The sequence below is a fragment of the Peromyscus leucopus genome, chromosome X (assembly GCF_004664715.2).
Source record: "Peromyscus leucopus breed LL Stock chromosome X, UCI_PerLeu_2.1, whole genome shotgun sequence".
Lineage (NCBI taxonomy): Eukaryota > Metazoa > Chordata > Mammalia > Rodentia > Cricetidae > Peromyscus > Peromyscus leucopus.
In genome coordinates, this window is record NC_051083.1 from 87210222 (window position 1) to 87354400 (window position 144179).

General features: G+C 41.1%; 3 protein-coding genes and 1 pseudogene across 7 annotated transcripts in view; 2 read left to right on the top strand and 2 right to left on the bottom strand.

Moving 5' to 3' along the window:
• The window catches only part of LOC114696983, a 49381-nt pseudogene extending 28900 nt beyond the window's left edge, over window positions 1-20481 (top strand).
• Window positions 20482-37327: 16846 nt separating this feature from the next.
• On the top strand, window positions 37328-65302 carry Cstf2 (cleavage stimulation factor subunit 2). Of its 4 annotated transcripts, XM_037199460.1 has the most exons (16): window positions 37328-37549; window positions 38684-38762; window positions 39166-39335; window positions 39864-40000; window positions 40520-40639; window positions 40754-40891; window positions 44512-44632; window positions 46921-46986; window positions 48032-48094; window positions 50494-50553; window positions 51210-51351; window positions 52217-52401; window positions 52615-52907; window positions 58920-59045; window positions 59812-59937; window positions 62702-65302. In XM_037199460.1, the coding sequence occupies exons 1-15, from the start codon at window positions 37492-37494 to the stop codon at window positions 59932-59934; spliced, it is 1881 nt and encodes a 626-aa protein (XP_037055355.1). In that variant the 5' UTR covers window positions 37328-37491; the 3' UTR covers window positions 59935-59937; window positions 62702-65302. The 4 variants fall into 4 exon arrangements, with proteins under 4 accessions (XP_037055355.1, XP_037055356.1, XP_028730846.1 ...); XM_037199461.1 differs by lacking the exon at window positions 50494-50553 and having other exon boundaries at window positions 37329-37549; XM_028875013.2 differs by lacking the exon at window positions 46921-46986 and having other exon boundaries at window positions 37329-37549.
• An 88-nt stretch (window positions 65303-65390) lies between these two features.
• Nox1 (NADPH oxidase 1) lies at window positions 65391-98348 on the bottom strand. Its single transcript, XM_028875016.2, has 14 exons — window positions 98300-98348; window positions 97763-97890; window positions 94073-94168; window positions 80250-80360; window positions 79959-80043; window positions 79489-79637; window positions 79201-79382; window positions 78981-79113; window positions 74532-74624; window positions 72842-73077; window positions 72468-72630; window positions 70847-70993; window positions 70553-70677; window positions 65391-65764 (listed from the first exon to the last, which is right to left on the bottom strand). Exons 1-14 carry the CDS (start codon window positions 98346-98348, stop codon window positions 65638-65640), a joined length of 1824 nt encoding a protein of 607 aa, XP_028730849.2. The 3' UTR covers window positions 65391-65637.
• Window positions 98349-141405: 43057 nt separating this feature from the next.
• Xkrx (XK related X-linked) overlaps window positions 141406-144179 on the bottom strand; it is a 14325-nt gene continuing 11551 nt past the window's right edge. For both annotated transcript variants that reach the window (XM_028875017.2, XM_037199071.1), the window contains one exon: window positions 141406-142865. In XM_028875017.2, the coding sequence (XP_028730850.1) occupies window positions 142120-142865 (746 nt within the window). In that variant the 3' untranslated portion in view covers window positions 141406-142119. The remainder of the gene's footprint in view (window positions 142866-144179) is intronic.

Consider the following 144179-nt stretch of genomic DNA (forward strand, 5'->3'; position numbering starts at 1 on the left):
AGTTCCCTTCAGGACTCAGTCACAGCTCCCTTCCAACTTCACGTATTCTCCTTAAAGTTCTTCCTATATATATATATATATATATATATATATATATATATATATATATATATATGTATATATATATATAATTTCACACATGAATACTGCAGTTACATAGTATCCACCCCTTTCTCTCTCCCTTCCAACTAATCCTCTGTCATCCTTCCTAAATTCACTAGCTTTTCTGCCTACTGAGTCCATTTAGTGTTACTCATATGCACATGCACCTGGGGCTGAACAGTCAAGATTAGATAACCTATCATGGGCTTTCCTGAAGAAAACTTTTTTCCCTCTCTCATCAGCCATTGATGGATTGAGGTTATCATCTAGGGATGGGGACTTGTGAAACTTCCCCTGTCCACATTGACACATTGACCTCTACAGTCATTTTGCAAGTCTCGTTTAAGGCAGTCATATTTTTGAGATTCCATGGGTTCAACTTCCCTGTCATGTTTATATGATACTATCTCACAGCAGGTATCCTGGCCCTCTGGCTCTTTGAATCTTTGAGCGCCCTCTTCTGTGATCCCCCCCCCCGCCCCGCCCCGAGCTATCACTTTCTCCCAGCATCCATGAACTGCCAACAGCAGCTCAGCTCGGATTGGGACGTCAGGAGTCCCTTTCCCTTCCATGCTAGAATTTGTTAATATTTATTTTTTAGTTTTGAGATTATAATACTTTCATGTCATGCTGAACTATACTTTCTGGATTGATTTATTAGTTGATAGACAATTGGGCTGTTCTTAGTTGTTTGGATGTTTCCTTGCTCAGACTGAGTTGTTAGTTAGGTTTCCAAATACAGGCATGATTTCCCTCTTGATGAGTGGATCTTAAGTTCTATTAGAGAGCTGTTGGTTAGCACCAAGGTAAGCAGGTTATTAAATGTACCCTTGCAGTTTATAGATGTCAAAGCTGAGTAGGACTGGTTCCCTCCCTCCTTTGGAAGACTGCACAGTGCCTTCTTGTACCATGAAAGCTAGTCCTCAGAGAGGGCACATTCAGATCAGTTCCAGCTCAGGAGTCTCTGAGTCCTCTTTCTGAAGTATATTGTGTCTTCAGCAATAGGACTTACCTTCCTCCTCTGAGGGGGACAACCAAGGGCAACAGCAATAGGCTGCATGTTTTAGAAGTCTCTTGGAAAGCTCTGGTCAACAACTCAAAAGAGGACTTCTCATGTTTTGTATAGGGGTTTTGTTAGATGGTCTTTTGCTCTTGGGGGGAGCAATGTCAGCATGAAAAAAGTTCATTAAAACTATATATGTATATTTATATACTGAATTATGTGTATTGTGGGGATTTTTAAGGTAAATAGTTAATAGTATGATTCCTCGTATATTTTTCACATAGTCATATTGTTATTTTACCTTCCTTCCGCCTTCTGTATTAGTTTGTTTTCTCTATTGCTGTTATAAAATGCTGACCAAACCAACCTGGGGAGGAAAGGAGTTTAGTTCATCATACAACTTATAATCCATCACTGAGGGAAGTCAGGGAAGGAATGGAAGGCAGGAATCTGGTGTCAAGAACTGAAGCAAAGGCCTTGGAGAAGTGCTCCTTAGTGGCTTGCTCTCCTTGGCCTGCTCAATCCAGAACATTTCACAGGGGTGGCACCATCTACAGTAGCCTAAACTCTCCCACATAAACTATCAATCTAGAAAATGCCCACAGGAAATGATATAATTATATTTTGATTTAAAAATTTGTCCAACTAAGGAAAACGAAGAAAAAAAATGTTATATATACATGTCCACCAGCCAGTGTGATAGAAGCAGTTCCCTAATTGATGTTGCCTCTCCCCAGGTGACTCTACCCTGTGTCAAGTTGGCAAATATTAACCAGCACACACATTAACGTGCACAACTTTCTTGTGTCAGCTAAAAAGACTAATTAAGTTAAACATTAAAAATTATGTTTAAAATAAAAGAACAGGAAAAGAGAACATATCTGGTCTAGAAGTTGGATGCACTGATGGAGTGGTTGCAGGCCAGATGGTCCATTACACCAACAAGGTGAGTCAGAAAATAAACAATAATGTGATATGTGTGGAATGTAAAATGGCTGGCTGCTGTTTCACCTTCCAAGTGTTCCACAAAATTTTCTTCTGGCTCACCCTAATAAGAAATATACAAAAGGGGCTGAGAATGTATCTCATTTTGCAGATGCTTGCCTCAATATCTTATTAAGACATGGATGTGAGAGAGAACAGACAAGGCTAGCGAGCTTACCAAATTGAAGTATGTAAGCATATAATGGCCTGGCACATGTCTGGGAATTCTTATAAAATGAGATTAGGCCCCACACTTATATCATCCACATAAAAAGTCACCAAATTAGTGAGAGTCTTCGAATGTTGAAGGTAACATTTACCATATTTGATTATGCTGTGTGTTTGTCAACTTTCCATCAATATAATGAAATACAGGAGATGAGCAACTTATTAAAGATAAAAGATTTATTTTGTCTCATAGTTTTTTAGATTCCAATCCGTGATCAATTGACTTCATTGCGTGGGCCTGTGGTGAGACGACAAGTCACAACAGAAACACATAGAAGAACAAACAAAGGAAAAGAGAGCTAAGAGTAAAGATGCTTCTACAGCCTTCTTCAAGAGCAGACTCCCTACTCCCGGTGAAACAAGAACCTCCTGCTAGTCCCCACATCTTAAAGGTCCCACCACCTCCCAATAGCACTACCCTGGGAATAAAGCCTTTAACACGTATGATTTGAGAACAATATCTAAATGCTATTTTGACCGATTTACAAGTGACATTGTAATGATTTACTTCTGAAAGAGACCCACAGAGAAAACGATAGCTTTGTAGCAGGTTTCAGTAGAACAAACTGCTGTGCCACTTGAATCTTATGACTCAGAAGGTCCAGTGTCACTCAAAATACCAGGCCAAGGACTAACAGGTAAGCAGTGCAGACCACTGGTAAGTCCTAATAGAAAAATAGAATCACTGTAAAGATTACTGTGTCTTATGAGGAAGATCATACTTTCACCTGTTGGCAACTATTCTTGATTAGACAATGGCTATTGGTTGACTATGGAACCCTGGTAGAGTTGAACACCTATTCATCAGACACAAAATAACTAAACAGCCCATGTTTGCCTTCATGAACTGAATGATACCTGATCCATCAAGACATAAAACTGATTACAAAAAGCAGCATATAGAAGGTGGAAGTAAAGAAGGAGGATGAAAAGACATTTAAAGCAACCCATTAGTGTCCCTGGAAGTTACCTTAAAAAGAAACAACAAATAAAGAATTTGTTTCAAGAAAACCTATTAAAACCCAGAACAGCAAGAATCTAGGCTGATTAAACCAGTACCCATTCCCTCCCTCCTCATTCCTCAGAAGGGTTTGAGGAAAGCTCCAGGGCCAAGAGGAGGGTCACTCTCACTCCCAAACATAAAATCAAGGTTATGTCAGGTGGTGGTGGTGGTGGTGGTGGTGGTGGTGGTGGTGGTGGTGGTGGTGGTACACGCCTTTAATCCCAGCACTCGGGAGGCAGAGCCAGGCAGATCTCTGTGAGTTCAAGGCCAGCTTGGTCTACAGAGTGAGTTCCAGGACAGGCACCAAAACTACACAGAGAAACCCTGTCTCAAAAAACAAACCAAGGTTAGGACATCTTATTAGGAAATTCGGGTCACCAGCTTTTTCCATGCCCTCATGTTAAAGAAAGCATCTAGTGAATACTACTAAAAAGTTGCTGTTCCCTGCTTTCCACGTACTGCCAGCTGCCAGGACAGAGGGACTATACCAGTTAGACCAAGTGCTCAGAGATCAAAATTGCCTCCCTCTTGATCATTTGAAAAACAAACACTTTATGTTAGGAGAGACAGGAGGCTACTAGACATATCCAGTAGTCAGAGAAAAATCTCAGAGATCTTTTTTCTTGGAAAAGGGCAGCTTGTAAGAACACAACTCTAAAGTTCTCCTGTAAGAATTAACATTATTTGAAACATTTTTGTGGGTGAAGTCACTCCTAAGGGTACTCTCAGAAACAATGGATATATTTGTAGTAAGCTAAAACCTCTATGAGAGCAACAAGCTAAATTGTAGGCCAGCTAATTTCCAACAGAGAACCAGGGAAATACAAAGCTAAGCTAAGACCCTCCTGGCATCAAACCAAACCTCCAGTAGGAGTCTCAAAATTATCCCTGTAAGATGCTCAGCTTTAATTGGATTCAGCTGTGAAACAATTTAAACCACAGGGTATTCTCTAAAACAATAGAGCAATTAGGCAGCAATTAGAGGAGCCTAACATCTGGGTGTGATAGTAAGAGCAGTAGACAATTCAACAGACAGATGAGAAAGGATGATCAAAGACAGCCCTGTTGAAGACAGTCATTCTTCATTCTATAGAGACAGTGGGCATGCTAGAGGCTAACGGCAAATAGCACCAACAACTTCATACAGCATGGGGAAAAAGATTCTACTAACATAGTCTAGCCAAGTGCCTACATAAATAAATAAGAAAACAATAAAACAAGCCACACATGGAGGAGAAATCAGTATCTGTGCTTACTACAGTATATTACCTAAAACATGACTCCCCAAAGCCCTCCCAGTGATCCTCCAGCTGCCTGTCATTGCCAAAGCCCCATTAGGGGAACCCCAACCACTTGCTAGAGACCCTCCAGCTGCAACTCTCCATGGTGGAGAAAGAAAGACCCAGATAGGTAACTCTGGCCTCCTTCTCCCAGCCTTTCTGGGCGCCCTTAGAACCTTGCTTCCACTCCCCTTTCTTTTCCTCTCTAGTCTGGACTCCTCAAAGCTTCCCCGATGCTCCTCCAGGATCCTGTGCGTCTTCCTTTCTGCCCACCTCTCCTAGAGATCTCCTAAAGTCCCAGATGCTGGCCTCTGGTGCCCTGTGCCTCTCCTCCTAGCCCTTGTCTGAAAGTGATTCACAAAAGCCCTGCTTGCTGCTTGTCCAAGACCCTCCTGCTGCCCGTAAGGCAGAAAACCTGAAAACCCAGGTAATGAGCTTGCATCTCCTCCTCCCAGCCTCTTTTTGCTCAAGATTTCCCAAATCTCCCACCCCCACCTTTCCTGGACCCTGCTAACAAACTCCTTTTCTCTCTGTCCCTCACCGCTTCATAAATGCCCCTCCCCCACGCGAAGCTCTGCTGGCTACTTGCCAGGAACCCTGCAGCTGCCCCACGTGGCCCAGAAACCAGTCCACAAAACCTGGGGAAACTTGCTCCAGGCACTGCAGTGTCCAGAAGGTAACTGATAATCAGGAAAGCCTTGGGATAGAGCCTGCAGCTCTCACACCAGATCCACTGAGGAAAACGACATCTCAACCATAGCATGGTTAGTCTACTTGTAAACATTATACAAGCCTCAACTGAAATGACATGAAAGGTGACTTCACAAAAAAGGAAGGGCTAAGAAACTAACTCCAGAGGTGCAATCCCAGCATAGAAACAAAAGCAACAAGAAAAACCAGGACATGTCTCCTCTAAAAATTAGTAACTTCATAGTAATATCCGCTAATGAAAATGGCCTGGGAGAACGTCCAGATGAAGAATGAATATAATTATGTGTTCCAACGACTCAAAGAAGACATGAATATAATCCAAGAGAGCAAACACAATGGCATGAATGAAGTAAGGGAGTCAATCTAAGACAAGAAAATTGAATTCAACAAAGAGAGAGAATTGCTGAAGAAAAGCCAAACTGAAATGAAGCTGAAAATGAAAACCTCAATAAGCCAAATAAACACCTCAATGGAAAACCTCACCAATAGAATGGATCATGTGGGAAACAGAATGTCAAGGCTGAACACAAAGCAGAGAAACTGGATCACTCAGTAAAAGTCAATGAGAAATATATATGTGTGTGAATGTATGTATATATATGTATGTATATGGAGCATGGGGAATTTGAAGATACCATGAAAAGATCTAATCTCTGAATTATTTGCATAGAAGGAGAAGAACAGCATAGCAAAGTCATAAAGAATATTTTTCAGGGAAATCCTGAAAGAAAATTACCCAAACCTAGAGAAAAAGATGCCTATCTAGATATGAGTCCTACAGTACACCAAATACACAAGACGAGAAGAAAACTTCTCCATGACATATTATAATTAAAACATTAAAAATGTATAATAACAACAAGTTATTGAAAAATATGCCATAAGTTTGAAAGAGAGCAAGGAAAGATACATGGGAGAGTTTAGAGGAAGGAAATGGGAAGAGGGGATGACATAAGTATAGTATAATCCCTCAAAATAAAAGAAATATGTTTAAAGTATTGAAAACAGCTGCCATACTTGGCTAGGACTCATATTAGTGCATCACTCAGCCCTCACCAGAGAAGCTGTTTCTTGCAACAGATGGCACTAAACATGGAGACACTCAAGTGGACAATGCGCAGAGAGTGAGAGACTTTGAAGCACTCAGCCCTAAACAGGAGAGTCTATGAAACCCCTTCCTTTGAAGTCTCAGGGATCTACATGGAAGAGGAGGCAAAAAACCTGAAGAGCCAGAGGTGATGGAGGACTCCAAGGAAACAGTATATTCCAGATGCAACAGGGCTGATACACATATGAAACTCACAGAGACTGTGACAGCATGCAAAGGACCTGCATGAGTTCAAACCAAACAAAATCCCAGCATGGAAGAGGGAAAGTGAACCCAAAGCACCACCCATTACCAAGAAACTATCATTTATACCTACTAGAAAAGAGAAAATCCGTTTTCTCCAGTAGAGTGGCACTGGGTTGACCATGCTCCAGGGCAGGCTCCCTGCCCAAGAGTAGTAGTGGACTAACACAAAACAGATTAGATGTGTTTTGTGTGCTTTTTGTTTATTTTTGTTTGTTTGTTTGCTTTGTTACTGGGTTTTTGTTGCTTTTGCTTTTTACTTTTTGGGTTTTTCTTTTCTTTTTGAGAGAGAGAAAAAGAAAATGAAGTTGGTTGCGTAGAAAAGTGGGGAAAATATTGGAGAACTTGAGGATGCAAAATATGATCAAAATATATTGTATGAAAAGTAAGTTTTTAATTTTTAAAAGGGCATTGGAAATTGCAGGACAGAAAGAACAAATCACTTATAAAACATCCTATCTAGGGGAAAATAAGCCTGATTTTTTTTTTACAGAAATGTTTAAAGCCAGAAGGGTAGATATATTCTAAGTTCTGAAAGACCACAACTGTCAATCCAGAATATTATACACCCACAAAGTCACCTATTAAAAGTAAAGGAGGAAGAGAAAATTTTTTTCATGATAAAAACAGATGAAAGGAATTTATGATCACTATGTCAGCTATACATAGGATCCTGGAAGGAATCTTTAATCTAAAGAGAAGGATAAGCAAATACTCTGAAGAAGATATGGAAATAAGTAAGCAATATCAAGACAGTTAGTTAAGAGAGGTTTTAAAAATACCCCAAAATGACAGAAATTAATAGATTTTTTTCAATAATAACTTTAAATAGCAATGGACTCATTTCTCCACTAAAGAGACACCTACTATCAGATGGATTAGAATGCAAGATCCATCTTTCTGCTGCCTACAAAAATTATACCTTGCCACTAAAAAATATGTACCACCTAAGGTAAAGGATGAAAAAAACATATTCCAAGCAAATGTAACCAAAAAGCAGGCAGGCATAGCTTTTCTAGTATCTGACAAAATTAGTCAAAAGAGATAAAGAGGGTCACTTCACACTCATTAGAGGAACACTCCACAAAGAGAACATTACAATTCTAAACAAATATTTACCAAACATAGGTTACCTGATTTCATAAAAAAAAAATACCACTAGATCTAAAACCACAGTTTAATCCCAATACAGTGATGGTAGGTGAATTCAGTAGCCCACTCTGATCAATAGACAGATCATCCGAACAAAAACTAACCAGAGTATCATTGGAGTTTGGGGTGGTTTGACTAGCCTTGTTGGAGAAAGTGTGTCACTGTGGGGCAGGCTTTGAGGTCTCCTATGCTCAAGCAATGCCCAGTGTGACACACAGTTTCCTTCTGCTGCCTGCAGGTCAAGATGTAGAGCTCCCAGCTCCTTCTCCAGGACCATGTCTGCATGCATTCCACCATGCTTCCTGTCATGACAATAATGGACTAAATCTCTGAACAGTAAGCCAGCACCAATTAAATGTTTTCCTTTATAAGAGTTTATCATGGTCATGCTATCTCTTCACAGGAATAGAAACCCTGACTAAGACAGAATTAAATAAAATCATAAATAAAATGGACCTAATAGACATCTATAGAACATTCCACACAAAAACTAAAGAACACACATTCTTCTCAGCAGCCCATGGAACTTTCTCCAAAACTGATCACACTCTGGGACACAGGTATCAACAAATATAGGAAAATTGAAATCACAACCTGTATTCTGAAAACAATGGAACAAAGCCAAGTGTCAATTCCTAGAATCGAATGCAAATGAAAACACAATATGCCAAGACCTGTGGAATATAGCAAAGAGGAAAGTTTATACTGATAAATGCTTACATCCAAAAATATAAGAGATCTCAAAATAATAAAAATAATGATACATCTTAATGCTTTGGGACAAAGCAAACCCCCAAACAGTAGATTGGAAGAGATTATCAAAATCAAGGCATAGATTATTGAACTAGAACAAACAAACATAAAATAATAACCAGAATCAATGGACCCAAGAGCTGGTTCTTTGAAAGGTAAACAATATTGACAAATCCCTTAGGCCAACTTAACCAAAAGTGAGAGAAGACCCAAATGAATATAATTAGAAACAAAAAGGTATACATTACAACAGATAACAAGAAAATGAAGAAAATCAACTGGACATACATTTAAAAAAACAAACCTCTATTCCACTAAATCAAAAAGAAATCTGAGTTGGGAATTTGTTTTAACTTATAGGCATGGGAAAGGACTAAAACCAATAATTGGCAAAGGAATCTCATGAAAAGCTTCTGTATCGCACATGGAACTGTCAATTAAGAAAAGAGACTGTCCGGAGAATGGGAGAAAATCTTTTCCATCTATATATCTGACCATGGATTAGAATATAAAAAGAACCTGTAAATCTAAACATAAATAAACACTTCAGTTGTAAAATGGGCTATGGAACTGAACCAAAAAAAAAATCTCAAAACAAGAAAGGCAAATGACTAGTAAACACTTTAAAGAATGTTCACCCTCCTTGGCTTTGGGGAAATGCAAAATAAAACTATTTTAAGATTCCATCCCTCTCAAAACAGAATGGCCAAAATCAGGAATACAAATCCCAAAATATGCTCGTGTGCATGTACGAAAGAGAGAACGTTTATACACTGTTGATGGGAGTGTAAACTTGAAATAATTCTGGAGATTCCTCAGTAAACCAGAAATAGAACTATCATATGACCCAGCTATACCATATGACATACACCCAAAGCACTTTATATCCTACCACAGAGATACTTGCATATCCATGTTTATTGCTGTTCTAGTCACAACAGATAGGAAGTAGAATCAACATAGATTCCATTAAATGGTGACTGGAAAGTGAAAATACGGTATGTATACAAAATGTCCACTTTTCAATAAAAACAATGAAGCAGCCAAAACAAAAATAAACAAACCAAGAATGAGTGACCCATAGGCAGGAAAGAAACTCCCTTAAAGAGTGACCATTTGAAGACTGTGAAGTTGCCATTACAAAAATTTAAAGAAATCATGGTTAAATAAATCAATGAAGGTCGGCTGATCATGGTTTTAAAACACAAAACAAAATTCTGGAGTTGAAAGTACAACAACTCAGATTTAAAAAATAAAATTCACTAAGAGACTGCAGAAAGCCCAGCCCTAAATGGAACATACACTGAAACCATTCCTCCAAAGCCTCGGGGATCATTGTGCAAGAAGGACAGAAAGAGTGTAAGAGCCAGAGGTAGTGAGTACCAGAAAATAGTGTCTTCTACACACAGTGGGGCAGCTGTATATACCAGCTCACAGCAGTTGTGGCGGTCTCTGCGAGCTCATACGCACATCAACCTTATTGTGTCTAGAAGACACTCTTTCCTTGGGGTCATTAACCACCTCTGGCCCTCAGAATCTCAATGCTATTTGTGACACCTAGAAGACATCATTTATCATGGTTTGATTATGGTATATCCTTTTCCTCCAAAAAGTCTTACGTGTTAGAAGCTTGTCTCCTTCTGATACTACTGAGAAGTGATGAGCTGAACGGTACTCCCTTAAGCGTTTCTTCTAAGAGTGCTCTTCTGTGATTAAAACCTTCAGCTTTTGTGTACCTAGAAAGGTTTTCATTTTCTCCTTCACTTCTGAAGGACCGTTTCCCCAGACATAGTACTCTTTATATTTTATTTGTTGAGACAGAGTGTCTCATAGCCCAGGATGGCCTCAAATTCCCTACGCTGCTTAGGATGACCTTGAATTTCTGGCCCTTGGGCTTCCATTTAACTGAGTGTTGGAATTACAGACATGTACTTCCATGCCCTGTTTTCTGTGGTGCCGAGTATAGGGAACCCAGGGCTTGGTACATGCTAGGAAAGTACTCTACCGACTGAGCCGTACCCCTAGGGCCCAGATACAGTACTTTCAGAGAGTTGTCTTTCTCTTAGCATTCATTCTACTACCTTCTGTACTACAAAGATTCTCTTGAGAAAACTGCAAATGATCTAATGGTAACTCAATTGTATGTAATGAGTCCTTTTTCTCTTGCTGCTTTCAAGGTTCTCTATGACTTTTGATGGTGTGATTATGTTGCCTCAGTGTAGCTGTTAGAGCTGAAATTGCTTGAGATTCCTGAATGTGTGTGTATGTGCGCGTGTGTGTTTTCAGATTTAAGTAGTTTTCAGCTATTTGATCCTCAAAGAGCCTCTCTGTTCCCATCTCTTTTTTCTTCTCTTTCTAATTCTTACATAATGTATAAGTTGATATATGTGATTCATGATTGGTCCCTTAGGTTCACTTTTCTTCATTATTTTCTTTTTCTTTTCTCTTCTGCCTAGGCAATTTAGAATGTCCTGTCCTCGAGTTCACTGATTCTTTTCTATGCCCAATGAAGACTGATGTTGGAAGCCTATAGTGGGTTTTGTTCTGTTTAGTTTATGATAATAGTTTTGAAATTCATGTATCTTTGTTTTTTAATGGTCTGTTTTCAGATTTTAACTTGTTCTCACGAGCAATCATCATCTCTATTTCTTTGCATGCCTTGTTATCTTCTGAGGATTTCACATTCATAAATAAATAAATCAGCCCCATCCCCTAGTCTTTCCAGTCTAGAAAGACTCCAGTATGTCTAACTAGAGATTAAAGACCTCTCAATTTTTTCCCGAGGGATTTGTTTGTTTGTTTTTTCCTGGTCTCCTGCATATAATGTTTGTGCTTCTCTGCTCACAATTTCCCCCTCCTGTCTGTCTATAGTAGTGCCTCGTGCCTCGTGCTCTAGTAACACATGGTACTGGAGTGCCACCTAGTATGTATCCATGGTACTGCATATCATAATGTGAACATCTGTTTTTTAGCAGCCTCTGACTTGGCACTTAAGTGTTATTAGCACTTTAGCTTTAGAAACCACTATCTTGGGCAGCTCCTCCCAAAACTAGAATATTGGATACCTCTTCCAGTGTCTTTGCCTACTTAGATAGAACTAAACAGCTAAGAGTTCCCAACTGCACCTGCTATTCTAAGAGGTGGGGCTCTAAGGAGTATTACGAATTTTCCTACCAGCCTTCGATGTATCTGTCTTCCCATTGGTAGCAATATCTTCACTATTTTATGACTTTCTTAAAAGGCAACTGGGTCATGCATTGCTGTTAAGTCAATGTCTCCATGGGGAAACTAGGGTCGGGGTCTCCTGTTCTGCCTTCTTCCTAATGTCAAGCCTATAGAGAACTCTTCCTTTCTCTCTCTCTGTCTCTGTCTCCCTCTGTCTCTGTCTCTGTCCCTCCCTCTCCCTTCCTCCCACCTTACCTCCCTCCCTCCCTTCCTCCCTCCCTCCCTGCCCCCATCTCCTGTACCACCAGGACTCTCATATATATCCCATACTGACTTAGAATTTGCTATGTACTCAAGGGCAGGTGAACCTATAGTTCTGTCTCCACTTCTCAAGTGCTGGAATTACAGGTGTGTGCCACCACATCTGGCTGCTTTCTCTATTTTATTTATTCTGTAATTCAAACATCACACAATTCATCCCTTAAAGTTTACAAGTCAATCAATGGCTTTTGATATATTCACAGGTATGGGCAACCAGCAGTACAGTCAATTTGGGGACATTTTTGTCACTACAAACAGAAGTCTTGGGTCATGTAGCTCTACATTCTATCACTTCCATCCTCTCAACAACTGACAACCAGTAATTTGCCCCATGTCTACACAACTTCTCTTTTCAGGTCATTTCATGATTGAAATTATATCATGCATTTTCTTTACTGGTCTCTTTAATTAGCATCATGCTCTCAAGGTTCATATATGCTGTGTTATGTATCAGATTTTTTCTTTTTCTTTTTCTTAATTATTAAGAAATTTCTGTTTATATTACATACCAACCACAGATGCCCCTCTTACCCCTCCTCCTACCTCCCATTTTTTAATTTTATAATTTGATTTAATTTTACATATCAGCTATGGATTCCCCGTCCTCCCGCCCCCCCACCCAACCCCCATTCCCATCTCCTCCAGGGCAAGGACTCCCCTGGGGATTCAGCTCAGCCTGGTAGATTCAGTCCAGGCAGGTCCAGTCCCCTCCTCCCAGGCTGAGCAAAGTATCCCTGCATAGAAAGATGGCTCAGAGGTTAAGAACACTGGCTGCTCTTCCAGAGGTCCTGAGTTCAATTCCCAGCAACCACATGGTGGCTCACAACCATCTGTAATGAGATCTGGTGCCCTCTTCTGTCGTGTGGGCACACATGCAGAACACTGTATATATAATAAAGAAATAAGTAAATCATTTTTTAAAATGCATCAGATCTTTTTTATAGCAAAATGATACTACATCTTAAGATTATACCACATATATAGAAAGAGAGCCCACCATTGTCTCGTGTGACTATATGGAACAATATTCAGTGAAATACTAACAACTTGAACTCAGTACTGTATAAAAAGAACTTTATATAGGCTAAATTTCTTCTAACTGTGCAGGATTGCTTCAATATTTGAAAATCAACCGATGCGATCCATTTTATACTGACAGACTAATGGAAAAACACTCATGCTATCAATTCACACTAAAAATATTTGACAATTTAATACTTACATAATTATTAGATGGTTTTTACAAGTGTCAAAAAGCTAGGAACAGAAGGGAACTAATATCATATTAGAGATTTTTCATCTATATTCATAATGAATATTGGTCTTTAGTTTGTTTTTGTAAGGTATTTTGTAGCAGGAATCTTAGAAGGTCTTATTAATAAAATCAAACCTGAGCCAGGTATTGGGGTGAACTCTGGAAGATCAGAGAGACAGAACAGGCCACAGCCACCTCGCCTCACCAGTTCCTCAGCTGATCCTGTTTCCTCAGACTGGAAGCCTGAGTCCTCATCCAGAATGAATCTCAGCTGAACTGCTGCTCCAATGCCTGAAACCTTAACCAGCTAAAAGCTTCTAGTTTCTGGTCTCCATGCCTTATATATCTTTCTGCTTTCTACCATCACTTCCTGGAATTAAAGGTTCGCTTTCTGGGATTAAAGGCATGAGACACCATGCTTGTCTGTATCCTTGAACACATGAATTTCTGCCTCTGGAATGCTAGGATTAAAGGTGTGAGTGCCACAATTTTCTAGCCTTTGTATCTAGTGGCTGTTCTGTCTCTGACCCCAGATAAGTTTATTAGGGTGCACAATATTTGGGGGAATACAATACCACCACAGTATTTAGTGATTTTTTAAAAAATTTTTAATTTTTTTCACACAACATATTTTGATCATATTCTTTGGTGAATATGATGTTAAAATAATACTAGTCTCATAAAACAAAGAGGAAAGTTTTCCTCATGTTCTATGTTTAAGAAGGGTTTATGTGAAGTTGATCTCAATTCTTCTTTAAATAATTAGTAGGGTTCATCTAAAAAGTGATCTGGTCCTGGATTTCTAATAACAAGAGTATGTTTATTGGGATACAATTCATATATAATAAACACCCAACCTTATAGTATATAATTGTGAACCAGTAATAGAATTATGTAGTCACTACCACAACAATTTTAGAACATACTCCTCACATCTGAAAGGAATTCCATACCATCTGGTGGTGTTCCCTTCCCCACCCTACTCTTTCTCTGAGCTTTGTAACTGGTAAGCTTTTCTCTCTCTGGGCATTTGTCTATGGTGAATGTTTCATATAAATGGAAACACAGGCTATATGGTCCCTAGGGACTGACTTTTTCATGTATCATAATGTTGATAAATGTGTCTATGTTGTAGATCAGGGCTCCGCTGATTTTAATAACTAAAGAATATTCCTTAGGCTGGAGAGATGGCTCAGTGGTTAAGAGCACTAACTGCTCTTCCAGAGGACCTGGGTTCAATTCTCAGCACCCACATGGCAGTTTACAACCGTCTATAACTCCAGTTCCAGGGGATCCAGCACCCTCACACAGACATACTTGTAGGCAAAACACTAATGTACATAAAATAAAACCAAATTGAAAATCAGTTTCCTTTGTATAGCTATGTCACATTTCCTCAATTATCACTTGATGGACATTTAGGTCATTTCCTCTTTGAGGTTATTGTGAGGGCTGTGATAAGCATTCACATACAAGTTTTATGTGAATACATACTTTCAATTTTTTGATTACATAGCTAAGTGAGATTGCCACATTTATGTTTAATAATTTATGGTTCTGCTGTAAAAGAGTTACGCACCATTTTAAACCCCCCAACAATGTGTGAAGGTTCCAGTTTCTCCCTCTCCTTACAACACTTAAACTTGCAGCTGATCATCTTTTTATAATTATTAGTATAGGCATACTAGAGCATGAGAAATGCTATCTCGTTATGGTTTTGATTTTCTCTAAAAACTGATGATACTAAGCACTTTCACAAGTGCTCACTGATAATCTGTATATTTTCCTTTGAGAAATGTTTGTTCAAATCCTTTATTTTTAAGTTGGCTCATTGAGCTGGGTATGATGGTGCATGCTGTAATCACAGAACTTGGGAGGTGGAGGCACGAGGGTGAGTAGTTCAAGGCCATCTGTTGTGGAATAGTACTTTAACTATGTAAAGACTTACATTTGTTTATGTTGTGGAATATTAATTTAACTGTGAAGATGTGTTGTATTTGTTTATGCTGCATTTGTTTAATGATGTGAAGATGTGTTGCTTTGCCTGCCTAAGGCACCTGATTGGTCTAATAAAAAGCTGAACAGCCAATAGCTAGGGAGTAGAGGGATAGGCAGGGCTGGCAGGCAGAGAAAATAAGTAGGAAGAGGAACCTAGGCTCGAGAGAGAAGAGAGAAAAAGAGAGAAAGAGAGGGAAATGCCCGGGACCAGCAAGCCAGGCAGCTGCCAGCCATCCAGACATAGAAGAAGCAGGAAATTAGGACATATGGAATGAAAGAAAGGTACAAAACCCCGAGGCAAAATGTAGATGAAGAGAAACAGGTTAAAATAAGTTATAAGAGCTAGTGGGACAGGCATAAGTTAAGGTCGGGCATTCATAACTAATATTAAGTCTCTGTGTCATGATTTGGGATTGGTTGGTGGCCCAAAAGAAAACTGGTTACAGCCATCTTTTGCTAATAGTGAGTTCACAGACAGCCTGACCTACACGAGACCCTCTCCAAATAAATTATTTACCTGTTTGTTTCTAGGTGTGAGGCCATTATTCATTCTTGATAACACCTTTATCCACTAGGTAATGCAAGTATTTTCTCCCATTCTCCGGTTATTTTTTTACTTTATTGACAGTGCCATTTGAAGCAGAAAGCTTTTTATTTTATTTTTTTGATGAAACATCTATATTTGCATGGCTTGATTCAAACACAAAAAGGTGCTTAATTATATTTTCAACTAATAATTTAATAGATCCAGTCCTTACATGTAAGTCTTGAATGCATTTTGAGTATGAGGTTGTGGACCAATTATTCCAGCAAAATTTGTTAACAAGACTAACATTTTACTATTGAATTGTTTTAACAATTTGTCTTGACAATTTTGTTGAAAATAAAATGACCACAAATATATGAGTGTATGGCTTTACTTCTGGATATTCAATTCTATCTCAGTCATCTATGTAACTGTGTGTCTGTCTCTGTCTCTGTGTGTGTGTCTGTCTCTCTCTATGTATCTCTCTCTCTATCTCTCTCTCTATCTCTCTCTCTCTATCTCTATCTCTATCTCTATCTCTATCTCTATCTCTATCTCTATCTCTCTGGCTGGCCAGAATTTACTATATAACTGAAGGTAACTCTCAACTTCTTGTCCTCCCAACTGTTGAGATTACAAGTATTCCCTATCACACCCAGTTTGGTGTTTTGGTGGGACTGAACTCAAGGCTTCATCCATGCTAGGAAATCACTCTTCAAAATGACATATATCCCTATCCACTATGTACTGTCTTTATTTCAGTAGCACACTGCCTTGATTACTACAGGTTTCTAGTGAGTAACTAAATCAGGAACACAAGGACTAAAACTTTGTTGCTCTTTTTCAAAGTTGTTTTGGCTACTTTGGTTCTCTTAAATTTCCATATGATTTAGGGTTGTCTTGTCAAAATGGGCGAGTAGGAAAGCATATGGAATTTTAATAGAGATTGTACTAAATCTGTAAGTAGAGATAGCTGTGTTTATTTCCTTCCAATCTGGATGTTTTTGTTTCTTTGTCTAGCCTAACTGCCTGGGCTTGACCCTCCAGCACAATGTTGAATAGAAATGGTGAAACAGACATCCTTATTTCTTCCTGCTTGCAGACAGATTTCTATTACTCACTACCGTATGTGAGGTTAGTTGTGGGGTTTTCATACACGTTCTTTATCAGATTGAGGAAATTCCTTTCCTGTACCTAATTTGTTGTCCTTACCATAAAAGTGTGTTTGGAGTTTTTGAAGTATCTTTTCTCCATCTATTAAAATAATCTTATGTGTTTTCTAATTTATTAATACATTACACTAGAGTAGTTGATATGTGGACTAACTATACTCCTGAGACTAACACCATTTTTCATGTGTATAATCTTTTGCCAGACTCCATTTGATAGGATTTTTTGCTGTGGAATTTTGTGTCTATCTTCATAAGGTGCTTATAGGGGTTTTTTTCTTGCATATCTTTGTTTTGATAATAGTGTAACACTGCCTTCTACAATGAGTTGGGAAGCATTCCTTCTTCTAATTTCTAAGAGGAACGTGATCAATGCTAGTTCCTTAAGTGTCTGCTAGAATGTATCAGGGAAGCCATGTGAGCCTGAGTTCTCTGGGAAAGGATGATTACCAATGCAATCTCTTTACTATTATAGATGTATTAAGATTCTCATTTCTTTCAAAGTAGCTTTTGGTAGCACATACTTTTCTAGGAGTTTGTCTATTTCTTGTAGAATACCTAATTCGCTGGGTTAAATTGGTTTGGAATACTGTCCTACAGTTTTTAGCACAGTTTTTCTCCATCTCAGTGAACCACACCTTGCAGTGTTTTTCTACCTCATCCTCGAAGACTGACTGTTCACCACTGTAAAAAAAAAAAAAAAAAAGCTTAGAGACAAGGGGGACCAGATAGCTGTAACAGGGTGGGCCCTGTTTTATGTGTGAGTCCAGACTGATCAAAGGAACATTTGGTGCTAATCCTTGTGAGAAGCAGTAACATGGTGTAAGCAATCTTGTAGCAAGCAGCCTAGCCATACAAGTTCAGAAATGTGGGACAGATCTGAATATGGTAATGGCCACAGGGTGTCTGACATTGCAGATGCCAGAAGATGCAGAGAGCATCTCTAGTAGCTTGAACTGTAACCACTTCAGCATATTTTAGGCAAAAGTTCTAGTAGAAGCCATACCATCTTCCTGGGTGGGAGAGACATGGAAGCGCATCCTCATGAGAAAGACTTCTATGTCTCTATTCTAGTGTATTCTAATGGCTCTTCATTGTTTCCTGTGGTGCACTGGGACACATTGCTGAGGGACATCTCACATCTGTTGCCAACCAAACTTCACTGTTCCCTATTCACGTACATAGGTCCTTCATTAAACAAAAGGAGATGAGTTTTTTAAGTATATTAAGAGTTTCTCAAAGGCTATCATGCTTGTTGAAATGGCAATTCCTTTTTAAATGTTTATTTTTATGTGCATGGGTGTTTTACTTGCATGTATGTCTGGGCACCACATGCTTGCATTTCCAATGAAGGCCAGAAGAGGGCATTAGATCTACTAGACCTGGAGTTAACAGATGGTTGTTAGTCATCTGGGTCCTCTGGAAAAGCAGCCAGTACTCATAACCACTGCACCATCACTCTAGATCTGCAAATGGCAATTCTTTGTGAGCAATTTAAGTATGATACTGCCTCTACTACACAATACCAGGTCATTGCATCAACTCCTCAGCCTGGGTTCTCGTCAATTGCAGTCTCAGTGTTCATAAAGATGACACCGTGGCAGCTAAACTTCACCCTACCACCGTTCACCGGGCATTCAGTTCTTGATAGATGTCATCTAACTTCAGTGACTCTGCCATGCTGGCCAGACTGTGGTGGCCTGGGGACAGACCTTTAGGCTGCAAGAAGGCTTTAAAGTAAACTGGGAACTCAGAGCTAGCTCCAGCTCAGCTCCTGGGTAGGTATGCAGATACGCAGATAAGGAATATCTTTAAGCTGCAGCTGGCAAGGTCAGGATGGCGATGGGAAGTAGAAGAACTAAGAGATTGGTGAGTACCCAGCAAGAACGTTTCCTACATTTGTGGCCCTGTGACCCCAGTGCTTACTTTTAAACTTGATACCTTCTGACGTCCAATTTAGGTATTGCAGCAGGATCTGGAGTAAGCCTTGGGAGCTCAGGAACCTTGCCAAAACCACACAGCGAAGCCAGAACTGCTTTCATCAGAAGCAGTTCACAAGCATGACTGACACTCCTGGATCAAGTGTCCTGACATTGACTCCACTCCCATCAGGGCCCACAATACTGGCATCATTTGTACTTTTGGTCCTGCTTCCCAATCTGCAGAGATGCTGAAGAAGATGATCACGTCTGGAATGAATGTGGCTCATCTGAATTTCTCTCATGGAACTTGTGACTACCATGTAAAAACCATCAAGAATGTGCATGCAGCCACAGAAAGCTTTGCATCTGACCCCATCCTCTACCGACCCATTGCTGTGGCTCCTGACACAAAAGGACCTGAGATCTAGACTGGACTTCTGCAGAAGTGGAGCTGAAGAAGGGAGCCACCCTGAGAACATCCTGTGGCTGAACTCTAAGGACATCTGCAAGGTGGCGGAGGTGGGCAGCAAGGTCTACATGGATGGCAGGCTCATTTCACTGCAGGTGGAGGAGAAGGGTGCGGCCAGAGGTGGAGAATGGTGGCTCTTTGGATAGCAAGAAGAGAGTGAGCCTCCCTAGAGCTTCTTTGGACTTCCCTGCTGTGTCAGAAAAGGACATCTGGGATCTGAACTTTGAAGTGGAGCAGGCGGTAGACATAATGTTTGCATCTTTCGTTTGCAAGGAAGCTGATGTGCATGAGGTTAGGAAGGTGCTGGGAGAAGGGCAAGAACATCAAGATCACCAGCAAAATCGAGATCCCTGAAGGTCCGCAGGTTTGATGAGATTTTGGAGGCCAGTGATGGGATCATGGTGGCTTGTGGTGACCTAGGCATTGAGATTTCTGCAGAGAAGGTCCTCCTGGCTCAGAAGATGGTGATCAGACAATGCAACCAAGCTGGGAAGCCTGTCCTCTACACCACACAGATGCTGGAGAGCATGAACAGAAAACCCTGCCTCACCTGTGCTGAGGGCAGTGATGTGGCCAATGAAGTCCTGGATGGAGCAGACTGCATCATGTTGTCAGGAGAAACAGTCAGCGGGGACTACCTTCTGGAGACTGTTTGCATGCAGCACCTGATTGCCCATGAGGCAGAGGCTGCCATCTACCACTTGCAGTTATTGGAGGAATTCCGCCGTCTGGCGCCTATTACCAACGACCCCACAGAAGCTGCCTCGGTGGGGCACTGTGGAGGCCTCTTTCAAGGGCTGTAGTGGGGCCATTAGCGTGCTCACCATGTGGCTAGGTAACACCAGCGTGTTCCTATCATTGCTGTGATGTGTAAGCCAGGCCCATCTGTACCATGGCATTTTCCCTGTGCTGTGTAAGGATGCAGTACAAGATGCCTGGGCTGAGGATGTAGACCTCCGTGTGAACTTGGCCATTTATGTTGGCAAGGCCTGAGGCTTCTTCAAGAGGGAAGATGTGGTCATTGTGCTAACTGGGTGGCACCCTGGCTCTGGCTTCACCAACACCATGTGTATAGTGCCTGGGCCTTGATGGCCCCCTGGAGCCCCTCTTCTAGCCCATGTCCCACCCCCTCCCCATCCCATCCATTAGTCCAGCGATGCTTGTAGTGCTCACTCTGGGCCATAGTGTGTCGCTGGTGGGCTGTGACGCCCGGGAAAATTAATGCCTCTGAAAGGTGGACTAGAACCCAGCTGTCTATCATATGGCCCTACCCGAGCCAGGGGTGAGGGAGGAATGCAGGACTGGATACCCTCTGACTTTATCTAGAAAAAGCAGTGACATCTCTATGTACTTTGCTCCTGTACAAATTTGCCCAGAGAACTCCCAGCCCTGACCTGGAGTCATGAGACCACAAGAATGGGGGCTTAGGGCATGGAGCCCAGGTTCCTGTGTAGATAGCCTTTGGCCCTGGCCCTGACTTTGCTTCCCCAACAGCTTTGGCCTCCCCCGCTCCTCCTGGTGCACTCCTCAGCCATCACTGCAGACACTCAAACTCCAGTCTCCGCCTTCCCTGCTACTGCGGCAGCATCTCTAGACCTGTTGCTGTAGTGCCCACCTGGATGTCAATAAACAGATGCTGGGGGAAAAAACCTAAACTAAACTAAATGCCCAAAGGTTTTTGTTTGTTCGCTTTTTGGTTTGGTTTGGTTTGGGGTTTGGGTTTTCGAGACAAAGTTGCACTGTGTAGCTTTGGTTATCACTAGGTAGACCAGACTGGCCTCGAATCAAAGCTTTATTTCAGCCATTTATCATTCTGCATTGACTCTAGACCTTGGCTGTTTACCTAATACCCCGTTCCACCTTACTATATCCAATTAACTTCCTACATTACATCACTCTGAAAGGACCAAGCAGACGCCATAACAGGATGCTCAGTCTTCCTGCAGAGATCAGGCCTCAATTTCAGTTTTCTGAAACTGAGCAAGTAGTTTCTAGGAGGGACATGAGCAAACGACAATTAATCACTGATGCCCCTGCCAGCAGGGACAGGAAGACAGGATCCACCATTCCTGGGCCACTGAGTCAGCCCCCACAGTCAGTACATGCTAGGCCAGCCAGCCTCTACAGTAGCTCAAAAACAAAGCCAGGGACATGTCCAGGCCTGCCCAAAAAATGGATAATTGTAACCTCCAACGAACCCTAGCCAATTAAAAGTTACTACATGATTGCCACTCACATAAACCAATCCTGAGTCTGTTCCTATGTAGTCTGTAGATCCCAAGCCCCCTCCTTTACTTTACTCCCTATAAAAACCTTGTCTCCTTGCTACTCGGGGTCTCTCCTGCTCTGCTGCTACATCAGATGGATGGAGAGTCCCGGGTTAACTCCCAACAGGAAAAAAAAAAAAAAACTCTTGGTTTTTGCATCAGATTTGGTCTCTTGATGGTCTTTGGAGGACTCTGGGTACAACAACTCAAATTCTATGAATAAAATAATTCAATAAAAGTTCAGTACTTTGTATAATGACACGTTGAAAGCAAGTGATATGATTTGTTAGGAGGAGAACAAGACGATTTAAAATTATTCTCTCACAATTTCAAACACACTTACAATGTTTTTGCTAAAAGTGTCTCCCATTATTCTAATTTATCCCCTATGTCCTTTTGGAAAGTCTGGTAGTGCATAGGAAAGGTTACATATGACCTTACATACGTTTTCCTTGCACTCACCTTTCTGCTAGCCAAAAGCATATTTGGCACCAATCTACATCTCTGCTTATTCATAGCTATGCTTCTTTTTTGCAGAGCAGCTATACTAGGAAGACTCTAATTACAGGCATGGATACAATATGCTAGCAAGAACAAGAAATAGCAATATGAACAGTCAGTTATGGGTCCCACATTGTCAATCATGAATTAAGGTTCTAATTTTTTCATTATTTGAAAATTTCAACATTCATGTAAAGTGTTTTGATCAAATTCATCCCTTTCACTTCTTCAATTCCTTCTCTTCTCCCCCACCATAATTTTGCCCTCACAACTTCATGTGATTTTTGAACTCAATTAATTCTGTCAGCATGTACATGGGTATAGGGTCACCCACTGGAGAATGGGTAGCCTCTCAGGGGCGGTATCCCTGAGGAAACAGACATTAACGCAGCAGCCATCAGTTCCCAGTGACTCTTCAGCTAGGGAGTGGGAACATCATGAGCCCATCGCTCATTTGTGTTGGGATTCTGTCTGGCTTGACTGTATTCAGTCTTGTGGATGCTGTCACGGTCTCTGTGAGTTCAAGTGTGCAGTGGAGTCTGATAGACCCTCCCAAACAGTAGGGGTTATTGCCACTACTCTTGGTTTTACCATCCAGAAGTTGATGGTAAGAGCCTATTGCTGAAGAAACCACATACACGAGTCATAGGACATGGGGAACTCAAGCTGGTGCTGACCTGGAAGCTTCACTGCTATTGGTTACCTTTCATACTTCTGGAAGGTGCTATGCATACTACCAGGGGAGAAAAATAAACAATAGTCTAACCCAGCAGTGAATCTGGTGAGCTACAATAATGACTGGCCTGGCAAATATGTTTACTGGTGCAATAGTGGTACAGTTACTGGAATAAACCAACCACTATCTTCTTAGATTTAAAACCGACTCTATAAGATAGAATCCATGCCTGGTAGTGTTTACTAGACCAAAAATCCATAGATGGGTAGGTCATAGGCCCTAGGGAAGAACCCAATACTATTATTCTGGTAAACAGACATAGCAGTAAACTGTCCATACCTACAGATTCCTGCATCTCTCAACTCTCAGTATAAAGGTTGTTTGGGGGGAGGGGTTGTTATGTTTGTTTTGTTTTCTTCTGTTTTTTTCCTTATTTGCAAAAGGCGGTTGGCCAAGCTGCAATGACAAGGCAGGTGGAGGGGCATCTCCAGGGAGCCTGGCACCCTCCTCACCTAATTGTTCCGTACTTGACAGTGCCCAAGCCCTAAGTGCAGCAGGCCTAGAATCATCTTGTCCCACTGGAAATGTATTGTGCTGAGCCTAAGCTTCCTGTTTTGTTACTATCAGCTAGGTCAACAGGAAGGATGGCATCTCAGTGATGGTGCCGCAGACATGGGCAGCTGTGTGAGCTGTCTCATCACTGGTTCTGGAATTGTTCTGATTTTAACTGCATGCAAATCTGTGGCGTCCTTCCTACCTCATCCCAGAAAATGAAATATAATATTTTTGACATCGTTTCCAGAATTTTAAAGTAAAAAAAAAAAGATGATACAATCCAAAATCCTCTTATTTCAGAACTTGACAATAGATTGCTTTAACATAGACTCAAGATCAAAATATCTTACCCTCTAAGTTTAGATTGACTGTTGACTCCAAGGGCTTTGATCAATAGTGGAAAAACCTATTCCACTTGAATTGGTTTGAATTCATCCACCATCTCTGGCTCTTACAGATTTTCTACGTCCTCTTAAGATCCCTGAAGCTTGCCGGGTGGTGGTGGTGGCGGCGGCGGCGGCGGCGGCGGCGGCGGCGGCGGCGGCGGCGGCGGCGGCAGCGGCGGCGGCGGCGCAAGCCTTTAATCCCAGCACTCGGGAGGCAGAGGCAGGCGGATCTCTGTGAGTACGAGGCCAGCCTGGGCTACCAAGTGAGTCCCAGGAAAGGTGCAAAGCTACACAGAGAAACCCTGTCTCGAAAAACCAAAAAAAAAAAAAAAAAAAAAAAAAAAGATCCCTGAAGATTGAGGGAAGGGGATGATATAGAAAGTCTCTTATTCTTTGCATGTTGACCAGTTTTGAGTCTCTGTGTTAATTGCCATCTACTGTAAAAAGAAACTACTCTGATGAGGATTGAGAGATACACTGATCTATAGGTATGTGAATAAGTCATTAGGAATCATTTTAAGCCAGGTGGTGGTGGTGCATGCCTTTAATCCCAGCACTCTGGAGGCAAAGCCAGGTGGATTTCTGTGAGTGTGAGGCTAGCCTGGTCAGGCACCAAAACTACATGGAGAAACCCTGTGTCTAAAAAATAAAAAAAGGAATCATTTTAATGCTATGTACATTTAGCAGATAAGCTATAGTAAACTCTTCCCTAGGACTTAGGACCTATGTAGCCACAGGTGGTTGGCCTCATTGACAGTGCCAAGTTTGGGTTCTGTCTTGTAGAACAAACCTGAAATGAAATCAGAGAGTTATTGCTTACTCGCATAACATTTGTGCCACTATTACACTATGGGATGTATCTTGCCAGAGAGGTCATTACTGCAGCTTGATGGGTTCACAGCTCAGAAAGATTTATGAATTTTTTCCCTCTGCTAGTGTGCATAGCACCTTCCAGCACTATGAAAGCTAGGCAGCACGAATGAAGCATCCAGTTAGTATCAGGGAGGTTTCTCTATGTTCTATTACTCAGTTGTGTGGTCTCTTCAGCAGTAGAGCCTTACCAGCAAGTTCTGGTGGGTCACTCACTCAAGATGATTCTTTCCAGTTCTGTCCATTTACCTGTGAATTTCTGGTTGCATTTTTGAAAGATGATTTATAGTATTCCTTGTGCTGTTCATTAGGATGGTTAATACACATCTGTAGTTGCTACTGTCTTCCTGATATTAAACTGATTTTTTTTTTGCCTTCTAAAACAAACTGAACACCCACAACTCAGCGTGGAGCTCCAAACTCCCAGCACTGGTTTGGGACTGAGGCATCCAGCTCCAGAGACTGAGTAATTACCAGGGTATTTCCCTCTCCTGCATGCAGACAGCCATTGTTGATTCCAGCCTTTATCCTGTCAAGCAATCTAATATATATATATATATATTCATATACATACATATACTGTCTATTGGTTCTGTTCTTCTAAAGAATCCTGCCTAATGCAGATTTGGATATATCCAACAAAACAGTTTGCTTATGGCCTAGAGCAACAGGACTAGCAAAGATTCAAGTAGGACTAAAGCTAATGAAAGCAGAGGGGAAACGAATCTACTTCAAGCCATTGGTTCCTAGAATTGTAACCTGCATGCAGACATCTCTGTCCACCCCTCAGCCTGCACTTCTCCAGTATAAAGTAATGGTGCAACTTCCAGCCTCTCAGTGAAGACTACAAGAGAAAACACTTGCCAGCTCATGTCAAAGTTGTACTTAGGGAAATAAAAGTAATAAAGGCCAGCTGAGCAACAAAAAGAAGGGAGCAAAGATCAAACAAAAAATGAGCACACACAGTGATAGTAACATTATAGTAGCTAGCTTAGAGAAGAACTGAAATTACTAACAACAACAGCATAGACACTCTTCAAAACCACACAGATATAAAGTGGGGTTTGATCTTATGGATCTGGCTTTTACTTTGTGCTTTTATACTGTCTCTTATCATGAACTATTATTCAGGAGACAAAAGGAGTATGGCCCCTCCCGTATTCCTTTAGTTTTTGCTCTATTCACTATGCCTGTACTCACGTACTCCTCCAAATGCATTACCACTGACTCAAATCTTCTGTATTCTGAAAGATTTGATTTTTAGTTCCAGGGGTGTCTCACTATGTATCCCAGGCTGGCCTTGGGCTAATCATCCTCCTCTATCATAGCTTCTTAGAGAAATGACTGTGGCAAGACATACAATCGAATCTTGAAAGGTACTTTTCTGTCAATACCGTTGAGAACATCAAAACAAGGAAAGCCTGAGAAACTTTCAGTCAAGAAGAGCTGAAGGACAATAATAAAGTGGAACACTGCATCATAGGTTTGATCCTAGTAACAAAATCATACTAGATAAAAATTTACTGAAATTTGAACAAGGTATGGACTTCAGCTATGATTATGTGTCAATAATAGTTCACTAAATATGTTTGTTAAAACATATGGACTAATCTAAGATGGTACACAGGATAGGGGCAGGAGGGGGCAGGTATGGAATTCTGTGTACCATCTTTGCAATTTTTTGCTGAATCTAAAATAACTCCAAAACACAAAAGTTATGGTTTAAATCACAATACCAGGAAAAGGAAGAAATAGAACCAAATCTTTATAAACTTTAGTGTAGCCTTGCACAAGTCACTATTTTTTTAGTAGCATTTACAAGATGCCAGACTAGGAAGCCTCAGGCCCCCCTTTCCTCCATAGAAACCACCAAAATATTGGATGCTAGCTTAAATAATTTGGTAGGAGGATGAGAAAACAGTCAAAGGTGTTTGATAACCATGTAAATGCCAAATGGATAAAAAAAAATAAAAAAAACAACTACGTGTTACATTATAGGAGATTTAGAATATGTCTTCTTGCTTTGTCCCAACCCCTCCCTTTCAGAATAGCTAACAGAAGCAATGGCCCAGCTGGCAATTCCCTCCCTGGAATCCTGAAAAGAGGAAAGTGGTCTTTATTCACAGTATTCTAACCTGCCTCAGGTCTGCCTTAGTTACTGGCTTCTGTTTTCCCTATCCCAGTGCTCAGATAGGAGAAAAAAAAGCAGTAGCTCGAAGCTCTGGCTAGGAAAAGTCAACACTGCTCATGAAAACTGAAAAGAGCACACCAACTGGCAGGCACCCATGGCAAGAGATTAGAGGTAGATGAATATACTAATACATTTAAATCATCTAAAGGAACCAAGAATGACAAATTTAAAATATGAACGCAACAGAAATTCTCGTACCTGGGATATAACTGGGTTGGAGAATTCACTGTAAGAGTTCAACAGTAGAGTCAAATAGGAAGAAGTAAAAGCCTTTAACTTGAAGATAGGAGCTTTGAGTTTGAAAAACCAAAAAGAATTAAGAAAAACAGACAGATATTAAGAGATTTAGGGGTCACCATCAAGTTGACTGATGTATACATCAGTGAAATCTTGGAAGATGAATAGACAATGAGACACAAGAACTATTGAAAGCAATAATGGCTTAACAATTCCCAAATGTGATGGTGGACATTCACTACCAAATACAAGAATTTCAATGACATCTATGTAAGATCAACTGAAAAAGGTAGAAACCATGACACATTATAATGTATCAGAGGACAAGGACAAAGTGGGAAATCTTGGAAGTAGCAAGAAAAATAATCTCATCACATAAAAGGGACCCTCAATAAGATTATCTGTGGAAGCTGAGAGGTGGTGGTTCCTATCTGTAGTCCCATACTGAGGGCAAGTTAAAAGTCAACATACGCAACATGGCAAGTTCCAGACCAACCAGAGCTATAGAGTAAAACATTTTTTTAAAAAAAAATGGTATTCATTGGATTTCTCAATAGAAACCATGGAAGCCAGAAAGATTGGAATAACATATTTAGAAGAATAATACAAAATCTGCAGAGAGCTCTACATCTGGAAAAAAATTATTCTCCTAAAACAAGAGAGAAATGGAGGCATCCCCAAATTAAGGAAATTCAGTGTTATCAGAGCAAGTAAACATGATAAAGACATAAAAATCATTTTAATTAGAAAGAAAAAATAATATTGCTGCTGCAGAAAGATTATCTAATATATCAGCACTTTAATATCATAGCAATAAAACCAAAACAGTGAATAATGGAAGGTTCCTTGCAAATACTCAGTTTTCTACAAAAATATCAAGACATGCAAAGAAGATAAGACAATATTGCAGGATTTGAAATCAATGCATAAGAATTAGCTGTTTATACCAATAAAAACAGTCTAAAAAGTAGTTAAAATAATTAAATTCATAGTAAAAAGAAAAAAGAAAAAACAGTTTAAAAAATAAATTTATCCAGTCAGTGATGCACGCCTTTAATCCCAGCACTCAGGAGGCAAAAGCAAGCAGATCTCTGTGAGTTGAAGGATAGCCTGGTCTACAGAGCAAGTTCCAGGACAGCTACACAGAGAAAAACTAAATAAATAAATAAATAAATAAATAAATAAATAAATAAATAAATAAATAAATAATAAAAATAAATAAAATAAATACATAAATAAATAGTGAATTTAAGCTGAGTGGTGGTGGTGTATGACTTTAATCCCAGCACTTGTGAGGCAGAGGCAGGGGTATCTCTGTGAGTTCGAGGTTAGCCTGGTCTAAGGAGCAAGTTCTAGGACAGCCAAGGCTGTTACACAGAGAAACACAGCAAAAACAAAAACAAAAAAAATTACCAAGGAGTTCAGACATTTGTACACTAAAATATTTCACTTGAAAATTTGTAAAAATGTAAAGATGAAACAAATAAATGAAAACACAGTCCATGTTAAAGTGTTTAAAGACTTAAATTTGTTAAGTTGTCAATACTAACTGAGTGATCTTTCAAATTCAGGGCAGCTACTGCCAAAACCTCAATTACATTTTTTAGAAAAATCCACCCAAAAACTCAGTGTGGAAAAATTAAAAAAAAATAACATGATTAATGTGTAACAGATAGGCAAAAGATCAAGCCAACCCAAATCCTGGCATAGATATCTAGGTCTCATCCCTTATTGAGGGGCTATATACTGCTCTAAAGGTGGTGGGACCTGGAGGAATGGAGTCAAAAAATGAGGTTGACTCGTGCAATAGCCAACTTTACTCAGAATATCAGACAATATATACTCTGGGGGATAAGAGGGGTCATATGAGATAGGTGTCCAATCACAAGAGTAAGCTGCACATCACATGGCAAAAACAGGTTTTTCCAAAGAGGCATACAACCAAATAACAATAGCCAGTGATAATGAATAATCGGAAGTAAACTCACTCCTATCTGCTACACCTGGGAGGGGCACAAAAGCCAAATGCAAGAAAAAAAAATCTGTGTTTTTTAAGAAACTGAGATCATAAGACTCTTGTCATGGTTCCTTGGAGTTTTCTCACAAGCACTGAGAAATCTCATCACAAGACTCCATTCTTGGACCACGACATTGCAAGGAGCTTTTGGCAGTGGGAAGTTGCTGGGAGAGAGAGGCAGTGATTCTTTTTGCGGATATGGCCACTTGTAGACTTCCCACTCTCCAGGGCACAGCCCCACAGCCATGCACATATAGACAGCACTGAGAGGACTTAATGGGTTGTAAAACTTAAACAGGAATGAGGCCAGGCATGGTGATAAATGTCTGTAATCCAGCACTCAGTAGGCAGCAATAGGTTGATCACTGTGAGTTCCAGGCCAGGAAGGTCTGCATAGCTAGTTCCAGGTCAAACAGGTCAAACAGGGCTACATAGTGAGACCCTGTCTCAAAAAAAGGGATGAAGTTGGGAGTGGCATGTTGGGGGTAAATGGAGGTAGTTGGAGGGGTAAAATGGGGATAGACCATGATGTTCTACTGTATATATTTATGAGATTCAAAAAAAAAAAGTCAATTGCTTTCTGATTAGAATTGAGTCTCACTCCACAGGAGTGGCTGGGGAGGTCATAGGTTTGTTTAGTGGGGAAGTTCTTGCTGTCATGTTGCTAAGTGGACATGATGTGCCTGTCAAATTGCCTTCTATGTAACTATAACCACAGACTCGTGCTGCTGACAGCTTGGGTCAGAGGAGCTTCTTTTAACCATACTTGGCAGTGATTGCAGAGTTAGACTGGTCAAAGCACAGAGGAAAGGTAACTGATGAATGCCCAACCACAAAGGAGGCATCTATAGCACTCCGTCTAAGACTCGGGGAACACTGCAGGAAAGGGGTGGGAAATGTAATGACAGGAGAAAGTAGGGGGACAAGTGTGGAACGCTGGCTTCTGGGCATCATGTGGCTGGCTGTTGCATTCGTCAACACACAGAAGCTGCAATTATCTGCACAAGATTCTTGCCCATCAACGCCCTGTCATGGAAGAAGGACTAGTACATGAGGCCCTGCACCCCAAGCAGATTCAGAGGCTGATAACAGTTAATGGAGGAAGGAGAGACACTTTCCTCAAGAATGTAGCCACTAGCACGGTGCCCATGATCCTGCAAACAAACTCTTACCTATATGTAAACAATCCTAATGAGACTCATTGGGTCACCAAAAATGACGTGAAATTGGAAGGAGTCTAGTTGGGAAGAGTAAAGGGATTAATAAGAATGGGGTGGGGGCTGGAGAGATAGCTCAGTGGTTAAGAGCACTGACTGCTCTTCCAGAGGTCCTGAGTTCAATTCCCAGCAACCACATGGTGGCTCACAAATACCTGTAATGAGATCTGGTGCCCTCTTCTGGCCTGCAGAGACACATGCAGGCAGAACACTATACATAAAAAACAAATCTTAGAAAAAAAGAATGGGATGGGGACAAAAGACAGCAATTGGAGTAAATATGACTGAAATACATTATATATATATATATGAAAATGTTATGATGAACTCATTCTTACGTACAATTAGTGTTTACTAATGAAACATTAAAAAATTATCCAGGCATGTTGACACATGACTTTAGCTCCTATAATTGGGAAGCTGAGAGAATATCATGAATCTGAGTCCAACCTGGGCCACATAATGAATTTTATCTCAAAAATAAAAAATCAATAAGATGCAAGAATGAGAAGTATAACAGCATTTGTCTGATATGTGTAAAATTCTAGGTTCAAGTGTCAGTATTTTTTAAGAAATCAAACAAGCATGACAGACTGAGCAGAACAAGGAGATCCATGCACAGGCCCCAGGGTGGTACTCCCCAGGCTCCGAGGAGGAAGCATGTTCCTGCCCAGCGCCAGAATGGAATGAGCAGGACAAGGAGATCCACACTTAGGCCTGGAGCAGTCCACCCCAGGCTCCAAGAAAACATGCCGGAACTGACAGGCACTATTATGGTGAGCAAATGTATGGTGTGGTATGGGAGAGAGAGAGAGAGAGAATGGCTCATGTCCTGTGGACAGAGACATATCTGAAGGGTGAAAGCGGTGAGGAGTGGGCTGAGGTGGGTGGCTTTATTGCAACCTGGGCCATGGTGATGTCTGGGCCTGGGCTGCTGCCGGGGCCCATGTCTGGGTTCATGGCCCTGATGCAGCCTCAGTCTGTGTTGTGTCCATGGCTCCTGATACCACTGAAGGCCGAGAGGACAGGGCTGTACAGAGTTGGCCCCACCCCTCACTGCCGACTGCAACACTAGGGAGAACTGGGCCGACACCTCCCCTGGACAGCACAATAGAGCTGACCCTGTTTGCAGGGGCACAGGTGAGCTGGCCCTGAGGGTGTGAGAAGTGGAGAGCAGGTCACAGCCCTCTCGTCTGCCATGTGGTGGTGTGGGTGAGGGAAAGATGCCCCCTCCCCTCACCCCTTGCCACCCGCAGCAGGCGGGGGACCACCCCCCACCAGCTGCAGCACTTAGGAAAACGTGTCTTGTGCCTCGCTGGGCAGCACAGTAGAGCTGACCCTATAGACAGGCGTGCGGGTGAGCCAGCCCTGAGGCTGTGAGAGGGGCACAGCAGGTACCTCTTCCCTTGTCTGTGGTGGGGTGGGGTGGGGTGGGGGAGAGGAAGATTCCTTCCTAATTTGCCCCTACCACCTCCAGCTGGCAAGGGAGCGGACCCTCCCCTTATCAGCTCCAACGCTCAGGAAAGCGGGCCCTGCACCTCATCTGAGCAGCGGAGCTGACCCTGTTGGCATGGGGGGCGGATGGGGATATGTGTGGAGGGGGTGCAGGCAAGCCAGCCTAAGAACATGAGTGTGGGAGACCTGACCTTGCCCCTCATCTGCCTTATGGTGGCATGGGTGGCGGAGAGATGCCCTCCCCCCGTGATGCCCTCCACCACTGCTACACCTGAGGTGGGTGGGAGAGCTGGTCCAGAGGTCATAAGAGTGGGAGAGCTGCCCCTGCCCCTCACCAGCGGCAGCACTCGGGAGAACAGGCCCTGCCCCTCACCTGGGCAGCACAGTAAAGAAGACCCTGTTGGCGGACATGTGGATGAGCCAGCCAGTTGTGAGCCTGGGAGAGCTGTCTCCACGACTGTCGGTCATGGGGCAGCATGGGCAGGGGAGAGATGCCTCCCCTTACCCCTCGCCGCCTGCGACAGACGAGGGAGCAGACCCGCCCCCTTACCAGATACTGCAGTAAGGAAAGCAGCCCAGCTCGCCAGCTGTGTAGCACAGTAGAGCTGACCCTGTGGGCGGAGCCTTGAGGGTGTGAGCGTGGGATGGCTGGCCACACCCCCATCTTCTGCATGCTTGCATTGAGGGAGAGGGAAAGATGCCCTTCCCCCTTGCCCCTGCCACCTGTGGTGAGTGAAGGAGCTGACCCTCCCCCATACCAGCTGCCACACTTGGGAAAATGGGCCTGTGGGTTAACAGGCCTGAGAAAGTGAGCGTGGGAGATCTGCCCCCCCCTCCTCATCTGCCTGAGGTCATAAGATCTAAATGATGTTGCTTGCTTCATTTAATTATATCCCATCCAAAATTTGTGATGTCATCTACAAGACTGGCTAAGAACTCAGAATTTTCTTACAAAATTTTCAGTTGTGTAAATCTTAATTACAGGTTCCCATATTTGTTACTTTTCTATTGTTGTAATAAAACACCATGACCAAGGTAACTTAGAGAAGGAAGAGTTTATGTAGGCTTATGGGTCCAGAGGTTTACAATCCATGATGGTGGTGTAGAGACAGCAGGCAGCAGGCACTGGATGCTGAGAGCAGAAGGAGAATTCACACATCTTGAACCAGAAGCAAGAAGCAGAGCACACTAGAAATGATGTGAGGATTTGAAAACCTCCAAGCTTGTCCCCAGGGACATACTTCCTCCAGTAAGGCCACATCTCCCAAACCTACCCAAACAGTTCCATGAAGTGGGAACCAAGCGTTCAAACATTGGAGCCTATGAAGAACATTCTCATTCCAACTACCACAATTCCCAAATGCTTCCATTCTCCACTAGGGGTAATTTTATCTTTTTAAAGCCCCCAAGTGACATTCTTCCCATATGTTTATTTCTATTGATGTAGAAATGCTTCTTTGTTAGTGTTTTTTCTACTTCTTAATATCACACCCATATCATTGCTAATTTAGCCTTCAGTCTTAACAAGAGGATCAGAGAGACACTCCACTTTGTGTCTTCACTTTGCTATAAACAGATGACAAAAGAAGTGTCACACCGGAAATGTGATACTGATGAGAAGATTCTCAATATGCAGGCACTGCGGTGAGAGTAACGAGTTTGCAGCCTATACATTAAATCCAAAGATAAAACAGCAAACATTTAGGACGCACCCCCTGCACACAGCTCCTCTTGTATAACTACTACAGTCAGTTTAGCTGCTGATGTGATAGTACATATAGTATATTTTCCACAGATGGTGGGAGATGCGGAACACAGTCTGGCTAAGTGCCTCAATCTTTTCTTGGTGGTTTATTTCTATGAGGCATCTACTCATCATCAAAAGATCATATGCTTACATTATTTCCCTAAAATGGTAATGAAACATATTGAGCCATCTAAATTTTCTGAGTTATATTAGGAGGGAATAAAAACAGCATTTAAACAGTCTCTGGCACCAGAGAAACCATGCCACAGCTTCTTATTGTGGGACCTAACGCAAGTTACTCAAATATTTTTTTGAGACAGTGTCTCACTATGTAGACCAAGCTAGGCTCGAATCCATAATCTTCATGCCTCAGGCTCCCAAGTGCTGGGATTACCATAATGTGTAACTACAGTTGGCTACTTAAACAGGACTATCCTCAAAATGGGCACAATAGGCAGTTGTCTAACATGGACCCTAAGATTTTCCCCCCAATTCTTGATGTATTTGTCTGCTAATTCTTAAGGCCTCCCATGATTATAATGGCTTTGATTTTCATGATTCTAATTAGTTGCACAGCATAGTTGGTCTTTTTACAAAAAGTATTCATATTTTGTGTGTTTGAGTGTTTTACATGTAAGTTTATATACCACATGTGTGCCTGGTGTCTACGGAGGTCAGAAAAGGGCATGTGATCCCACAGATTTAGAATTCCAGGCCCCTTTGAGCTTCTATGTGGGTGCTGAAAATGGAAGCTTGGTTTTCTGCAAGAGCAGCAAGTCCTCTTAACTGCTCAGTCGCTTCTCTAGCCCCAACATAGTTGATCTTAATATAGAGAAATTATCCAGGTGAGCCTACACAAGCAGAATATTCCCCAGTTATGATCACAAAATTGAGACTGGGAGTACAGGTTTTCATTGGGCCATTGCTGGTGTTTTGTAACCCTTTCCTCCGAGATTGAAACAGTCCATCTTTCAGGGGATCTCCTTAAGCGGGGAAGGTAAACAACTCAAAAGCACTTCAGGAGTTCCTGCAACTGACCAGATTCTCTAGGCCCCTTCCTCCAAGAGTAAACAAGCCAAAGTGCAAAACAGACTCTCAGAGGAGCCAGGCTGCCAAGACCCTGAGGCTAGACCAACAGCCTGGAAGAAGCAGAAACCTGCCAAGCTGCCTGGACACAGTTCAGACCAGCTGACTGTTCTTTCCAGGTGATTCGGGTATTTGCGTTGATCTCCCCAGGAAAAGTCTTGTCCCACAAGAGCTGGCTCTGAAATGTAGTTACCCCATGCATTGACCAGAGAGACGCTTTTGCACCCAAGAGCTAAAGCTAATAGCCCCCAGGAAAATAGGCAGCAAGAAGAAAAGAACCACAGTCTATGACCACAAAGAAACATTTTTTGCTAACAATAAAGTGAGATTAAAAGCTGGTTTTGTCCCATAGACAACCCACATAAAGCCCAATACATTGATTCCATCCTTGTGAAAAATTAAATGGAGAATCCTGCCATTTCCATTCAGACTTCTGACTCACAGAACTGTGAACTAACAAGTTAGCCTTGTCATAAACTATTGTTCTGTGGAAAGATATTGTACAGCAACAGAACTTATGGGGGGCTCTGAGACTACCATGGGCAGCGGAGTAGTGATAAACGGGAGGCAAGAAAGGTCAACACAACTCAGTAGCTGGTGTTGGTTCAAACTTAAGAGTCTGACACTGGTCAGTTTATTTTAGGCATGCTTGAGCACAGCACAATTTGGAAAAAAAGTTTCCCGGTGATAAATAACTCAATCCTGTATGCACAACAAAGCTTAAGACATTATTGCATTGAAACTCTCTGTAAAGTACATGTGACATCTTCCACAAAGATGGGTTCTACAGACTGACAGAGAAAAACAAACTCATGATAAGGGCCTGGGGGAGGATCCGGCGTTGTCTCGGCCACAGAAACAGTGCAACAGTCACCAGGCTATTGACCAAGTCTGCTCCCAGGCTTGTGGCCAGGAAACAGGTGATACATCTCTCCCCTTGAAGAGACAACACTGTGTGTTTTCCATTCCTGGTGCCCCTAGTGGGTATCTGTGAGCACAGGCCCCCCTGTGCCTCCACAAGAACTGACTCGGTAGAGGAGGGAACCAATCCCTACAAATGTCAACTTTTCTTGGGATGAGCTGCACAGTTGGGAGAGAGCTAGTTGGTAGAAATGCTCCGTGCAAAACTGCCACACAACACGGCTGTTAGAGCCAGGGGCTGTTTTCTCCAGGACAGCTGCTTCAAAGTGTTTCTCCAGGGAAGTTCATTGAGTAGAACTCGGCATGTGACAGCATGTTTATTGTTTCTGGATCTTCTTCCAGCGATAGTGTTTCACTGGTCATGCAGCAACCCCAACCACTCCTGTCCATTTCCAGACATCCTCTCTCACAATGGGGAGAGCCGGGCAAAGAACGTCTAGGCCTACTATAAGCTAGCCAGCTGTTCCTTAACAAAAATGTGCAGATAAAAAGAGTGGATGGTCGGACCAAATGTTGTCATAAAACTACTTCATGAACTACAATGTTTTCCAAATCGCATAGCCCTGAGGTCCACCAGAGGCACTCACTGAAAAATGACTCTCCAGTTCCTCGTGTAAAATCTCCCCCTACAGACTGGGGTGGAGGTCCAAGAACCTCTATTCTCAGTTAAGTTCCCCAAGTAAATCTTCTGTCTGTATGAATTTTGAAAATATTAGCTGAGAAATCTACTTAGCCATACATTCATTTAGTCAAAATGCACTATACTGAACTGTGACACACCAAAATTCTGAATATGTGCCTTTTACAGAGCTGTAAATATCAAGCTTTGAACAATTCAATGATATAAGATATCCTATAGGTCACATAGTGATTGTATAATGAATCGGTGATACTCCCAAACTTTCCTCTCTTTACCAGAATTATTCCTTGAGACATTGTCCACCGCGCGCGCGCGTGTGCGCGTGTGCGTGTATGCGTTCTATTCCTCACATTTAAAGCACAGACTCTCTTCTGATACAGGATATATGTTTTTCTGGGGATTTAATCTAGGGTCTCATGCATGGTTTGCAAGCACTCTACCCACGGGCCATATACCCAGGTCATGGAATTAATATTTTAGGCCCATGCCTCCAATTCTGTGCCTATTTTTCTACTTTGTCCTTCCTTTACCAGATAGTAGGTTTTCTCAGATGGCAGTGCTCTCAACTCCTTTCATTGTTCTTTCAATCCTATTTTCCTCAAGATAACAACCTACCCTGGATTTCCTCCAACGCACTATCCCAGGAGTGTGCACAACCACAGTCAATGGCATTTTCCATTGTTTCCAAAGCGTCCCTGCTAATGTCCAGTGCCACACTGTCCCAGCAATCAGAATCTGGAACTCAGGGACTTTCTGAGAGAGCACAGTCTGTTCTCCCGAGGCTCTCTTATGAATGCTGGCAGGAGACTCTGCGAGTCCTCTCCTTCTCCAGTCTGTCTCAGCTCTCTCTCTCTCCGTACATCTAAGCCTCAACAAAATAACAGGATGGAGGCTACTGGGGAGGGCCCCCGCATTTCTCGTAGGACAGTGCTGAGATGACAGTGCCAGCGCCGTTAGCAAATGATTTTCCTGTTGCCAGGCGAAAGCCGCCGCAACCCTCCGTAGCGCAGCCGATAAACGCTAGGGTGGGCGCCAGAGAAAAAGGCGGAGAAGGAGGGCTGCCAACGCACATACTTCTCATTAGCATAGCCCCGCCCCGCGGCACGCCGCCCACGCCCCTTTTCTCCGGCTGTAGCCCTTCGTGCAGCCTGCTTGCCCCTCCCCCGGACAAAACGCTAGGCGGGAACCCGCAACGTGAGGCGGGGAGCCGGCGCCCCGGCGGCTCCGTCCAGGTGCTTCCGGCTCCCACCGGACGGAGGCGTGCTCAGCCCGGGCCTCACTCTCCCACGGAAGTGTGTTTAGGCGCACCGGAAGCCACCTCAGGGGGTGAGCCATGGCGGGTTTGCCTGTTAGAGACCCTGCGGTGGATCGTTCTCTGCGTTCAGTATTCGGTGAGAGGATTTCGAGGGTGCCACCAGGCAGGGAGGGACGTCCCCTGCGGTCCCCAGCCGGAGCGGGTGTCGGTCGGGGCGGGCGCGCGGGTCCGCTGCTGTCCTTTGCCGCGGCGGCAGCCTGGTGTACTCGTGGGCAAACACCCCCCCCTCCACCCCCACCTCGGCTCCGAGGTGTCGGAGCTTTCCGCAGTGTGGTTCAGGGAGCTAGACTCGAGCGGTTGCCTTGCCTGCGGCTTCTTCCCCTTCATGATTCTCAGTTATTTTCTAGGAGGAAAGGTGCGTGGAAACAGAGCGTCCCTGTTCCGTGCTGCTTCTCCTAGCCCCAAATACAGATTTTATTCTGAAGCCATCGACCCTAAGTCCACTTTCCGCCCTCTCATAAACGCGTAATACCGCTTGCTTTTTACTTGTAACGTTGCATCCAACCATAGTGGTAGCGGCCACCTGGCATCTTGAGGTGGGTTGCGAATGAATGAATGAATGAATGAATGATTAAAGCCCGGGGAGATTTTAGGGAAGCGAAACTAAGCAACTCTTAGGATTTCAACGAGTTACTTCTCAAATAGGTGCATTGCTTTTAAAGCACGTTTTTGGGGGGCAGTAGAATAGCCTCCCGTTTAAGGACAGCCTAGGCTACATAACAGGGCCAGCCAGAGCTACACAAGAAAATTCTCAAAACAAAAAGAGCACGAAGCACTGTTGGAAAGAAACATGGCAAAACAGTTCAGAATAATTTTTAAACATCCTCCACTATAGTCATGGCTATTCCTCCATAAGTGTGTGTATACATGGAAATGAAGACACGAACCCATCCCCTTTAATTTATATTTTTAGTAGTCATTGGTCGAACTTATAGGGCTACGGCTAAATACCAGTGCTTAAACATTTATTTTTATCAAAGTTAAGGAAAGCATCCTGTTTGTCATATGTCCATGTGAGAACTGTTTGAAAGACATCTTTTTTTTTATTTATTTAGTCTCTGGCTGTGTTATGAGATCTAAAAAGATACAGTGGAAGCGGGGTTTTGGTGAATGCTGTCCAGTCAGTTGTTGCATATTTATTGATAAACATGGAAAGCCTCCTCTTGACATGCTCACGTCGCAGCATTTGAATGTGTTATCTGTTCCTTAGTGGGAAACATTCCTTATGAAGCTACTGAAGAACAACTGAAGGACATCTTCTCAGAGGTTGGGCCTGTTGTTAGTTTCAGGTGAGATCCTCTTTTAAGAACTAAATGAGGGATTCTTAAAAATCACCACAGATTTTAAAGTAAATACACAGGCTTTATAATTCATATCCAGACTTACATGAAAGATTTGTTTCAAAAATACAAAAGCAGAGTTAGAAGGGGTATCTTTTGTTTTGTTTTGTTTTGTTTTTTGTTTTTTTGAGACATGGTTTCTCTTTGTAACAGCCTTGGCTGTCCTGGATCTCACTCGGTAAACCAGGCTGGCCTGCCTCTGCCTCCACAGTGCTGGGATCAGAGGCTTGTATCACCACACCTGGCTTAGAAGGGTATCTTACTGTGGGCTAAATTAGAACATGCCAGTGTTAGCAGGAAGCCAGCCTGTGTGTGTGTAGCATTGTTCCTGATCCCTGGTTTTGCTCTTCAGATTGGTATATGATAGGGAAACCGGAAAACCAAAGGGCTATGGCTTCTGTGAATACCAAGACCAAGAGACAGCACTTAGTGCCATGCGGAACCTGAATGGGCGCGAATTCAGTGGGCGAGCACTCCGAGTGGATAACGCTGCCAGTGAGAAGAACAAGGAAGAACTGAAAAGTGAGTACCAATCCAAGCCCTGTGCATTCCAGGTTAGTGAAGATGAAGCCGTGCAACCTCTTCATTTGTGATTATGCTTCAGAAGACACTGGGGTGGTTAGCTGATGAAAAGCTTCTTACGACCCCAGGTGCCCGAGTGAAGGATGTGTACAGTTAAGCAGCTTGGCTTTAGAAATCCTTCGGTTCTCTTAGGAGTTGGTTTCCACTTTAAAGGAAATTCAGGTTCACCAAGCCTAAAGGCATTTCCACAAATCCTATGGTGAAATTAACGTCTTTGCTATTTAAATGCTTCTCTTCTGAAGTGATTTGTCAAATCAATAATGGCATCACTGGCCCAGCTGTCCTCTAAGAACAGAAGATACACTGTCACTTTGCTTCACTGAAACGACATTTTTGGGTGGCTTACTTTCCAGCTCCAGAATTTGCAGTTATTGATGGGTGCTAACAGAACCCTGGAAGATAGACACTTGAAATGACTTAGTTGGTTCTTTTGCCTTCCTGACTTTCTTGTGCTTTCTTCCTAATCAGGCCTTGGCACTGGTGCACCCGTCATTGAGTCGCCTTATGGAGAGACCATCAGCCCCGAGGATGCCCCTGAATCTATTAGCAAAGCAGTTGCCAGTCTTCCGCCAGAACAGATGTTTGAGCTGATGAAGCAAATGAAGGTGGGGGGGGGGGCATTAGATTACAAACAAAACCATTTACATCAGATGTTCAAGGGTTAATGAGCATAATTCCCTGAGCTTAAGTAGTTGAGTCTATAGACACTATTTCATCCACATTTTATACACAAAGCTATTTTTATACACCAACAGACCTGCCCAACAGTCCAGCTGTGTTTCTATGCCCCCTGTAGATGTTAAATTATAGGTTTGCCCATAAGTGATATTACCATAATATAAATGACTCTTCTTGCCTGCCATGGCCGAGATTTTTTGTTCAGTGTCAAAATCCATGCTAAATCACCAGGCATGGTGTTGCGTGCCTTTAGTACCACCACTTGGAATGCTGAGGCAGAAGGGTCACAGTTCAAAACCAGAATGGGATACATAAGGCACTGTCTGAAAAAGAAAGTCAGTAGTAACTCAGATTACCTTGGATATTACCTTTATGAGATAGAATGGCTCAAACCGTTCTCAGATTCTTAGTATTGAACCTGAAGGTGAATTTTCTTATCTTCTCAGCTCTGTGTCCAGAATAGTCCCCAGGAAGCACGAAACATGTTGCTTCAGAATCCACAGCTGGCTTATGCTTTGCTACAAGCCCAGGTAGTGATGAGAATTGTGGATCCTGAGATTGCCCTGGTGAGTGCTTCTGGTTCTGGTATGGAAATAGTAGGGTATTCTTTGAGTGGTATAGGAACTGCCTGATTGGCTTATTAAACAGACAGCTCATAGATGTATCTTTTCACTTTTTAGAAAATTCTGCATCGCCAGACAAATATCCCAACGCTGATTTCAGGCAACCCTCAGCCAGTCCATGTTGCTGGGCCTGGCTCAGGACCCAATGTTTCAATGAACCAGCAGAATCCTCAGGCCCCTCAGGCTCAATCTTTGGTAGGGTTTTATTCCACAACATTTTTTTAATCTGTCTTAAAATGTTATTTTCTTTCCAGGAGAATATTGAGAGAAGAAACAGCAGGATTCAGAGATGGTAATTAAAATTTTTAGGCGTAAAAGCAATTTCCAGATTGCAGAGCTCATACCACCTGAAAGAATGTAGATTCTGTTCCAAGTTAATAAAACAGAGGTCCTTCCTGTGAACCCTTTTCTAATAAGCTAATTTTTTGTGGATATACCTGCCACTGTGGTTATCACTTCAACATCCTTTATGTTACCTCATTTAAATCTTCATAGCAGCAGAATGAGGCAAGCATTCTTACTGTCTTCCTTCTCAGCAGTAACAATGGAAAAAGCATATGTTCAAAAGCATGATTGTATCCCTACAGACATAAAAATTTAATACATCTAAAGGTTGACATTTTTGTAAAGAAAAGGAAGTAAACACTAAAGACTAAATGGGAAAAGGGATTTATGATGTACAAAAAGGCCAATTGTAAATAAAGAGTACTTTGTCATGCTCAGAGATGTCTATTGCCATATGATAATAGCAAATATTAAACATATGAAATGTTCATTAATGAAAAGTGGAGAAAATTTGGTATATCGATCCAATGGAAAACTTTAAACAGTTCAGTAAACTACATGTATAAATAGGAATGACTTTCAGAAACCTAATGCCATACAGTAAGGTAGGCAAGAATATGTGGTATCAACACAAATAACTAAAAAATATAATGGCATACAGAAAGTAAAATGAAGTAAATATGGGAATATTCTCCATATGGGTATCTATCAGCATAAATTCTCAAACTGTTAAGTGAAATGCCAAAATAGTTCAATATATAAAAGTATGTGTATTTATTTTATGTGTAGTTGTTTTTATGCATATGTGTAAGTACACTATGTGCATGCGGTGTCCAAGGAGGCCAGAAGAGGATTCAGATTTCCTAGAATTAGAGTTATAGACCATTTTGAGCTTCCATGTAGGTGCTGGGAACTGAACCCAAGTCCTCTGCAAGAGAAGCAAGTGTTTATAAACATTGAGCCATCTTTCCAGCCCAAATACAACCATTTTAAATGCATATAAGAATTCTGAGTAGTTATTTAAGGAGTAGAAAAATAGTGGTTATGTTGTTTATGTTATTTTCATAAGCAAAAAGCCCATAAATTAGTTTAAAAAAAAAAACAAAATGAGTAATGGGTATAACCAGTTCACAAAACTGAAATTAATTATTCATTCTAAAAATATAAACTAAAATAAGCCACCATTTTTCACCTACTGGATTGGTAGAGGTAAATAATGTAGATGAATCCAATGGGCAAAGATTTGTAAACATTTTCTTTAGAAACTCAGGTAGTAAATACCTTTGGCTTTACAAGCTGTATTGTCTCTGTAATGTGAGATAATATGTAAAAGTATGTGACTGTAGTCTAGGAAAACCTTAGTTATAAAACCACTTATAGAAACAGGCATGGTAGTCTCTATAATCTCAGCACTTAGAAGGAAAGCAGGTGATCAGAGTTCAAGTTCATCCTTGACTACCTAGCAAAACTGAAGCCATTCTGGGCTATTTCAGACCCTGACTCAAAAAAACAAAGGCTGGGCCTGCAAAATGGTTCAGTAAATGAGGGTGCTTGCTGTCAAGACTGACAACCTGAGTTCAATCACTGGGACACACATTGTGGAAGGAGAAAATGTATTCCTGCAAATTGTCCTCAAGTGTGCCATAGTATATGCACATGCACACTAGATAGATGGATGCGTGGATGGGTGGATGGATGGATGGATGGATAACTAGATGGCTCAGTAGAGAAAGGTGCTTATTGCCACACTTAACAATCTTGAGTTCAATCCCCAGGAGCCATATAATGGAAAACGAGAACTTATACAAGTTATCCTCTGATCTCTGACCTCCACACACATGCTGGGGTGTATATGTGAACACAAGAAATTTGAGAAAAAAATACAATATATTAGACAGGGTCTCACTATATGGCTCTGGGACAGTCCTAGAACTCGCTGTGTAGACCAGTCTGACCTCTTAACTCACAAAGATCCACCTGTCGCTGGCTCCTGAGTGCTAGGATTAAAGGCATACACCACTATTCCTGGCTTGAAAAATGTTTTAACTGGTAAAGAATTTAGCCAATTTGGTGATACATGCTATTAATCCTAACACTTGAGGGGCAGAGGCAGCTAGCTGGATTTCTGAGTTTGAGGCCAACTTGATGTACGTAGAAAGTTCCAGAACAGCCAAGACTACATAGAAAGACTTTGTCTCAAAAAACAAACAACAGCGAAAAAGATGAAAGAAGAATTTAGCCAGTGAGCATTCGTTTTCCAGCCCCTGTCCTAGATAAGTATTTTGCAGAAATGGAAAATTAAGACTGAAAATCTAACCAGTCTAAAAGAGTCATAGATGGCAAATTAGGATCTGAACCTAGTCTAATCTCATGACCTGTTTCAACCACCTCACCGTACACTTTCCTCTTTTCTGTATAGTTTTGATTATAGTGAACTGTATGTGATTTTTAAAATATTCATAGAACTTTCATTGCAGTGTATTGCTCTAGTTCTATTTTTTAGTTATTGTTATAAGCCTTTAAATTGAACCGTGGAGGAAAACAGTGTTATATACAGACAAGTTAAAACATATCTAAGGCTTTGAATATCCACTGGAGGTCTTGAAATGTATCTGAAGAAAGCAGGGTGCTAGTACATTACACTCCCCTCTGCCATCACTACTCACAGTGATGCGTTCAGGACTGAACATGTGGACCAATCACAATCCATTGACATCCATGCTGTTTTAGACTTGATCTAACAGGTAAAACCACTGCTGTTGGTTTAAGAAGCAGCGGATGTGAGCAGCATCTCTACTCTGAATCCCATTCCTCGCTTCTTGATTACTAAAATGTACTATACACAGACTGCAGAGACATGCAGAAAGTGGGATACTACTGAACTCAGACTCCAAACTTTGTTCTTTTTGGTGCTCATATATTCGATTCTTTTAAAACTCTTTATTCTTTGCAGTTATTCACATTCCAAAGATGTGAGTAGTTCTCTAGGGAATGATATTGCATATCTTTTCTCTCAGGCAGTTTAATGTATCATTTAAAAATTTACAAATTTACACATACCCCCAAGAAAGTTACATCCAAGGACAGAAGATATTAAAGCTTGGAAAATTTTTTTTCATAAAAATGTAGAGTATGAGCAGGACTTTTTTTTTGAAGTCTCAGTCCCCTTTTTGTCAAGTAAAAAGCATTTTTTTTAAAAACTCTTCTTGTTAGGTGCTAATGAGTGAAGTCAAGAATGGTTTTACTTGCTGCGTTGCCACATGGATAAGACTTCATTTCCTACACTAGTCTCTACATTAGGCAGGCATATGCTCCATCTTAACTGCATTCACATAATCAGGTGCAAGTCACATACTGCAGTTTGCTTCTGTGGAATTCAGAGTACGATAAACCTAATGCTATAGAAGACATACACAAAAACGCTATTTGGCAGACTGTTGGAGCTACCAATTTTAAGAGAAACTTAAGGCCATAGACTAAATGTTTTGAGTCTGCAGAGAGATGCTCACACTTGTTTTTCTCTTGGTCAGGGTGGAATGCATGTTAATGGTGCACCTCTGATGCAAGCTTCTATGCCAGGTGGAGTTCCAGCCCCAGTGCAAATGACAGCAGCTGTAGCAGGTCCTGGCCCTGGTTCCTTAGCCCCTGCAGGTAATCAGTTAAGAGTCTTTACCATTGTGTTACTTTGATGAGGTTTTGCAGTAGCAACTGCTGAAGTGCAGCCAATTATTTAATAGGATCTTGATATAAAGTATATGTGTAGCTATACCATGTATTCTAGGCTGAGGAAACTAGATGATTTCTTCTTTGTTTTGTATTGTTTGGAAGAAAATGTCTTGCTGTGTAGCTGGGGCTAGCCTCAAACTTGCAAATCCCCCTACTTCAGATGCCCAAGTGCTAGGATTAGAGGCATATGCCATCAATCCCAGCTAAATGAGCTCTTAAGTGCTGGTATGACATACACTTGGATGTCACGACAGTGTCAAATTCATAGAGATTTCTAAATATCTGTTCTCCAATTCTGTACTTACATTGTCATGAAATGCTAATGTAGACTATTGATCAGTACCCTCTCTGGACATGTTGAGTAATCTTGTCCCAGTGAATAAAAATTAGCTAGACATATTCAATAGAAAATAGGACCAACAAGCTCCACTTAATATTTAGAGATAGCCTTACATCTGTTGGCTTAAGTGTGGAGTATATGCCCCTCTCCAAATGACCATAGAATCTTTTAAAAAAAAAAAGACCATGTACTTAGCCATAAGCTAAATTTAACAAATTTGAGACAGTAGAGATTTTTTATAGATCACATTGTTTGATTTTAAACCAATAAAATTAGAAATAAATAATTAAAAGGTGAGTAGGAGGTGTGGTGGTGGCACACATCTTTAATCCCAGCACTTGGAAGGCAGAGGCAGGCGGATCTCTGGGGGTTCAAGGACAGCCTGGGCTACAGAGTGATCCAGGACAGCCAGGCCTACACAGAGAAACGCTGTCTCAAAAATAAAAAAGAAAGAAAGAAAGAAAAAAAGGTGAGGGGGAAGAAATCTTTACTTGGAAAATTAAGAAACATACTATAGCTATTTAAAGAGAAAATAAAAATTCTAATAGTATAATTTAAAACAATAGTAATATATATTCATATGCCATACAAATAGGTATGAGAAAGAGTAAGGTGGTGCCTAAAAGAAAATGAATATTCTAAATACCTATGTTACTAAAAAATAAATTCCATACTGGTACTAATTAATTAGAAAAATAATAAAGCACAAGACAACAAGAAATGGAAATTAATGAAGATGGGAGTGCAGCTCAGTGGTAAAGCACTTGTCTACCATGTCAGTCCCCAGCACCAAGCACAAAAAAGTCTTAGCAATCAAAACACCTCCCCAAAGAACCAAAAACCAAAAACTTGAGTATAACGAAAAAATTAAAATAATTAACTCTCAAGAGATGTTTTTGAGCTTATAGTATTTGTATTTATTAATTCATTAAAACTTCTTGGGATTTTTTTGTGCTATCCTACAGTCTTTGAAAATTGGTAAGAAGAGGAAAAACAACCTTTAGAAAAGTGCAGGAAGAAACTGTTTAAGAGCTTTGTAAAAGCAAAACCAGATGACCAGCAAAAACAGCCTCCTTTATAGTTTGGGAGTTACAAATTAAGTAAAAATAAAATGAAACTTACACCCATCAGTGTCAAGTTTCAAAGAAGAGGACAATATTTGACAAAAATAGGAAGGTTTTCAATCTTTCAAGAAAGTAGTACAGCATGAAAGATTTCTACATTCTGACAACCAGTTCCACCACTGGGGATTTAGCCTTTACAAATAAAAGGTGTTATGTGATGATTTTTTTATGTGAGAAATTATGCTCATAATGCCTTCTGCTATCTTTTCCTCAGATCCTAAACCTTTGTATTGTGTTAGTAATTGGTCTGGATTCAATGGAATGGAACATTATGGCTGGAAGGAAGCTTTGAGATCATTTAGATCAGTGGTTTCCGACTTTAATATGTGTTAGAATCACCTGAAGGACCTATATAATGCAGATCGATGGTCCCTGCTGCCAAACTATAATTTAATAAATCTGAGGTGCAGAACCTGAGAATTTGCAGTTTTCACATTTTTCTGGTTGATAGTGATATGGCTTGTCTGACTGGGGACCACCTTCTGGGGACTACTATTTGGAACAACCTGTTCATTTTTCAGATGAGGAAGCTGGGAATATAGTACTTTCATTGAGTCACTTGTTCAGAATCACCGTTATTTAGTAGCAAGAGCTGGGCTAGCACCCAGTTCTCTGGGCACTTAATCCATAACGTTTTTAGTGCTTAGCATGTTTAGTGAGATAGGGACAATGTGATGTGTACTCTCTATTTTAAGGAAGTATCCATGAACTGCAAACAAATCAGCTTGCCTTTTATCCCCACTCAACAGCATATCTTGCTCCTTTGGAGAAAACAGAATTATTGCTATGTGGAAGGGACCAGTCAAGGATTTGTGGTGCGTGATTATTCTTTATATAGTAGTCATCATACCCCATCTGGTTAGTGTAGAGCATAGGTTCTCCTTTTTATAATAGATATTTTGCAGTGGCTTTACTGTCCTGAAATGTAGTGCACAGATGATACCGCCTCTGTAACATGACTTCAAAAAATTAATATTATGCCCTAATTATAATAGAAACAGAAAATAAAAGAAAGTTAATTTATGATTAAAAATTAATATATAAATGTCCAGGTAGAGTTAGAAAACAAAATGTAATAGGTTTTTACATCTAGCCCATTAATGTAAAAACTAAAAATTTAGACAGTTACAGTGATGTTTGCTTTGATAATTCATATACCACAAGGACTTTGATGTGGTTTTCCTAAATAGTGAAAAATCATACTAAAACTCTTAAAACAAATTGTAGTCTCCATAATATACTCAGTATTGCATTTCTAGGGAAGTCAGTGTGTCTATATACTAAAAACAGCAGCACATAGGATTTTTGTGTTCACAAATACAACAGACTCAGATTCTAGGTTGAGATGGCAGCAGGCAACTTTTCCTTTATATGAATGTTCAGTGAGTCATTTAAAAGTTTTTTTCAGACACAAGATCAGTCTTGATTTTGTGGGACTATCTCATACTTTGTAGGCCACCTAGTATTCCTGGTACCATCTCATTCAGGGTTAACTGTGCCCCCCAAAAGCTTTGTCATAACTAAATAATATACCCACACATTTATAAAATACCCTAAGAGTCATACTGCCTCCCATGAGAAGAGTCTTGAGGGTAAGAGGCATTGTTTTCCTGCCTTAAAGGGCTTTCTGCCACAATTTTGGTAATTGAGATGAAATACTCCTGAACTCACTTGTCATTGAAGTGTGACATACTGACAGACTTCATCTTCTGTTTCACTGCATTGCTGAATGGTAGTTATCACCTTCCATCATAGGTTTCTCCATGTGGGGGAAAATGATGACATTTGTAAACTCGGCCACTGTTGTTGTTTTTTCTACAGGCTCAGTTTATGTTTTTTCCCCTGCCCTTTATTTTCTAGGAGTCATGCAAGCCCAAGTTGGAATGCAAGGAGGTGGACCGGTGCCCATGGAACGAGGACAAGGTAAATGTTAAATATCTGTTGCATATATACTGAACATGGAAATGTTCCATATCTGCACTGTCTAATGTGTCAGCCACTAACCACCAGTGGCAATTTAAAGATTGAGTTAATTAAAATTAAGTTCAATTTAAGTAACGTCTAATGTTCTTATTTCCTGAGAACAGTAATCGCATTCCAAGTGCTCAGTAGCCACACGTGCTAAGGAAGACCACACTGGGCACTGCAGATGTAGAATGTTTCTATGGTCAGCAAAACGTCTATTGGTCCAGACTTTCCATAGGGGCTATTCGAAGCCTAGCTCTATAAGAATCAGTGATGTGTGACAAATGCATCCTTTGTTTCCTGACAGTCTTACAACTCCACTAGCGTGTTCTCAATCTGTGAATAGCTGTTGACTTCATAAGAAGTTGTAATAGTGAGAGTATAGTATATGACTGGGTCTGTAGATGTCAAGATGTAAACCCTTTAGCAAACTGGGAGCAAAGCAGAGGTCTGTAAAGCATAGTTGCAAAGTATTTCATGTACTGTGGCAAAAACACTATATAAGAGCAGCAACCCTTCCAGAATCTGCATTCTTTTCTCATATTATTGGAGTCTGAAAGAAAATAAAATACAGTAGTTTGATTAAAAACAAGATGATGATAGAAAAAAGGAAACTGAATGTATACTGTAAATACTCAGTCACTTCCGTTTCCATAGACAGCCTCGGGAGTTGGGTGGCAATGCCTCCGTTTTACAGGTAAAGAAATGGAAGCACGGGAGTATTAAGTTTCTCAATGGGATGCAGTAAGTGCATACTCATATCTGAGTATTATGGCCTGAATCTGGTGCTCTTCTCTTTTGACTTAAAAATTAAAATCTCTGAATCTAAAATCTGCCCTCGCTGGGCAGTGGTGACACACATCTTTAATCTCAGCACTCGGGAGGCAGGTGGATCTCTGTGAGTTCAAGGACAGCCAGGTCTACAGAGCGAGCTCCAGGACAGCCAGGGCTACACAAGGACACCATGTCTCGAAAAACCAAAAAGAAAGTAATAACAACAAAATCTGCCCTCTTCCCATTATTCTATACTGCCAGTGCTAATTTCAGAATGAATTTTCAAAATACTGTACTTACTCATTAGATTCCTCCTGTGTTGGGAATAGATTGATTTGGACAAGAACACAGGGGCTTAATGTTTTTCTTCTTAGCTGATTCCCTACAAGAGAAACCTATTTCAAAAGCAAAATATTAAGATACAGGCCCATGGTTTGTACACAGTGATTGGTGATTGAAATGATGAGTCTAAACTTATCAGATGAATGGCAACAAGACAAACTTCTGGCCAAACATGTCATCTTCCCTCTATCCCATGCTTCTGTGCTGCTGTGTACTGCCATCCCATTACTGTCAGGACATCTACCCCAAAGTGTCTCTGCAGTAGTGAGAAGGGCTTAGGCTTCCATCAGTCACATCTCTCCCTCTTCCTCGACCATTAGTCTCAGTGAATCCCTCAGCTGTTTACCGCATACTTCCATCAGACATCTTTCTTCCTACTGGAGTTTAGCCCCATCTTTCTGCTAAGAATTACCAAAAGGAATTGACTCAAATTTTGAAAGTATATCAAGGATCTGCTGACACAAAGATGAAAGTGAGATGAGTTTTAGCAATTTCTTTCAGTATCCAGCATAGGAAACTGTTTTCATTTGGGACCAGATTTGTCTTTGCCTGGAATCCTTGTTTGGTGTGCACATTTGTAATTGTGACAGGTATTTGAGACAGTGCTTCTCGCTTTCCCACCTCCTGAGTTGTTTAATGTTGGTTGCCTTGTCGGCTCATTAATCTTTGTCATTTTTTTATAATCATAGACTTGCTGTAGTAGACTGTTTCATTTAGAGTGATACTCTCTTTCCTCATCTAAAGTTCATCAGCTGCATTTACCCATTTGATATTTTTTGACAGAAATTTTTAGACTTTAAAGTAAGACAAAACTAGTATTGCCTCACTTCTGTTATGGACTCTGTGATAAATCTCATGTCATGTTCATGGAAATTTCTTTATGTTTTGCTTCTGAAAATACATTTTTCTCTATTTTATTTCTTTTTTTTAATGTACAGGAAGACATAAAATAAAATGCTGTAGCAACAGAAAGGAGAGTCCAAAATTGCTTGTTATCCTTGCCTAAGTAAGCCAGCCCATAGGTTTTCCCTTAAGAAAGATGCCTGGTCAAAGTGGAACTGTTGGATAAGACAAAGGCCTCTTGTAGTTTAGGAAGTTTTATAGGCTGGGGCAAACTAACAAACTCTTGGCTTTTTACTGACATGTGTAAACCTCCAGTCTCCATATGTGTATGTTCCTTTGTGTGTTCAAGCTATTTTAAGTGTCTGCTATTTCTCCTTTTGAACTTACTGCTCACCTAGGAACCCTACAGCACTCGCCCGTGGGACCCGCCGGGCCTGCATCAATTGAGCGAGTTCAAGGTACCCATTGTATCTGCAGGTTTCCTTTTGCTTGTGGTGTTCAGGGTGGGATGTTGAGAGGAAAAGAGCTGCTTGGCAGTCATCCTCACATTCAGAACCCCAAAAGGGTAGTGTTTTGGGGTTTTTGGTTTTGTTATTTTTGTGTTTTTTTTTTCTCTTGAGGCCACAAGCCTAAGATTGACCTCTTCACACAGGGCAGAGAACATGGATGATATGAGCATCTGTCCGAGGCTCTGCTTCCTCCCTACTGGTGTCAGGAGGCTTGGATGGAATAGCAGTCTGTAAGGAGACAGCAGCAGGTTCTTGCAGAGCTATGGCAGTGTTCATATGCCAAGACACTATCTCTCTTTTGTGACTCTGGTCCTTAAACTAAGATTGATTAGAAGGAAAACCGGGATTGTAAGTTTCTTGAGGTCACATGCTCGTCCTTGGCAGGTTGCTCCCCAGTTCGCTCTTTATATAATTCCATCCATACCTCTGACATGGCCAGATTCTGCCTACATCCTGCTTTTGTTCTTGAGCTGCAAGAGGATTCTTCTGTGGTGAGGTTTCACCCACTCTAAGGTGTCCAAATTACGTTGTCAGTGGTATAGAGTCATCTCTTGTTTCCTTATGTGTCTTTCACAGCACTAACTCCATGTTTGTTTCCTTGTCAGTGCCAATGCAAGACCCCAGAGCAGCTATGCAGAGGGGAGCCTTGCCTGCCAACGTCCCAACTCCTCGTGGTCTGTTAGGAGATGCCCCCAATGACCCACGGGGAGGCACTTTAATGACTGTGACTGGAGAGGTAGAGCCTAGGTAAGTACTGATGTAGGAGGAAACAGCTTGAGAAGGTGGAAATTTTCCTTACATTGAAAGCAAATTCTTTCTGGAACAGAGTTGGACCTGTTTGCCTACTTCAAATATACATAAGTATCTGTAGCTACTGTCCAAGTCTAAGCACTTTTCCTAAAGCATAATTGTATAGTTAAGAAGGTAACTTTGAGCCAACTATGACTACCATATTTTCAGAAATTGAAAATTCTAGTACTATATACCTAACCAAGGAAAACATGAGGTAATGGTACTATTAATGGCAATAGTTGTTGATGGTGGGGATCATACCTCTGGCTTTTCTCTAAGTACTTAAATCACCTCATTGAATCTACCTTAGGCTGGGGGTGTAACACCAGTGATAGAGCACTTGCCTAATATTCGCAAGGCCCTGGCTTCAATCCTCAGCCCCACAAAGATAGACAGATAAATCCATATAACCTTAGAAATGAGGATTGTTAGTCCTTTTGTATAGGTAAAGAAACTAAAGCATATAGAGGTTAAGTTAGTGACCCCTATCACACAGCTAATAAATGGTGAGACCTAGATTTCAACCATTCTGTCTGAATCCAGAACCTGCATTCCTAAGCATTATGCTGCCTAGTCATTGTACATGTAATAAGCATTCATTAATTCTTCCCTAATTTTGAATGCCTTGGCCAAATAAGAAATTCTAGAACACACAAATTTACATTCTATAGTTTTCCTTTGATCCATGTGATGTTACTTTATTACCATTTATTTACTGATGTTTGTATCAGTTTCTGTTAGATGTTTGCATACTGATCTGCTTGACATTTCAATGTTGGTACATTTTGCTTTATAATATGTCATTTTTCTTCATCTCTAGAGCTTACCTGGGACCACCACCACCACCTCATCAGGGCCCACCCATGCACCATGTTCCTGGCCATGAAGGCCGTGGACCACCCCCACATGATATGAGGGGAGGTCCATTAGCTGAGCCCAGACCTTTAATGGCAGAGCCAAGAGGACCCATGCTAGATCAGAGGGTTCCACCCATGGATGCCAGAGGTAAGGGGGAAACAGCATTACAACTCCAACTAGTAGCCATGGGTTGATGAAGAACTTGGCTCTCTTCAGCTCTAATATGGGACAAGAGTCTTGGCAAGATTTTTTACAATTTACCTACAAATCTAATAAACTAGAAAGGAGACAGTCTCATAGGTAAGGAGAGATGTGACTACAAATTAGTAGCTACACACTGGTTTTCTTAAAACTTTCTAGGTGGAAGAGATCCCCGAGGATTAGATGCACGAGGGCTGGAGGCCAGAGCCATGGAGGCCAGAGGACTGGATGCAAGAGGGTTGGAGGCCCGTGCCATGGAAGCTCGTGCCATGGAGGCCCGTGCCATGGAGGCTCGTGCCATGGAGGCCCGTGCTATGGAAGCCCGTGCCATGGAAGCCAGAGGCATGGATACCAGAGGCCCAGTACCTGGACCTAGAGGACCTATGCCTAGTGGAATCCAAGGTCCCAATCCAATGAACATGGGGGCTGTCGTTCCCCAGGGAACAAGACAGGTAATACTTGTAGCATCTACATAAAACCTTAATGTATTTGAGAATTGCTTACTGAGCCTGATTTTTATTGACTTCTGACTTAAATGAATCTGCTTGTTAAAAAGAAGAGACTAGCCGGGCGGTGGTGGCACATGCCTTTAATCCCAGCACTCGGGAGGCAGAGCCAGGAGGATCTCTGTGAGTTCAAGGCCAGCCTGGGCTACCAAGTGAGTTCCAGGAAAGGCGCAAAGCTACACAGAGAAACCCTGTCTCTAAAAACCAAAAAAAAAAAAAAGAAGAAGAAGAGACTAGGCTCGCCTTTTACTTTCTCATATCCCTTAGAAGAAGAGTGTTCTAGTCTCTGATAATTCAGAAAATCTCTGAAAATGAAAATGTATAGGTCAAGGAGTACTCTACACTGGGTATAGAAACCAACATCACATACAAAGCCCCCCCCCTCCAAAACAAACACTTGTACAGATCTTAGACCATTTGAAAAACCTCAAAAATGATTATAGTGTGCAACCCTGAACTAGAGCATTTGAGGAGTTGTGTTCATTTTGATTATCTCAGGGTGGCAGAGACCTGTGTGGATTTGTTGTCATGACAGCATCTAAATGAACAGTGGCATAGAAAAGGCAATCTGCATACAGTTCTGGAACTGCAGTCTGTCTCTGTCTCCTTCACTTGGCTCACTCCAGCTGTGTGTATGGGATACTTTGTAGTAGTCACCTCCTCATTTATCATCTCCAGTTGCTTGTGGGGGGAGATAGAATGTGTGTATCCTCCCAAGTTTTTATATGTTGATGCCTTCATTTTTCCATTTCTCTTCCCATTTTCACGTGTTTCTGTATCTTCCAGTGTATTGGGGTTGGGAGAGGAAAAGGAGGAGAGAGAGAGAGAGAAATATCAAAACTAGAATGCAGCATGTCCAGCATCCAGTGCTCTCATTTTATAAGTTTGGAAGCTGAAGGCCGGAAAGTCCGGTGACTTCACCTCACTAAAAAAAAATGACTGAACAAGGATATAGCTTGCTCTTCTATTTTACTCCTCTGTCTTACTTGTGTGTGTGTATGTGTCTCTGTGTGTGGATGTTTGCCTGATCCTCTTCAATTTGAGATAAAAATGTGACTTTTTTTTTTCTTGGTATATATAGAATAAAAATTATTTTCTGTTATATTTCAAGTTTTGCTTTAAAAAAAAGTTTGTGGGCGTTGATTCTTGTTGCACCCACTATGGTCAATAGTCTCATAGCACACGTGTTTTTTATACATCTTTTCAATACTTAATTTATTGAGCATCTACTGAATACCAAGCATAGTACTAGGGATATAGTAGTGTGATCAGCAAATTCTTGGCATACTAGCTGAGGAGAGAAATACCAAGTAACTACACACTGTGCTTATGTAATTTTCCTGATGATTCCATGGAAAAAGACATTGAAAATGATGGCTAATATCTTGGCTCCTTTTTCTCTGCTAGTGCTTGAATTCATTACTTTATAATGCTAGGGTTTTTGTTGTTGTGTTTTTTCTTTAATTTGGTTTTGTGATGCTAAGATTCAACCTAGAACCTCACAAATGCTAAATCTACCAGTGAGCTATATCCCCACACCAATATAGTTTTTATTAAGTCTATAAAGCCAATTAGATCCAAGGTAGAAAAAACAAGAACTTCAAATTGATACTTTTTTTACATTTTTAGCCATATAATTCAGTAAATATATAAATAATACATCCCAGTCATCTATAAAAGTGTTGTGTTTGGAACCTCACTTTTTCTTGTATATTTCCCACTTGTGATAGACAATTGCCTTTATTAGATTATTTTTTGAGACAGGGTCTCTTCATGTAGCCCTGGTTGACCTAGAACTTTCAGTATATACTGGGCTGGCCTTGAACTCACTGAGATTTGCTTGTCTCTGTCTTGGGAGTGCTGGAATTAAAGGCATGCACCACCACATCTGGCTTACCTGGTATTTTTAGTGTAGCTTTCTACTGTTATCCTTTTTTTGATGTTTGTTTTTTTAACTTAATATGGCCTTCATATATCACTTTAAATCAGGTTTTCAATTTAACTCCACTCCATGCAGTTAGAAGCTTTGTAGCTAACTAAAAGGCTTGTTACTAGGGTGGTTATGTAATTTGTCATACAAAGAACACATTCAAGAATGAGTGTTGTTAATTTACTCTGAGACAAAAGCATAGACTGGAACTGTCTTGGGCCAACCAAGGTATGTGGCCAGTCTTGCAAGTACCTATCTGCCTAGTACAGGTACTCCTGGAAACTTCAACTGGCAAGTTTTGGGTAGTTATTTCATACCACAGTGTCTCAGATTGGTATTTAATCAGTATTAGTAAATTCCTAAGTGAGTGTAGCCAGAGGTGGTTCATATCCATTATAGATCATTAAGGTTGACACAAGTCCCTGGATGGACTAAGTGCCTCTGTGTGCCACTGCATCATGTACCCAGTGTCTTAGAAAAGAGCTGATGCGCCGGGCAGTGGTGGCGCATGCCTTTAATCCCAGCACTCAGGAGGCAGAGCCAGGTGGATCTCTGTGAGTTCAAGGCCAGCCTGGGCTACCAAGTGAGTTCCAGGAAAGGCGCAAAGCTACACAGAGAAACCCTGTCTCGAAAAATTAAAAAAAAAAAAAAAAGAAAAGAGCTGATGCAGGTGAATGAGTATTCCAGGTGTCTTAGTTACTGTTGCTGTGAAGAGACATGATGAGATGACAGTGGTGATGCTTATAAAAGAAAGCATTTAATTGAGGACTTGCTTCCAGTTTCAGAGGTTTAGTTCTATTACCATGATGGGAAGCATGGCAGCAGGCATGACATACGTGGTGCTGGAGAAGTAGATGAGAGCTATATCCTCATCCATAGGCCAAAAGGGAGATACTGGGCTTGGCGCTTTTGAAACCTCAAAGCCCACACCCCAGTGACCCACTTCCTCCAATAAGGCCACACTTCCTAATCCTTTGAAATAGCGCCACTCCTTGGTAAATAAGCATTCAACCATATGAGCCTGTGGGGAGCATTTTTACTCATACTACCACATTTGATTCCCTGGCTTCCATTGGCTCATAGCTATATCATAATACAAAAATGCATTCAGTCCAACTTCAAAAATCCCCATAGTCTATCACAGTCTCAACACTGTTCAAAAATTCAAAGTCTCTTCTGAGACTCATGGTAGTCTCTTACTTGTAAACCCATAAAATAAAAATAAAAAGATCAATTACTCACCTCCAATATACACTGACACAGAATATATAGTACCATTTCAAAAGGGAAGAAAGGGAGCATAGTAAGGAAATACTGGACCAAAGCAAGACTGAAAATCAACTGGGCAAATTCCAAACTCTGAATCCCCATGTCTGATGCCAAAGACATCATAAGATCTTCCAACTCCTTTCCGCCGTGTTGACTGCAGCACACTTCTTTCTTGGGCCGGATCCACACCCAGTCTGCAGCTTTTCTTGGCAGATATCCCACGAGTCCGACATCTTCAACATCTTGGAGTCTCCAATGAAATCCAGGCTTCACTGCACAGTTTCACATAATGGCCTCTCTGTGCCTCCATACAAGGACACCCTTGAACATGCCTGGCCTCAGCAGCTTTCCTTAGCCTCAGAGGGAGATTCTATAACCCCTTTTGTGTATCATTGACTTGTGGCCAAAGCTGCCAAGTTCTGCTGCTTGATGGGGCTGCAATTAGACCTCCTTGTTCATGTACATTTGCATCAGCTTTTTGTTGTTGATTGTTTCCTTTACTCCTTAAGCTTTTCCTTAATTCTGTTTCACAAATTGAAGATTAGCTGGGTAGGGTCTTGCCCTGAGGTCACCACTCCCTTTATTCCATTTAGCATCAGGCTTTTCTTTAAAGTTTTTATCTCCTTGAGCACTGAGATTAGCTCTATTACACTTTCTAGTGCTTCTTTTCTCCTCAAACTGTACATTTTATATTTTTTCTTTCTCAGCTTACTCCTTTTCGTTTTATATCTGCCTAAGAGTGGCCACTAACAATCACATAACACAGTCAATATTTAGCAATTTTAAAATCTCTGTTAGTGTCATTAATCCAAAACTGTTCAATTTAGCCTCAGGCAGATTTTTAAGACTCAGGCAAAAACAGCTGCATTCTTTGCCAAAATGTTACAAGAATGGTCCACTTCTCTAGTCCAGACTCTTCCATATTCTGCCAACAAGCAGCATGATCAGGCCTGTCACAGCAATGTTCCACTCCCTGGTACCAATTTATGTTGTAGTCACTGTTTTGTTGCTGTGACGAGACACCATGACCACAACAGCTCTTAGCATTTAATTGATGGCTTGCTTACAATTTGAGAGGTTTAGTCCCATCCTCCTCATGGTGGGAAGCATGGCAGCAGGCATGGCATGCATGGTATGCATGGTGCTGGGGAAGTAGATGAGAGCTACATCCTGATCCACAGGCAGAGGGAGATACTGGGTTGACATGAGATTTTGAAACCTCAAAGCTCCTTACCCCCAGTGATGCACTACTTCCAACATGCTACACCTCCTAATCCTTTCAAATAGTGCCACTCCATGGTAAATAAGTATTCAAATTTATGAGCCTATGGGGGCTGTTCTTATTCAGGCCAGCACACACAGTGAAAGAACTATTCTAAAAGTTGTTCGAACTATTTTAGTGAAAAAAGAGTGGACTCAGTATAATTTATGCTTCCTGTTTTCTTAAGTAAAATGCAAAAAATACTTAAATCATTTCTGATTCCTCAAAATTAACATGAAAATAGATCCATTATTATTTATGTTTTAATATAAAACATAGTTTTGTCCTGTGGGGTATCTGTTCCCTTTCCTGATGGACTGTCACCTGCTTCTTCACATTGTTAACCACATCATCTGTTCCTGACAGGTGTTTCTCTATACTTCCCTGGTTGTGATCTGGGAAAGCATGTAACAAGCTTGGTAAAGATTTATTTGCAATAAAAGTATCTAAACTCTAGGTAAGAGCCTGAGTGTGAGCATCACACAGGTATAGAGTACATCTAGTTAGTTATAGTAGGTGTATAGAGGCATTTTCCTTGGGTTCTGGTTGTCTTCCAAAGGATTGGACTCACTAACCATTCTAAATACCAATAAATATGCTCTAACTGCATTTTGTTCTAACTTGAGTAGTATTTCTCAGTCTGTATCAAACAGGAAGCAATTGTAATGTACTCTATAGAAAGCTCTAAAAAAACAAGGGCTGGAGAGATAGTTGAGTGGTTAAGAGCACTTGTTATTGTATAGGACCTGGGTTTGGTTCTCAGCACCCATGGGGTGGATCATAACCATCTGTAACTCCAGTTCAGAGGATTCAGTACCCTCTTCTGGCCTCCATGGGCACTAGGCATGCATGTGGTGCACAGATACACATGCAGGCAAAAAACTCACACCCATAAAGTCAAAACAAGCTTAAAAAGATTCACAACACCATTGGTTATCTGAGCACTAAAAGGGATATTGCAAGTTTTTGTTTTAAGAAATCTCTAAAAAGCAAATGTTGGGCTAATACCTTCTTTTCCCCCAGAGACCTTCCTATCTCCTTTCTGTCTCTCTGAAACTGACCATCTGTTTTGTGGGATAGTCCTTTGAGAATAACTACCAATGTATACTTGAACTAGAGGTTGGCAGTAGTAGTGTGAACATCGCTTCTCCAGCAGAGCAATATATAGTTGTGTAAAGTCAATTGGCTTTACTTGTGTTTACTCTGAGCATTGATTTCTCCAGTGCTCCTAGTTTTCCCTATGCATATTTGGCTAAATTTTGCTAATTTGATTTCCCCTTCCTGCACTGTGTATTATTTGTTAGTGATGGTGGGCGAAGATGTGTATGCTAGTGGATCTAGTTTAACCAAACACTGCCTTCTGCTTTCGCTAACAGTATAAGCTGATCTTTAGATCATTAATCTCTTTTCACTCTTACCTGTGTCAAGATTGGTACTGTATTGAGGTTCCATGGACATCAGGAATTCTGTATGCTGTCTCCTTTCTTTATACCCATAGGTCCCAGTCATGCAGGGAGCAGCCATGCAAGGAGCAACCATGCAAGGAGCGACCATGCCAGCTGGAAGCCAACCTGGTGGCTTTAGTCCTGGACAGAGCCAAGTCACACCCCAGGATCATGAGAAGGTAAGCAGCACTGTCTGACTGCCTCCCTGTGCACAAATGTAGTCTTTTTGATCTCTTCACTTACAGTGAAGTTCCTGGGTCTTCAAAGTCCTTTTGAAAGGGATGTTTACTCTAACTTAGAACTCTCTAATGATCTTGACTGAGCATTTTGGGGACCTGATTCTAAACTTTTTAAGTGAATATGATTTTACATTTCAGATTCATCTATAAATGTCAATTTTTTTCCTGTGAAAGCCAAACTGACCTAAAAATCCAAAGCTCCTTTCTGCTTCCCCTTTCTACCAATACTTTAAAAAAATAGCATATTCACCACAAGTTTATCTTTCTGTTGTTATACTTGGCTATTGGGAGCTTGTGTCTGATGGGAAGACTTAAACTTGTGAGGGGATAACTCAAAATAGGGCTAAAAACTTAAGAGTTCCCAGGGCTCACAGATGCCATCTTAGTATGCAGGAACTTTGAGTTCCAGAGGCATCTCTTTGCATCAGCTAAGCGTAGGTATTTTCCTTTATTCTTGTGCTTCATTGTGCCTTTATTCACCATTTCCTTTTTTCTTTCTGGCTTGCAGTTTGGGGTGTGTGTGTGTGTGTGTGTGTGTGTGTGTGTGTGAGAGAGAGAGAGAGAGAGAGAGAGAGAGAGAGAGAGAGAGAGAGAGAGAGAGAAAGAGAAATCCTTCCTTTTCCTATGACAGTAGCTTTTGGGCAGAAGCTGGTGGTATTTTTGTTTCTCATCATTGAAACTCACAATCTTCCTTTCTTCTGTGCAGGCTGCTTTGATTATGCAGGTCCTTCAACTCACTGCAGACCAGATTGCCATGCTGCCTCCTGAGCAGAGGCAGAGTATCCTAATCTTAAAGGAACAGATACAGAAATCCACGGGGGCACCTTGAAAGGTGAGCTGACTGAATGGTCCCTGGGCAGAACTAGGTCCTTCTGTATTAGAAGTACACAACTTCAACCTTTAACAACATAATGTTCTCTGAGGCCTCCAGTCTTCACTAGGCTTTGTCTACCCTTCAGTAGTCAGCATCTCTGGGGATAGGGTAAGACTGTAGAACATTTGTTCAGTTGTTGAATTATTTTCAGCCTTTTCTAATGATGAAATTAATATAGGGTCAGTTTCCCAAAATTAATAAGGTATAGGAATATAGAAAGTTAAAGGTAGGGCCGGTAAGATGGCTTAGCAGGTAAAGGTACTTGCTGCCAATTCTGATAAACTGAGTTTGATCCACAAAATCACATGGTAGAAAAGAAAACCAACTCTCCTCAATCTAATCTTCTGACCTCTACACACACAGTAGCAGTGGGAGCCCATAATAAATAAATGTAAGTGATAGAAAGGAAGGTAGGTAGGTAAAGGTGAAAGACCCTGCTTCCTGAATCTCATTCCCGCAGCAGAACCTATCAAAGTTTGGTGTGGATCATTCCATGATTAGTTGCATGATTAGTTGTTTTATTCCAAGCCATTCCTTCAAAATGGAGGAAATACAAAGTATTTCAATAACATATTACTCTTTAGGCTTCTAGTTTTTTGTTTTGTAGTGTGTGTGTGTGTGTGTGTGTGTGTGTGTGTGTGTGTGTGTGTGTGTGTGTGTGTTTGGGTCTCATATAGCCCAGGCTAGCCTTGAATTCACTATGTAGCTGATGATGACCTTGAACTTCTGATCCTCCTGCTTCCACTTTCCAAGTGCTAAGATAACAGGCATGCAGCACCACACGCTGCTTTTGAGGTACTGGAGAGCAAATCTGGGATTCATGCATTCGAGGAATGCTCTATACTTGCTGAGCTATATCCCAGCCCTTGTGATGAATATTTTGATGGTTCACTATTACAAGCCATTTAAAGTAGTAAATGGCCCTGTCAACATCTGTTTCTTTACATTTGAAAGATAGCTGGATAGTACCATTATTTTTCTTGCTCATCTGTCAGGTAAGAAGGATCCAACTTGCCTCACAAGTTTGTGGCCAAACTTGCTTATATAAATATTGTTTTATTTTCAAAAGTATTTTCCCTCTTTGTATTTCATAAACAATTCTGTTCTCTGAAAGCAATTTAAATTTCATATTGTCCTAATACCTGTTAGAATGTCTTCTTTGGAATTTTTACTTTTTAACCCTGTGTGTCTTATAATTCCCACACACATGTTACCATGTAACAGTGAACTCATGATAATTAGCAGTCTTACTAACTGTACTGTAGTCTGTATTTGTAGTGATTTCAAGGCTTCCAAACTGCAAATATGCATTGTATCTACTCATACTTTAAATGACTGCTATAACTGGAAGTGATCATAGGTGGTTGAATAACTAGACTCTTCGTATATCCTACTTTACCTTTCTTCCATATATCCCAAGAATTTTATTTTCTTCATTAAAAATATGGACTATATTCATAGGCATTTACTTTTAAATATTATGACAGAAAAGGCATTCTCTGCAGTTTTAAAAAATTACTGGTTTTAAGAGTGTGAAGATACAATTATTACTGAAAGTTCTTTCATTGTGTACTCTTAATTATATCTCATTTGCCTTGCATATTGACCTCAGGGCAAGATTTTACAGGATTTTTATTTTAACCTTTTGAAGCAATCATAGTTTCATAGGAAGTTGGAGAAATAATACAAAGGACCTCATGATAGCATCTTATATTTTTGCTTTGTAGTTCAAGGCCAGGCCTTGGTATATTACTGTGAACTAGACTACAAACTATATTCAGTTTTTACAACTCAGTAATTTATACCAGTGGATATGAAGCCGCAAACTGTAATTTTATATGAGTTAACTCTCTACTGCTATTTATGCATATTGTAGCTGAAGCATTGGGTTTTTTTTTCCATCCTAAACTTAGAGTTTTGGTTCCTTTCTCCCATCACAGACAGTGTTATTTATCAATCACTATTGGAGATTCCAGTTCTTGGACTGGAGAGACAGCTCAGTTCCTAAGGTGCTTGCTACACAAACATGAGTACCCAAGTTCAGACCCCAGAGCCCACATGAAAACTTGGATGCAGTGGCACACTCTGAGAATCTTAGATGGAGAGGTGAAGACAGGAAGATCCTTGGGACCTCCTGACTAGCCAGCATAACCTCATCAGTGAGCCCCACGTCCCAGTGAGACACCCAGTCTCTAAAACCCAGGTGGATGGCCATCCTAAGGATTAACACTTGAGGTGACTTGGACTTCTTGCTTCTGCACCCATGTACATATATACACATATGAGAAAGAGAAAGGAAGGCAGTTGTGAAGTAAGGGAGGCTTGCCTGCCCATGGTATATATTTGTCGATTTCTGTAGACATTTTATGTTGTCACAACTATTAGAAATACTAATATTGATTTAATAATTATTAAATTAGTATGCCACTGTCATTCAATGGGTAGATATCAGAAATGCTCCTGAACATCACACAATGATGCACAGACCATCTTCCTCACTTCTTCTGAAAATGTCCATGTAATGTCCAGGCTGAGAAACCCTGCTACAAAGGACAGTGAGGAGACAGGACACAAGGCAGATACTGGCTGTTTGATCTTTAGCACATCTCCCCTCCCATCAGTCCATTTTTGTGTGCCTTTTTTATGGGGGTAATTGTTTTTTCCTGGTGTTTAGGAAAGAGAAGTCCACTTGTAATGGCTTTCTCCGAACTTTTTCTTACAGGTTCTCAAAAATACCTGGCAACAAATCTGGAAATATAATTCCATAACATTGTTGAAATGTTGAAAACATGGTGAATTCTGCATCCTAACCCCCGATGACTCACATTGCTGCCAGGTGGAGGACTCACATCACCATTTCTCCAAATGAAAGCAGTTCATTTTGTTGTCTTAGTTTGTATATTTTTTGTAACAAAAAAGTTTAAGTAAACTTTGAACACAATTTTCACATACCGCAAGTTGATATACATAACCCTTTTGCTTTTAAGAAGCTAAACACCAAGGCAAAAGCTTAGGTATGTTTTCTACCCTTACTGCACATTGTCCTTTAATCTCATATTGCCGTAGCTCTGTTCTTACTTTAGCATAAACATTTATTCTTCTTTATGATATGTGAGTATTTCTCAGAAGCAATGTTTTCAGGAACTTTGTGTTTTGTTGAGTTTGCTTTCAGCCCTTTGAAAACTTTCTAGAGTCTCTGAGTTTTCTGGGAGAAAAAAGCAAGTGTTTAGAACTATAAACTGGCCAGAAGGCAAACAGGCAAAGAGCATACCACAGAAATGCGTTTGGTTTAGGACAATCCAGTTACCAAAATGTGGTGTTTGGTCAGTAGCAGGTCTGAACATACATAGCTCAGAGTTAAGACAAAGGTTGTTTTGGCACTGGTTTGAGTGTGTGTTAACAACCTGAGAGACTGTTGTAAAGCTCTTCTGTCTAGGTAGCCAACTTTACAAGTTTACAAAGCCACTGGTTTTCCACGTGTTCAAATTTAATAAGGAAAATCAAGTGAACAAAATACATTTTATCCCATCTTTCAAAAAATCACAAAGCTTTCAGCCCTGTCCTCTAACTAAATTTATTCTAAGAACTTAAAACAGAAAACCCTAAAACTTTGACATTTTCAAGGCTTTTAAGAGGACCAAGTATAGAGCACAGGAAGGCAGATTGTCTGTTAGGGTTGCCTGCTTTTTTCCAAGTACTTTTTTCCAAGTACTACCTACTTGGAAGAGGACTAGTGCCATTACCCTGTGCTAACCTGCAGGTCACCTTGCCTTTTGTTCTCCCATGGTGGCATTAAGGAGGAGCATGGCTGCTTTCCACCTGGTCAACCTCAAGACCTTTGAAGAGTTGCCTTAATAATTAGTAAAGTTTATTTACTAGAACTAATTGTGAGCTTATTAATATTCTCAGAACCCTACCCTCTGTGTTAGAATTATGAGCAGGTGAATTAAAATCATTACTAGGCATATGAAGCATAATAACATTGCTTACATGCCAAACCAAAAAATGCAAAGATATTAAAATTGAGGGATGTTTCCATATATTTACAATGAAAATTTGCTGGTATGTCACAGTATAACCTATCAAGAAAAGTGCCAACCAGCAAGTACTCCCTGCCTAATCCACTTATCCCAAGTTCAACTGTGATGTTAATTATGCATGCAGTTCAGTGTTTCCATTACCTTCTCTGCCTCCTGCATAAATAATCAGTGATGTGATGATTCGAGCAGCTGTCATGATTTTAAAGTACCAATATATTTAGACACAGAGATCTTGAGGAAAATATTTCTCGTTAGGAACTTGGGTTTTACACAACCAATTCCCAATCAAGATTCCTGAGGCTGAAGTTATTTGGTAAGCAGTTGTCTAATAGAAACTATCTCCTGGAAATCCTAGTGTGCATTTTCCCAAAGCCTCATTAAACTTAATGTGGTTAGCAGACATTGAGGTGAATAAACTGACAAGAGCAGTGGCACCCCAATTTATCCCTAGGGAAGCACTCACCAGTGTTTTTACTGGTGTAATAGTACAATTAGGTACCCCATATTCATGACCTGTGTTTATTATGTTCAGACTAGTGACTGAAAATTGATCCTGCTAATCCTTCAAGCTATAGGTTGCTAGATAATTGGAAATGTAAACTTGTTCACTCTTGGTCAATTAATGGTAGAAAATAGGTGGTCTAGATTCAGTTTGCCGAATCTGTGAGTTCAACAGTCTGAGCACACTGAAGTGTGGGATTTTTCTCCCTGTGAGGAGCCTGGGGGTTCTTTTTCTTGTGATTCACCATGACTAACATCATGTGGTTATTGTCCTGGTTGATAGGAAAAATAAACATTTTTATAGGGAAAAAATGACATTCAGTGAATGATTCCTCAGAAAGACCTGGAAAATAGCCAAAATTATAAATTCTTTATTTTCTTTTTATACCAGACATCATAAACAAACCCCTTTAACAAAAATAATGGAGAGCTTCTGTTGAATTAAGTTATCCTATGATATAGGCTGGGCCTTCATAGTTACTTCAAACAATGCAAAATGGCAATATAGTTGGCTTCTGATTATAATGCAAATTTGATTACAGTTAATATACTTTAGATGGAAAACCTAGGGAAATTAAGCAAAATTGTTCAATAAGCAAAGATGAAAACCTTTCAGTTTTTTTGACAAAAGAAAGAAATGTAAACTGTTGGTCACACTGGATAAGATCATGTTTAACAATGTACCTAGTGAGTATGATATGGGAGTGGGAATCTTGGTAATTTTATGTTGTTTATTATTTATGATTGTTTTATCATGGATTCAATAAATATTTTAAAATTCACCCTACTTAGAAATCTTCTGTGAGGGACAAGTGGGAGGGGAGATTGTGAACCAAAGTACAGGATCAACCAAGACACCAGAGGTGAAATTGCGTAAGTGTGAACCCGCAAACCTTGGCTTTACAATCATCCCCACAAAGAACAATTTATATGCTTTGCAGTTACTGGGATTTTTGTAGCTCTCGGGTTGGCAAAGCTCAGGTAGGATGAAGTTGAGGGCCAATGTTTTTAAAAGTGGAGAGTGAAGTCCTTGTGAGGGACAGTATTTCCTAGTAGCCGACCCGCAGATTGGTGAGGTGAAAAGGAAAGTGTGGGCTCCTGCGCCACTTTGTCCAATTCAGAATGTTTCTTTGTTGAAGTAGAATTGAACCTTCCTAGGATCCAGACTGGAGTATCGCTGACAGCATCTGCGCAGGCTCTTGGCCAAAGTCCGAGGGCCGCATAAGAAAACGCCCACTACAGACCTGCAGGAATAGAGCAATAGCAATTACCTGGGTGCACGGAAGCCGACGACAGTAGTCAGAATGGAGAACAGCCTCGGCTACTCCCAACTGTGTCGAACCAAATTCAGTTGTCTCACAGACGTCTACCTGGGCATGACTGAGTCCATCATTGTTCTGTCCTTTGCTGGGGTTCACATGGCCCCACCATTCTGAGGAGCTATTGGTAGTAATGGTTGCCGAGGGAAAGAGTTGTTTTCAACATTTTCTTCAGTCCTATAGCCACTGGTAACTTGTAATGCTCGAAGCAGCCCTAATTAAACTCACCAGGTCACCAAAAAGGGAGGGAAAAAACCATGAAAGTGGAAGAGGGATGAGTTAAAGAAATCAGCAGGGGTGGGAGGCGCACAAGAAAAAGAAGGGCTTAGGTAAATCTGATCAAAATCCAAGTGGTTGGCCCCGAAGTCATATACATGAAAGTAACATTAAACTGACTGAGCAGGTGGTATTAATATATTTCTGGGGAAAAGGCCATGAATTTGAGAGAGAGCAAGGGGGATACATGAAAGGAGTTGAGGAAATAGTGTAATTATATTTTAATTTCAAAAATAAATATTAGAAATATATACATGTATTAAAATATAATGAAACACATTGTATATCGTTAATAGGTTCTGATAAAAACTTAAATTCACTTGTTGAAATCCTACTTTCTTCCAAGAAAAAATTTTCATAACCTTGTTTCTAAGTCCTAAATATGCTCTCAGCCTTCCCCCATTTCACTGAGAACAGAGACACAAGGGATGTAATACAATACTGTTATTAAATGTTAGGCTCTGGGGCGGGGGCGGGCTAAAAAGACAGGAGAGATTAAGGGGACATGAGCAGGGAGAGAGGCCCCTCACCCTGAGATCTAGTTTGCCTTTCGTGCTAAGTGAAGAGACAACCCGATGATTGAGTCAAATGGCCTACAGAGATACTGCGAGGTTTTCTAAGGACAGACGAAACAAGAATGTAAAACTATGAGTGCACTATGCTTACTCAGGGCTAGAGTGTCTGCCACCTTGAGTTTTGCCCGATAAGCTTCCCGATCTCATATGTCACAAAGGCACCTGACAACATCATTCACAAAAGAGCAACTCTTAAGAAAAATAAACGAAACTTTTTTATTCAGTTTTTATCTTCCCCTAAAATTTTAAGCTTTGTTGAATCATTAAAGCATGTAAATTATACCCTTTAGGGAATGTAAGCCCAAGGGCAGGATTATATGTAGTCATAGTGAAGATCGATGCAGCTCTCTTGAGAAGCCTGTGTCCTTGTCTTGGGATTATATACTGTCCTTGTCCTATATGATTCTCTGTTTAAATACTTAAACTCACTAACTTGTTTCACTTTGGTTAGTCTTCAAATTCTTTTCTGCCAAATAAAGGATTTGGCTTTTCCTGAGTGGCGGTCCCTAAGGGGGAAATGTTGGGCTGTCCTGGCTACTGCAGGCAGAGCCAGTCTCCTTGGCTGCTCTGACACCCCCCCCCCATATGTCACTCTAAACATAGTTCTTAACCTCTTTCCCTTTTGAGAATTGGAACACAAATAGCACCAACCTTCCAGCGTTGTTCTGACAATTAAAAACACACAAAATAAGTGGAAAAGTACCTGCCCCACAGCAAGTGCTTATGGGTTTACTGCTCTATAAATGATCTTTTGTGAACTTACCCCACCCCAAACTTTACTGTGCCTTTGAAGTTGGTATTCTGCCAAAGCCAACCTTTCTAATTATGCTGTGGATCTCAACTTCTCTTACCTCTCCTCTTTTTAAGTCTTATGGTATAATACATGTACCATAAAGTGCACCCTTTGAACTGTACAATAGCGCTTTTTAGTATAACCACCAAGTTAGGCAAACATCCTCACTAATTCCATCCCCCTTGTCTACATTAGAATTCACTGGTTTCCAGCCATACCATCCTACCCTACACAATCACTTATCTACTTTCTCTACACAGAAACTCATACCAGAAATGACCTTTCTTTCTAACAGTGTTCATTTTTTTAAAAAAATTGTGTACATGTGGGGATAGCATGTGCATGTATAATATATGTGCCTGCAGAATCCCAAAGAAGGTATCAGATTCCCTGAAGCTGGAGTTTCAGGAAGTTTTGAACCACCTTGTATGGGTGATAGGAACTGAACTCAGGTCCCCTGGAAGAACAGCAAACACGCTTCACCACTGAGGCATGTCTCCAGCCTGCCTCTGGCTTCTCTTATTCAACATAGTATCTTCAGACTTAATCCACGGTATTGCATGTGTCAATACTCCTTTCCTCTTTATAGATGAATAAGATTCCATTCTCTACATACAACATGTGGTTTTAGGAAGTTGGGTTGTTGTCACGTTGGCTGATTATGAATAATGCTGCTATGTACATGCATGTGCACATTTTTTGTGTGTTGTCATGTCATTTCTCTTGAGTATATATGAAGGAGTGGGATTTCTGAGTCATATGGGTCTATGTCTAACAATCTGAAGAACTGTTGAAGAGTCTTCTCCAGGTGTTGTAATCTCATATTCCTATAATCAATATAGTAAGAGTCCAAATGCTCCAGTTCCTTGCCAACACTTGTTATTGTTCGTTTTTTTTTTTTTTGCTGTGGCCATGTTAGTCCTCTCTCGGACCTACTGAACACTGCCCTGTCTCTAAAATACTCTCACTTCATCCTTATACTAAATAGTAAGCACTTCTTGAGCCTGCCATTCCATCACTTGAGCCCAGGCTGCTGTAATAGTTCTTCTTTTGGCTTCTGGGATGCCACTTCTCTTCATTCTGAGCCTTTATCGCTGATTCGTTTCTCCCTCCCCACATCCTGTAGGCAGTCCTTTACCATGTTCTTTCTCAGAGGGCAATGTAATAAGAAAGGGGGGCGGGGGGCGAGGAATATCTCCAGAAAGAAAGATCCAGCTGAGGGGATTTGGTTGTATAAGGGTATCATAGTGACACCCATAAATCAGCAAATCAGTGAAAGAGTTCCCTCCTTCTCTCTCCTCTTTCCCTCTTCTCCTCACCTTCCCTCTCTCCTCTCTCCCACCCTTCTGAGCACTCCCACTTCCTCTCACAGCTTCATAAAAATTGCATCATGACTTTTGCTAACACGCTGCTCTACAATTTGAAGAAACTTTCATATAGTGACACAATCTTCACAACAACCCTGGATGTGAGTAAAGCAGGCATCTACTAACATCCCCATTTTATGGACAAAAACTCTGAAGGTCGGAGGGACTTTTGGCTCCACGAACCATAAGTGGAAAGTGTCAAGACCAGAGTTGGGACCCAGGATTGTCCAAATTTATGTCACTACATGCTTTATGCCTTCAGGAAGCCTCGATGTTCACTTTCTGTGGATTTCCTGTTCTTTGACCTTTCTTCCCTAAGGTGTCCACAGACCTGTTTCCTGGGGTGCATTATTTTACTGTGAATTAATTCTCTGCATCTCTTCCTTGAATGTATGCTTTTTGTAAAGCAATCATATCCAATTTTTCAACCTGTAATGGAATAGTAATAGCTACATTTACAGAAAGTAATGAGTAACACTTATGCAGATGGATTGCTCTTCTCCTGACAGCTTGTCCAGGGGGTTACCGAAATCTTCCTCCTCTTTTTCCTGTTAGGACAGCCAGTTTCAGAGCATTGGCTTTCTCTGTATGCTTTAACTTGTCTCAAAACACTCTGGAAAACTGGAAGTAGTGGCACACATCTGAACATGGAAGCAGGAGGATGAAGAATTCAAGATCCTCCTTGGCTATTGTAGTAGTTTGAATGTAATTGGTCCCCATAATCTCATAGGGAGTGGCACTATTGGGAGGTGCAGCTTTATTGGAGTGGGTATGGCCTTTTTGGAGGAAGTGTGTCACTGTGGGGCAAGCTTTGAGGTTTCCTATGCGCAGGATACTGTCCAGTGTGTCAGTTAACTTCCTGTTGCCTGTAAGAAGTAGACTCTCAGCTACTACTCCAGCACCACTTCTGCCTGCATGCCACCATGCTCCCCACCATGATGATGATGGACTGAATCTCCAAAATGTAAGCCAGCCACCCTTCCTTTATAAGAGTTTCTGTGGACTGGTGTCTCTTCACAGCAATAAAACCCTAAGACAGCTATATATCAAGGTGTGTGTGTGTGTGTGTGTGTGTGTAAGTATATGTATACATATATTTGGAGAGGCCAGCCTGAGACATATGAAACACTGTCTCAAAACACTGAGCTCTTGGTCAATGAACTAGATAAAACATCTCAAATCATTGAGCACCTCATTAATTAATCATAATTAATGTATGTTAATTTCTCCAGTGCTCTGTTTTGTTCAGTACTATCTATAAAAGCAGAGTCTCTTCACCTTACTCATTGAATAGAGGCTTCTGGGGACAAGGAACAGATTTTCATCAATTGCAAGATCATGAGCCTTATTTTTACTAAAAACCCAGATGAAATTTCCTCAGTCTTAAAGTTTTCTATTAAACTTACTTATTAGTGTGTGTGTGTGTGTGTGTGTGTGTGTGTGTGTGTGTGTGTGTGTCAGAGATCGACAAGTGGGCAGAGTGCCATGGTTCAAGTGTGGAGGTCAGAGGCCAACGTGGGGGCGTTTGTTCTCTCCTTCTACCATGTGGGGGTCTCAAGGATGGAACTTGGAGCATGAGCCTTGGTGGCAAGCACCTTACCTGATGGTCTATCTCACTAGCCCTTTCTGTCCCAGAGATCTTTCCCCAGTTGCACTCAGTATACTTAAATTCCAACTCTTAAGTAGAGGGCAAGGTACTCACTTGGGGTGAGCAGCAGCTATTTTGGAGAACTCATTGTCCCACATTGGTCTCCCAAAGGAGGTCTTCTGTTTCAGACCTGTCAGGACGTCAGTGGCTTTGTCAAAGTTTAATGCTGCATGACCAGCCTGGAACCAGAGAAATATAAATTAGAAAAATCAAGTTTGACAGCTGCCTCTTCTTTTGGCCACTTTGAAACCTTTGGTATGAGGATGAGGCCAGGTAAGAAATGATAAGGAATGCACTATATTTTGTCTTAACATTTGATATTGGAATCAGTGTTTCATTGGAACTCACAATGTTGCTATCCCAGCCAGTGAGAAAGAGACGGTAGTTTAGGAAATCCATTTTGCCTAATTCCTCCATCTCTTGTTCCAGGGAATTCAATAAGTTGTTGAACCAGGCAAAAGCACCTGTCTCTCTGCAGATCCAGTAGAAATAGATCTGAAATCAGCAAAATAGTTCATATACTTTTATTAAGTATCCTTCACAATATACACTGTGATGACGTGTGTGTGTGTGTGTGTATGTGTGTGTGTGTGTGTGTGTGTGTGTGTGTAAGATACACATATAACACATATGTAAATACATAGACATATCTATGTTTGTTGATCAAGTCTAAGGGTAATGACTCACATTTATAGAGTGGAAGGCTTTTAGTTTGCATGCCCAGAGTTCTGACAAATTCCCATTACAGAAGGAACCTAAAAAGGTCATGTTTGTTACAAGGAGATCATTATGTTCAACAAAAGAAGTCACATTCAGAAAGCCGAGTATTGCAAGGCTTGTCTCATATAAGAAACATGAAAACAGAATGAGAACTATTTGAGGAAAAGCGGGGAGGCTACCAGGAGAGGGGCTGGAGAAGATGAAGGGGGTGGGTGAATATGCTCATAGTAAACGATATACTTTAATGGAAATGTCATTGTGAAATAATGCTGTGTATAATGAATACAAAATTAAAAAATGAAAAATTTTAAAGTAAAAACAAAAAGTAAAAATAAATAAAAATAAAACTGCAACTGAAAAAGAATCTTGTGAGCTGAACGGTGGTAGCACATGCCTTTAGTCCCAGCACTTGGGAGGCAGAGCCAGGCGGATCTCTATGACTTCAAGGCCAGCCTGGTCTACAGAGTGAGTTCCTGGACAGGCACCAAAGCTACACAGAGAAACCCTGTCTTGAAAAACAAAAAACAACAAACAACAAAAAGGATCCTGTGTTCATATGACCACTACTGTAGATGCAGGTACACTGACAAAGAGAAGTGAGCACTCGGGTTTGGGGGTTTTTGGGGGGAAGGGGAAGGTGTTGTTTTGTTTTCAGTATGAGATGTGAGTTCTTTTATTTATTTATTTTTTTATCATAGGCCTTAAAAAGTATTCTGTCCAAAGCCAGGTGGTGGTGTTTGCATTTAATCCCAGCACTCAGGAGGCAAAGCCAGCCTGGTCTAGTGAGTTCCAGGACAGCCAGGGCTACACAGAGAAACCTTGTCTCAAAAACATAACAAACAAAAAATATTCTGTCCAGATTATAAAAGGCTATTTTTTTCAATATTTAATATGGCAAGCAGCAATAGCTTTATTTAGTTTGAAGGATTAGAGTGCTATGGAGCTGAGAGAGAACTCCCCAGGCAGAGGTTTCGCCTCTGTACTGAGAAGATACAGACTGGACTCTAGGAGCCTGGGCTGAGCAGCCTGTTTGCTCCCGGGCAGAGGCCAAAGTGAACTGCCTAGGCATCCCCTGCTGGCGCCTCCTAGAAGCCACCTCTGTCCTCCTCAGCTAAAACTCATTCCTGTCTCCAGATAGGTTCTCCTGCCCTCCTTATTAAGGGGAAGACCTCAGGCTGTGATGGCCTCGGCCTGTCAGGGCCAGGCGGGGGGGGGGGGGGGGGGGGGGGGATGACGTGTGGGAATGTACCTTTTGTGTTTTAAGCTTGTTGTCTGCACGCTGGAATTTGTACCAGATAGATTTCAAGATGGAAGCAAAAGGGGTGACCCCAATCCCTGCCCCAACCAACACAGCCACTTCATACTGGAAAACATCTTCACTGACGGTGCCGAAGGGACCATCCACCTCAATCCTACCAAATGAGAGAAGACAATAAAGCATGAGGTCTCGTCTCCGGCCTTAGCCACAATCATCCTCCCCGAAACAAACTGCGAACCCAGCCGCTACCTGCCACTCATTTTAATCATAGGCTCGCTGACCAGACTTGCGTTTCAGAAAGGAATTGTTTTCTTTTTGATTCATCTACGTCCTGTTTTGAGTCTCTGACGGTCTCAAGGACCTACCTGGGCAATGGTGAGTGCTGTCGTTCAAATGTCCTTATGAGATTTTCTGTCCAGTCCCCTGCAGCTCGGATATGAATGGAGAAAAATTCTTCCTCTGGAGCAGAGGTCAGAGTAAAGGGATGCCATTCCAGGAAGGAAATTGAAGGGCAGTTTACAAATATATACTGTCCCACTTCCATGCTGAAGCCACGCTTTCGCATCTGCAATTCCAAAACTTTAGATGGGTGCATGACAACCTGTGAATGAAGCAAATAAACCCTTAGAGGCCAACTCCGGACATGACAAGGGCAGACATTTCAATAAAGGAGTGAAGCCTGAGTGCTTCCGACTTGTGCAGTATGAGGTCAAGTCCCCTCTGAAAGGGAGCAGCCATGACTTAGCTCCAGACGATGGTTGCAATGTGGAACTGAGATTCTGTGCTGTCAGGGTTCCTGATACTTTATGAGAAGGACAAAAAACGGCTTTGATGTGGCATTTTGATTACCATACAAAATAATGGACTTCATTATGAAATTATATATACATATCACTATGATATATATATATCACATATATAGATATAAATATATAGATATCACTGTACCTTGCTCATGTTGGCTTCATGCTTTCCCCCTCATTACTGGTTCCCTTTCTCCCCCAAATAGTCACCATTCTGCTTTCATGTCACAATTTCTTCATCCCTGCATAGTTCTCCTCTATATACATTTCTATTTAGTTCATATTTAAATTTATATTCCAAATATGAGAGAAAACATGGCATTTATTTGCCTTTCAGGCTAAACATGATAATCTCTGGTTCCATCTATTTTTCTGTAAATTTTATTCTTTATAACTTAATAAAAGCCCATTGTGGCTTTGTTTTTTCTTTTTTGGTTTTTCAAGACAGGGTTTCTCTGTGTAGTATTAGTGCCTGTCCTGTATCTTGCTCTGTAGACCAGGCTGGCCTCGAACTCCCAGAGATCTGCCTGGCTCTGCCTCCCCAGTGCTGCGATTAAAGGCATGCGCCACTGTCGCCCGGCTCCCATTGTGGGTTTTTTTTTTATCAATTATTTTTATTTATGTATGTGCTTGCTTGTCTGTGTATGCACCACATGTATGTAGTGCTCATGGAGACCAGAAAAGGGCATCAGATCCCCTGAAGCTGGAATTACAGTCATTTGTGGGCCTCATGTGGAAGCTGGGACCAGAACAAGAGCAGCAAGTGCTCTTAACCACTTAACCATCCCCCCAGTCCCCAAGAAATGTGCTTTTAAAGGGGAAACTTCCAGCCGGGCAGTGGTGGTGCACGCCTTTAATCCCAGCACTCCAGTTTCTTAAAATGTTGGTAACCATGTCTTTATCTTAGTTTGGGTTACAAGAACAATTCCGGGGCCTTAAGCACAGTGAAAACGCACTCCACCAATGAACCAGCCACATCCTCAGTCCCAGTTCACCCTCTCAATAATCACTGTGTACACCAAACAAATACATTTGTGGGTAAACTCCGGCTCAGTCCTCTCTTTGTACCCTCCAATGTAGGCCCATGCTAGTGGTTCCATAGCCCTATTTCCCACAGTTTTGTCCAGCACTGAGGAGACTCCTCTTCCCAAATCATTTTTATGCCTTTGGGGTGAACATCATGATGATTTAGTTCTGCACTCAGGTAGAACAGAGCTTTTATCACTACAATGGCAAGTGTATATTTCTTTACCTTTGTAATCACAACCTTCTGCTGGGAGCGATAAAAGCGAAGGATCCTTTCAAAGATATATAGAGCAATCGGTGCAACGATCCACTTCCAAGACTGCACAAAAACAGGGGAAAGAATGAAATTACTCTTAAATCTCTCATTCAGGACTTATTCGTGCAGCAGTTCATTTCTTCATTTAATGCATGTGTATCAAGTTCTCTACTGTGTATCATTATCTAGTCACTGATTTCAGCAACGTTTAGGAAGGAAACAAACCCCAAACAATAGTTTTGTCTCTCGTTCTGTCATTAATAAAATAGAGCATCCCCTGAAATTTACAGGTCATATCGGGAAGCAAATGCAAATGGCAAAAATAAGGCATAAGGGTACATGTGTATGTGTGTGTGTGTGTGTGTGTTTTAATTATATTTCAAATTTAAAAAATTGAAAATCTAAGAAAACATGGTCATCATGAAAAAAGTAAATGCACAATAGAAATAAATGATTAAATACAAAACTAGGGAAAATGTGTGGGAGGGTGTAGAGCGTATGGCTGGTGCTACTGGCAACAATACACCACAAAACACCAGAAGGAAGTAGACTCTCCAAAACACACTATTACTTTAGTCTGTCAAGTTGGAAGTCACCCTTTAGCGGTAATGTCCAGAACGGACTGGGATTTGGAGCAATCCACGTGTTCACACGTAGCTAATGGCTGTTGACAGCATCTTACTAGAGGGTAATTTACCAGCCCATCTCAACAGTGTCAAAGTACTCCCTCTCTTTGATCCTGGAATTTACTTCTAGAAAATAGAAATTGAAAAACAAAATAACAAGGGTGTGCATAAACCCCATGGTAACTATATTGACCAAAATATAAGAAAAAAAGTGACCAAAATGGCACATACAGATGTTTTAAAATTTTTGAAAGGAATATTTGACAATAGAGGAAAGACTCCATGACATAGATAGGATTACCTCAGGTTGTAGAACTATATTAATTTTTAATTCACTTCTATTTTATGTTTTTAAACTATCTTTAATAAATAAATGTTATTTTTCTAATTTTTAAGTGGTGGATGTGTTAAGACTATCTTTTAATAACCAAGTGTGGTAGCGCACACCTTTAATCTCAGCACTCGGGAGGCAGAGGCAGGAGGATCTCTGTGAGTTTGAGGACAGCCTGGCCTACAGAGCGAGATCCAGGACAGCCAGGGCTACACAGAGAAACCCTGTCTTGAAAAAAAAAAGAGTATCCTTTTGTAAATGTTTGTGGAAGAAACATTTGGGTAGCAAAACTGGTATCCTCACTCAGGATACTTCATGGCCAAAGTAACTCCTGAATTTAAGTATACCTCAAAACAGGCCAATCTAATGTCTCCAGGACTATATGGAGAAAATTCACTGATGAGCAATATCCTCGCCTGGATCCCATGAAGAGCAAGGCATCTAAGAGCGTAAGAGCAATGGCAGGCCCACCACTGACCTGCCATCTGACCATTTCATATGTGCATCAAGGGACTGAAAAGGTAGAGAACTACCAACTGTCTCAGAGGCTTCCACTCGGTGAAGTCCCCACTGCTGACAGGATCCACTCTAGTCCCATCCATCCGTCCCTCCACCCATTCATCTGTCTGGGTCTGATCGTGCGCTTGACCTCCACAGGCTCCCTGGTCCTGCGCCTCGCCCCTGCGGATAGACTCAGTGCTAAAGCTCTGCTCAGCTATGATGCTGGGGCTTTGCTTGAGCCATCCTCAACCGCTCTCCAGCAGGACTTATTAGCTGACTGCCACGGGTGTCTCTTTGCAGCAGTGTCATCAGCCCCTGCCTCTGCTTCCAGTAAAGTCCCCCTGCAATTCTTCAAGTTCACTGCGGCCTCTTTACTTCTTTGTAGCCATTCTAGAACCACAGAGAGAGATGGTAGATACACTTGCTAGCCCAGGCTGGCCTCGAACTCACAGAGATCCGCCTGGCTCTGCCTCCTGAGTGCTGGGATTAAAGGTGTGCGCCGCCGCCGCCGTCGCCGCCGCCCGGCCTTTTTTTTTTTTTTTTTTGGTTTGTTTGTTTGGTTTTTTTTGGGGTAGATACTTTTTTAAAGATACTTTTAAATTACTTGACGCATTAGTAAGGACCAGTCTCCTAACAGAATGCATTGACCAGGTTGTGGAGAAATACTCCTAGGTACCACTGGTAAGAATATACACATTTGTAAGTACTTGAAGAGAGTGATTAGGCAGTGTTGTCTAGACTTGAAAATTCTGATTCTGGGGGTTTATTCCATAAGTTTACTTGCATATGTTAACGACATGTATTAGGCTGTTAATTATATCATTACTTGATAGAAGCAAATATTGGAAACAAGTGTCCAGCAGTAGGACTAATTAATATAGTAAGATGTTCAGTGATGATAAAAAGAAAGAGGGATCTTATAGTGACTTGTCATGTGGGCCACATGTCAGAACCGCACATGAATATATTTGTCTTTTTCTACAATGTAAGAATTTATTAAATAGTAATAAATTTACAAGCTACTGTAGGTTGTGCTTTGAGAAGTAGTCTTGATTTTCCTTAATACCAGGCTATTGGCAAACACCATTCATATATTTCCATCTTAGTTATTAATTCTTATATAGCATATTATATGTGCGAAGCCAGCTGGGAGACCAGCTTCCACATTTTACCCCAGGGCACTCTTGAGGAGTGAAGGGTAAGAGATTTAGATAGAAGAATAGAGGGGAGAGAAAGACAGAAACAGGATAGCTTCGGGAGGGCCTGGATCAATATCCACTGGCCCCTTCTGCCTCTTCTAAAGGGCTTTTTATAGGAATGCCAAGGGGTGGAGCAAAAGACCTCCCCTAGCACAGCCAAGTGCAGACCCTTTCCAATCGCCTAGAAACCATGCACATGGTCAAGCAATCCTCTAATGCATCTCTGCTGGGTAAAGCAAGCTCAGATCTCACTAGGAAACCTTTGTGGGCCTGCACAATTATAAATCATATAGTCTATGAATTTATCTATTCATATCATTTAAAGATTTAATCATTCTCAGAGTACTTTGAGGCACCACAAGTTGTTTTTCTAGTTCCACTGATTCCTCAATGTAGCAAACATTATGAGCAAGCTAAGGTAAACTATATTGATGATAATTAGCAGAGGATATACATTTAATTCCCTGAGTTTATGTATTTATATATATATATATATTTAAAGATTTATTTATTTAATATGTATACAGAAGAGGGCGCCAAATCTCATTACAGATGGTTGTGAGCCACCATGTGGTTGCTGGGAATTGAACTCAGGACCTCTGGAAGAGCAGTCGGTGCTCTTAGCCACTGAGCCATCTTTCCAGGCCATATTTATATTTTTATTTACTTATTTTTGGTTGTGTCGAGAATCAAATCCAAGGCCTTGTGCATGTATCGATCCTCTTGTCTCTACCTCTCCAGTGCTGGGATTACAAGTGTGTGCAGCTGTGTCCCACTTCTTATGTGGGTGCTGAGGATCTGAACTCACGTCCTTCACCACTGAGCTATAAACACAACCCCTGGAACTCAGTCTCTGTCTCTGTCTCTGTCTCTGTCTCTGTCTCTCTCTCTCTCTCTCTCTCTCTCTGTGTGTGTGTGTGTGTGTGTGTGTGTGTGTGTGGCGTTTGTGCATGCATGCAAGCACATGTGTATATGCATAGGCCTGCGGTGGCCTGGTATCAATGGAGTAGCTTCCTCAATCGTTTTCCACCTTATTGTTTGGCACAGAGTCTCTCACTGAATTTGAAACTTACCATTCTGACTAGCTGCACAGGCCAGCAAGCACTAGGGGCCCTCTTGTCTCTACCTCCCCAGGGCTGGGATCCCAAGTGCATGCAGCTATGCCTCACTGTTGATGTGGGCACTGAAGAGCTGAGCTCATCCTTAGGCCTGTGCAACAAGCACTTGACATGCCATCCTACAAACTATGAGATGATAATTGTCAAGCATGCTAGGACATTGAGGATAGCCTGCTCCAAGGATGCTTTGATTTTTCTCCATGAATATTCTACTGTGATTTCACAGCTGAACTTTGGAACAATACAGTGGTCAAGGGTTTCATCGTTGGGTTCATCAAAAACCTAGACTTGAATGAAAAGCTCCATTAATTATTGATGGTGACTTTACTTCACCTTACAGAATCCTTTCGTCCCCAAATGGAGATGCAAGAAGTGCTTACCTCAGAGATCATCTATCTCAAGCAGCAAAACAGGACATAGTAAATATTATCAATAACTTTACTTCCATAGGGAGGTCACACAGCATGTAGCAATTAATGGTTGCTACATGCTGTAGCCATTTCTTTTTCAAGAGTCCCGATAATTGCCTCTTGCAAATGACTTTTTTGGAAGATCATAGATATCTTTTATAGGAAGGAACCAACAACGACAGTACTAGCAAGGGTAGCAGGAAAACAGGAGGCAGTCCTTCTCCCACGGCTTACCTCAGGGGGGTGCCCCACAAAATGAGGACGTCTGCAGCTCCACTCATACTTATCCCACTCCCGAAAAGAATGCGAGCAGTTGTTGGGATGACTCTCCCCTATGCTCTCCTCTGTTTGACCCCGGACAATCCCACTGAAACACACAAGGTAGGACGGTTTGTGATCATGAATTATCCAAGATCAGGGGCTGGGACGTGAGAATGGGATCTAAAGACCTTACCCCAGGCCATGGATCCCTAAGCAGATGATATAGACGATAAAAAGGTGATGTGTATACCAGAAGAGCTCAAAATAATTCCTACGGATAAACTCCACAGCGGAAGTTACCATGAGCACCAAGGCGGTTGTGGCAATCACTCCAGTAAGGCCAGCAACACTGGTAAAGGTTGCATACATCACTGTCTGCGGAAGAAGAGATGTCAGCCTGGCACAAAATCCCCCAAGGATACCATGATCTTCTGGATCATGACCAGACAGATACGCAGGCTTTTCCATCGAATCACCTCACCGTGTTTGGAGACTGGATGGGGTTTAGCCAAGAATCTCCTTCTTTCTCATGAGCTAGGCTGGAGAGAACAGAGGCGAGAGATCCATCCATGGCCTGCTGGCTTCTGCTGTAGCGTTCAAAGTTAAATAGGTGCGCAATGACATGAATAGCTAAAGTGGAAAGATGGGAGGTGTCAGGAACATTATGGCAACCATACCCCTCTGAGATAAGAGACCTCCACCTATAGTGCCCAGCAGAATACTGAGGCCACAGTATGCACTCAACACAGAAAGGCCCAAGACCTCCCTCACCACCCCCCATTCAGTTCCCAAAGGAATAGATTATATACTCCATGAATGTGGGTCTAAAAAGGTGTTTCGTAAAGAGTTCCAGGTGCTCGTTAAATATTTTCTAATGTTTATATGCACAGGCGAATGGCACTGCGCCTTGAATCACCTGTTGTCCATGGTTGCATGCTTTGCCCGAGTTACCTGTGAATACGCAGATCATATATGCCACCAACTTATGAAAGATGAGGTTGTGATCCAAAGGCTTTCTCAGTGTGCGGTTGCAAAACTACAAATGCAAAGTCATCCTGGTCAGGTGTCACCAGTCAGTCTTAGTGAAATTGCACCAACATGTCTGCCCTAGCCACAGCGTACCAGGACCCAACCATCCTCATCCGCCAAAGGAGACTCTGGGTTCCCTAGGGACTTGGTAGGGAACTGTTCAGGGACTGTTCCTTTCATGTGAAAGCTGAGCTAAGCACAGCCAGAACTCACTGAGCAGGTACCCCTCAGGAAGGAGAGCAGATTACGACACACAGGAAGCAGGATCACCATGCTGTTAAAATTCAAGCAGAAAGCAGAGGCTCGGGCAAAGGCCAAGGCAGTCTGGAAGAGAGGAGAAAGGAGAGACTGCTACTTTATCTCAGCATCTAGCAGGTGAGGACTGGTCCAGTCCAATTTTCTAAGATGAGCAAATGGACATTGGAGTAACCAGCATACCAGGCCAGTCTCTTTGCCCAAGGGAGAAAATGGGCTGAGCTTACTAACTGGAATTGAGACTCAATTCCCATGACAGTGTTTTGGAAATGTTGGGTGATATATTTACTAATGTGAACACGAACAAGATTCAGTAATTGCACATTAGCAAATACAGTCTGCAGATGCAATATTTTGCAATGGATACTTTTATTTCATGCATTTAACTATAATTTTATTGTTTGCCCTTTATAAAATAGCCTTGGAGATCATATATACTTTTATATATTTTAACTAAAGCTTATATTTAAAGGTACAATTATGGATGATGACTATTTTATTCTTTTTCTACATTTTCTAATGTTGAAATTTTAAGAAAGCAACACTTGCTTAGAAAATAAAAATTTAGCCATTTAAAATGGAACACTTGGAGCAATATTCTTAAATTATAGCTAGAGATAGAAGGGAGAGCCTTTCTTTGCTCAGTGCTGGGCATAGGACACAGGGCCTAGGCAAGCATTGTTCCCTGAGAAAGTGTAATTTCGAAGTGCAGAACTTCAGGATGATTTCCTTGAGTGACCAGGGAGCATAAAGCAAGAACATTAAAATGTATAGGCTGGTCATGGCAGCTACGCTCAACCTCTCAACTCTATACAACTGGTCTCCAAGTTGCTTTATGGTTTTTTTGGACTGCTATCTATGAATTATTGCAATCTTATAGTAGTAATTGGGCAGGGGAGCAGCGAGGCTATTTTTCATTGCACTTCATTCAGCCCATTGGTGAGTCTTACATGTATGCCTGTAAACAACTAAACAGACAAGTATGGGTGAGAATTCATGATATCTTAATCTTTTAAAATAAATATCAATGCATACCTCTCACACTCATGGATTGGGAAAATCAATATTGTTAAAATGGTTATATTAATGAAAGTAGCCTACAGACACAATCCAATTCCCCTCACAGTTCCAAGGACATTCTTCACAGAACTAAAAAAAAAAACAATCCAAAGTTCATATGGAAGTACAAAAAGATCCTGAATAGCCAAAGAAATCCTTAGCAGAAAGAATAATGCTATCGGTATCACAAAACCTGATCTCAAATTGTACTACAGAACCATAACAAAATGGCATGGTAATGTCACAAAAAAACACACATAAAGGGATGGGGAGATGGTGAAGCAGGTAAGAACATTGCTATGTTAGTGTGAGGAACTGAGTTCTAACCCCTAGCACCCATGTACAAAGCCAGGCATGACAGCAACATCTGTAACTACAATGCTTGAGAAATGTGCGTGGAGACAGGAGTATCACCAGAGCTTGCTGGCCAGCAGCCTAGCTCCAGGTTCAGTGAGAGACTCTGTCTCAAAGGAATAATGTGGAGAGTGATAGAGCAGAAGACCTGACAGCTCCTGGCTTTTGAACAGAAGTACTCACACCTATACACACAGATGCACCTATACCACACACAGAAAGTAAATGATTTTATAAAACAGCTATAGGCTGATTAATAGAAAAGAAGACCCAGAAATAAACTCATATACCTACCTGCACCCAATATTTGACAACAGTGTCAAAAACACATATTGGGGGGAAAATCAGCCTAATGGTGTTGGGAAAACTGGATATACATCTGTTGAAGGAAGAAACTAAATCCATATAACTTACTCTGAACAAAAATATCAATTCAAAATGGACTAGAGACCTGAATTTAAGGCCTCAAACTCTCAATATGGAAGACATAGGAAGACACTTCAAGATATAAGTATGGGCTTTCTGCAACAGACTCTAGTAACCCAGGACATAAAGCCCAGAATTGAAAAGTTGAATCAGATGAAATTGAAAGGTTTTTCAGGGGCTAGTGAGATGGCTCGGCTGGTAGAGGTGCTTACTGTCGATCTGAATTTGATTCCCAGGACATACATGGGGGAAAGAAAGAAAGGACTCTGGCTGCAGCTTGCATGTGTCTCTCTGCGTGTCTCTGTCTGCGTCTGTGTGTCTCTGCGTCTGTGTGTCACTGCGTCTGTGTGTCTCTGTCTGCGTCTGTGTGTCTCTGCGTGTGTGTGTCTCTGCGTCTGTGTGTCTCTGTCTGCATCTGTGTGTGTCTGTCTGCGTCTGTGTGTCTCTGTCTGCATCTGTGTCTCTGTCTGCGTCTGTGTGTCTCTGCGTCTGTGTGTCTCTGTCTGCTGTGTGTCTGTGTGTGTGTCTCTGTCTGCATCTGTGTGTCTCTGTCTGCATCTGTGTGTCTCTGTCTGCGTCTGTGTGTCTCTGTCTGCGTCTGTGTGTCTCTGTCTGCGTCTGTGTGTCTCTGCGTCTGTGTGTCTCTGTGTGTGTGTGTCTCTGTCTGCATCTGTGTGTCTCTGTCTGCATCTGTGTGTCTCTGTCTGCATCTGTGTGTCTCTGTCTGCGTCTGTGTGTCTCTGTCTGCATCTGTGTGTCTCTGTCTGCGTCTGTGTGTCTCTGTCTGTGTCTGTGTGTGTCTCTGTCTGCGTCTGTGTGTCTCTGTCTGCGTCTGTGTGTCTCTGTCTGTTGTGTCTCTGTGTGCATCTGTGTGTCTCTGTCTGCATCTGTGTGTCTCTGTCTGCATCTGTGTGTCTCTGTCTGCATCTGTGTGTCTGTCTCTGTTCTGCGTCTGTGTGTCTCTGTCTCTGTCGTCTGTGTGTCTCTGTCTGCGTCTGTGTGTCTGTCTGTCTGTGTGTCTCTGTCTGGTCTGTGTGTCTCTGTCTGCATCTGTGTGTCTCTGTCTGCATCTGTGTGTCTCTGTCTGCATCTGTGTGTCTCTGTCTGCGTCTGTGTGTCTCTGTCTGCATCTGTGTGTCTCTGTCTGCGTCTGTGTGTCTCTGTCTGGTCTGTGTGTCTCTGTCTGCGTCTGTGTGTCTCTGTCTGTTGTGTCTCTGTCTGTGTGTCTCTGTCTGCATCTGTGTGTCTCTGTCTGCGTCTGTGTGTCTCTGTCTGCGTCTGTGTGTCTCTGTCTGCATCTGTGTGTCTCTGTCTGCGTCTGTGTGTCTCTGTCTGCGTCTGTGTGTCTCTGTCTGTCGTGTGTCTCTGTCTGCGTCTGTGTGTCTCTGTCTGCATCTGTGTGTCTCTGTCTGCATCTGTGTGTCTCTGTCTGCGTCTGTGTGTCTCTGTCTGCTCTGTGTGTCTCTGTCTGCGTCTGTGTGTCTCTGTCTGCATCTGTGTGTCTCTGTCTGCATCTGTGTGTCTCTGTCTGCTCTGTGTGTCTCTGTCTGCTCTGTGTCTCTGTCTGCGTCTGTGTGTCTCTGTCTGCATCTGTGTGTCTCTGTCTGCATCTGTGTGTCTCTGTCTGCGTCTGTGTGTCTCTGTCTGCGTCTGTGTGTCTCTGTCTGCGTCTGTGTGTCTCTGCGTCTGTGTGTCTCTGTCTGTTGTGTGTCTCTGTCTGCTGTGTGTGTCTCTGTCTGCATCTGTGTGTCTCTGTCTGCTTGTGTCTCTGTGTCTGTGTGTCTCTGTCTGCGTCTGTGTGTCTCTGTCTGCGTCTGTGTGTCTCTGTCTGCGTCTGTGTGTCTCTGTCTGCGTCTGTGTGTCTCTGTCTGTGTCTGTGTGTCTCTGTCGTCTGTGTGTCTCTGTCTGCATCTGTGTGTCTCTGTCTGCGTCTGTGTGTCTCTGTCTGCGTCTGTGTGTCTCTGCGTCTGTGTGTCTCTGTCTGTATCTGTGTCTCTGTCTGCATCTGTGTGTCTCTGTCTGCATCTGTGTGTCTCTGTCTGCGTCTGTGTGTCTCTGTCTGCGTCTGTGTGTCTCTGTCTGCGTCTGTGTGTCTCTGTCTGTGTCTGTGTGTCTCTGTCTGCGTCTGTGTGTCTCTGTCTGCATCTGTGTGTCTCTGTCTGCGTCTGTGTGTCTCTGTCTGCGTCTGTGTGTCTCTGTCTGCATCTGTGTGTCTCTGTCTGCATCTGTGTGTCTCTGTCTGCATCTGTGTGTCTCTGTCTGCTCTGTGTGTCTCTGTCTGCGTCTGTGTGTCTCTGTCTGCATCTGTGTGTCTCTGTCTGCATCTGTGTGTCTCTGTCTGCTCTGTGTGTCTCTGTCTGCGTCTGTGTGTCTCTGTCTGCGTCTGTGTGTCTCTGTCTGCGTCTGTGTGTCTCTGTCTGCGTCTGTGTGTCTCTGCTCTGTGTGTGTGTCTGCGTCTGTGTGTCTCTGTCTGCATCTGTGTGTCTCTGTCTGCATCTGTGTGTCTCTGTCTGCATCTGTGTGTCTCTGTCTGCATCTGTGTGTCTCTGTCTGCATCTGTGTGTCTCTGTCTGCTGTCTGTGTGTGTCTCTGTCTGCGTCTGTGTGTCTCTGTCTGCGTCTGTGTGTCTCTGTCTGCGTCTGTGTGTCTCTGTCTGCGTCTGTGTGTCTCTGCGTGTGTGTGTCTCTGTCTGCATCTGTGTGTCTCTGTCTGCATCTGTGTGTCTCTGTCTGCATCTGTGTGTCTCTGTCTGCGTCTGTGTGTCTCTGTCTGCGTCTGTGTGTCTCTGTGTGTGTGTGTCTCTGTCTGCGTCTGTGTGTCTCTGTCTGCATCTGTGTGTCTCTGTCTGTCTGTGTGTCTTGTCTGCATCTGTGTGTCTCTGTCTGTGTCTGTGTGTCTCTGTCTGCATCTGTGTGTCTCTGTCTGCATCTGTGTGTCTCTGTCTGCGTCTGTGTGTCTCTGTCTGCGTCTGTGTGTCTCTGTCTGCGTCTGTGTGTCTCTGTGTGTGTGTGTCTCTGTCTGCATCTGTGTGTCTCTGTCTGCATCTGTGTGTCTCTGTCTGCATCTGTGTGTCTCTGTCTGCGTCTGTGTGTCTCTGTCTGCATCTGTGTGTCTCTGTCTGCATCTGTGTGTCTCTGTCTGCATCTGTGTGTCTCTGTCTGCGTCTGTGTGTCTCTGTCTGCGTCTGTGTCTGTCTGCTCTGTGTTCTCTGGTTGTGTGTTCTGTCTGTTGTCTTGTTTTGTCTCTGTTGTCTGTGTGTCTCTGTCTGCATCTGTGTGTCTCTGTCTGCGTCTGTGTGTCTCTGTCTGCTTGTGTGTCTCTGTCTGCGTTTGTGTGTCTCTGCGTCTGTGTGTCTCTGTTGTGTGTGTCTCTGTCTGCATCTGTGTGTCTCTGTCTGCGTCTGTGTGTCTCTGTTGTCTGTGTTTCTGTCTGCTTGTGTGTCTCTGTCTGCTCTGTGTGTCTCTGTCTGCGTCTGTGTGTCTCTGTCTGCGTCTGTGTGTCTCTGCGTGTGTGTGTCTCTGTCTGCGTCTGTGTGTCTCTGTCTGCATCTGTGTGTCTCTGTCTGCATCTGTGTGTCTCTGTTCTGTGTCTGTCTGCTCTGTGTGTCTCTGCGTCTGTGTGTCTGTCTGTGTGTCTCTGTCTGCGTCTGTGTGTCTCTGTCTGCATCTGTGTGTCTCTGTCTGTGTGTCTCTGTCTGTGTGTCTCTGTCTGCGTCTGTGTGTCTCTGCGTCTGTGTGTCTCTGTGTGTGTGTGTCTCTGTCTGCATCTGTGTGTCTCTGTCTGCGTCTGTGTGTCTCTGTCTGTGTGTGTGTCTCTGTCTGCATCTGTGTGTCTCTGTCTGCATCTGTGTGTCTCTGTCTGCATCTGTGTGTCTCTGTCTGCGTCTGTGTGTCTCTTTGTCTGTTTTTGTTCTGTCTCTCTGTGTGTTCTTCTGTGTTTCTGTTTTGTGTTCTCTGTCTGCTCTGTTGTTCTTTCTGATCTGTGTGTCTCTGTCTGCGTCTGTGTGTCTCTGTCTGCGTCTGTGTGTCTCTGCGTCTGTGTGTCTCTGTGTCTGTGTGTCTCTGTCTGCATCTGTGTGTCTCTGTCTGCGTCTGTGTGTCTCTGTCTGCGTCTGTGTGTCTCTGTCTGTGTCTGTGTGTCTCTGTCTGCGTCTGTGTGTCTCTGTCTGTTCTGTGTGTCTCTGTCTGCGTCTGTGTGTCTCTGTCTGCGTCTGTGTGTCTCTGCGTCTGTGTGTCTCTGTGTGTGTGTGTCTCTCTGTCTGCATCTGTGTGTCGTCTCTGTCTGCATCTGTGTGTCTCTGTCTGCATCTGTGTGTCTCTGTCTGCTCTGTGTGTCTCTGTCTGCATCTGTGTGTCTCTGTCTGCGTCTGTGTGTCTCTGTTTGTGTTCTGTTGTGTTTCTGTTTGTGTTCTCTGTCTGTTCTGTGTGTCTCTGTCTGCTCTGTGTGTCTCTGTCTGCGTCTGTGTGTCTCTGTCTGCGTCTGTGTGTCTCTGTCTGTCTGTGTGTCTCTGTCTGCGTCTGTGTGTCTCTGTCTGCATCTGTGTGTCTCTGTCTGCGTCTGTGTGTCTGTGTGTCTGTGTGTGTCTGTGTCTGTGTGTCTCTGTCTGTGTCTGTGTGTCTCTGTCTGCGTCTGTGTGTCTCTGTCTGTGTCTTGTGTTGTTCTTGTCTGCGTCTGTGTGTCTCTGTCTGCATCTGTGTGTCTCTGTCTGCGTCTGTGTGTCTCTGTCTGCGTCTGTGTGTCTCTGTCTCTGTGTGTGTGTCTCTGTCTGCATCTGTGTGTCTCTGTCTGCATCTGTGTGTCTCTGTCTGCGTCTGTGTGTCTCTGTCTGCATCTGTGTGTCTGCTGTGTGTCTCTGTCTGCATCTGTGTGTCTCTGTGTCTGTGTGTCTCTGTCTGCATCTGTGTCTCTGTCTGTGTCTGTGTATCTCTGCGTCTGTGTGTCTCTGTGTGTGTCTGTGTTGTGTGTCTCTGTCTGCATCTGTGTGTCTCTGTCTGTTGTCTCTGTCTGTCTGTGTGTCTCTGTCTGCATCTGTGTGTCCTCTGTCTGTGTGTCTGTGTGTCTCTGTCTGCATCTGTGTGTCTCTGTCTGCGTCTGTGTTCTTCTGCGTCTGTGTGTCTCTGTGTTGTGTGTCTCTGTCTTGTCTGTGTGTCTCTGTTCTTTGTGTCTCTGTCTGTGTGTCTCTGTGTCTGTGTGTCTCTGTCTGCATCTGTGTGTGTCTGTGTCTGTGTCTGTGTGTCTCTGTCTGTCTGTCTGTCTGTGTGTCTCTGTCTGCATCTGTGTGTCTCTGTCTGCGTCTGTGTGTCTGTCTGTGTGTCTCTGTGTGTCTCTGTCTGTCTGTGTGTCTCTGTCTGTGTTGTCTCTGTGCTGCGTCTGTGTGTCTCTGTCTGCGTCTGTGTGTCTCTGTCTGCGTCTGTGTGTCTCTGTCTGCGTCTGTGTGTCTCTGTCTGCATCTGTGTGTCTCTGTCTGCATCTGTGTGTCTGTCTGCTCTGTGTGTCTCTGTCTGCTCTGTGTGTCTCTGTCTGCATCTGTGTGTCTCTGTCTGTCTGTGTGTCTCTGTCTGTGTGTGTCTCTGTCTGCATCTGTGTGTCTCTGTCTGCATCTGTGTGTCTCTGTCTGCTCTGTGTGTTCTGTCTGTGTGTCTCTGTCTGCGTCTGTGTGTCTCTGTCTGCATCTGTGTGTCTCTGGTCTGTTGCTCTGTGTGTCTCTGTCTGCATCTGTGTGTCTCTGTCTGGTCTGTGTCTGCGTGTGTGTGTCTCTGTGTCTGTGTCTGTCTGTGTCTCTGTCTGCGTCTGTGTGTCTTCTGTGTGTTCTGTTTGTGTGTCTCTGTCTGCGTCTGTGTGTCTCTGTCTGTCTGTTCGTCTGTGTGTCTCTGTCTGCGTCTGTGTGTCTCTGTCTGCGTCTGTGTGTCTCTGTCTGCATCTGTGTGTCTCTGTCTGTCTGTGTGTCTCTGTCTGCATCTGTGTGTCTCTGTCTGCTCTGTGTGTCTCTGTCTGTGTGTCTCTGTCTGCATCTGTGTGTCTCTGTCTGCGTCTGTGTGTCCTCTGTCTGCTCTGTCTGTTGTGTCTCTGTCTGCATCTGTGTGTCTCTGTCTGTGTCTGTGTGTCTCTGTCTGCGTCTGTGTGTCTCTGTCTGTCTGTGTGTCTCTGTCTGTGTCTTGTTTTTTTTTTGTGTCTCTGTCTGCGTCTGTGTGTCTCTGTCTGCTCTGTGTGTCTCTGTCTGCATCTGTGTGTCTCTGTCTGCTCTGTGTGTCTCTGTCTGTTTTTCTCTTTGTCTGTGTGTCTCTGTCTGCGTCTGTGTGTCTCTGTCTGCGTCTGTGTGTCTCTGTCTGTCTGTGTCTCTGTCTGCGTCTGTGTGTCTCTGTCTGCTCTGTGTTGTCTCTGTCTTGTGTCTGTGTGTCTCTGTCTGCTCTGTGTGTTTTTTCTTTGTCTTGCGTCTGTGTGTCTCTGTCTGCGTCTGTGTGTCTCTGTGTGTGTGTGTCTCTGTCTGCATCTGTGTGTCTCTGTCTGCATCTGTGTGTCTCTGTCTGCGTCTGTGTGTCTCTGTCTGCATCTGTGTGTCTCTGTCTGCGTCTGTGTGTCTCTGTCTGTCTGTGTGTCTCTGTCTGCGTCTGTGTATCTCTGCGTCTGTGTGTCTCTGTCTGTGTCTGTGTTTATCTGTCTGCATCTGTGTGTCTCTGTCTGCATCTGTGTGTCTCTGTCTGCGTCTGTGTGTCTCTGTCTGCGTCTGTGTGTCTGTGTGTGTCTGTGTCTGTGTGTATCTGTCTACATCTGTGTGTATCTGTCTGTGTGTCTCTGTCTGTGTCTGTGTGTGTCTGTGTCTGTGTGTATCTGTCTGCGTCTGTGTGCATGCAGGCCGTGAAAGGAGAAAGGACCGTGGGGAAAGAGCAAGAGATCTTAAGGAAGGTGGAAGAAGGAAAAACCGAGAGAGTAATGGATTACATGTGACATGAAAGCAGAAGAGGAAACATTTCAAAAGAGGGAACCAGCAAGTTGGGCATAGGGGAGATTGGGGAAGGCTCTGCAGGAGGAAGGGGAATAAGAACAAAGGAAAACTGACATATGTGTAAGAAACAGCCATCATGAAAACCCTTTATGTCTTTATATGGTAACTGGAAAAAGGAAGGAAGCAAGGGAGTGGGGGAGGGAGGAGGGAGAGAGGGAAGAAGAAATGTATTCAACTTTAAAAAAAAAACAAAAAAACATTTAACCATTTTTACAACCTAAACCCAGGACAGCGTAAGCTCAGTGAAGCAAGCCAGGTCAAGATCGCCTGGTGTCCACACTGGCTTTCAACGTAGGCAGCACAGTGAACAAAGCTGTCCTCCTGCTTTCCATTTCAGACTTCACAGGAGCCATGATCTCTCCCTCTGCTGAGTCACACTCTGCCTGGGTTTGGTACAGACAGCCTGTTCCATTGCAGATGAAATCGTCTCTGCTCATCTCAAAGCTCCTGCCTTTCCACATTGGCTCCCCCAGTGTACTTATCTGAGTCACAGAGGATTCTTGAAGCTAAAATTGGCAAGTAAATTGAAAATACAGGACTGTAATTTCCCATCTCCACATTCGGTGGCAGTTATCCATCCAAGATGAATTCTTTTTAGAAACAAACAAGCAAACCAAAGCAACTTTTACTTCACCCAGTTGCAGAATGTGGAAATCTTCCAATGTATATTCATTTCTCTGTATCAACCCATGTTATTGAAATCCTGGGGTCAGTAAGGCCTCATTTACTGTGGGGTTAAACTCCTCCCTCTGCTCCTTATCTGCAGCGAGTCATACTTAATTGAGTGGTTCTCTATTCTCCCAAGGTGGGCATGAATTTTAAAATTACCCTATGTAAATGATTCAATCAATTATCGTCTATTAATATAAAGGCCTGATAATTCTCTTCAAACATGAAGCGCAGTGGTGTAGGCATTGTAGATATTTAAAAAGCCAGCTTTTAAAACATAAGCTTGATCATTTTCAAGTTTTCTTTTGTACCAGTATACTGGATGTTGATCATATTCCCTCCCTCCCCTCCTCCCCTTCTTTCCCTCATCTCTCCCCTGCCTTTTAATCCTCTTGCCCTCCACCAACCAGTTTTACTTCTACTTTCCTGTCATCTACACATGTGTGCTTTTATTTCTTCACATAAAACTCGAGACCTGCCAATGAAAGAAACCAACACATTTGCCTTCCCGGGGCTGCTTTGATTCACTTAATATAGTTATATTCAGCTACATCCATTTTTCTGCAAAGAGCCTAATTCTGTTTCTTCTTAACAGTCGAAAGAAGAAAGCCATTTGTTGTGTATACACTGCGTTTTGTTTGTCTCTCCCTCTGCTAACAGACCACAAACAGTTTATGCCTATTAAATGGAGTCTCTCCATTTCAAGCATCTGCCTATTTGGATAATGTAAACATGATTTCAAGATACCAGCTTGAGGGCCTTGAATGCAGAGTTGGGGAGAGATGCTTACTATTGTAAGCTGGGATGAACTGGCTCCACTAAGATCACATAAAAAGATATCAAAGACAGACTGAGCGTAGGAAGTGATTTCCACCCAGTATCTGTAGTGTGATCCTTTTTTGACTGAATTAAAAAAAATATGTGAGTCCCACCGTATTTGTAGACATATATATTAAACAAAAACAACTTTCACTATATTAAAATTAAAAAGTAAATGAACAATACTACCTACCTTGGAACAGAAACAAAATATGTGCCTGATGCATTTGTGAATACATCAGTGTGACTGTTTAACACATGCAGCAATCTATTAATAGTGCTGATCTCTGGGGAGTGGGATAAAAGGGTTTTCACATGTTACTGACACACTTTGATATCACTGAAAGCAGCACCATTTATAGTTCATCCTTATTTTTATTGAAAATAGTTTTTTTTTCAGGGGCTGGAGAGATGGCTCAGTGGTTAAGAGCACTGGCTGCTCTTCCAAAGGTCCTGAGTTCAATTCCCAGCAACCACATGGTGGCTCACAACCATCTACAATAGGATCTGATGCCCTCTTCTGGCTTATAAATATGCATGCAGAGCACTCATACATAAAATATAAATAAATAGAAGTTTAAAAAAGAAAATACTTTTTTTCTCACATAATATATCCCAATTACAGTTCCCCTCTCCTTACTCCCCCCCCAGCTCTTCCTCACCTTCCTTCCCTTCCAGATCCACCTCCTTTCTGTCTCTCACTAGAAAATAAGCAAGCTTCTAAGTGAATATATTATATAGTATAGTATAATATAATATAATATAATGTATGTAATAATAAGATAAAACAAATCTATACAATGAAATAGAACAAAACAGAAGGAAAAGAACTCAAGAAAAGGTACAAGAAACACAGAACGTGAGACCTTGGAACACCTGATCCTAAATGGGATGTCCCCATCAAATCCCTCCCCTCAGGGCTCAGGGATCCCTGCAAAAGAGGAAACAGAAAGACTGTAAGAGCCAGAGAGGATGGAAGATACTAATAAAACAAGGCTTTCTAAACACAATAGGGCCAATGCACATATAGACTCACTGAGACAGAGGCATGCAAAGAGCCTACATGGGTCGCTACCAGATGGGGTCCTAGAGCTAGAAAGAGAAGAGGACACAGCCCCCCATCCTTAACTCAGAAGCTATCTCCAATTGCTAACCACTTGCAAATGGGAGTTGTTTCCCCCAAGGGCATCTCACTAGGGAAACAAACTACTCTTAAGTGTAGGCTGCGTGCCCAGCAGTAGATGCCAGCTGAAGACAAAGTCAGTGGCATACGTGGAAGTTCCTTGTCTCATAATGTCCTGTCAGGACTTTTAAAAAATTATTTATCTTATTTAAAATTTTTAAATACATTCATACATGTAGATCCTACAGATCCTTTGTGTATATATTATGGCTTCCGGGTTAGTGTTTTTATGCAATTTCTGAGTGGTTCTCTATGCCTATAATTCATTTTTAAATAAAGCTTTAAAAATCGAAGCAGCCACAGGATATCAGTATGATTCACTTCTCTGCAACTGACTTTTTGGTCATGAAGTAAGCAAGTTCTTAATAACGAGTCATATTTATTGCATCGTCCTATTAATACAAAGCTATTTTAAGACAAATTAACACTTCCTTTGGAGTTCTAGTTTCTAAAAGGGGATAGAGAATGAACTTTTAAAATAGAAAACAGCAGGATGAAATAAGCAATGAACAGAACATTCAAATTCACTGTGATCTCAACGTGTGTCCTTTGATTATAATGAGAGAAAGGTTTTTTAAAGGACAGCTTCCTCTGCATATGAACACTGAATGAGTCTTTGGGGAAAGCTTTTGAAATAAAGCTATGTCAAGATGGAAGTGTTTTAACAAATCCCCTCTCTGTTACTCCATAGTACTGAGAAGTGGAAAGCACGTTTTCTGTGCTAACCAGGTAGGGCCCAGGTGCACCGTTCTGGGCAGCAACTGCCTCACCTCCAACTTTCCACCTGGCCACCTCCAAACCGGTGCACTAAGCCAACTCCCATCCCCCTCTTCGGTACTTGACCTGGCACCTTTCCAGCCAGCCTCCTCATCTCTGTTCTTACCTGGAGATAATCCAGTGTTTCTGTAGACCTGGAGTTCTGTAGCAGTGTATGGCCTCCCTTCTAGCCTCCCAAACCCCTGGGTAGCCCTCTTTTTTCACAGAGAGGCATCAAACCACAGCAGCGGTTTCCAAGTTTTCCTTTAACTTTTAATTACATTTATTTGTGCGCGTGCGCGCGCGCGCGCGTGTGTGTGTATGTGTGTGTGTGTGTGTGTGTGTGTGTGTGTGTGTGTGTGTGTGTGTGTGTGTGTGTTGTGGAAGTCAGAGGACAACTTACAGGAGTCAGTTCTTTCCTTCCATCATGTGAGTCGCAGGTATCAAGTTCAGGTCTTCTGGCTTAGGGGCAATTGCCAATTGCCTTTACCTGCCAGCCCATCTCGCAAGCCCCAACAAAGATTTCCTTCTTAATTTCTCTATTTTCTTTTTTGTTTGTTTTTATTTCTTCCTTAAATATTTTAATTTATAATATAATTGCTAATTATAATATTAATGTAAGTTAATTAATATATATTAATATTATTCAGAACATTAGTTTACATTGCTAGGAATCGAATCTGGGACCTGAACATACCAGATAAATGTACTACGATTTATATTTATCCTCAGCAAGCCCTTATATTTTGGTTGTGAGCCTAGCCTTTAACGGCTGAGCCATCTCTCCAGCCCAGCAAGCTCTTAAAATCATATGCAGGAGGCCATATGGCAGGTGAAGGCTGCTCTGGCCAAAGTAGAAGCAGAGGCAGGAGTTCTGTCTAGGCAGCCTTCTGGCTCTCTGTAGGGTCACCTGAGCTTTGGAAAACCAGTTGCGAGTCACTGCCCAATAGATTTCGTTAATTCATGTTTTCCTTATTGGGCCATGTTTTCCTTACTGGGCCCGAGGAGTGTGCACACTGTCAGATGTAGCAAATTAGAACTTCACATGAAGCCAGGCATGGTGTTACACACCTTGAATCCCAGCTTTCCGGAAGCCAAGAGGCAGATGAGACCCTGTCTCAAAAAAAAAAAAAAAAAAAAGTGAATATCTTTGTATACTTATGTATATAACTGGAGTGGAGTGTCTGTATATCAACATGGCTCATCATTTACCTGAAATTCAAATTTGAATGAGCATCTGCATTTTCCCTCTAGTAAACCAGAAGAAACCAAAGAGCTGGGTCAGAAAGGAGCAGCAATGGAAGGTTGTAACAAACAACATCAACAACAGAGGAAAACAGTAGGCAGGCCTGCTGGCACATGCCTGTAATCTCAGCTGTTCGGGAGGCTGGGCCATGAGGATGGCAAGAGCGAGGCCATCGTGGGACACATAGGAAAGCGATGTCTTGAAAAAGGAAAGCAAAAAGGAACACCCAACATAGAAACTGTCCACATCACAAGCACAGTACTCACCCCAAGAATTTCTCTTGTGTAAAAGTACTTGTCAGACTTCTCATAATTCAGGAAGGCATACACAAACAGAAAAATGTTGAGCCCCAACCAAGAAACCTAGAAGAAAAAACAAGCAAGTAACTTGGAGGAATTGGGAACGATGTACGGAAGGGTTAGGAAATAATATGGACATCTTGAGCATTTTGTGTTCATTCATTTTCATTTTAAATTAATATAATCCTGCTATTATCCAACCTGTTTTCAGAGAGGACAATCTGAGACATGCATCAGATGCTAATGAGGAGGATCATCAACCTGAGGCCCATGGCCCACACATGGCTCATCATCAGATGTACGTGTCCTCCAAACTCAGAATGTTTGCAATTTTGTTTTCACTTTAAATGGTTGGAAACATCGACAGGATAACATATCATGACATAAAATATATATACATGAGACTCAAATGTCATTGACTATAAATAAAGTGGGATTGGCATGTCTACTCTTTTCCGTATCGTTTATGGAGATTTTCATGATGCTATGGTGAAGCTGAGTAGCTGGAACAGAGAACAAACAGCTTGCAAAAACTTAAAACCCGTTTCCAGTTTTATTCAGAAACATCTGCCACTTCCCGGACTGGCTGGATCTTCCAAGCTATCATACCTAGAAGATGGCACTAAGTGACCATGTGAATTTCTGAAGAAACAAAGAATAAATTTAGCATCTTTTAAACAATGCCCACTGGAAAAAGACTAAACCATTCCCAGATGGGTCTGCCTCTTTAATTATACCCTGACATATTATTTTCCTGCTTTTAGGTTGTGAGACTTTTTTGCAAACTAACCTAGTGTTTTGGAGTTGTGTGAGCTGTAAGGACTGTGTGTGCCTGTCTCAACCTCTGCACATTGGTTAAGAGGGTAATTTGGAACCCACTATGTGTTGCCATGGAGATGAATCAATTGAACTCTAGCCTAAGTTTGGAGGTGCTAGTCTGCAACTGAGCAGATCTCTGTAGCACTGGGATGCCTTTTCATATACCCCTGACCCCAAATCACTAAGAATCATTTCAGCCCACTGGCAAAGGGTCTTAGCCTGGGGCGTGGCCCATTCGTATTCCCTAGATATAGACCACTCACAGGCCAGGAGCAGTACAGTAAAGTGGTTCTAAATCTAACATTGGAGTCAAACATCTGAGGCTCAAGTTCCAGTGCCACCACTTCATACCTCTGTAATCTTAGACATATTTAAGTTCTTGAATCAATTCTTTCACCTATAAAATGAGATATCTATCTCAGAGCCATGTCGTGGGGCTCGCAAAAACTAATGCATGTGAAATGAGTAATGCAATGCTTTATGTATAGTACAAGCTTACGAAAGGCTAACTACATGTTGAAGTTCTATTATCACCAAACTAGCTTGCTCACACCTAACTTCCTTCCTTCCTCCCTTTCTTCTTTCCTTCCTTTCTTCCTTCCTTCCTTCCTCCCTTCCTTCCTCCCTTCTTTCCTCCTTCTGTCTTTTTCCTCCCTCCATCCCTCCTGCCTTTCCTCCTCTTCTTTTGTGTGTGAGAGATGGGGTCTCATTGTAGCTGGTTTGACCCAAGCTAGTCTTGAACTCCTAAGCTTTAGACAAGCCTTCCACTCCAGCCTCCAAAGTAGCAGGAACAACAGACACCACATCCAATCAATTCCCTCCTGCCTCCTTTGCCCAGAACTCTGTCAGAATTGAATGGCTTTTAGAGACTGTTTGATGCCAGTGGAAAAAGAAAATTGAAAGCCATAGATACTTTAAGAGTAATTAAAGAATAAGAGACCATGAATCTGAGGACTGGGAGGTGTATGGGAGGATGTGGAGGAAGGAGAGGGGAATGGTCTAAATATAGTATTCTTATATGAAATTGTCTTGGGGATCAGAAATATTTCCAGATGTGAGATGGACACAGGAACACAAAGCTCTGTATCAGCCCATCGACACTTGTAGGCCCAGGAAGTGAATTAACAGCAACATCTGGGAGTCAGGAATTTTATTTCCCGCTGGGAATGGAAAAGAAGGTGAAGTGCAAGACCTTCTTGTGGGAAAGAGGAGTCAAAATAGTCTGAGTAACGCATCCACTGTTTCAAACGTGTACATAGGAGTGAGTGCACACCAGAGATAGCAAGAGTTGAGCTTGCCATCAGGGCTGCCAGAGGAAGGGGGAACTAGAAGCCAGAGAGTTAAATGTGACTCATCCCTATAAGCGATGAATTTCCCCAGCCAAAAAAAAAAAAAAAGAAAAAAGAAAAAAGCATAAAAGGAGGGGGAAGTGCAGTGGCTCTTAGAGCAGCAAACAGCCTTTATCCGAAGCTAATCAATTCACTTGATTAGTCAACCGTCCCTTCTCCAGCTGATCTCTCGCCACCCACACCATGGAGGACCTGAAGTCTGGAAAGAATAAATAATTTGGTCAAGGTCATCCAGTAGCAGAACTGAAAGTACTTGCCAGATTTCCCTTCCCCTAAGCTACTGATCTCTCTGTTATAGTGCAGAAGGAACTAAACACGGGACACTGAGTATTAAAAATATAAATCATGGCATAGCCTGATTTAAAAAGCTCTTGGGTTTTCATTAAATGCCAAGTAAAAATTCCTCCAAGGTCACTGCATACTTTGTCTCTGAAGCATCTGAAAAGTCCTATAGGGCTCAAGAAAAGCAATAGAAAAAAAAAGAGTCAAAAGCCCCAGAAGAGAAATAAAATACTCAGAATGGAGAAGGGCATGGGAACCTCACATTTAGGTGTGACTTACAAACATAGGAAGAATGATGTGAGAAAAAAGGTGGTGTGTATGCGAGTATGTGTCTGTGTTTGTGTGCATGCATGAGCATGTGTGTATACATGTGCATGTGTGCATGCATGTGTATGCAAGTGTGTGCATGTGTGTGTAGAAAGGGATCCCATATAGATGGAATGGTGAACAAGTTCCAGCCTGAATAGCAGTGAACTGGGTTGGAGTCATAGTTTGCCATTCACTGCACAGTCTAGATTGATTTCCATAAAACTCAGGAACCGTATAATGCAGTAGCTAGCCATCAGCATGTTGTTACGAAACACTTGAAGTGTGCTAATTCTGATTGAAATGTGCTGTGCATGTAAAGTACACATGCTCTTCCAAAGACCTAGAAACAATTGAACAATAGAAATTATATTGAAATTGTCTGTATTGATGACACACTGAAAGAATGACCATGAATTGCATCGCTCAAATCTCATCTGTTTCTTTTTATCCTTTTCAGCACAAGTATGAGATAATTTAGAAATTCCTCAAGTGACTCATAGTATATTTCTATTGAACATTGCTAGGTCAAGATGATCTCGAACATCACTTTCATCTCAGGCAGTCAATTATTTTATGAAATTTTGATGGCAACAATATAGGGAAGATAGAAATGAAGACTCCATGTCAACAGTTGGAAATAAGACAAGAAAGAGAAAAAATGGAAACAAATTTCAACCGCAAGGCCTCATGGTTTGGAAACATGAACAACTGCAAATCATTTGGCTTTGTTCTCTCATCTGTCCTAAAGTTGGCTTTTTCTAAATGATAACTGGCTTTGACAAGCCAAATAATTGCTATAGATGCTTTCTCTTTTGAATAACTTCACAAATATTAACAAACATGATGTCTTCTTACTCTGATAAAATTCCTAATTAATAGGAAATGAAATACCACTTACCAGAAACAAAACTGAAAGCCAGTGGTTAGCCAGCCAGTTTCCCATTGTCAAGTGGAAGTTTGGAGCCTCCATGGGAGCAATGAGGATTCTAGAGAGCTCCCTCGCGATAAACACTTCTTTCTGTCCAGCTCAAGGTCTGAGTGTGCAAGATGCAAAAATGCACACCTACTTACAAAGCTTCCAAAAGTGAATTCTGCCTTCCTCTTCTAGATGAAACTGTGTTATCAGCTTAGGTAGACAAGCCCTGCCTATGACAACCACAGGGGTTTTCCCTGATGAGGTTTTCGCCCTTTCAGGAAATAGCAGTCTTCTTGTGTCAAAATAGTCTCTCTGATAATCTTAACAAAGTGATTTCATAAAGCACTACTTTACGAGATAAGACATTTGTTTAAATTTTACACGAGAAACATAATTAGGCCGAGACTATACACAGATTAACTACAAGAAAAGCAAAGGGGAAAGCATGTGTTTTAAGGAAGTTTCCATTTTATTTTGTTTGAGACAGATTTCATGTAACAGTGCTGGCCTTAATCATACTGTGTGGCTCAGGATGACGTTGGGCTCTGATCTTCTTGCCTCCTGGCATTATAGGAGTGCACCCCACACCTACTTTATGCAATACTGGGGGTCAAAAGTAGGACTTCTTCCACATTAGGCAAATACCCTATCAAACTGAGATAGATTTCCAGACCAATGAAGCCTTTTGGAGCTGGACCGTCAGGAGCTATATCAGAGCAGCAGCGGCCTCTAGACCATAGTTCAGCTAACTCAGAAATTTCAGTAAACCAGTTTCCCTGCAGGAGGATTCCAGACTGATGGGTATGATAAGTGTGCCAAGGAGAACTTGACTGGCTGGAAGGACAAACAGAATATGAAATGTGCACAGACACAGAGCTTTCCAAAGTAGGGAGGTGGTTGTCCTCTAGTGTGGTGGGTAAGCTAGAGCTCCTTGTTGAGTTCTGGGCACTGAAATTACTCCTTTCTAAAATACTAAGATACACACACAAGAGTACACAATGTGTGTGTGTGTGTGTGTGTGTGTGTGTGTGTGTGTGTGTGTGTAAATTACAGAATAACCTAAGTTCTGACTTTGTGGTTTAAAAAAAAAAAAACAGAACAATTGTTCCCAGTATCTTCCAGTCCCTAAGGGGTTCCTCTTTAATCATGTCTCTTTTCTCTCCTTCACCACATGCAACCTGAGATTTGAGGCACTAATTCCCCTTTTTCTTTGGAAGTTTCATAACTATAAGTGCATGGCTCACAAACTCTTCACTTATTTCCATTCTGATTTTTTCTTAGTTTGAATTTTTGTGAAAGAAATATGGCTGTATGTATGCATTGCATGCTTCTTTCTGTGTTTTGCTTTCTTCAACAGCTTTTCTTTGGAGAGTCACACAGGTTGGTATAAATAGTTGCAATTCAGTTACACTGCCTGAATCCATTCATTCATTCTACTGTTGATGGAGTGGTGATGGGATGGAGTGCCACAAATACACTGCATTTTGTCTAAGGCTTATACCCAGGAGTGGAATTCCTGGATCCTGAGATTTTGCAAATGCTTTTCACAGATAAGCTGGTCTAAAGCACTCATGGAACTGCCTGCTCCAATGAGCTCTGCAGAAGAGACTCACTTTCTTCATGTAAACTTTTAAGATTATTAAAGTAAGCATCTTTTAATTCAACTGTTAGTACTTGGATTTTCACTATTGATAAATGTCTCCTCTGGTTTGTAGGTTTTATTTAAATCTATATTCCTATTGGCTTATTTTCCCCTGCTTATACATTTTTAGAGTTCTTTTATTGATTATTGTTGCAGCTTCACATTTTCTTTGTCTTTTTTAAATCATGAGTGATATATGCAAGTGTGCAAGTGTGGATGCCCATGTATGTGGTAGAGGCCGTAGGTCAATGGCAAGTGTTTTATTGTCAGGCTTCAGTTGATTTTTTTTTTTTTTGAGACAGCTTTCTCATTAACCTGAAGGTTGTGTTTTAGATGGACTGAATAGCCAGCAAGGCCCAGAGGTCCAACTATCTCAGCCCAGCAGGCTCTGAGATTGCAGGCAACCCCAGCGCAGAGGCTTTTACATGGTGGTGAAGCTACAGTCAAGGTTCTCCATGCCTGTACAACAGCACTTACCCGATTGGCCATCTCCCCAAGCCTATCTTTGTAGTCTTTTGCTACTGGTTTCTGATAAGTGAAAAATTCTTTGGTTTTATGTGCTCTGATTCTCAGTCTTTTTCTTCATGATTAACATATTTTGTGACTTGTTTTAGTAATCCATTATTACACAGATGTCAGGATAGTCTCATGTATTTTCTTCTAAAACTTCATGGTTTGGCCTTTCACAATTGTGTTTTGGATTCATTTGTTTTCTTTTTTGATTTGGCAATCTGTAGCTTCTAGGTTTAGCATAATTCCTGAGTGTTTTTTTTTTAATTAGAGTGTATCAATTGCTGGAGTTGAATTTTTATGTACTGTGTAAAGCAGAATTTTGATGTACTAGTTTTCTACTTGGAAAACTAAAACTTCCAACATCATTTTTGAAATCTTTTCTTTCTTTACTGTTATGATGTGTCAATTTTGTCATGCTTATTAATAGACATCAAATGTATATTACGTGTGACTTTGTTCTTGATCTCTCTATTCAGATCTCCCTTGCATTGCCTTAATTGCTATGGTTATATAGGTCTCATCTGACAGGACAAGCTTGCACGTCTTAGTGCTCAATCCTTGGCCTTTTGAACTTTTATACAAATTTTATTGCTAAGTATTTTATATTTTCATGGGATTACAAATGATACATGTTTAAATTATGGCCATTACATAAAGATATTACTGGTTTTTACATATTGAATGTTGTATTCAGCATTACTAAATTCACTTATAAAGTATTTTGTTTTTACTTTATGTGTGTGAGTGTTTTGCCTGCATGTATGTCTGTGCCTGGTACCCATGGAGGTAAGAAAAGGATTTCACATCCCCTGGAATTGGAGTTGTGGATGGTTGTGAACCACCATGTGGGTGCTGGGAACTGAACTGCGGTCCTAGCTAACAACAAGTACTAACCAAGTTGTTGTTGTAAACCCTGGAGCCGCTTCCCCAGCTCTCACCACTCCTGACGGCATTTCTGTATTTAGGCTTCCCATTGTAGATGTGTCTAAAAAGTCCAATTACATTTCCCCTCCTAATTATAGTTCCCTTCGTGTTTGATTCCTGTATCTCTTCTTTTTCTTGAATTACTTCATTCACTATAACTTCAAGTAAAATGTTGAACAAAGGGAGCACTTGTGTCTGTTTGTCTAATTTAAAAATTACAAAGAGGATTCATTCTGTTGACTTTTAAGTAGTATCTTTGATGTGATTTTTAAAGATACCCAGATACATATTCTTGTCTTATTTTACATTACACACAAAAGACACTATTGCTGGGCAATGGTGGCACATGGCTTTAATCCCAGCACTTGGGAGACAGAGGCAGGAAGATCTCTGTGAGTTCGAGGCCAGCCTGGTCTACAGAGTGAGTTCTAGAACAGCCAAGACTATTACACAGAGAAACCCTGTCTCTAAACAACAACAAGAAGACACTATTAATTTAAAAGAAGGAAAGAAACCATAGCATATTTCAATGGCTTTGTTAAGGTATGATTTTATATTCCATTTTGTTTTACTCATTATCAGAGTATAGCTCAACATATAGCACACTTTATATTTATTTTTAAAAGCTGAAAATCTCTTCAACACCCCAAAACTCATAAAAGTAACATTTTATTATCTGGGTAACACACCTGCACCTTAGAGTTATGCAATACAGAGTGAAATTGGAACAGCAGGTGTTAAGAGTATTTATGGAAGTAATTCTTACACTAAGGCACCTAGAAATCACTTAACTATATACAGAAGTGTCCAAGAATGTGCACAGTTCCTATTGCCCTAAACCAAAGCTAACTATATCACAGATCCAACATCCCTATAGCTGTATCCCAGGTACGTTCATGGCCACTTCAGACTCATTCAGTGTGAAAGGGGCATGCATAGAGGGAAGTTGGAGTGGGACATTGTTTTAATGACTCATCACAAAATGGCTTATTTTTGAAAGTTGTACAGAACAGTGGAGAAGCCAAAGACCACATCTTAAAAGAGGAAGCTCAAGCCTGTGTGCAGAGGGTGACCAGAATTTGAGACATCCTATATTAGGAGGAGTTAAGGACTTTAGGAAATGTGTCTTTAGAAAGAGATTTGTCATGGATAGGTGTGTATGTATAATTCACCCTTGGCTTTAGATTGTTATGTGTGTGGACATAAGGAGATGACCTAGGAATGAAGACTCCAAAATAGCACATTTTGTTTCAATATAAAGTACATTTTCCAACTCTAGTATTCAAAGCAGTAAAGAGGTAATGGCTTCATTCTTACTTGAGATACCCAATGAAAGATAGGCAATTCCTTACCAGTTATCTTGTACAAATATCAGCACCAGATGGACTGTGAACTAAATATGTTTCAAATATCCTCCAACCTTGAGTGTATGATTCATCATGGTCATGAATATATAAATTTATATTTATTCCTTAAAGAATTATGAATGCTGTACTAAATGGACCTGTGTGTCTAAGGGTGTGGGTTCCCACCTTGCACTGATATACGAGGAAGTCAGTTGATAAGCTGGTTAGCAATGACACTGAACTAAGATAGCTGAATGATCTGAATGGAAAATTACCACTACCCTACAGCAGAAAGATTATTTAACAGGAAGATTATAGCAGCTAATTTAACTACAATAACCATGCCTCTAATCTGAAACCTCTCTTCCTTACACAATGAAAGACATGCTATTTTTTCTTACCACCAAGCCTTTCATTTCTATAAATTCTTTAGAAATTGCTTTCCTTTCATCAGCTCCAAACATTGTAAGAGAGTCCATTCACCCTGTATTCTTTCACCTACCATCTTAATGTTTGCATTTCCCAGGTTTATAGATTATTGACATTGGGTAAATTTGAACTGGACTGCTTCCTGGAGACTTAGAGAGAATACTTCAGTGGCATCAGTAGCTAGTAGGTGAATTCTTATATATTATAAACACACAGCCCTTCCCTAAATTAACTGTTCTTTTTCCTGATCACTTGTCTTATTCATCACTTATCTTAAACTTAATTTTACACTTATAATTCTTGTACATCTCCTCCAGGAATTACCATGTAACAGATGGTGTTGACACGTACATAGGACACTCCAAGCAACCCTTTCAAGAACCTTTAAACAAACATGATGGCTCTCTCTGTTGTCCCAGACCCAATTCCCCAGCCTCTTTCCCAGCACTGCAACAGAACACTAGATGCAGCCTTCCCTCACACCTCCCAACATCTCCTGTGCATCCATAGACCGTCCCCACCTAACTTCTCTCAATGAACTTGTTGCTTTGTCTGGAGACACCAGCTCTAGCAAGTGCTCCCTGCTAACCAAGGGCAGCTCTTCCCATGGCAACAAGTAGGCTGAAGACAGACCCACATCCCTCCTACTGCTCCTGAGAGCCAATCCCCCAATTTCATCCCCAGATCTGTAGCTAGAAACATGCTATGGTCTCCCTTTCCTCTCTGACCCCATCCCCAAGGGATCACAAAGACTTTCTCCTCCAAACTTCCTTCCCCCAACTCATTCCAGTTAACCAGACTCCAACACCATCAGGCATTCCACATGAACACACCAGCTGAGCAGGCCAGGAATACAGGCAACACACAGTCAATCACACTTTCCTAAAATCCACAGAGGAAACAGAAACCAAGGAACAAAACACCCACCAAACAAAGACAAATCCAGAAATCAGAACCTCAACTTTTAATCATCCCAAGCCCAGAAGCAGAGACACTAGCATAAAACACAATCAACAGCCAGGGAAATATGTCTCCAGCTACCCTACCACAGCAGGCCCTTAGTATTCCAACATAGCTGAAGCACAAGAAAAAGACCTTAAAACCAACAATATGAAGATGATAGAGATCCTTAAAGAAGAAATGAATAAATAAAACCCTTACGAAAATCTGGAGGGAAAAACTGGAGGAAATGAGTAAATCCCTTAAACAAACTCAAGAAAACACAATTAGTAGAAATGAATAAATCCCTTAAAGAAAGAAAAAAAACACAAGCAAACAGTGAAAGAAAACAAATAAAACTATTCAAGACCTGAAAAATGGAAATAGGATCAATAAAGAAAACACAAACTGAGGGAATTCTGGAAATGAAAAATTTTGGAATCCAAACAGAAACTACAGAGACAAGCTTCATCAACACAATACAAGAGATGGAAGAAAGAATCTCAGGCATTGAAGATACAATAGAAGAAATGGATACCTCAGTCAAAGAAAATGTTAAATCTGAAAAAAAAAAAGTCCTGGGACAAAACATCCAGGAAGTCTGGGACACTATGAAAAGACCAAATCTAGGAATAATAGGAACAGAACAAGAAGAAAAAAGAAACCCAGGTCAAAGGCACAGAAAATATTTTCAGCAAAATCATAGAAGAAAATTTTCTAACCTAAAGAAGGAGATTCCTATCAAGGTACAAGAAGCATACAGAACACCAAATAGACTGGACCAGAAAAGAAATAATTATCAAAATGCTAAATATACAGAACAAAGAAAGAATATTAAAAGCTGCAAGGGGAAAAGACCAAGTAACATACAAAGGCAGACCTATTAAAATTACACCTGACTTCTCAATGGAGACTCTAAAAGCCAGAAGGGCCTGGAAAGATTGCTGCAGACTTTAAGAGACCACAGATACCAGGCCAGACTAATATACCCAGCAATACCTTCAATCACAATAGATGGAGAAAATAAGACATTCCATGATAAAACCAAATTTAAGAAATATCTACAAATCCAGCTCTACAGAAGATAATAGAAGGAAAACATCAACCTAAAGAGGTTAATCACACTCAAGAAAACAAAAAGAATAGTCCCAGACCAGCAAATCAAAAGAAGGGAAACACACACACACACACACATACACACACACACCACCACCACCACTAACAACAACAACAACAACAACAACAACAACATAACAGGAATCAACACTCATTAGTCATTGATACCTCTCTATCAATGATCTCAATTCCCCAATAAAAAGACACAGACTAACAGAATGATGTGAAAACAGAATCCATCCTTCTGCTACATTCAAAACATACCTCAACATCAAGGATAGACCTCAGGGTAGAAGGTTGGAAAAAGATATTCCAAGAAAATGGAGCAAGCTGGTGTAGTCGTTTTAATGTATAACAAAATAGACTTTAAACCAAATCTAATCAGAAGAATTAGGGAAGGACACTACATACTCATGAAAGGAAAAATTCACCAAGATGACATTTAAATTCTTAACATCTATGCCCCAAACACAACAGCAGCCAAGTTTGTAAAAGAAATACTACTACACCTTACATCACACATTGACCCTTATACACTGATAGTGGGAGACTTCAATACCCCACTCTCACCAGGGGACAAGTCATCCAGACAAAAGTTTAACAGAGAAATATTGAAGCTAACAGATATTATATACCAAGATGAACATAACAGATATTTACAGAACATTTCACCCAAATAAAAACAATATACCTTTTACTCTGTACCTCATGGAACTTTCTCAAAAACTGACCACATACTTGGACACAAAACAATTCTTAATAAATATAAAAAAATTGAAATAACTCCCTGCATCCTATTAGACCACTACAGATTAAAGCTGGATATCAGAAACAACAGAAAGCATACAAATTTATGGAAACTGAACAACTATCTACTGAATGAAAAATGGGTCAAGATAGAAATAAAGATAGAACTTAAAGACTTTCCAGAATTCAATGAAAATGAATATACAACATACTCAAACCTATAGGACACGATGAAAGCAGTGCTAAGAGGGAAGTTCATAGCACTAAGTGCCTACATAAAAAACTTGAAGAGTTCTCACACCAGCAACTTAACAGCACACCTGAAAGCTCTAGAACACAAAGAAGTAGTCACACCCGAGAGGAGTAGACAGCAGGAAAAAATCAAACTGAGAGCTGAAATCAATTAATTAAAGAGACGTCAAAGAATCAATGAAACAAAGAGTTGGTTCTTTGAGAAAATCAACAAGATAGATAAAAACTTATCCAAACTAACTAAAAGGCAGAGAGAGAATATCCAAATTAACAAAATCAGAAATGAAAGGGAAAGTAACAATAGACACCGAGGAAATCTAAAGAATCATTAGGTCAAATTTTAAAAACTTATACTCCACAAAATTGGAAAATCTAAAAGAAATGGGCAACTTTCTTGATAGATGCCACTTGCCAAAGTTAAATCAAGATCAGACAGACAGTTTAAATAGACCTATAACCCCTAAGGAAATAAAACCAGTCATTAAAGGTCTCCTAACCAAAAATAAGTGCCCAGGGCCAGATGGTTTTAGTGCAGATTCTACCAAACTTTCAAAGAAGAGCTAATGCCAATACCCCTCAAATTATTCCACAAAATAGAAACAGATAGAATATTGCCCATTAATTTTATGAGGCCACAATTACCATTATTCCCAAACTACATAAAGACTCAAAAAAGAAAGAGAATTACAGACGAATTTCCCTTATGAACATAGATGCAGAATACTCAATAAAATACTCTCAAACCAAATCCAAGAACACATTAAAAAGATCATCCACCATGATCAAGTAGGCTTCATCCCAGAGATTCAGCAATGGTTCAATATATGAAAATCTGTCAATATAATCCACCATATAAACAAACTGAAAGAAAAAAACACATCATCTTATTAGATTCTAAAAAGCCTTTGACAAAATCCAATAATCTTTCATGATACAAGACTTGGAGAGATCATGGATACAAGAAGCATACCTACACATAATAAAAACAATAAAATAGCAAGACGATTGCCAACATCAAATTAAATGGAGAGAAACTCAAAGCAATTCCACTAAAATCAGGAACAAGACAAGGTTGTCCACTCTTTCCATATCTATTCAATATAGTATTTGAAGTTTTAAGTAGAAGAGTAAAACAATTGAAGGAAATCAAGGGGATACAAATTGGAAAAGAAGCCAAAGTATCTTTATTTGCAAATGATATGATAGTATATACATAAATGATCCTAAAAATTCCACCAGGGAACTTTTACAGCTGATGAACACTTTAAACAAAGTGGCTGGATACAACATTAACTTAAAAAAAAATCAGTATCCCTCCTATATACAAATGACAAATGGACCGAGGAAGAAAACCAAGGAAACAATACCTTTCACAATAGCTCCAGATAATATAAAATATCTTGGGGTAACTCTAACTAAGCAAGTGAAAGATTTGTATGATAAAAACTTTAAGTCTTTAAAGAAGGAAATTGAAGAAGATATCAGGAAATGGACAGATCTCCCATGCTCATGGATAGGTAGGATTAACATAGTAAAAATAGTCAGCCTGCTGGCGGTGGTGGTGTATGCCTTTAATCCTAGCACTTGGGAGGCAGAGGCAGGCGAATCTCTGTGAGTTCAATGCCAGTCTGGTCTACAGAGTGAGTTCCGGGCAAGGCACAAAGCTACACAGAGAAACCCTGTCTTGGAAAACAAAAACAATAAACAATAAAAGTCAGCCTACCTAAAGCAATCTACATATTCAATGCAATCCCCATCAAAGTTCCAACACAATTCTTCACAGACCTTCAAAGGATAATTCTCAACTTCATATGAAAAAAAAAATTGAAAGATAAAACATTCCTGTACAATAAAAGAACTTCCTGGAAGTATCACTAAGATTTACTAAAGAGCTATAGTAATAAAAACTGCATGATATTGGCATAAAAACAGACACATTTATCAGTGGAATCTATTCGAAGACCCAGACATAAATCCACACACATATTAACACCTGATTTTTTATAAATAAGTCAGAAATACATGCTGGAAAAAAGAAAGCATCTTCAACAAATGGTACTGGTCAAACCAGGTGTCTGCATTTAAAGAGTGCAAATAGATTCATCTTTATCATTCTGCACAAACACAAATCAAAGTGGACTGAAGCTCTCAACATAAAACCAGATACATGGAACCAGATAGAAGGGAAAGTGGGGAATACCCTTGAATGCATTGGCACAGGAGATTACTCACCAATCTCAAAGGCACTAAGGTCAACAACTAATACATAAGACCTCATGAAGCTGAAAAGCTTCTGTAAGGCAAAGGACACCATCAAAAGAACAAAATGGCAGCCTACAGAATGGGAAAAGAGCTTCACCAACTCCACATCTGACAGAGGGTTAATATCTAAAAGGTAAAAAGAACTCAAGAAAGTAGATATAAAAAAACCTAAACAAATAATCCAATTAAAATGGGGAACATATCTAAACAGAGAATTCTCAATAAAAGAATCTCAAATGATTAAGAAGTATTTTTTGTTGTTTTTTGAGACAGGGTTTTTCTGTGTAGCCTTGACTTTCTTGGAACTCACTGTGTAGACTAGCATGTCCTTGAACTCACAGAGATCCACCTGCCACTGCCTTTCCAGTGCTGGGATTAAAGGCATGCTCCACCACAATCAGGTGTGCTGGGAAACACTTAAAAATATTCGACATCCTTAGCCATCAGGGAAATGCAAATCAAAACTACTCTGAGATACCATCTTTCACCTGTCAGAATGGCTAAGACCAATAACACAATTGACAGCTCATGCTGACAAGGATGTGAAGCAAGGGGAACACTCTTTCATTGCTGGTGGGAATGCAAACTTATACAGCTGCTGTGGAAATCAATATGGTGATTCCTCAGAAAGTTGGGAATTGCTCTACCTCAAGATCCAACTATACCACTCTTGGGCATATACCAAAGGAAGCTCTCTCCTACCATAGAAACACTTGCTCAACCATATTCAATACAGTTTTATTCATAAAACCAGAAAGTGAAAACAACCTAGATATCTCTTAACAGAATGATGAATAAAGAAATGTAGTGCATTTACACAATGGGATATTACTCAGCTGTTAAAAATAATGACATTTTGAAATTTGCATGCAAGTGGATAGAATGAGAAAAAAAATTATCCTGAGCGAGGTAACCCAGGCCCAGAAAAATAAATATTGTATGTTCTTACTTAGAAGGGAATATTAGCTGTTAAGTAAATGACCAAGCTATAATCTGTAGACCCAGAGGGTTAGGTAAAGAGGAGTGGTCTAGGGATAATGTAGAATTCTTCCTGGCAGGGGAAATAGAATATATTTCATGAGTGGATTGGGGGTGAGTGGGACAGGAGTGGTGGGACAATCGTTTGGGAGAAGGTGGGTTGGAGAGAAAAGAAACTGCAGGGAGAGATAACAGGTAATGGGAGGCATTTGGGAGGCCATGTGGAAAGCTAGTGTGTAGCTGGAATTTTCTCCAGTCCCACTGGGGCCTGCAGTCACTCAGACCCAAGTAAACGCACAGAGACTTATATTACTTATAACCTGTATGGATGTGGCAGGCTTCTTGCTATCTAGTTCCTATATCTTAAATTAACCCATTTATATTAATCTATAAGTTGCCATTTGGCTTGTGGCTTACCAGTACTTTACATCTTGCTTCTCATGGTGGCAGTGACTTGCAGTGTCTCCTGACTCAGCCTTCCACTTCCCAGAATTCTGCTTTCTGCTTATTCCACCTATACTACACTTCCTGTGTGGCTACTGGCCAATCAGTGTTTTATTTATCAATCAATCAGAGCAACATATTCACAGCATACAGAAAGACATCCCCAGCATTCCCCCTTTTCTTTTTTTTCAAAAAAGGAAGGTTTTAACTTTAACATAGTAAAATTACATGTAACAAAAGAATTGTCAAGCAAGAATTACAGTTAAAATATCTAATCTATTTGTATTTGGCAAATTTAATGAACCTGAAGGACCATTTTGCCAAGCAAAGTTTAGTGGTCACCTTCCTATGGGTCCTGCATGTCCAGTGGATAAGCAGTCCATGCAACAACAGTTTCTTGCCCAAATAGCTATTTTTACCAAGAAGAAGATAAATTCCATATAGAGTGTCTTCAATGCCCATCCTCCTCTCTGAAGTAAATTGGTGATGCCAGGAGCGGACATGTCTCACTTTCCAGAAAGTCTAAATTTTTAAAACATTTTAAATGCCATATTCTGTAGATCTTTGAAGTGTTTGAAGATTACCTACCTAATTGAATTATATCTATGTATGCCTAGAAAACTTAACATGGCTATAAGTTTGACTATCATAGGAGACTAATTATTACTCTGTATTTTTTTAATTATCCATTACAATCTAAATGAGTTACATAAACCATAAACATAATACCTCAAACAAGAGTAGAAATATATATATATATATATGTATATATATAGTATAACAAAATTAAGTTTAAACTTGTATCAATAAACTAAAATCCATAACAATGTAAAACATTTCCAAACAAGTTGTTGCTCTTTAAAAGTAAGTTCAACAATCTACCCTTTTATCCTATCCTATCTATATCCTATATATCTATATCATATCCCCCTTTCTTCTTTTACAAAGATACTAGCTATGAACAATAACAATTTGTAACCAACAACCTAAACAAAGACAAACATAAATAATCTATTTTGGGAGTGTGGCATAGTTTTCTAGGCTACTTCCGGCTAATAAAGGGTTCTGTATTCTTAGGGGGATCCTGAGGAAGTTAAGAATTATGGTTAAGTCCTGACTTGAATAGTCTGTGAGGCTGTATTGTCTGAGCCAGTTGCCTTGAAACCATTCTGGATGTTGGATCATCTGGGCCATGGTGTCATCAGAGACCTTCCAGGGGGTCTTGGCTGGTCAAACTTGATGTATCTTAATCTGGAACAAATCCATAGCCTCTTGCTTTCTGTGGAAACAAAAGCAGAGCCTCCTTTCCAAAGTAACATATCCTTAGATCCAAATTTTGAAGTCAAGGTACCTTTAAAATATACAAATTGGTTTAACTGAGCAGTCTTTACAGTCAAATGTCTTTCTGCAGTTAAAAATACCAAAGACAACACAATCCAGATTCTCTGTGTAATATCCATCTTTACATGGCTTATTTTTATATTACTTTTACTTTCTCTTTAAAGACTGTATTTTTAAAAACTATCTATTTCTTTATATAACTGTATATATTACTTTTTTTCTCTTTTCCAAACCTACGTACATTTTTACACAAATTGTAAACCGTTTAGACGTTTATCCCATCTGAATCTGTCTTATTGTGAATCTATTGCTTTAAACTGTAGCATTTCCATCCACCTCAGCTTCCCAATCTGGCAGTGGTACGTTTACTGCCAGCTCTGGATCTGGGAGCCATGTGTACCATCAACTCTCAGAAATAGTGGGTCTATGCTTATATCAAAGCAGTGTGTAGCCCAAAAAACTCCTTTTTTTTTACTAGCAAAAACTATATCCACCACACAGCATAGTGCGCAGCTTGGAGACACCTCTGTGTAATGGGGTGTAGGTCAAGCCCACACACCACGATCCCACCATAGAGTAGCTCAAGCCTGCAAGGTGCCACTAACTTGAGAGAGACAACCAAGAAGCTGTTTTTAGCTGTTTTAGAATATTCTTTCTCAGGTTTTAGGTGGAAACTCTTGCCATTGGGTGCCATTTGTAACTGGAGTTTTCTCCAGTCCTGCCCAGGGCCCGCAGCCACTCAGACCCAAGTAAACACACAGAGACTTATTACTTATAAACTGTATGACCGTGGCAGGCTTCTTGCTATCTAGTTCTTATATGTTAAATTAACCCATTTCTATTAATCTATAAGTTGCCATGTAGATCTGTGCTTTATCCAGTCAACATTAAAGAGGCTTCCTCCAGCAGCAGATGGGAACAGATGCAGAGACCCACAGTCACACATTATGTTAAATTGGAGGGCTCCACCGAATCCCTCCCCATAAAGCTCAGGAAATCCAGTGAAACAGGAACGAGGGGCGGGGTTGTAAGAGCCAAAGGGATGTAAACCACCAGGAGTACACAGCCCTCTGAATCAATTAAGGAAAGTACAAGAGCTCACAGAGACTGAAGGAGCAAGCACAGGGCCTACATGGGTCTGCACCAGGTCCTCTGCATATATATTATAGCTATTAGCTCAGTGTTTTTATGGGACTCCTGAGAATGATAACAAATGGTTCTCTGATTCTTGTGCCTGCCCTTGGTACTCTTTTCCTCCTGTTGAGTTGCCTCATCCAACTTTGATATGAGAGTTTTTGCTTCATCTTATTATATGTTATTTTTTCATGTTTGTGTTTTATTTTATCTCTTAGGAGTCTGTTCTTTTCTAATGAGAGGCAGAAAGGGAGTGAATCCAGATGGGAGGGGAGGAAGGGAGGAACTGAGAGAAGTAAAGAGAGGGGAACTATAATCAGGATATATTATATGAGAAAAGAATCTATTTTCAACAAAAGAAAAAAGTGAAGAAATAAAATTTTAAACATTTATTTATGAAGTTGGCCATAAGAAAACAATTGTGTGGGAGAAAATGCAAAGGGTCCTGGGAGCCTTTTGGACCAGTGGTTACTCTCTGTGGGATTTTTCAGAGAACCAGCAACCTCAGAATAAAATCCTGAATGACTGCTCAATAAACATCCAACTGATAGCTATTTTGAAGACTATTCACTTCTATTTGGATGACTTTTAATTTTCTAAGTGAACAATTTCATATAAAATCCAAATAAATAAATTCAACAACAACAAAAAACATGATGGCTGTTAAATTTAAAAGAAGCATTTAAATAGTCTTGATGAAACTAGAGATACTTGTTGTATTTATTTTGCTGTTTGTTTTTTATTTGAATTCATAGAAGATGATGTTATAAGATGATCCTTTTGGTTTTTAGATTATAGACCTTTTAAAGACACAATCTGGTATTGGTCACAGTATGAAAAAATGACATAGCCCAGAATGATAAGAGTCAGTGATGGGTATGCAATCATTTGAAATCAGTTCTCTTCACCACATATAAGCAGAACAAAACTTCATCAAACTAGCACTCTCGTAAGGTCTATGTGATGCGATAAATCTGAATTTTACCCAGAGAAGCCTTTAAAAGAAGTCTAACTTCTGTAGGCCTTATTTTTCTTCTTTAACACAGTATATCATATCCTTATGAATGAAGAATCCATCTGAGTTGTTACAGAGCTTACTTAGCATACTGAAGGCCCTGGGTTCCATACTCAAGGTCCTTGTTTACCACATAAACCAAGCATGGTGGTGCACATCTTCAGTCCCAGCACTCAGAAAATGTAGGCAAGATGATCACAAGTTCAATGTCAGTATCATCTTACATAGTAGTGAGTTCAATGCCATCCTAGGATACATGAGAACCCACCTCATGTGTCAAAAAACATACAAGATTTTCTCAGCTCAAGAATAAAAATGATGTTACTATAAAAAGATATAATATTTTAGTCTTATACTTTTTCTTTAAGACTAACAGTCAAGGATATAGCTCAGTGGGTTAGAGTTAGGCACAATGCCCTGGGTTCAAGACACAGAACCCCCACCACCACCACCGCCAAAAAAAATCCCAAACATTAAGTTAGTTCCTTGTCCTTTAGGAATCTGTCTCTAATCACCTCAATGGTCATGCAGCAGCCTCTTAGATTTTCATGCCAAGAGTTCCTCTTTTCTTTTTACATTTTCTGACCCAATGAAAACTTCCATTATTTACTCTTCTCAAAATGATCTCTGCCCCATCCAGATCACTCCTTCTGTCTGAATATAAAGCTGTCTGTGATTGTGCTTGTTCAATTAACATTTTTAAGTAGTGGGATCAGAGGCAGGACTATATCCCCTCTCCCCCAGAAGATGTTCCCATCTGAAGCATTGGAGCCTATTAGTATGTGGCCATCCAAGACAAAAAAAGGCATGAGGGTTGCAGGTGGACTTAAGATGGGCCAATCATCTGACTTCAAAGCAAGATGATGACTATGGATTAGATGGGTGGCCTGAGAAATCACAAGAAGCCTTAAAAAATAAAAGATGGAAGCAAAACAGGTCAGAATTCTGGGATATGAGAACACAACCTGTTGTTGCTGACTTTGAATACTGAGATGGGAAGCCAGAAGCCAAAGAATGCAGGCCACCTCTCAAAGCTAGAAAGGAGAGTGAATTCCTCCCAGAAGGTATGTCCAATCTTTGACATTGCCACATACAAAGTTCACAGTCAAGGATCATACAATCAAGTTACCAAAGAAAGTAAAAAAAAAAGTTATGTTTTAAGTATGTTTATGATTTTGTGTTGTGCCATCACATGCATAGCTGCCTGGGGTTCATATAGTCTATGGGTTGGACATATCTGAGAGCCTTCAGTAAAGAACACAGACTGCTAGTATTTTATTTTAGCCCTAGAGACACTCTGCAGATAAGTGTATGTTGCATCATTGACTACTGTGACTTACTGCAGTGAGGATAGGAAAGGAAGCTGGATGGTAAGAAAAGACTTTTCTGCATCCACACTTACGGGCATGGAATTTCCTGCTTTGTCTGAGACAGAAGACAAAGCTGAAAGTTTCCAGAGCTAAAGGCTGACAAACCACACCCTCTACCATGAATATATGTGATGTAAAGCCTTTTGTCATATGTAAAGCAGGATGTAAATGAGTAGCCTTTTAGATAAGGAAGTGCAAAGCTTTTGAAAATTCATTTCCCTTTCTTATATTAGAAGCACTCAGCTTACACAGAGGGAAGACCGTTCCCCAGACTAAAAGCAAATATTTATCCTCCCTTGCCAAGAATATAAGATTTTCTGAATTTTGAAAACAGAAGTATGATTTAAATCAACAATGTTCTATTGACTTTTTTCAAAATTGTTTTAAAAATGGTTATTTTTTAAAAGGGAGAGGGAGGATTGGCCTTGGGGCAGAGGGGAGGTACTTTGAAATCCAGAGAAGATTTGGAGTTTTGGAGAAGAGAACGACAATTACTGCATGGGTTAGATGAGCCAGGTGTATTGGAGATGAAGTGCAGCACACTGTCTCCACAGTGCTCATAGGCAGGACCTGTATTCCTAAGTCCTATTGCTTCAGTGCTTTACCAACTGACTTGTTGGAGTGAGGAAAGCCTATACATAAGGTATTTTTAGTCATTATAAAATGCATATAGCATAAAATTCACCATTTTAACCATTTAAAACATGTGCAGTCCAGGGCCTGGAGAGATGGCTCAGCAGTTAAGAGCACGTGCTGCTCTTCCAGAAGACTCATATTTGCTTCCCGGAAACCACATGACAGATGACAATGACTTGTAACTCCATTTCCATGGCATATGACCATTGCTTCTGACCTCTGAGGGCACCAGACACATACATGTTACACATGCAAGCACTTATACATACACATAAAATAAGAATCAATAATTTTTTTTTCAATATATAGCTCAGTGGTATATAGCACATCCCTAGCACGGTACAATTATTGACATATCCAGTTCCAAAATATTTTCATCACCATTCAGGAAAAACCCACATTCATAAAGCAGTTACTTCCATCCACCTCCCCCATACTTTAGCAACAATTGTTAGCTTTCTGGCATCTGCCTTTGGCTTCTGTGGATTTGCCTGTTTATAGACATTTTATGTAAGTGGAATCATCATATAAAACCACTTGTGTCTGTTTTTTTTTCCCTTAGCAGAAGGTTTTCAAGATTTATCAACGCCAGTGCATATATCTGGGCTTCACACCTTTTCTGTTGTAGAACATTATTTTAAGGTGTGTTACATTTGTTTATGCTGTGGAATATTTGTTTAATGATGCAAAGATGTGTTGCATTATTTTATGTTGCACTTGATTAACTCTATGAAGCTGTAATTCTTTGCCTGTCTAAAACACCTGATGGTCTAATAAAGAGCTGAATGGCCAATAGCAAGGCAGGAGAAAGGAGAGGTGGGGCTGGCAGGCAGAGTGAATAAATAGAGGGAGAAATCTGGGAGGAAGGAAGAAGAAGCAAGACAAGAAGGAGAGGAGAACGCCAGGGGCCAGCCACCCAGCCACCCAGCCACCCAGCCACCCAGCAACCCAGCCACCCAGCCAGCCATGGAGCAGGAGTGAAAGTAAGATCACAGAAGTCAGAAAAGGAAAAGCCCAGAGGCAAAAGGTAGGTGGGATAAATTAAGTTAGGAAAAGCTGGCTAGAAATAAGCCAAGCTAAGGCTGGGCATTTATAATTAAGAATAAGCCTCTGTGTGATTTATTTGCAAGCCGAGTGGCTGGCCCCGAAAAGAGCAAAGAGCAAGAACAACCAACAACACTTTTCTTTATCAAAAGAAACTTCGTTAGATAGATATATCAAGTTTTGCTTTTTTGTCCATTGATGGTATGTTTGGGCTGTTTTCATCTTCTGTTATGGATAGTGTTGCTATGAACATTTATTTGCTAATTTTTGCTTGAATATCTGTGCTCCATTCTTTTGCACAGGTACCTAGGAGTGAAACTGACAGATCATATAGTAAGTCTATACTTGAGTAAGGTGAAGGAGTTTTCCAAATGGTGATTTACCATTTTAATTAGAATAATAGTTTGTTCTGTCACCAACCACCTACCTCATGTAAATATCTCCTTACAATACCCTCAAACACCATTTGTTGGAAGAAATACTCCTCCACAAATTTCATGTACTCCTAAAACTCTTGCTGAACATGCCAAGAATGCAAGGCCATGACCTACTCAGGGCACTTGTTACATTCAGTTGGTGCAAACAACCTTCAGAGAAGATAAAATATCTTCACACAAGTCAAGAGTGGGAATGCTTTTGTTATTAGTGAGTCTCTCAAGCCCAATGTTCTTTTGCCACAAAGTAAAGCCATTCTGTGCTCAGGATTCACCTGACCCTCCTCTGCCCTGCTTGCTTAATCTCTGTGAAACCTGAAAGGCAGGACTGAAGGGTAAAAGAGCTAGTGAAAGAAACCCACACTGGCCTTGAACCCAGAGCCAGTGAAGAAACCCACACTGGCTCTGAAACAGAGTCAATGAAAGAAACACTTTAGCCTTGAACACAGAACCAAAGATACACACCCTGACCCTGAAACAGAGCCAAAGAAACACACTTTGGCCCTGGAACTAGAGCCAGTGAGAGAAACACAAACTGACCCTGAAACTAGAGCAAAAATGCTAATAAGGACCAGTGAAAGAAACAGTTTGGCACTGAAACCAGAGCCAACTCTGCCCCTGACCAACTAAAACAATCAATCCCTGAGCAGAAAAACCAACCAATCCCTGAGCAGAAAAGCTACTCCCTGGAGAAACTCTGCCCCTAAGAAGCCCCTCTACCTGTTCAGTTGTGGGCTGTCCTTTCCCACCTTAGCATAGGCAGCCACTCTCCTGGACTCCTCCTTCCCAAATAAATCTCTTCCTTAAAAGAGTTTTGGGTGAAGATCTTGGGCCAGAGCTGAGAAGTAACAGATACCTCTTCTACAATGTTCCCTTGGGGGAACAGAGCGGCAGAAGAAGTGCATCTCTGCTGGGAAGCCCTCTTAAGGTGGGGAAGGGAGCAGAGCTCTGTAGCTGGAGTTTTCTCCAGTCCTGTCCAGCACCACAGACCCTGCAACCACTTATAAAATAATCACTCAGAAACTTATATTAATTAAACTGCTGGGCCATTAGCTCAGGCCTACCACTGACTAGTTGTTACACTTAACTCAGCCAATTTCTGTTAATCTGTATGTCACCACGTGTTCCGAGGCTTTACCTGTTGCTTTTACATGTTGCTCCCTGGACAGCAGGCTGGCATCTCTTCCCAGCTTCCACCTCCCAGCCTCTCTTCTCTGTTTTCTCCTGCCTATCCTATACTTCTTGCCTGGCTACTGGCCAATCTGTGTTTTATTTATCAATCAATCATAGCAACATATATTCACAACATACAGGACATCCCACAACAGTTCCCCTTTTCTGTTTTTTTTAAAGGAAGATTTTTTAATTAACATAGTAAAATTACATATAACAAAACAGTTATCTAGTAATAATTACAGTTACAATATCTAGTCTATTTGTTTTTGGCAAAATTAAAGAAGATATCCTATCTATCTTATATTTGTGAGTCTAAGGTTTCATATCTAACTTATCTCTTATCCTAACTAAGGAAAATATAACTATCTAGTCTTCAACTATATCAAAGACCTCAGAAGGATATAATATCACCTGAGAAATGGGAGAAGGATGCAAGCAACTTTCGGAAGTCTTCCGAGAGTAGACAGAGACAGCTAGCAGCCTGGACAGTCATCCAAAGTTCTTTTGTAAAGTTGGGGCATCTGTCTTCAGCCCACAGGTCTAGAGCCTCTCAGTCATTTTTTTCAGTGTCCTGTAGAATGTCTGGAAGTTTCCTCTGCAAAGCAGGAACCTGAAGGACCATTTTGCCAAGCAAGGTTTAGTGGTCACCTTCCTATGGGTTCTGCATGTCCAGTTGATCAAGCAGTCCATGCAAGAACAGTTTCTTGCCCAAATGGCTATTTTTACCAAGAAGAAGATAAACTCCATATACAGTGTCTTCAATGCCCATCCTCCTCTCTGAAGCAAATCTTTGCTGCCAGGAGCAGACATGTCTCACTGTCCAGAAAGTCTAAATTTTTTAAAACATTTTAAATGTCATATTCTTTAGGTCTTTGAAGTGTTTGAAGATTACCTATCTATCTGAAATATATCTATGTATACCTAGAAGACTTAACTAACATGGCTACAAGTTTGACTATCAAAGAAGACTATTAATCTGTATTTTTTAATTATCCATTACAATTTAAATGAGTTACATAAACATAATACCTCCAATGAGAGTAGAAATATATATACAGTATAACAAAATTAACTTTAAATTTGTATCAATAAACTAAAATCCTTAGCAATGTAAAACATTTCAAACAAGTTGTTGCTCTTTAAAAGTAGGTTCATTAATCTATTTTTTATCTTTTACCCTATCATATCTATACTATCATCCTTTTTTAAAGAAAGAGATTGTATTTATAATCAACCTGTTTTAAATAAAATTATTGGGTTTTTTTTCACACCAGAGAGCTCTTTTGATATGGGACAAAAGAATCTTTTAAATTTTTTTAGGGATATATTTGGGTTTAGAGAAGGAGTGAGCCAATTTTATCTCTAAAGTCAGTTTCGTATATTTGGGAATTTGGTCGTAGTTTTTTTATACTACTTCCTGCTGGAGGGGGCACTGTATCTTATGGGGACATAAGAAATTTTAGGCTTATGGGGTAGTCTGTGAGGCTGTATTGTCTGAGCCAGTTGCCTTGAAACCATTCTGGATGTTGGATCATCTGGGCCATGGTGTCATCGATGACCTTTTAGGGGGTCTTGGCTGATCAAACCTTATGTATCTTAATCTGGAACAAATTCATAGCCTCTGGCTTTTTATGGAAACAAAAGCAGAGCCTCTTTTCCAAAGCAACATATCCTAAGATCCAAATTTTGAAGTCAAGGTATCTTTAAAATATACATATTGGCTTAACTTAACAGCTTTTACAATCAAATGGTTTTTTGTAGTTAAAAATCCCAGACAACACAATCCAGATTATCTCTCTGTGTAATATCCATCTTTACGTGGCTTATTTTTTATACTACCTTTACTGTCTCTTTAAAAAACTTTATTTTTAAAAACGATGTATTTTTATATAAATGCATATATTCCTTTTTTCTCTCTTTTAAGCCTATGTACATTTTTACACACATTGTAAACTATTGTATCTGAATCTGACTTAATGTGAAACCTATTGATTCAAATTGAAGCATTTCTTCTTTTTTTAAGGATTTATTTATTTCTCATGTATGCAGTGTTCTGCCTGCATGTATGCCTGAATGCCAGAAAAGAACACCAGATTGAATTATAGATGGTTGTGAGCCACCATGCAGGTGCTGGGAATTGAACTCAGGACCTCTGGAAGAGCAGCCATATCTCCAGCCCAACATTTCTAAGACTAAAATGGCAGCTGTGGCAGATGGCTCCACCCCTGTTAGCTTCCCAATATGGCGGTGGTACGGTTTATCGCCAGCTCTGGGTCTGGAGCCATGTGTACCCTTTACTATCAGAGGCAGTTCTATCAAAGCAGCGTGTAGTAGTAAAGGTTTTCAAAATGAAGTCTATCAGCAAAATATAAGGAAAGAAGTCTTAGATGATGAAAAGGTTAAGATTCTTGTCAAATGGGCTAGAGAGATGGCTCTGAATTTAAGAGAACTTGTTGCTCTTGCAGAGGACCTGAGTTTAATTTCTAGTATCCACATGACAGCTCACAACCAGTGACTTCAGTGCCAGGAAATCTGATGCACTGTCTTGGCCTCTGAAGGTACCAGGCATGAAAATGCTACACACAGAAATATGCAAATAAAACTTCCATACACATAAAATGAAATGATTTTTTTTAAAAAAAGAATTTACCAAAAAGTAAAAATAAAAATAAAATAAAAAAGGAATCTAGTGAACTACACTATCTGATGTTTAATTTGACTTCCTCACATCTTCCATAAACAAATGTTCACAGTCACCACTCTTTACTCCTACAGGCTCCAGTGCATTTTCCTTCATTTTTACTTCTTTCCCCATCTTTGTCATTCAAAGACTACAAGAAAAGGGGAAGTGAGTTTCAGGTATGTGTTCTCTGGTTTTGCTGTGGATTTCTTCCCCTCTCTTCACTATATCACTTTTTTGTTCCTTCACAGCCTTCCTTGTCATGACCTCTACTCAAGACATCCTTATCCATACTGCTCTACTGACCATTTCCTATCCCTGGTAATAAATAGAATGTGATCAGTCTAGCCTTTCTTATGCTGCAAGCCAGATGTGATGACTAGCTAGTCTAGTTGATGGAGTTGTCTATCACTGAGTAATGTGATCATCCTTTGGCTTAACCAGTTAATGTGATTATTAGTGAGGTCTATGTTCAATGGGGCAGAAAAGGGCTCTGAAAAACTTGCGAATATAGTATATGGTAGAATAGGCAGTCATTTAAATCTCTAGTATAGCAAACTCATCTCTTTTTTAAATTCATTTGACATACCAACCACAGATTCCCCCTCTCATCCCTTCTCCCAATCCCCCCCCACTTTCCCCTCCATCCCAAACTCATCTCTTATGAAGCTCTTCCTTGTGTGAATTGCAGGCCTAAAAAATTATAGTTTTGGATCTACAATGGTGAGTTATAAGAGAATTACTAGGTAAATATGAGTCCAACAGTATCAAAATACTTAAAGCTTCATTTAATACCATATAATGTACTGCTATCTCTAAAGAAACTTCTACTCAGATCTCAGATTTCTGCTGCTTCCATTGCTTTAGGCCAAAACCATGAAATAACTATTTAAAAGTTCCAAGATTTCACTTAGAAATTAAGACAATGCTGCTTCTAATGAATAATTAATATCAAAGCAGACAAGGTGTAGCTCAAAGAATTAAGTAGTTCAGATTAGCACTCTCCTATATTGTGGGGATTTGTTGTTGAGAAATTTGAAGTTATGTTCTCCCCCACCCTCCTACTAAAATCGCCTCTTCCCCAGTCTTCTCTGAGGTAAGAAATTCTCACTATTGTTATTCCTTTGAGAAAAACAAAACAAAATAAAACACCGTTGTCCTCAGTTGTTAGATTTCATTTTTAGCTGATGCTGGTGGTGGTCCAAGAGAGAGACAGGGTGGTGGTTCACCTACCCACTGCCATATTTCTGTTCCTCATAGTTTCTCTTTTTCCCTATTACTCATATTTTCACAGACATCATGCCCAAAGAGAAAGGACACCACATCCGGAAATCTGACCAAGCAGTGAGGTAACGAAGAAAGGACACACGTACAGAACAGCTAGGGTTGGGTGGGTTGTGCTCGCTCTGGTGGAGGACACCAATTACATAACAACGCAGAATCCTGGTGCATTTGTTACACACAGCACAGGGAGGAGGAGGAGGTAGCTACTCTCGGTAGCAGAACGTTGTAGATGAGCAGTCTCAGAGAGTATGGTAGTTTTTGCACACACAGCCAACATTTACACTCGGACCAAAGGAAGGCTTTGCCTCTCTTTCTGAGCCTGACCCTGGGGGTGGGGGTGGCACCACATCCCCATGGGTCTGAGGCATTGGTCCTTGATAAGAACTCACATTCATTCAGAACTTCATCCTCACTTTACACATCCATTCAGGGCTTCCTTGGCTCCCCATGAAGGGAACCTAGGAGAGGTAAATCTGAAGGTAGCATAAGAACAGAGGGATCTGGCAAGAAGCAGTAGTTGAGATGGGGTACTTCAGCTGAGGACAGCGACAACTGGAGTGCACTGCACAGCGGGAGCTGGGCCAGAGCTCAAGTAAACCGCTAAATGACCCACTTGGTCAACTCCACTGTACCCTTCACTGTACCCTTCACTGATCTGCAGACCAAGAATTCACTCAACAGTATCAGCAGGTGATTCGTACATTAACTTAAGATGCTTTGCTAAAAGGCTTTACAATCCACAAAGATTGAAAAACCACTGTATAAGTAGGTTGGGGAAAAGGTTGAATGCAAACAAGTTGGGAATTGATCTCAAAGTGATTTCAATTCCTTCCTCCTTTTATTTAAAGATTTGCCTAGTAGGAAATAGTTTTTAAAAAAAAAAAATCAACTTTCTTTCCTGAATTACTTGAATCTTTGCAAAGCACAAACCACAAAAGACCCCTCCCTTTTTATTGCAGGAAAATCCTGATCTTAGTTAGATAAACTTCAAAGATGCCGACTAGAGTCCTCTTTCCTTAGGGGAATTCAAAAACAATAAAAAAAAATGAGTCTTTGTAGAGGTATCAGTTTATCTTAGCACCTGCCATTGGTCCTCCATCTTGGAGAAGGAAGGAGGGAGGGAGGTCATTGGATTCTTTGTTCTCCTCCAGGAAGCTCTCCATTGACAACACGGAGGACACAATACTGCTATGACTTCAGGTCTGAACATTTAGACAACTCAGCTGGAGTTCCTTGACTTTTCCTGAGTCAGTTGATCTATGGGAAAGGATTCTCTTTTTCCTAATGCGTAGTCTGGTAGGACCCATCAACGTGTGCTTCCTGAGCCTCAGAAAGAGCTTGGAAGGCTGAAGAGAGCCAGAGAGCCATTCTGGGCTGAGGAGAGCATGCAAATGAGTCTTGGAACTGACCTCTTTTTAGTTGGCTCCGATTTCTACTGCTATCAGGTGGTTTACTGGTAACACAAGGAAATGGAAACTTTGGGAGAGAGGAATACATTTACTTTATTGTTTTGTAATTGGTCCCTTGATGAGATTACATTGTTTCAAAAAGGAGAAATTAGTGATTTTAAGAGTTTGAGATAAGCCCTATTTTCCTCAGATGACACTTTACTGTACGATCCAGAGACTCAGAGAACAAAGCCAGTATTCATTTATTTAATGTTCATTCAACAAACATTTACAAATGAATTTCCAATGAGACAAAAAACTTTTCTACAGCAATTGATTATATTATAAAATTAATAAATTTAAATATATATAACTAAAAGTCTATATTATATAAATGTTTATAAAGCTTAGATTATCTAATTGATGTCTTTTTGTTGATATATAATCATATATATGATAAGCATTTACTAAATATTTGCTATCAAACAGACACTGTACAAAGAGCTGATATGAAAGTCAACAAGATGGGAAAGTTTTCTGTCACCATGGAACTCACATTCTAGGGGGAACAGACAAATAAAGATAAATAAAGACACTATTTGGAGAAATTATGAATGATATAAAGAAAATTCAAATGGGAAATGGAGTTGAGAATGGTTTGTATGTGGTACATGGGTTATTTGGGGTAGGATGTTCAAGAAAACCTTCTGTGGAGTTTACATATGGATGAATGACTTCTGTATGCTGAGAAGGGAACTGTCATATTTCTTTGGAATTCCAGACGGAAGGACTAGCATATACAAAGAAACCTGAGATAAAAATGAGCTTGGTGTGCTAGAGAAACTATAAGGTTGGGATCAGGTAGGTGTGCATCTTCCCAGAACTCATAGTTAAAGGCATAACCATAAAATCCTAGTATGAAATCTTATTTGGAAATAGGGTGACAGTAGATTTGATTAGTTAAGATGAGATGGGGAACAGGGCAGGTGTTCTTACAACCGGTGTTCTTACTAAAAGGAGAATATGAACACAGACACACATACAGGGAGACCATCATGCAAAAATGTCGTAGCTGGCCAGCAGATTCACTCATAGACATCTGCCTACCTCCGCCTCCCAAGTGTTAGGATTATAGGCATGCACCACCACATCTTGCCACATTGCATTTTGAGACAGGGTCTCTCACTGAACCTGGAACTCCTTGATGAATAAGTATACAAAAAACATTACTTCCTACACTGCTAATATATTGTGTCAATTATACTGTATTATTACCGAGGGGAGGAATCACATATTTATATAACATCAACTGTATTTTTAATATTTTAATGAGTGGCTGGGCATGATGGTACACACCTTTATTCCCAACACTCTTGGGAAGCAGAGGGAAGTGGATCTCTGTGAGTTTGAGGCCATCCTGGTCTACATAGAGAGCTCCAGGAGAACCAGAGATACATAGTGAGACCCTATCTCAAAAGAAAATGAAGAAGTTCACCACTTGAACAAATGGACGCAGGTCACACAGAAAGTTTAAGAACTTTTGATTGTGTAGGCTTCAGATGAGAGAATATAAATATCATAAGGTCTAGCTAGCTACACTGAAAGAAGTGGACACCTTTCAAATGCTAAGAAATAATTTCTTAGTGTGTATTTTTGATTAAGATTAATCAAATATTGGCGATCCATCCCCAAGACTATGGATTAAAACCAATATAAGCTGAACTACAAAATGGTTCATCAATATGAATAAATACATATAGTTCTCTCTCCTCTTCAAAATACATGCCAAATGTACCCCTTCTTCCTTCCTCCACTATCTCAACTCAAGACTAGGAGTTCAAAAGATTATTGTACAGACAGATGCACTATTTCATTAAATAAGTGATTCTTTGAATCCATGATATAATGGGTTAACAAGACCCATCCCTCATTAATACACAAAAACAGGGGGAAAATGCTGTCAATTAAACTATGACATCCATACCAGTTTCAGAGGTGATACAAGTGCAAAAATACACATCTTAAGTGAACTAAGATATGACACATCACTGAAACTGAAGTACTTTGAAGTAAAGTCTAGACAATGTAAAAATGCCACCAAGTTCTTTACTCAGAAGAGCTATACCTCCTGTCCGGCCACAAGATGGCGAAAGCTCCAAGGAAACTCTGAGAGGCTGTGATGGCAGTGAGGGCAAATGTCTGGGTGCAAGATCAGCAACAACAAAATAATGGGTTTGTATTTGGACAGCCTTCAGTGGGCTTATTTCAATTGATGATGAACAGGAAACAATTACTTTAGGGAGATGTAAATACACATATATAATGTTTCGTTCTTTACACAAGGTGCATGAACAAGCTTACGTGGTTGGTGTAGACACAGACAATGTGGACTCTGTCAGTCAAGACTTTGTTCAGTATGTTCCGGAACGTTCCTCAGCCCCAGGCAGGCAGCTTGATAAGTGACTCAAAACAAGACAAGGCTTGCCACCAAAGTTTCCTTACTGCTACCAGGCAACTCATTTGTTTTTAGTGCAAGGTATGTCACAGGGAAAATAATGAGATGTATTCTCTGAATATGTCTGTTTGATGAGTGAGGCAAAAGGTGCAAATTACCATTATGAGTCACATTGGCTCTATGGAGAGTTATTAAGAGGTCTGAAGTGGGAATGTAAACTGGAACAGCCCCACATGAAGCAAATTTGCCAATATCTAGTACAAATTAAATAGGGATATATTACTTCCCAGAAGCTATTGCAATTACATACTACAAAAACTACAAATAACATATGCTCAATGCCATCTATTGACATCATTTCAATGTCAATAGACTAAATAAACATAACATACCCACATAATTAAATAACAGAAATTTATAAAAGGGTATGAAAACAATCTTCCTACATCAATGTAGAATGAGCTCCAAGCTGGAGTTAAGTGAACATCAGAAATGTGAACCCAAATCTGAAAAAAACTAAAGGAAAAAGGAAATAGGATGAAATGATAGGAATCGAAGATAAATTCCTCTCTACCCTGTTATCTAGCTGTGATTTTGGAAGTATGGCTAAAATAAAATCAGGTCAAAGAGAACAAAAACAACCCCTAAAATTGTAACCAACTGAAACAAATGAACCAGGATTATATGTCCGGACAGTGACATAATTTTATAAAGAAGAGAATAACTTTCAGTGGCCTTAGATATATAATTTTGAGGCGTATCTGTAGTAATACGTGGTCTAAAGACAAAACTAACCACAAAAAAAATCTTAAACTACCTTGAGCAAATAAGTATGAAGTGAATGTAGCTATAAATTTAAGAAAAACACAAACATAATATCGTTAGCTAATCAGAAACATCATTGTGCATTCATTTCTTTTTCCCTCTCTCCTTTTCTCCCTCCACTCTCTCTCCTCTCTCTTCTGGCTTGGTCACTACATTTACTGTCTTCATGTGAAAAGTCTTTGCAGAACATTATTGTTTGGGTTAGCTCTGCAGCTTCCTGTAGCGTTCCATGGAAGCTTCTTGCAAGCTATCCAATCTCTCTTGTAGGCAAGGGATATTGGAGGAATGTTCCACCTCTTTTTAACTCCTTTATTAGGATCCTTGTCATAGGCTAGGTTATTAATTTCCATTGAAAACAGATTTTTTCATACAATATATTGTGATCATATCTTCCCCTCCCCCAACTTCTCCCAGATCCTCCCCACCTTCCTACCCACCCAAATTCACATCATTTCTTGTCCTCTCTCATTAGAAAAAAACAGGTGACTAAAAAAAGAAAAATAATAAAATAAGATAAAATGAAAACAAATCTGTTGCAGAATATTTGTTTAACTATGCAAAGATGTGTTTTATTTGTTTAATTATGTAATGATATGTTGCTGTATTACCTTGCCTGCCTAAGGCATCTGATTGGTCTAATAAAAACCTGAATGCCCAGAAGTACTGCCTATACCTATCAAGGGAGGAGGTATAGGCAGCACTTCTGGGCAGGGAGAGTAAGTAGGAAGAGGAATTTAGGCTAGAGGAAGAAAGAAAGAGACACCAGGGAGACGCCAGGGAGACACCAGGGGCCAGACAGACAGACATGGAGGAAGCAGGATGGTAGGACATACAGAATGAAAGAAAGGTAAAAATCCCCGAGGCAAAACATAGCTGAAGAGAAACAGGTGAGATTAAGTTAAAAGAGCTAGTGGGACAAGCCTAAGCTAAGGCAAGCATGCATAATTAATAAGTCTCTGTGTCTTTCTTTGAGAGCTGATTAGCAGCCCAAAGAAAATTCCAACTACACAAATCTGAATAAAAAACAAAAGAACAGAGAAAGAAAAAGTCAAAGAAAAAGCACAAGAAAAAAATTCCCAGACAAAGCATTATGAGACAACCAACCAACCAACTCTAAAATTACCATTGAGTATGTTTTGTGTTGGCCATCTACTGCTGGGCATGGGGCCTGGCCTTAAGAGTAATTTGTATACCCAGTTAAGATTCCTTTGGAGAAAACTAATTTTTCATTTGTGAATGATTGTCAAATGGAGATAACCTCTGGGTTAGGGATGCAGGCTTGTGTTCACTTCCGCTCTTAGCACTGGAACCCCATCAGGCCTAGACCTGTGCAGGCCCTGTGTGTACCGCCAGTCTCTGTGAGTTCAAATGTGTATTGGCTCTGCTGGGTTTAGAAGGCCTTGTTTCCTGAGTGTCCTCCATCTTCTTTGGCTCTTACAATTTTTCTGCCTCCTCTTCTGCAGGTTTCCCTGAGCCCTGAGGAGAAGAATTTACTGGAGACATCCCATTTAGGGCTGAGTGTTCCAAGATCTCTCACTTTGTGTACATTGTCTGGTCATGGGTCTCTGTATTTGTTCCCATCTGCTGCAGGAAGAAGCTTCTCTGATGATGGATAAGCAAGACACTGATCTATGAGTATAGCAGAATGTCATTGGGAGCCATTTTATTGCTATATTCCTTGAGCAGAAGAGTAGTATTTGGTTTTCCCCTAGGTCCCTGGCCTATCTAGTCTCAGGTTCTCGGCCACCCAAGAAGTGTCAGGGATAAGTTCCATCTCATGGAATAGGCCCTAAATCCAATTGGGTCTTGGTTGGTTAGTTCTACAAGATTCGTACCACTATTGCAATAACACATCTTGCAGGCAGATCTTCATTGTAGATCAAAGGGGGTTTGTAACTGGGTTGGTGCTTACCTTTCTCCTTGGGTAGCATGCAGAGCACCTTCCAGTACTGTGAACACTAGTCAGTAGGGGTGAAGGCTCCAGTTACATACCAGCTCGACTTCTCCATGTTCAATTAACTGTACAGGTGTTGCCTCCAGCAGTAAGGTTTCACCATCAGTTTGTGGGGAGCATTCAATAACCTTGGAAATAGCTTGGATTGTTTGGGGGTCCCTGTAGTACCCCCTTGACCAACAATTAGATTAGATGTGACCCATTCCTGGAACTGGAAGCTTTGCTTGGTTATGAGGTGGCCAGTTGGAGCTCTGTCTCCCCCATTATTTGGCAATTACATTTATATGAGTTTCACACATTTGTATATTTTAGGAAGCTTCTACTGTATACAACCCCTCAATGGTCCTTAGTTTTAGCTGTCTCTCCCCATGTTGCCTTTCCCACCTCTTCTTCACTCCCTCTCATGATTTGATCCTCCTGTTCTAATCCCCCACTGCCATCCATCTGTAACTATCTATTCTGTTTTCCCTTCCTAGGGTGAGCTAATACTCCACCTATTCCCTTACTTTACACCTAACATTCACATATAAGCAAATACATACAATATTTGTCATTGGGATATGGGTTACCTCACTCAGGGTGATTTTTTTTCTAGTTCCATTTATTTGTCTGTGAATCTCATTTTTTAACAGATGTGTAATACTCCATCATGTAGATGTACCACATTTTCTTTATCTGTTAAGGGACATCTAGGCTGTTTCCAGTTTCTGGCTATCATGAATAGAGCAGCAATTAACATGGTTGAGCAAGTGTCCTTGTGGTAGGATGAATCATTCTTTGGGTATATGCCCAAGAGTGATATAGCTGGATCTTGAGGTAGATCAATTCCCAGCTTCCTGAGGAACTGCCACACTGATTTCCCTAGTGTTGTATGACTTTACACTCCCACTAGCAATTGATGAGTGTTCCCTTTACTCAATATCTAGCCAGCATGAGCTGTCATTTGTTTTATTGATCTTGGCTATTCTAACTAGTGTAAGATGAAATCTCAAAGTAGTTTCCATTTACATTTCCCTGATGACTAAGGATGTTGAAATTGTGTGTGTGTGTGTGTGTGTGTGTGTGTGTGTGTGTGTGTGTGTGTGTGTGTGTGTGTGTGGAGGGGGGGCGGTTCACATGTGTGTTTCTTGTGCACTTTTTTACTTTTTTTTGCATTTTTAAATTCTGATTTTTTTATTTTTTATTTGCCAGTTTCTTTTCTAAAAAAGAAAGAGAGAAAAAAAGGCACAGAGTTGGGTAGGTGAGGAGGATCTGGGAAGAAACAGGGGAAGGAAAACCATAATCAGAATATTATATTAATTTTCAAAACAAAGGATGCTGAATGCAGGGACTGGAGAGATGGCTCAATGTTCAAGAGAACTCCCTGATCTTGCAGAGGACTAGGGTTCCATTTTCAGCCCCAACATGGTAGCTCACAACCATCTCACCATCACAGCTCCAGGGGAACTAACATTCTCTTATGGTCTCTGCAGGCACATACATGGTGCTTATGCTCATATAGATAATCACTCATATATTTAAAAACCAAAATATATATGGAATGCAAAACTCTTAGGCCAAGCTCTTAGGAATACTGGTCAATTTTTTAAGATTCTCAAAGGCACACATGTTAAGTTCACTATATAAGAAAATGTGAGCTTTTTAAAAAGTGCTTCTCAGCCATTTGTGTTTCCTCTTTTGAGTATTCTCCGTTTAGATATGTACTCCATTTTCATTTGGGCTATTTGTTTTCTATTGCTGTGAAGAGACACCATGACCACAACAACTCTCTTTTTATTTGTTTGTTTGTTTGTTTTCCTATTTATTTTAATATTCTTTTTTCCTTTATTAAGAAATTTTTTATTCATTTTATATACCAACCACAGATTCTCCTCCCCCCTCCTCCCACTTACCCCCCCAGACCCCCCCAACCTACCCCCTATTCCTTCCTCCGAAAAGGTAAAGCCTCCCATGGGGAGTCAGCAGAGCCTGGTACATTCAGTTGAGGCAGGACCAAGCCCCTCCCCCTGCATCAAAGTTGTGCAAAGTGTCCCACCATAAGTAATGGGCTCTAAAAAGCCAGCTCATGCACCAGGGATGGATCCTGATCCTACTGTCAGGGGACCCCTTAAGCAGTCCAAGCTACACAACTGTCTCACTTATGCAGAGGGTCTATCCTGGTCCCATGGAGGCTCTATAGCTGTTGGTCTAAAGTTCATGAGTTCCCACTAGTTTGGTTTGGTTGTCTCTATAGGTTTCCCCATCATGATCTTGATGCCCCTTGCTCATAGAATCCCTCTTTTCTCTCTTTGACAGACTCCTGAAGCTCAGCCTGGTGCTTGGCTGTGGATCTCTGCATCTGCTTCCATCAGTTACTGGATGAAGCCTCTATGATGACAGGATATTCACCAATCTGATTACCAGGGTAGGCCAGCTCAGGCACCCTCTCCACTATTGCTAGTAGTCTAAGCTGGGGTCATCCTTGTGGATTCCTGGGAACTTCCCTAGCACCAGGATTCTCCCTATCCCTATGATGTCTCCCTCTATTATGGTACCTCTTTCATGAACACAGCAACTCTTATAAGGAAAACATAGCCGGGTGGTGGTGGCGCACGCCTTTGATCCCAGCACTTGGGAGGCAGAGATAGGCGGATCTTTGTGAGTTCAAGGCCAGCCTGGGCTACCAAGTGAGTTCCAGGAAAGGTACAAAGCTACACAGAGAAACCCTGTCTCAAAAAACAAACAAAAAAAAAAGAAAAGAAAGAAAGAAAAAGGAAAACATAATGGGGGGCTCACTTACAGTTTCAGAGGTTCAGTCCGTTATCATCATGGTGGGGAGCATGGTGGCACGCAGGCAAATGTGGTGGTGGAGAAGTAGCTTAGAGTCCTATATCTTGCAGGCAACAGGAAATGGACTGTGACACTGGGAGTAGCTTGAGCATTGGATAACTCAAATCCAACTGCCACAGTGGCACACTTCCTCTCACAAGGCCATACCTACTCCAACAAGCCACACCTCCTAAGAGTGTCACTCCCTTTCGGGGCCATTTTCTTTCAAACCACCACACTTGATTCCAGTGTTTTGAGTTCTTTATATATTTTAGATATTAGCCCTCTATCAGATTTGTAGTTGGCCAGTGAGTTTCCAGGAGGAGACGACCTTGAGTGTTGGCGGGTGAGACCAAGTGTGAGGAAGGCAGGCTATAGGAGAAGGTCTGTTTAATCCCTTTGGATAGGGGCAGAGGGGAAGGAGAACTGTACCTGGTGGTCTGCTACCAAGCTGCGGATAAAAGTAGGGAATTTGAATTGGAAGAAGAGTGAAAATTGCCTACTTGATTTCTTGGCCAGCATGCTCAGCAGGATTCCAGGAAGAGACTTCCTGGATTGTTGGCAGGTGAGACTAGATTGGTTTCTACTGAACAAATAACTTTCTTCTTATACTGCTTTCCCATGATGTTTGAAGCTTTGCTGCAATTTCTCTTTCCCATAAGCATCTTCCTCTTCTCCCATCAGGTACCATACCTAGTCTGCAATGACATAACCTTCAATGTGCTCTCAATATAATTCTGCATTAAATTCCTTCCTTTCAAAATCATAATCATGGCATACCTCGATATTGTGATGAACAGACAAGCCTCATTCATTTCTCCCTTCAGAGCCCCCCCAAAAGATTTACACAAGTGGTAGTGCCAGCAAGGCCTGCATTCAAACAGTAGTGACCCCAGGTTCACCATCAGGGCACCCCAGGTTTTATTCATTTCAAGCTACCTCCATGTGCCTTTCAAGGATCGGTCCCTAGTGCAGTTATTGGGAAGCCTGTGTGTTAAAACAGAATGCTGCAATGTATTCTGTCAAGCCAGTGTCCGTGTCACATTTTGGTAGTGGGGATGCATAAGCTACACTGTCAATCTCCTTCCACACAGGTGTGAACAATCTGACAAGTGGTATCTCTGCTAGCACATGATGTGTCCTCGGGTATTGTGCATGTTGTGCTATTTTTATTCTGGATTGCCAAGTAGTTCCAAACATAGTGATCAGTTTTACTCTCTCGTCTTCTTCTAAATTTATCTCGGTGTTTCTTGAAGTAGCCAGGCATGGACTTCTAATCCTCCTGTTTCTACCTCCCAAGTACAGGCTTACACTCCCAACCCCTCAGTTTATGCAGTGCTGGGATCCAGCCCAGGGCTTCATGAATGCTAAGCAGACACTCTACCAACTGCGTTACACCCCCATATCTGAAGATGTTCTTTACAGCGGGGAGATGGGCAAGTATCCCTGATCCCACTGATGAACAGTACTATCAATCAAAATCAAGGATGTAGACATAGTGTGCTGCCATGCACTGCAGGAGGAAGCCCACAGCACCATCTTTTAGGGATCCGTGTTAGTGACTCTTCTTGCTGTCATCAAATACCTGGCAAGAGCAACTTCAGGAGAAAGGGTTTATTTTGGCTCACGATTTGAGGGTATAGTCCATTCAAGCAGGAAAGACGTGGTGGCAGGAATGGGAGAGAGATTGTAACGCTATGTACAGAGCCAGGAAACAGGGAGAGATGAATGTTGACACTCAGCTTGAGTCCTCCTTTTAATTCTATACAGAACTCCAACCCATGGAATGGCTCAGCCCACATTTAGATGGGATCTTCACACATCAATCAACCTAATCTATTCACGATTAACCTAACCCTTTAATTTCTTCCCAAGCACTTCTTAATTAACCCTATGCTTAAAATCTGTATTTCAAATATCTTTCCATGAACCCCAACTCTTCTTCAAAAAAGAGAGGACCCAGATTTTTAAAAATACATCAGTGATATCAAAAAGAGAAGAGAAGCTGGACATGGTGGCACAAGTCTTTATCCCAGCACTCAGGATGCAGAGGCAGCCAGACCTCTGTGAGTTCGAGGTCAGCCTGGTCAACATAGTAAGTTCCCAAACAGTCAAGGATACACCGTGTGACTCTGTCTCAAAAAAAAAAATGAAATGAAAAGCAAAAGTAAGGGAGAGTTTTATAAAATAAAATTGAATTGAGACTTCGTTAACTAAGTTCAGTTGGTACACCTTGTTTGGATCCTTATCTAAATTAGGTCACTGTGAAAAGGCAGCTTGAAAGCAACTATGAAAATTGGATTATTGACAGAGAATTAAAGAATTCTTATTAATTCACCATTGATCTTTTTATGGCATAGTTGTTGGTTTTTTTTTTTTTTTGTAACAACAAAATCCTTACTTATAGATGTATGCCAAAGTCATTTTTGTGAACTTTTATTTGAATCTTCTAGTTAGGTGGAAACAAAAAGTTGACTGCTGTCTAAGTGAAATAAGATTCACAAAATGGAGTTGGAGTGTAGCTCATTGGTAGAGTGCTTGCCTAGCATGCACAAGGCCCTGGGTTCAATCCCCAGTACCAGAAAAAAAAATGGGAAAATGATCATTGTTGAAGCCAAGTACATGGGGATCTACTATATTATTCTTTCATGGATGTTTGAACATTGTTTATGATTAAAAAGTTGACAAAAAGAAATATAAGCTGGGGCTATAATCCCTGGATTCTATTATCTGAATTACCCTTAAATAGCTGTATAATCTTGCTCAAGTCGCAATACTTCAGTTCTCTCCTCAGTAAAAAAGCAGTGACAGCTGGTTAAAATGTGCTGTGGCAACCATATGTCCAGGATTACAGGAATGACAGACGTGCACCCATTTCACCTGTTCTGCTGCTTACTCTCGATGCCTCAGGGTTGGGAAAGTGTGGCAGGAGAGCAAACGGAGCTTTTCCAAAGTGTAGGACTGGTAGAAGGAAAAATCATTGCCTTTAATTCCACTGTGCCACAATAACAGTCTAAGATACCAATGTACATTTCTACACCTTGTAGGCATTTTTTTCTGTGAAAACAAAATGTACATCTTTTTTAGAAAATATATGGAGTATAATTTGTGTGTTGTTTTGCAGCCCAGTGTGTTGTGTGTACTAGTATATCTTCCGTGGTAATCATACTAAAATATATGAAAGCAATATAGAGATGTCAACATGACCTGGTTCCATGTCATTTTCTTCCCACAGCTGTTTCACTAACTACAACCCTCCCTTTAATGACTATGTACCACATGCACCAAACAATCATCTCCCGTTTGAACTCTTGCAGCTGGTCTTCCAGCTTTTCCTTTTACCCTCCCCTAAGCATCCTTTGCACAAAAACCAAAGTGATTTTTCTGAAAGGCCCTCCCCAAGTCATCCCTTTCTTTCCTCAAAGGCCTTCAATTTGAGAGCGTATGTGTTGTGTTTTGTCATCATTTTCAAAACGACAAACTGTGGGAACAGAGAACAGATCTGTCCGGTGTTAGGGAGAATATGAAGAGGAATGGGAAGCAAAAAGGAATACTGTGGGGTGTTGGAGTTGTTCTGTGGTTTGATAGGAGTGATGAGGACATCTACACTGTGATAAAATTCACAGAACTGTACATTGTTCTGAAATGTGAATTTTAAAGCTTTCAGTTATTCTTTAACTCGCTTACAGATTCAGGTTTTTTAGTTTTGTTTTGTTTTGATTTTGAGATAGGGTCTCTCTATGTAGCCCTGGCTGTCCTAGAATTTAGTATATAGAACAGGCTGGCCTTGAACTCACAGAGGTCTGGCTGCCTCTGCCTGTTGAGTGCTGGGATTAAAGGCATGTGCCGTCACGCCTGGCTCAGATTAAGTCTTTTCAGGCAGTATCTTAGGGCCCTCTGCATTTCTCCTATCTCCAAGTCTGCTTTTGCAACCTAACCTCTATGCCTCATGCCTAGAATACTACATCTGGAAAGCACTGAATGTTCAGTGAATACATCTGTGATGAACCATGACACCACTGCGGCATCACTTGTAATGTTCTCTCTGCTGAAAATACAACCCCACCCAGCATCACCAATGAAAATCCTACTTACCTTTCAAGGCATAGTTAAAACTTTACATCCTCCAGGAACTCCTCCTCATCTTCTCAGTAAAACCTGAATCACTCTTTCCATGGTGCTCCCTTAGCATTTTGCTTCTATCTATCTCATAGATACTACTCATTCCCACACCTCATTCAGACATATCCACTACAGGCAAGTATGTACATCCCTTCTGCTGCAGCCTCACTGGTTTCTAGGCCAGGCTACGCCCATAGAATTTAAATTTGCCCTCTTACTTATTGTCCCTTCTTACAAGTTCTACTTTCAATTTCATTGTCAATTAAATAAATTACCGCATTTCTGCTCCAGTGTTGAATTCTGGTCTTGCCCCACGAGCACATGGCTCTTGCATATCACGCTAAGAAAAGGATAGTTTTCTAATTCTCCCTATTCAATCTCCCTCTCCTGTCTGGGCAACAGAAAAGCTTGTCTAGCCAGTGTGAGTACTTTGGGTTGAGGCTAGTGGGAGGAATGTCTCATTTGAAAGTGGGTTAATCCAATGAGAAAGAGTGAGTTGAGGAAACAAGTGAGTCAGGCAGAGAGAAGTTGGTTAAACCAGAGATGTAGAGCCAACTGGGTCAGGAAAGTAAGGAGGACGTAGAGGGAGGAGACCTCTAGAGCAGGCTAAGCCACAAGCTGCTTTGGTTAAGATTTTAGGGAAGTTTCATGTGCAAAAACCAACTGTCCAAAGTAGAAAACACCAAGAGACCAAAGCAAAGGAAAATCCAGGTTACACAAAATGTGATGTATTAGGGACTTACAGACAGAAGAGTATCTTGGGCAAGATGGGCAACCCCTGCAACTTGAGACAGGAGGAAGGCCGTTTATAAGCTAAGTTAAACAAAGGAAGGCCGCTGTGTCCAGCATGGCTCCAGGGTTGACCTGACTGGGATGGCAAGATAATGGATAAAAGACAGACACACAGACAAAGAAAGGATGGGATAGGGTGGACTGGGATTCCTGAGGGAGAAGCCACAATCCCTCTCACCCAGAAGCTCAGCATATTTGTTATATACAGTCGAACAGAAAAGCAGGGTTATGCATACAGCTGAATCAAGAAGGCAGGGCTCATGGTATACAGATGAGGCAAAGGGGCAATGTTAGCTGATCTCAGTAGGAGCAGTCCCTGTTGGGGAGCTGTCTTTGGGCCATAAACATCTGGAGGGAGGAAGCTATGGTGGATATTTTCTGCACATGACATCAACATCTGCACACAGACCAGAGGAAGGCTTTGCCTTCCTCACCCAGGGAAAGATTTGCCATTTCCATGGGGCTGAGGCTTTGGGGGTCTTGACATGACATGTCCATGTCAATAGCACACATACACTAAGGACTTCACTTGATCCCTACAGTGGACCATAGGCAACTGACAAGTATGCTGAGCTTTCTCAGAAACTGCAAGCATGCCAAGCAGCCATTAAGGAACAGTTCACTGGAGGGCAAGGCATACTCTATTTTAATTGATTTTTTTTTCATTGTATAGAGATTTCATTTCATACCAGGGTCATCTTCTGAGTAAGATGGTAACTACAACCAAGATGGCTGGAGTAAATTCAATCCAGATTAGGGCCCCTACATGTAATTATTAAAGAGATCCTTTGTCCTTTTCTATGTGGTAAAATGGGCTTGCCCCATTTAAAGACCAAAGATAAGTATAAAATGCTCACTGCCTTCTGTGCTACGAAGTCCAGATCATGACAATTGCCATCTATGAGAGGCAGTGTGGTAGAACAGGAAGAACTTGAATCTTGGGGTCAAAAAGGTTGAAGTGGAAACGGTGTACCCTTGGAGAAGTCACTCTTGGCTTCAGTGTCTTTATCTAAAAACAGTGATGGAGAACTTCTGCCTCCTAAGACCACTGTGATAATAAAATGGGAGTCTATAAATGATCCAACATGGATGTTGGTATCTAGTAAAGAATCAACAGATGACAGCCCTTTTCCTTCAAAGGTGCCTATCATAATTTGCCTTATGTTTCTAGTTCATTCTATGAAGCATATGCCTCTCTTCATCCGAACCTTAAAGCTATTGTGAAAGCAGGCTGTGTATGAATCAAGTTTCACATGTTTTTACTTTTTAAGTACTATGCTCTTCTAATTATAAATATCATGGGAGGTATTATACAATGCAAATATTCCAAACTAGTTAATAAAAGGGGAAATCTCCAATAATCTCCTCTTTATCCAAAATAGAATTGATGAAAAGAGTTTGTGACAACTCGTTCTACCCACATTTTGTCGTTGTTTACAAAATGGAACCATTGTGCAAGTGTGATTCTCAGAATGCAGAACAAGAGAGTGAGGAAAGAGGAACAAAGGAGTGTGAGAAAGAAGGAAAAGTTTCGTAAGAATAATATGTGCAAAGTTTTCTTTAACTTACTTGAAAAAAACCCAGCAGGATGGCAAAGCCAACTCAAATAATGGTGCTAAGTTAGACTCCAATCTTTACGTGCTAAGAACCAAAGCATGGCACCTTTTAGGATTATTTAGCATATAGTTCAATATAGAGAGTTAGTTTTCTAAAGACACATTTAAAGTGATCATTTTAGAGCCAAGGCTGATGTGTTAATTCAATGGTCATATTATCACAGCTAACTGTTGCTCTCAATATTGTGATCCAGGACTTTTAAAGGACTTTATTTTTTGGGGTGTTTTTTATTTTATTTTTTTTATTTTTAGGTTCACAAAAAATTAAGACAACATTATAAAGAGTTATAGCATTGGGCCAGGGAAATGGCTCAACAGATAAAAGCTTTTGTTGTACAAGCCCGATGAGCCAAGTTTTATTTCTGGAACCCATGGTGCCCAAAATTTATCGCTGACCTCCATAGATGCACTGTGGCACATGTGCATACTCATACATAATACATAAATAAAGAGATGCTCAGCACACTCCTTGTTCCCACACCGATTATCATGATGCCTATAATCTCAGTGCTTGTGAGAGAGTGGCAGGCTGATTGGGCGTTTCAGATTAGCCTGGGCTACAGAGTGAGGTAGAGGCCAACTTGGGATACAGAGCAAGAACCCATACAAAAAAATCAAAACAAACAAAGAAAACCCTTAAGTGAGACAAAGATTAGAAACTAGAAAGGGACTTCACAGCCATCCTCCCACACCTTTGTACCAAACTCTAGGTGCCTGTGAGCACACTCAGTTTTCATCTAAGGTTCTTTTTTTTTTTTTTTTTTTTTTGTTTTTTTTTTGTTTTTCGAGACAGGGTTTCTCTGTGTAGCTTTGCGCCTTTCCTGGAACTCACTTGGTAGCCCAGGCTGGCCTCGAACTCACAGAGATCCGCCTGCCTCTGCCTCCCGAGTGCTGGGATTAAAGGCATGCGCCACCACTGCCCGGCTCATCTAAGGTTCTTAGGACATCTCTTTGTAGATGGAATTGAGTGCTGGCTTCTGATAAGACATGTTTGTAGAAAAAGAATGTTTGGCATGAACCTAGCTATGTCTTAGAAAGGAATCCTGAAACTTCTAAGAGAATTTCATAAACACTTGGGACATAGATGCTTAAGTCTTGATTGAACCCTGGCTTTGATACTGGCTTCAACCTTGAGTGTATCATTTAACCTTGCTATGCCTTAAACTCTAGTTGTAAAGTAGGCTTGGTATAATAGCAAATACTTTACCATATTGAGGACTGAACATATAAATATAAGCAGAATATATATAAATCTCATAGGTACACACCTTTAACTCAAGTAGGGAGGCAGAGTCAGGTGAATCTCTGTAAGTTCAAGGCCAGATTGGTCTACATAGTGAATTCCAGACCATCCAGGGATACAAAGTGAGACCCTATCTCTAACTAAAGTACATGGTATTGTAGTATACATACTGTGTTCATAAATATAAGCCATTATTTCAATTTTTTCACAGTACCTCACAGTTCTGTGTCCATAGTCTTTAAAATACTTGTGGAACAAGTGAAAAGAACAACTACCATTTATTTACTACACCTTCCTTTGTGCTGACTTGCCCATACTTAGCCATCAAAATTATCAGTAGTATGAGAATAGTTGTTGAGACCATGTTGACTACTAGGAAGAAATTCTTGCTTTAGTAGTTCTTTTATTCAAACCTCATTGTTCAGTTTCCCTTTCCCAGAAACCCTTTGCTAGCCTAAGCTGTGTCTTCTCTTTCACTCAGCAAGGTTTTTCCATATACTATATCCCCTGTGTCACTTTAAATAGTGCAGGTCTGTTAACTCAAGCTACTAGGGCAGCTGAGACAGGAGAAATGCACATTCAAGGTCTACCTAGGCTACGCAGTGAGTTCAAGACCAGCCTGGGCAACTTACCAAGATCCTATTTCAGGAAAAAAAGGAATTGGTATATAGCTTAGTGGTGTGGCACGTGCCCAGCAGGTGCAAGTATTAAGTGCAAGCTTCAGTACTGAAACAAGAACTTTATATGGTGAAGAGAGTACTTACAGATGTGTTTGCAAACAGAAGTGAGTATTTCCCCTGCCCACCCTCTCATACTCCATACTTTCTCTGTGTGTGTCTGGAAGATAGCTATGTAACAGAAGGCCTGCCAGAGAGGAGTATCTAAGGGTTCATTTGCATAATGCATCAATTGTGACTCTTCTCCCCTCTCTGAGGGCAGCAGGTTTTTCAGGTTAGAAGTTACTCCACACCCCTGTCCCTAAACCCTCTTCATTCCTAGGATATTAAGTCACCATAGCTGGAAGGATACATGGGGGAAATGTTGGCCTGATTGGACATTGAGGCATTCTTTTCTACCCTGTGTCTCTCTGTTCCCATACTTTCTCCCCTTAAGTAGCTGCTTCACATGCTTTTATGTACCGAATTATTATTCCAAATACCATTCCTGCTTTTAATCGAGGGCACAGTAATCACTAGGCAGAAATTCTTGCTTGGGATCTGAAGAGGCAGTGCCCCTTTGGAATTTGATAATATCCTTCACATTCTCCACAAATAGCTGTCAGAAGTCCATGTCAGTCTCATATGACAACCAGAGACTCTGTCATGATAAAACAGTATGGAGTTGAGGCTGTATAAAGAAATCTGCTGTCTCTGAATTATTACATTCTTAAACTAAATTGCCTATCTTTTTAGGTTCTCAAGGCAGTTGAAGTTGGTAAAACTACACTAGACATGCGAGGAAGTAGGATAACTGGTTAACAGCTCACTACTTAGAAGACGGAGCTCCCCCAACATAAGAGTAAAACTGGATGGTGGTGGAAGACCTCACATCAGAATCTTTACAAGTTCTTGAAACATGACAACCACAACTAGTCTGGTTTTACATTTTTAATTCATCTTTAATGCTTTTAGAAGGAAATTATCAATCTAAGCCATCTGTCACCTCCTCCATTCCAATTCTTCCCCTACACCCCCTCACCACTATTCCCTTCCAAATCCATGTACCGTCTCTTTTTTCCTTAGAACCCACTGAGTCCACTTATGCACTCAGTCCAATCTGTGAATGGGTGGAGGAACATCTCCTGGAGTATAGAAGCCTCTCACAGCTGCATCCAAAAGAAAACCGACTCTCCCTCTCCAAGCAGCCACCAATTGCCAATAGCTCCTCAGTTAGGATGTTCATCTCACTTTCCTGGTCTGTGAGGGACAATAATTTGTTAGATAATGCTGGGATAACTGGTTTTCAAATAGGCAGTGGCCAGAACAACATCAATTGTTTGGTAACCTTCTATGCATCCAGCTGACAAGCCCACCAAAGTATCCAACTGGTATGAGATATGAGCATGATGATACATGAGAATACATGTATATTTATTTGGCCATTGGGGTTTATTAATGACAAAAAGTTTGAAGGAATTCTACATTCCTCATTAGCAAGTAAAATCCTGCAGGGAGAAAGCAGTGTTGATAATCTCATGTGGTCAGTTTCTCTCTTCCACCTTTCCTTTGCTGAGGAGTCACCCAGCCCAATACAAAGCAACCTGAAGGTGCTGTCTTAGCCATTATTACTTTATCCCCTGAAATGAAAATCAATAAAATACTCAGGACAGTAGCAGACACAAAGAAATCTTCATTTCTTTCACATATCATAAACACTTCCAGTAACAGTTTAGTTTCTCTGCTGTTAACTTCAAGTAATAAAATGCAAAGAGACAGAAAAGCCGGATCAGAGGGAATTCCTAATAATGGGATACCAGGTGAGAAATTTCATTTAAACATTCCCTCAATGGAGCTGGAGGCTTACATAGTTCCTTAAGAGTCATTCTGGGGCCTGGGAATGTCTCAGTTGGTAGAGTGCTTATCTGTCCCTGGGTCCAATGCTCAGCACCACATAAATGGTGCTTGCCTAGCCCTGGGTTCAGTCCTCAGCACCATAGAAACCAGATGCAGTGGCACACATCTGCAGTCCCAGCACTCAGAAGATGAAGGAATAAAGATCAGGAGTTCAAGCTACATAGTTCTTAGCTACATAGTGACTTTGAGCCCACCCAGAGATACATGAGATCCTGCCTTGAAAAATATGCCATTCTGAATATTCCCTGAAGAAATCCTATTCTGCATACCCTTCTATAAAGGGGTGCCTATGAAGGCTTCTAAAAAGAGAATTCTTTGCTGAATGAGCACTAGTAAAATCCTAATGGAGTATTAACTCATCTGGGGAGTAGCTTTCTTTAATAATGGGGCCTTCTTAGCCACAGTTTCTCATTAGAGAAAATACCCCATCTACTCTCTCAGGTAAAGGTACCACAAGAGTCAGACTGTTTATTGGGATGTTCTCATTGCTAGTAAGCTGTCACATCCTCTGATCAGTCCAGATATGCCATGGTAGAGTTCAGTCAGCCCAGGGAAACTCAACAATAACTCAAACAATTGAGCAAAGCTGGAAATTCAGAGCCTCAGTGAGGCACCTGGAAGCTATTCCCACTGACTTGGGTAGGAGGATGATGAACTAAATAAACAGTGTCCAGTGCTGGTACCCGAACATAGCAGTCAATCATAAAGAAGTAAAACCCATTCAGAGGTCAGTCTTTCTTTTGATAGGCTTACTAGAAGAGTAAAAAAAAATGATCCTGGGAGTACACCCTCTCCTTCAATTTCACAGTTGCTCTTGTCAACCCCAAACCCACCCTATAATGTTCAGAAGCAAAAAATCAGACAATACTTTGTCTTGTTTCAGCCTCACATGATGGCTCTGAGGTCTCAGCCCTTTCCTGATGGTGTCTGCGGCAGCAAATACAGTGGAGGTAGTCTATCACATTATGAGTGAAGAGGGAGCGCAGTGGGTGCAAGTACTGGAAGAAGAGGAGCATGAATCCAATGGAAATCAGATAAGCAATGATAAGCTGCACAGCAATCAAGGAATGGCAGTAGTTCAGTAACACCTTGACTCCAAGGAACTTAAAAACCAAGACCATGATCACATTTTCTACCAATCTCACACTATAGTGCAGTCCCATATGTCCCCAGTTCTGACCTTTGTCAACAAGGTCTCTGTCTGCCAATTTCAACTGCATGGCAGACCAGCAAGAGAAGTTGATGCCAGCATAGAGGATGGTGACAGAAATCAGTACCACCAGAGTGCCAACCCGGCTGAAATTCTTCTCAATATTGTTTGGCATTTGGGCACCACTCCTCCAGAACTTAACCCAGGGCTCAAAGAGGATGATCAAGAAGTTGAGCACTAAGAAGGGCACAGCCTTCAACTTCAAGGTGGCTGAGAAGAGCACCAGAATCACAAGGCGGGAAGTGATCTCCAATGTCCTCCAGATGGTGATACAAAGTACTTCGAGTGGCCCAAGCCGAATCTTGTAGTCATCGTACTTGATCTGGATAGCCAACATATTGCAGAGGGTAGCTCCATAGGTGACAGATATCAGGGAAAAAACTATTAGCACAGCTGTAAAATAAGGAATGAGACAAAGATGCAATTAGTTGATGTTTGTGCTGAAGCCTGTATTCAGAACCAGAGGTCCAGAGACGATGGTCAGGGCTTGAACGCATCAATTAAGAGTAGACTTATATATGATCACAGCTATGCACACAGACAGCATGTAGCTGGATAAACATATTTTACAAAAACAGATGTAGGAGAATATGTTCAGCATCACAGATCATTAGAGAAATGAGAATGAAATTCACAGTGAGGGCTGGCAGTACAGCCTAGTGGTAGTACCCCTGCCTAGCATGCAAAGAATGACCACAGTAAGATATTGCCTAATACCTGTTAGGGTAGCCATTTCTTTAAAAAAAATGTCTAACAAAGATATAGAGAAAATGGAACTTTTATACATAATTGGAATATAAATTGATATTGCCATTGTAGAAAACAGTATGAAAGTAACTAAAAAAATTAAAAACAGAACTGCCATATGATCCATCAATTCCACTACTGGGTGCATATACAAAGGAGAGGAAATTGATATCTCAAAGAAATATTTGCCCTGCTGTGTTGTTCAATGGTGTAGGCCCAAATTACTCAAGGTTAAAGAATCAGATCTTGCTTTACCCAGCAGGGTTGCATAAGGGGATGATTTGACCATGGGTATGGCTACCAGGTGTTTGGAAGGGTCTACACTTGGCTGTATCTAGGAAGGGGGAGGTCTTTTGTGTCACCCCTTGGCATTGCTATAAAAAGCCCTTTTGAATAAAGTTCTGGGCCATTGGGTATTGAACCAGGTCCTCCCAAAGCTATCCTGTGTTTCTGTCTTTCCTCTCATCAACTAGGTCTCTCTTTCTACCTAATATTTTCTTATTCCTCTCTCCTCAAGAGTATCCAGGGAAAGGTGGGGGTACGTCCCCCACATTCAGTGCAGCAAGATACATAACAGCTAATATATGGAAAAAATCTAAATGTCTATTGATAAGTGCACAGGTAAAGAAAATGGTATACATATGCTGTGGGGTATTACTCAACTATTATATGAAGGAAATTGTATCATTGCAATAAAATGGATGAATATCGAGGACATTATGCTAAGTGAAATGAGCCAGACTCAGAAATAAAAATAATGTATTACCCCATTTATAAGTGGAATCTCATAAATAAATTAGATTCAAAGAACCAGACTAGAGCAATGGTTTCCAGGGGTTAGGGGTTGAGGGAAACAGAAGGATTTTTGCCAAAGGGAACAAAACTTCTGTCACAAAATGATTAAGATTGGGAGCTCTCATGTACAGCTGGGCATTCTATTTCACACTGTGATTTTTTTGA

Bases quoted from the DNA above. Each gene is read 5' to 3' on its own strand.
- Nox1 (XM_028875016.2), bottom strand. From the start codon at position 98,348: ATGCCAGGAGGCAAGAAGATCAGAGCCCAACGTCATCCTGAGCCACAC. The intron at 94,169-97,762 runs GTAAGTGGTATT...TTTTTCTTCTAG, and splicing joins GGCTTTCAGTTTTGTTTCTG to GTTTCTTGGTTGGGGCTCAA. The intron at 70,994-72,467 runs GTACATTCCCAC...TGCTGATTTCAG, and splicing joins ACAAGCTTAAAACACAAAAG to ATCTATTTCTACTGGATCTG.
- Cstf2 (XM_037199460.1), top strand. From the start codon at position 37,492: ATGGCGGGTTTGCCTGTTAGAGACCCTGCGGTGGATCGTTCTCTGCGT. The intron at 38,763-39,165 runs GTGAGATCCTCT...TTTGCTCTTCAG, and splicing joins GGGCCTGTTGTTAGTTTCAG to ATTGGTATATGATAGGGAAA. The intron at 52,908-58,919 runs GTAATACTTGTA...TTATACCCATAG, and splicing joins TTCCCCAGGGAACAAGACAG to GTCCCAGTCATGCAGGGAGC.